The 140,299-nt window shown below is 41.7% G+C and overlaps 51 non-coding genes and 4 pseudogenes across 51 annotated transcripts; 34 read left to right on the forward strand and 21 right to left on the reverse strand.

Annotated features, from left to right (window-relative positions):
- Positions 1 to 6,147: 6,147 nt before the first annotated feature.
- On the reverse strand, positions 6,148 to 6,221 carry TRNAN-AUU (transfer RNA asparagine (anticodon AUU)). The gene has a single exon. It is a non-coding gene; the product is annotated as a tRNA-Asn (tRNA).
- Positions 6,222 to 7,315: 1,094 nt separating this feature from the next.
- Positions 7,316 to 7,389, reverse strand: TRNAN-AUU (transfer RNA asparagine (anticodon AUU)). Its single transcript has one exon. It is a non-coding gene; the product is annotated as a tRNA-Asn (tRNA).
- A 2,262-nt stretch (positions 7,390 to 9,651) lies between these two features.
- Positions 9,652 to 9,725, reverse strand: TRNAN-AUU (transfer RNA asparagine (anticodon AUU)). Its single transcript has one exon. It is a non-coding gene; the product is annotated as a tRNA-Asn (tRNA).
- Positions 9,726 to 10,817: 1,092 nt separating this feature from the next.
- TRNAN-AUU (transfer RNA asparagine (anticodon AUU)) lies at positions 10,818 to 10,891 on the reverse strand. The gene has a single exon. It is a non-coding gene; the product is annotated as a tRNA-Asn (tRNA).
- A 3,426-nt stretch (positions 10,892 to 14,317) lies between these two features.
- TRNAN-AUU (transfer RNA asparagine (anticodon AUU)) lies at positions 14,318 to 14,391 on the reverse strand. Its single transcript has one exon. It is a non-coding gene; the product is annotated as a tRNA-Asn (tRNA).
- A 2,258-nt stretch (positions 14,392 to 16,649) lies between these two features.
- On the reverse strand, positions 16,650 to 16,723 carry TRNAN-AUU (transfer RNA asparagine (anticodon AUU)). Its single transcript has one exon. It is a non-coding gene; the product is annotated as a tRNA-Asn (tRNA).
- A 4,600-nt stretch (positions 16,724 to 21,323) lies between these two features.
- TRNAN-AUU (transfer RNA asparagine (anticodon AUU)) lies at positions 21,324 to 21,397 on the reverse strand. Its single transcript has one exon. It is a non-coding gene; the product is annotated as a tRNA-Asn (tRNA).
- Positions 21,398 to 28,331: 6,934 nt separating this feature from the next.
- On the reverse strand, positions 28,332 to 28,405 carry TRNAN-AUU (transfer RNA asparagine (anticodon AUU)). The gene has a single exon. It is a non-coding gene; the product is annotated as a tRNA-Asn (tRNA).
- A 1,092-nt stretch (positions 28,406 to 29,497) lies between these two features.
- On the reverse strand, positions 29,498 to 29,571 carry TRNAN-AUU (transfer RNA asparagine (anticodon AUU)). The gene has a single exon. It is a non-coding gene; the product is annotated as a tRNA-Asn (tRNA).
- A 3,426-nt stretch (positions 29,572 to 32,997) lies between these two features.
- Positions 32,998 to 33,071, reverse strand: TRNAN-AUU (transfer RNA asparagine (anticodon AUU)). The gene has a single exon. It is a non-coding gene; the product is annotated as a tRNA-Asn (tRNA).
- A 2,258-nt stretch (positions 33,072 to 35,329) lies between these two features.
- TRNAN-AUU (transfer RNA asparagine (anticodon AUU)) lies at positions 35,330 to 35,403 on the reverse strand. The gene has a single exon. It is a non-coding gene; the product is annotated as a tRNA-Asn (tRNA).
- Positions 35,404 to 40,003: 4,600 nt separating this feature from the next.
- TRNAN-AUU (transfer RNA asparagine (anticodon AUU)) lies at positions 40,004 to 40,077 on the reverse strand. The gene has a single exon. It is a non-coding gene; the product is annotated as a tRNA-Asn (tRNA).
- Positions 40,078 to 52,491: 12,414 nt separating this feature from the next.
- TRNAN-AUU (transfer RNA asparagine (anticodon AUU)) lies at positions 52,492 to 52,565 on the reverse strand. Its single transcript has one exon. It is a non-coding gene; the product is annotated as a tRNA-Asn (tRNA).
- Positions 52,566 to 54,122: 1,557 nt separating this feature from the next.
- On the reverse strand, positions 54,123 to 54,264 carry LOC135031847 (U1 spliceosomal RNA; annotated as a pseudogene).
- A 152-nt stretch (positions 54,265 to 54,416) lies between these two features.
- On the reverse strand, positions 54,417 to 54,580 carry LOC135031871 (U1 spliceosomal RNA). The gene has a single exon (XR_010227487.1). It is a non-coding gene; the product is annotated as a U1 spliceosomal RNA (small nuclear RNA).
- Positions 54,581 to 55,251: 671 nt separating this feature from the next.
- Positions 55,252 to 55,414, reverse strand: LOC135031836 (U1 spliceosomal RNA). Its single transcript, XR_010227458.1, has one exon. It is a non-coding gene; the product is annotated as a U1 spliceosomal RNA (small nuclear RNA).
- A 152-nt stretch (positions 55,415 to 55,566) lies between these two features.
- On the reverse strand, positions 55,567 to 55,730 carry LOC135031901 (U1 spliceosomal RNA). Its single transcript, XR_010227517.1, has one exon. It is a non-coding gene; the product is annotated as a U1 spliceosomal RNA (small nuclear RNA).
- Positions 55,731 to 56,422: 692 nt separating this feature from the next.
- Positions 56,423 to 56,564, reverse strand: LOC135031840 (U1 spliceosomal RNA; annotated as a pseudogene).
- Positions 56,565 to 56,716: 152 nt separating this feature from the next.
- On the reverse strand, positions 56,717 to 56,880 carry LOC135031819 (U1 spliceosomal RNA). The gene has a single exon (XR_010227442.1). It is a non-coding gene; the product is annotated as a U1 spliceosomal RNA (small nuclear RNA).
- Positions 56,881 to 57,572: 692 nt separating this feature from the next.
- On the reverse strand, positions 57,573 to 57,714 carry LOC135031862 (U1 spliceosomal RNA; annotated as a pseudogene).
- A 152-nt stretch (positions 57,715 to 57,866) lies between these two features.
- Positions 57,867 to 58,030, reverse strand: LOC135031892 (U1 spliceosomal RNA). The gene has a single exon (XR_010227508.1). It is a non-coding gene; the product is annotated as a U1 spliceosomal RNA (small nuclear RNA).
- A 9,478-nt stretch (positions 58,031 to 67,508) lies between these two features.
- On the forward strand, positions 67,509 to 67,672 carry LOC135031880 (U1 spliceosomal RNA). The gene has a single exon (XR_010227496.1). It is a non-coding gene; the product is annotated as a U1 spliceosomal RNA (small nuclear RNA).
- A 152-nt stretch (positions 67,673 to 67,824) lies between these two features.
- LOC135031833 (U1 spliceosomal RNA) lies at positions 67,825 to 67,987 on the forward strand. Its single transcript, XR_010227455.1, has one exon. It is a non-coding gene; the product is annotated as a U1 spliceosomal RNA (small nuclear RNA).
- A 671-nt stretch (positions 67,988 to 68,658) lies between these two features.
- On the forward strand, positions 68,659 to 68,822 carry LOC135031886 (U1 spliceosomal RNA). Its single transcript, XR_010227502.1, has one exon. It is a non-coding gene; the product is annotated as a U1 spliceosomal RNA (small nuclear RNA).
- Positions 68,823 to 68,974: 152 nt separating this feature from the next.
- On the forward strand, positions 68,975 to 69,137 carry LOC135031843 (U1 spliceosomal RNA). The gene has a single exon (XR_010227464.1). It is a non-coding gene; the product is annotated as a U1 spliceosomal RNA (small nuclear RNA).
- A 646-nt stretch (positions 69,138 to 69,783) lies between these two features.
- On the forward strand, positions 69,784 to 69,947 carry LOC135031882 (U1 spliceosomal RNA). Its single transcript, XR_010227498.1, has one exon. It is a non-coding gene; the product is annotated as a U1 spliceosomal RNA (small nuclear RNA).
- A 152-nt stretch (positions 69,948 to 70,099) lies between these two features.
- On the forward strand, positions 70,100 to 70,262 carry LOC135031850 (U1 spliceosomal RNA). Its single transcript, XR_010227469.1, has one exon. It is a non-coding gene; the product is annotated as a U1 spliceosomal RNA (small nuclear RNA).
- Positions 70,263 to 70,933: 671 nt separating this feature from the next.
- On the forward strand, positions 70,934 to 71,097 carry LOC135031874 (U1 spliceosomal RNA). The gene has a single exon (XR_010227490.1). It is a non-coding gene; the product is annotated as a U1 spliceosomal RNA (small nuclear RNA).
- A 152-nt stretch (positions 71,098 to 71,249) lies between these two features.
- On the forward strand, positions 71,250 to 71,412 carry LOC135031835 (U1 spliceosomal RNA). The gene has a single exon (XR_010227457.1). It is a non-coding gene; the product is annotated as a U1 spliceosomal RNA (small nuclear RNA).
- A 671-nt stretch (positions 71,413 to 72,083) lies between these two features.
- On the forward strand, positions 72,084 to 72,247 carry LOC135031898 (U1 spliceosomal RNA). Its single transcript, XR_010227514.1, has one exon. It is a non-coding gene; the product is annotated as a U1 spliceosomal RNA (small nuclear RNA).
- Positions 72,248 to 72,399: 152 nt separating this feature from the next.
- Positions 72,400 to 72,562, forward strand: LOC135031829 (U1 spliceosomal RNA). Its single transcript, XR_010227452.1, has one exon. It is a non-coding gene; the product is annotated as a U1 spliceosomal RNA (small nuclear RNA).
- A 671-nt stretch (positions 72,563 to 73,233) lies between these two features.
- Positions 73,234 to 73,397, forward strand: LOC135031875 (U1 spliceosomal RNA). Its single transcript, XR_010227491.1, has one exon. It is a non-coding gene; the product is annotated as a U1 spliceosomal RNA (small nuclear RNA).
- Positions 73,398 to 73,549: 152 nt separating this feature from the next.
- On the forward strand, positions 73,550 to 73,712 carry LOC135031824 (U1 spliceosomal RNA). The gene has a single exon (XR_010227447.1). It is a non-coding gene; the product is annotated as a U1 spliceosomal RNA (small nuclear RNA).
- Positions 73,713 to 74,383: 671 nt separating this feature from the next.
- Positions 74,384 to 74,547, forward strand: LOC135031899 (U1 spliceosomal RNA). The gene has a single exon (XR_010227515.1). It is a non-coding gene; the product is annotated as a U1 spliceosomal RNA (small nuclear RNA).
- A 152-nt stretch (positions 74,548 to 74,699) lies between these two features.
- LOC135031830 (U1 spliceosomal RNA) lies at positions 74,700 to 74,862 on the forward strand. Its single transcript, XR_010227453.1, has one exon. It is a non-coding gene; the product is annotated as a U1 spliceosomal RNA (small nuclear RNA).
- A 671-nt stretch (positions 74,863 to 75,533) lies between these two features.
- LOC135031872 (U1 spliceosomal RNA) lies at positions 75,534 to 75,697 on the forward strand. The gene has a single exon (XR_010227488.1). It is a non-coding gene; the product is annotated as a U1 spliceosomal RNA (small nuclear RNA).
- Positions 75,698 to 75,849: 152 nt separating this feature from the next.
- On the forward strand, positions 75,850 to 76,012 carry LOC135031825 (U1 spliceosomal RNA). The gene has a single exon (XR_010227448.1). It is a non-coding gene; the product is annotated as a U1 spliceosomal RNA (small nuclear RNA).
- Positions 76,013 to 76,658: 646 nt separating this feature from the next.
- On the forward strand, positions 76,659 to 76,822 carry LOC135031883 (U1 spliceosomal RNA). The gene has a single exon (XR_010227499.1). It is a non-coding gene; the product is annotated as a U1 spliceosomal RNA (small nuclear RNA).
- Positions 76,823 to 76,974: 152 nt separating this feature from the next.
- On the forward strand, positions 76,975 to 77,137 carry LOC135031853 (U1 spliceosomal RNA). The gene has a single exon (XR_010227472.1). It is a non-coding gene; the product is annotated as a U1 spliceosomal RNA (small nuclear RNA).
- Positions 77,138 to 77,808: 671 nt separating this feature from the next.
- LOC135031900 (U1 spliceosomal RNA) lies at positions 77,809 to 77,972 on the forward strand. Its single transcript, XR_010227516.1, has one exon. It is a non-coding gene; the product is annotated as a U1 spliceosomal RNA (small nuclear RNA).
- A 152-nt stretch (positions 77,973 to 78,124) lies between these two features.
- Positions 78,125 to 78,287, forward strand: LOC135031831 (U1 spliceosomal RNA). The gene has a single exon (XR_010227454.1). It is a non-coding gene; the product is annotated as a U1 spliceosomal RNA (small nuclear RNA).
- A 671-nt stretch (positions 78,288 to 78,958) lies between these two features.
- Positions 78,959 to 79,122, forward strand: LOC135031873 (U1 spliceosomal RNA). The gene has a single exon (XR_010227489.1). It is a non-coding gene; the product is annotated as a U1 spliceosomal RNA (small nuclear RNA).
- A 152-nt stretch (positions 79,123 to 79,274) lies between these two features.
- LOC135031826 (U1 spliceosomal RNA) lies at positions 79,275 to 79,437 on the forward strand. The gene has a single exon (XR_010227449.1). It is a non-coding gene; the product is annotated as a U1 spliceosomal RNA (small nuclear RNA).
- A 646-nt stretch (positions 79,438 to 80,083) lies between these two features.
- On the forward strand, positions 80,084 to 80,247 carry LOC135031890 (U1 spliceosomal RNA). The gene has a single exon (XR_010227506.1). It is a non-coding gene; the product is annotated as a U1 spliceosomal RNA (small nuclear RNA).
- A 152-nt stretch (positions 80,248 to 80,399) lies between these two features.
- Positions 80,400 to 80,562, forward strand: LOC135031851 (U1 spliceosomal RNA). The gene has a single exon (XR_010227470.1). It is a non-coding gene; the product is annotated as a U1 spliceosomal RNA (small nuclear RNA).
- A 671-nt stretch (positions 80,563 to 81,233) lies between these two features.
- On the forward strand, positions 81,234 to 81,397 carry LOC135031894 (U1 spliceosomal RNA). The gene has a single exon (XR_010227510.1). It is a non-coding gene; the product is annotated as a U1 spliceosomal RNA (small nuclear RNA).
- A 152-nt stretch (positions 81,398 to 81,549) lies between these two features.
- Positions 81,550 to 81,712, forward strand: LOC135031827 (U1 spliceosomal RNA). The gene has a single exon (XR_010227450.1). It is a non-coding gene; the product is annotated as a U1 spliceosomal RNA (small nuclear RNA).
- A 646-nt stretch (positions 81,713 to 82,358) lies between these two features.
- Positions 82,359 to 82,522, forward strand: LOC135031884 (U1 spliceosomal RNA). Its single transcript, XR_010227500.1, has one exon. It is a non-coding gene; the product is annotated as a U1 spliceosomal RNA (small nuclear RNA).
- A 152-nt stretch (positions 82,523 to 82,674) lies between these two features.
- Positions 82,675 to 82,837, forward strand: LOC135031852 (U1 spliceosomal RNA). Its single transcript, XR_010227471.1, has one exon. It is a non-coding gene; the product is annotated as a U1 spliceosomal RNA (small nuclear RNA).
- Positions 82,838 to 83,508: 671 nt separating this feature from the next.
- LOC135031895 (U1 spliceosomal RNA) lies at positions 83,509 to 83,672 on the forward strand. Its single transcript, XR_010227511.1, has one exon. It is a non-coding gene; the product is annotated as a U1 spliceosomal RNA (small nuclear RNA).
- Positions 83,673 to 83,824: 152 nt separating this feature from the next.
- LOC135031828 (U1 spliceosomal RNA) lies at positions 83,825 to 83,987 on the forward strand. Its single transcript, XR_010227451.1, has one exon. It is a non-coding gene; the product is annotated as a U1 spliceosomal RNA (small nuclear RNA).
- A 646-nt stretch (positions 83,988 to 84,633) lies between these two features.
- On the forward strand, positions 84,634 to 84,797 carry LOC135031885 (U1 spliceosomal RNA). The gene has a single exon (XR_010227501.1). It is a non-coding gene; the product is annotated as a U1 spliceosomal RNA (small nuclear RNA).
- Positions 84,798 to 84,949: 152 nt separating this feature from the next.
- On the forward strand, positions 84,950 to 85,112 carry LOC135031863 (U1 spliceosomal RNA). The gene has a single exon (XR_010227479.1). It is a non-coding gene; the product is annotated as a U1 spliceosomal RNA (small nuclear RNA).
- Positions 85,113 to 85,783: 671 nt separating this feature from the next.
- LOC135031896 (U1 spliceosomal RNA) lies at positions 85,784 to 85,947 on the forward strand. The gene has a single exon (XR_010227512.1). It is a non-coding gene; the product is annotated as a U1 spliceosomal RNA (small nuclear RNA).
- A 152-nt stretch (positions 85,948 to 86,099) lies between these two features.
- On the forward strand, positions 86,100 to 86,241 carry LOC135031857 (U1 spliceosomal RNA; annotated as a pseudogene).
- Positions 86,242 to 140,299: the final 54,058 nt, after the last annotated feature.

Consider the following 140,299-nt stretch of genomic DNA (forward strand, 5'->3'; position numbering starts at 1 on the left):
TGTTATTCAGAGACTTGGCTTTGTGGACACTTTTCAGAGAACAAATTTGTTAGCATAAAAATAAAGCCAGAAAATAAAGAGCTGTTTAATCACGCAATTTGATTTTTTTGCCAGCATATTTCTTTTTCTCTGCAACCCACTGCTAAATTGTGCTTCCTAGATGTTTTTATAAAATCACTGAATCAAATCTAACTCTGATTACATCAGAGAAGGCCAGGTACCCTACACCATAACAGGGGGTTTGAAATTTTGACTTGTCTACTTAAAGATCACCAAAATCTGATCACAAGGTCAATTAGGTCCCTGGGTGGGATTGAACCACCAACCTTTTGGTTAATAGCCGTACATACTAACTGATTGCGCCACAGAGACACTTTGCAAAAGTCCATACTGACAAAGGCTAATAAGCATTCATCTAAAACGTTTCCTAGAAACACTTTAAAAAGTCAATAATCTGGAGAGTTTTTGTAAGATGTTTCTTCCATCAACCAACGAAGAAACACATTGGTACTTTCCCATGATGAGTGAGTGCTTCAGGATCTCTTGCACTTACATGTGCAGCAGAGTACTGCAATGGAAGCATGCTTGGCCCATAACCCAGAGGTAGGCAGATTGAAACTATCCTCTGCTATATGCATTTTTTTTGTTAATTAAAGTAATCCAAAACTGGGATTGATATTTTGTCTCTTTTATTTTTACTAAAAGTACAATAACTTTTACCATTTTAATTTGTTTTAATAGTATATTGACAGTATTGTTTTCTTTCAAAAATCCACTTCATTTTCTTTACCCTATTATTAAAATGGTAATTGACAAAAACAAACTACATTGTCACCAGAAGAGCAATACAAAATGTACAAGTGATATATTAAAATCATCTTTCCAGCTTGAATTTCAATGATGCATTGGGTCAATAATTTTGTGAGAAACATCTTCACCCTTAAATAAAGATTTTCTTAATTCCTTACCTGTGTGCTAATTAGATATCACCTTGTTTTCACATTAAACAGACTTCCACATGAGAAAGCAGCAAGGATGCAGTGGCGTTAATGTTTCCTGGTGTCAACCTGTATTATTTCAGTAGACATTGAAATGAGGATACATCTTGCTGCCTTTCCAATGAAGCAAGTTTAATTTAGTAATAGGTGAAAAACCATCCCTACAAAGGTGTTAATCAGAGACTTGGCTTTGTGGACACTTTTCAGAGAACAAATTTGTTAGCATAAAAATAAAGCCAGAAAATGAAGAGCTGTTTAATCACGCAATTTGATTTTTTTGCCAGCATATTTCTTTTTCTCTGCAACCCACTGCTAAATTGTGCTTCCTAGATGTTTTTATAAAATCACTGAATCAAATCTAACTCTGATTACATCAGAGAAGGCCAGGTACCCTACACCATAACAGGGGGTATGAAATTTGACTTGTCTACTTAAAGATCACCAAAATCTGATAACAAGGTCAATTACGTCCCTGGGTGGGATTGAACCACCAACCTTTTGGTTAATAGCCGTACACACTAACTGATTGCGCCACAGAGACACTTTGCTAAAAGTACATACTGACAAATGCTAATAAGCATTCATCTAAAACGTTTCCTAGAAAAACTTAAAAAAGTCAATAATCTGGAGAGTTTTTGTAAGATGTTTCTTCTATCAACCAACGAAGAAACACATTGGTACTTTCCCATGATGAGTGAGTGCTTCAGGATCTCTTGCACTTACATGTGCAGCAGAGTACTGCAATGGAAGCATGCTGGGCCCATAACCCAGAGGTAGGCAGATTGAAACTATTCTCTGCTATATGCATTTTTTTGTTTGTTAATTAAAGTAATCCAAAACTGGGATTGATATTTTGTCTCTTTTATTTTTACTTAAAGTACAATAACTTTTACCATTTTAATTTGTTTTAATAGTATATTGACAGTATTGTTTTCTTTCAAAAATCCACTTAATTTTCTTTACCCTATTATTAAAATGGTAATTGACAAAAACAAACTACATTGTCACCAGAAGAGCAATACAAAATGTACAAGTGATATATTAAAATCATCTTTCCAGCTTGAATTTCAATGATGCATTGGGGCAACGATTTTGTGAGAAACATCTTCACCCTTAAATAAAGATTTTCTCAATTCCTTACCTGTGTGCTAATTAGATATCACCTTGTTTTCACATTAAACAGACTTCCACATGAGAAAGCAGCAAGGATGCAGTGGCGTTAATGTTTCCTGGTGTCAACCTGTATTATTTCAGTAGACATTGAAATGAGGATGCATCTTGCTGCCTTTCCAATTAAGCAAGTTTAATTTAGTAATAGGTGAAAAACCATCCTTACAAAGGTGTTAATCAGAGACTTGGCTTTGTGGACACTTTTCAGAGAACAAATTTGTTAGCATAAAAATAAAGCCAGAAAATGAAGAGCTGTTTAATCACGCAATTTGATTTTTTTGCCAGCATATTTCTTTTTCTCTGCAACCCACTGCTAAATTGTGCTTCCTAGATGTTTTTATAAAATCACTGAATCAAATCTAACTCTGATTACATCAGAGAAGGCCAGGTACCCTACACCATAACAGGGGGTTTGAAATTTTGACTTGTCTACTTAAAGATCACCAAAATCTGATAACAAGGTCTATTAGGTCCCTGGGTGGGATTGAACCACCAACCTTATGGTTAATAGCCGTACATACTAACTGATTGCGCCACAGAGACACTTTGCGAAAGTCCATACTGACAAAGGCTAATAAGCATTCATCTAAAACGTTTCCTAGAAAAACTTTAAAAAGTCAATAATCTGGAGAGTTTTTGTAAGATGTTTCTTCCATCAACCAACGAAGAAACACATTGGTACTTTCCCATGATGAGTGAGTGCTTCAGGATCTCTTGCACTTACATGTGCAGCAGAGTACTGCAATGGAAGCATGCTGGGCCCATAACCCAGAGGTAGGCAGATTGAAACTATCCTCTGCTATATGCATTTTTTTTTGTTAATTAAAGTAATCCAAAACTGGGATTGATATTTTGTCTCTTTTATTTTTACTTAAAGTACAATAACTTTTACCATTTTAATTTGTTTTAATAGTATATTGACAGTATTGTTTTCTTTCAAAAATCCACTTCATTTTCTTTACCCTATTATTAAAATGGTAATTGACAAAAACAAACTACATTGTCACCAGAAGAGCAATACAAAATGTACAAGTGATATATTAAAATCATCTTTCCAGCTTGAATTTCAATGATGCATTGGGGCAACGATTTTGTGAGAAACATCTTCACCCTTAAATAAAGATTTTCTTAATTCCTTACCTGTGTGCTAATAAGATATCACCTTGTTTTCACATTAAACAGACTTCCACATGAGAAAGCAGCAAGGATGCAGTGGCGTTAATGTTTCCTGGTGTCAACCTGTATTATTTCAGTAGACATTGAAATGAGGATACATCTTGCTGCCTTTCCAATGAAGCAAGTTTAATTTAGTAATAGGTGAAAAACCATCCCTACAAAGGTGTTAATCAGAGACTTGGCTTTGTGGACACTTTTCAGAGAACAAATTTGTTAGCATAAAAATAAAGCCAGAAAATGAAGAGCTGTTTAATCACGCAATTTGGTTTTTTTGCCAGCATATTTCTTTTTCTCTGCAACCCACTGCTAAATTGTGCTTCCTAGATGTTTTTATAAAATCACTGAATCAAATCTAACTCTGATTACATCAGAGAAGGCCAGGTACCCTACACCATAACAGGGGGTATGAAATTTGACTTGTCTACTTAAAGATCACCAAAATCTGATAACAATGTCAATTACGTCCCTGGGTGGGATTGAACCACCAACCTTTTGGTTAATAGCCGTACACACTAACTGATTGCGCCACAGAGACACTTTGCTAAAAGTACATACTGACAAATGCTAATAAGCATTCATCTAAAACGTTTCCTAGAAAAACTTAAAAAAGTCAATAATCTGGAGAGTTTTTGTAAGATGTTTCTTCTATCAACCAACGAAGAAACACATTGGTACTTTCCCATGATGAGTGAGTGCTTCAGGATCTCTTGAACTTACATGTGCAGCAGAGTACTGCAATGGAAGCATGCTGGGCCCATAACCCAGAGGTAGGCAGATTGAAACTATCCTCTGCTATATGCATTTTTTTTTTTGTTAATTAAAGTAATCCAAAACTGGGATTGATATTTTGTCTCTTTTATTTTTACTTAAAGTACTATAACTTTTACCATTTTAATTTGTTTTAATAGTATATTGACAGTATTGTTTTCTTTCAAAAATCCACTTCATTTTCTTTACCCTATTATTAAAATGGTAATTGACAAAAACAAACTACATTGTCACCAGAAGAGCAATACAAAATGTACAAGTGATATATTAAAATCATCTTTCCAGCTTGAATTTCAATGATGCATTGGGGCAACGATTTTGTGAGAAACATCTTCACCCTTAAATAAAGATTTTCTTAATTCCTTACCTGTGTGCTAATTAGATATCACCTTGTTTTCACATTAAACAGACTTCCACATTAGAAAGCAGCAAAGATGCAGTGGCGTTAATGTTTCCTGGTGTCAACCTGTATTATTTCAGTAGACATTGAAATGAGGATACATCTTGCTGCCTTTCCAATGAAGCAAGTTTAATTTAGTAATAGGTGAAAAACCATCCCTACAAAGGTGTTAATCAGAGACTTGGCTTTGTGGACACTTTTCAGAGAACAAATTTGTTAGCATAAAAATAAAGCCAGAAAATGAAGAGCTGTTTAATCACGCAATTTGGTTTTTTTGCCAGCATATTTATTTTTCTCTGCAACCCACTGCTAAATTGTGCTTCCTAGATGTTTTTATAAAATCACTGAATCAAATCTAACTCTGATTACATCAGAGAAGGCCAGGTACCCTACACCATAACAGGGGGTATGAAATTTGACTTGTCTACTTAAAGATCACCAAAATCTGATAACAAGGTCAATTACGTCCCTGGGTGGGATTGAACCACCAACCTTTTGGTTAATAGCCGTACACACTAACTGATTGCGCCACAGAGACACTTTGCTAAAAGTACATACTGACAAATGCTAATAAGCATTCATCTAAAACGTTTCCTAGAAAAACTTAAAAAAGTCAATAATCTGGAGAGTTTTTGTAAGATGTTTCTTCCATCAACCAACGAAGAAACACATTGGTACTTTCCCATGATGAGTGAGTGCTTCAGGATCTCTTGAACTTACATGTGCAGCAGAGTACTGCAATGGAAGCATGCTGGGCCCATAACCCAGAGGTAGGCAGATTGAAACTATCCTCTGCTATATGCATTTTTTTTTTGTTAATTAAAGTAATCCAAAACTGGGATTGATATTTTGTCTCTTTTATTTTTACTTAAAGTACTATAACTTTTACCATTTTAATTTGTTTTAATAGTATATTGACAGTATTGTTTTCTTTCAAAAATCCACTTCATTTTCTTTACCCTATTATTAAAATGGTAATTGACAAAAACAAACTACATTGTCACCAGAAGAGCAATACAAAATGTACAAGTGATATATTAAAATCATCTTTCCAGCTTGAATTTCAATGTTGCATTGGGTCAACAATTTTGTGAGAAACATCTTCACCCTTAAATAAAGATTTTCTTAATTCCTTACCTGTGTGCTAATTAGATATCACCTTGTTTTCACATTAAACAGACTTCCACATGAGAAAGCAGCAAGGATGCAGTGGCGTTAATGTTTCCTGGTGTCAACCTGTATTATTTCAGTAGACATTGAAATGAGGATACATCTTGCTGCCTTTCCAATGAAGCAAGTTTAATTTAGTAATAGGTGAAAAACCATCCCTACAAAGGTGTTAATCAGAGACTTGGCTTTGTGGACACTTTTCAGAGAACAAATTTGTTAGCATAAAAATAAAGCCAGAAAATGAAGAGCTGTTTAATCACTCGATTGGATTTTTCTGCCAGCATATTTTTTTTCTCTGCAACCCACTGCTAAATTGTGCTTCCTAGCTGTTTTTTATAAAATCACTGAATCAAATCTAACTCTGATTACATCAGAGAAGGCCATGTACCCTACACCATAAGAGGAGGTTTGAAATTTTGACTTGTCTACTTAAATATCACCAAAATCTGATCACAAGGTTAATTACGTCCCTGGGTGGGATTGAACCACCAACCTTTTGGTTAATAGCCAAACACACTAACCGATTGCGCCACAGAGACACTTTGCAAAAGTCCATACTGACAAAGGCTAATAAGCATTCATCTAAAACGTTTCCTAGAAAAACTTTAAAAAGTCAATAATCTGGAGAGTTTTTGTAAGATGTTTCTTCCATCAACCAACGAAGAAACACATTGGTACTTTCCCATGATGAGTGAGTGCTTCAGGATCTCTTGCACTTACATGTGCAGCAGAGTACTGCAATGGAAGCATGCTGGGCCCATAACCCAGAGGTAGGCAGATTGAAACTATCCTCTGCTATATGCATTTTTTTTTGTTAATTAAAGTAATCCAAAACTGGGATTGATATTTTGTCTCTTTTATTTTTACTTAAAGTACAATAACTTTTACCATTTTAATTTGTTTTAATAGTATATTGACAGTATTGTTTTCTTTCAAAAATCCACTTCATTTTCTTTACCCTATTATTAATATGGTAATTGACAAAAACAAACTACATTGTCACCAGAAGAGCAATACAAAATGTACAAGTGATATATTAAAATCATCTTTCCAGCTTGAATTTCAATGATGCATTGGGGCAACGATTTTGTGAGAAACATCTTCACCCTTAAATAAAGATTTTCTTAATTCCTTACCTGTGTGCTAATTAGATATCACCTTGTTTTCATATTAAACAGACTTCCACATGAGAAAGCAGCAAGGATGCAGTGGTGTTAATGTTTCCTGGTGTCAACTTGTATTATTTCAGTAGACATTGAAATGAGGATGCATCTTGCTGCCTTTCCAATGAAGCAAGTTTAATTTAGTAATAGGTGAAAAACCATCCTTACAAAGGTGTTAATCAGAGACTTGGCTTTGTGGACACTTTTCAGAGAACAAATTTGTTAGCATAAAAATAAAGCCAGAAAATAAAGAGCTGTTTAATCACTCAATTGGATTTTTCTGCCAGCATATTTTTTTTCTCTGCAACCCACTGCTAAATTGTGCTTCCTAGCTGTTTTTATAAAATCACTGAATCAAATCTAACTCTGATTACATCAGAGAAGGCCAGGTACCCTACACCATAACAGGGGGTTTGAAATTTTGACTTGTCTACTTAAAGATCACCAAAATCTGATCACAAGGTTAATTACGTCCCTGGGTGGGATTGAACCACCAACCTTTTGGTTAATAGCCAAACACACTAACCGATTGCGCCACAGAGACACTTTGCAAAAGTCCATACTGACAAAGGCTAATAAGCATTCATCTAAAACGTTTCCTAGAAAAAGTTTAAAAAGTCAATAATCTGGAGAGTTTTTGTAAGATGTTTCTTCCATCAACCAACGAAGAAACACATTGGTACTTTCCCATGATGAGTGAGTGCTTCAGGATCTCTTGCACTTACATGTGCAGCAGAGTACTGCAATGGAAGCATGCTGGGCCCATAACCCAGAGGTAGGCAGATTGAAACTATCCTCTGCTATATGCATTTTTTTTGTTAATTAAAGTAATCCAAAACTGGGATTGATATTTTGTCTCTTTTATTTTTACTTAAAGTACAATAACTTTTACCATTTTAATTTGTTTTAATAGTATATTGACAGTATTGTTTTCTTTCAAAAATCCACTTCATTTTCTTTACCCTATTATTAAAATGGTAATTGACAAAAACAAACTACATTGTCACCAGAAGAGCAATACAAAATGTACAAGTGATATATTAAAATCATCTTTCCAGCTTGAATTTCAATGATGCATTGGGTCAACAATTTTGTGAGAAACATCTTCACCCTTAAATAAAGATTTTCTTAATTCCTTACCTGTGTGCTAATTAGATATCACCTTGTTTTAACATTAAACAGACTTCCACATGAGAAAGCAGCAAGGATGCAGTGGCGTTAATGTTTCCTGGTGTCAACCTGTATTATTTCAGTAGACATTGAAATGAGGATACATCTTGCTGCCTTTCCAATGAAGCAAGTTTAATTTAGTAATAGGTGAAAAACCATCCCTACAAAGGTGTTAATCAGAGACTTGGCTTTGTGGACACTTTTCAGAGAACAAATTTGTTAGCATAAAAATAAAGCCAGAAAATGAAGAGCTGTTTAATCACGCAATTTGATTTTTTTGCCAGCATATTTCTTTTTCTCTGCAACCCACTGCTAAATTGTGCTTCCTAGATGTTTTTATAAAATCACTGAATCAAATCTAACTCTGATTACATCAGAGAAGGCCAGGTACCCTACACCATAACAGGGGGTATGAAATTTGACTTGTCTACTTAAAGATCACCAAAATCTGATAACAAGGTCAATTACGTCCCTGGGTGGGATTGAACCACCAACCTTTTGGTTAATAGCCGTACACACTAACTGATTGCGCCACAGAGACACTTTGCAAAAGTACATACTGACAAAGGCTAATAAGCATTCATCTAAAACGTTTCCTAGAAAAACTTAAAAAAGTCAATAATCTGGAGAGTTTTTGTAAGATGTTTCTTCCATCAACCAACGAAGAAACACATTGGTACTTTCCCATGATGAGTGAGTGCTTCAGGATCTCTTGAACTTACATGTGCAGCAGAGTACTGCAATGGAAGCATGCTGGGCCCATAACCCAGAGGTAGGCAGATTGAAACTATCCTCTGCTATATGCATTTTTTTTTGTTAATTAAAGTAATCCAAAACTGGGATTGATATTTTGTCTCTTTTATTTTTACTTAAAGTACTATAACTTTTACCATTTTAATTTGTTTTAATAGTATATTGACAGTATTGTTTTCTTTCAAAAATCCAATTCATTTTCTTTACCCTATTATTAAAATGGTAATTGACAAAAACAAACTACATTGTCACCAGAAGAGCAATACAAAATGTACAAGTGATATATTAAAATCATCTTTCCAGCTTGAATTTCAATGTTGCATTGGGTCAACAATTTTGTGAGAAACATCTTCACCCTTAAATAAAGATTTTCTTAATTCCTTACCTGTGTGCTAATTAGATATCACCTTGTTTTCACATTAAACAGACTTCCACATGAGAAAGCAGCAAGGATGCAGTGGCGTTAATGTTTCCTGGTGTCAACTTGTATTATTTCAGTAGACATTGAAATGAGGATGCATCTTGCTGCCTTTCCAATGAAGCAAGTTTAATTTAGTAATAGGTGAAAAACCATCCTTACAAAGGTGTTAATCAGAGACTTGGCTTTGTGGACACTTTTCAGAGAACAAATTTGTTAGCATAAAAATAAAGCCAGAAAATGAAGAGCTGTTTAATCACTCGATTGGATTTTTCTGCCAGCATATTTTTTTTCTCTGCAACCCACTGCTAAATTGTGCTTCCTAGCTGTTTTTTATAAAATCACTGAATCAAATCTAACTCTGATTACATCAGAGAAGGCCATGTACCCTACACCATAAGAGGAGGTTTGAAATTTTGACTTGTCTACTTAAATATCACCAAAATCTGATCACAAGGTTAATTACGTCCCTGGGTGGGATTGAACCACCAACCTTTTGGTTAATAGCCAAACACACTAACCGATTGCGCCACAGAGACACTTTGCAAAAGTCCATACTGACAAAGGCTAATAAGCATTCATCTAAAACGTTTCCTAGAAAAACTTTAAAAAGTCAATAATCTGGAGAGTTTTTGTAAGATGTTTCTTCCATCAACCAACGAAGAAACACATTGGTACTTTCCCATGATGAGTGAGTGCTTCAGGATCTCTTGCACTTACATGTGCAGCAGAGTACTGCAATGGAAGCATGCTGGGCCCATAACCCAGAGGTAGGCAGATTGAAACTATCCTCTGCTATATGAATTTTTTTGTTAATTAAAGTAATCCAAAACTGGGATTGATATTTTGTCTCTTTTATTTTTACTTAAAGTACAATAACTTTTACCATTTTAATTTGTTTTAATAGTATATTGACAGTATTGTTTTCTTTCAAAAATCCACTTCATTTTCTTTACCCTATTATTAATATGGTAATTGACAAAAACAAACTACATTGTCACCAGAAGAGCAATACAAAATGTACAAGTGATATATTAAAATCATCTTTCCAGCTTGAATTTCAATGATGCATTGGGGCAACGATTTTGTGAGAAACATCTTCACCCTTAAATAAAGATTTTCTTAATTCCTTACCTGTGTGCTAATTAGATATCACCTTGTTTTCATATTAAACAGACTTCCACATGAGAAAGCAGCAAGGATGCAGTGGCGTTAATGTTTCCTGGTGTCAACTTGTATTATTTCAGTAGACATTGAAATGAGGATGCATCTTGCTGCCTTTCCAATGAAGCAAGTTTAATTTAGTAATAGGTGAAAAACCATCCTTACAAAGGTGTTAATCAGAGACTTGGCTTTGTGGACACTTTTCAGAGAACAAATTTGTTAGCATAAAAATAAAGCCAGAAAATAAAGAGCTGTTTAATCACTCAATTGGATTTTTCTGCCAGCATATTTTTTTTCTCTGCAACCCACTGCTAAATTGTGCTTCCTAACTGTTTTTATAAAATCACTGAATCAAATCTAACTCTGATTACATCAGAGAAGGGCAGGTACCCTACACCATAACAGGGGGTTTGAAATTTTGACTTGTCTACTTAAAGATCACCAAAATCTGATCACAAGGTTAATTACGTCCCTGGGTGGGATTGAACCACCAACCTTTTGGTTAATAGCCAAACACACTAACCGATTGCGCCACAGAGACACTTTGCAAAAGTCCATACTGACAAAGGCTAATAAGCATTCATCTAAAACGTTTCCTAGAAAAAGTTTAAAAAGTCAATAATCTGGAGAGTTTTTGTAAGATGTTTCTTCCATCAACCAACGAAGAAACACATTGGTACTTTCCCATGATGAGTGAGTGCTTCAGGATCTCTTGCACTTACATGTGCAGCAGAGTACTGCAATGGAAGCATGCTGGGCCCATAACCCAGAGGTAGGCAGATTGAAACTATCCTCTGCTATATGCATTTTTTTTGTTAATTAAAGTAATCCAAAACTGGGATTGATATTTTGTCTCTTTTATTTTTACTTAAAGTACAATAACTTTTACCATTTTAATTTGTTTTAATAGTATATTGACAGTATTGTTTTCTTTCAAAAATCCACTTCATTTTCTTTACCCTATTATTAAAATGGTAATTGACAAAAACAAACTACATTGTCACCAGAAGAGCAATACAAAATGTACAAGTGATATATTAAAATCATCTTTCCAGCTTGAATTTCAATGATGCATTGGGTCAACAATTTTGTGAGAAACATCTTCACCCTTAAATAAAGATTTTCTTAATTCCTTACCTGTGTGCTAATTAGATATCACCTTGTTTTAACATTAAACAGACTTCCACATGAGAAAGCAGCAAGGATGCAGTGGCGTTAATGTTTCCTGGTGTCAACCTGTATTATTTCAGTAGACATTGAAATGAGGATACATCTTGCTGCCTTTCCAATGAAGCAAGTTTAATTTAGTAATAGGTGAAAAACCATCCCTACAAAGGTGTTAATCAGAGACTTGGCTTTGTGGACACTTTTCAGAGAACAAATTTGTTAGCATAAAAATAAAGCCAGAAAATGAAGAGCTGTTTAATCACGCAATTTGATTTTTTTGCCAGCATATTTCTTTTTCTCTGCAACCCACTGCTAAATTGTGCTTCCTAGATGTTTTTATAAAATCACTGAATCAAATCTGATTACATCAGAGAAGGCCAGGTACCCTACACCATAACAGGGGGTATGAAATTTGACTTGTCTACTTAAAGATCACCAAAATCTGATAACAAGGTCAATTACGTCCCTGGGTGGGATTGAACCACCAACCTTTTGGTTAATAGCCGTACACACTAACTGATTGCGCCACAGAGACACTTTGCAAAAGTACATACTGACAAAGGCTAATAAGCATTCATCTAAAACGTTTCCTAGAAAAACTTAAAAAAGTCAATAATCTGGAGAGTTTTTGTAAGATGTTTCTTCTATCAACCAACGAAGAAACACATTGGTACTTTCCCATGATGAGTGAGTGCTTCAGGATCTCTTGCACTTACATGTGCAGCAGAGTACAGCAATGGAAGCATGCTGGGCCCATAACCCAGAGGTAGGCAGATTGAAACTATCCTCTCCTATATGCATTTTTTTGTTTGTTAATTAAAGTAATCCAAAACTGGGATTGATATTTTGGCTCTTTTATTTTTACTTAAAGTACAATAACTTTTACCATTTTAATTTGTTTTAATAGTATATTGACAGTATTGTTTTCTTTCAAAAATCCACTTAATTTTCTTTACCCTATTATTAAAATGGTAATTGACAAAAACAAACTACATTGTCACCAGAAGAGCAATACAAAATGTACAAGTGATATATTAAAATCATCTTTCCAGCTTGAATTTCAATGATGCATTGGGGCAACGATTTTGTGAGAAACATCTTCACCCTTAAATAAAGATTTTCTTAATTCCTTACCTGTGTGCTAATTAGATATCACCTTGTTTTCACATTAAACAGACTTCCACATGAGAAAGCAGCAAGGATGCAGTGGCGTTAATGTTTCCTGGTGTCAACCTGTATTATTTCAGTAGACATTGAAATGAGGATGCATCTTGCTGCCTTTCCAATGAAGCAAGTTTAATTTAGTAATAGGTGAAAAACCATCCTTACAAAGGTGTTAATCAGAGACTTGGCTTTGTGGACACTTTTCAGAGAACAAATTTGTTAGCATAAAAATAAAGCCAGAAAATAAAGAGCTGTTTAATCACTCAATTGGATTTTTCTGCCAGCATATTTTTTTTCTCTGCAACCCACTGCTAAATTGTGCTTCCTAGCTGTTTTTATAAAATCACTGAATCAAATCTAACTCTGATTACATCAGAGAAGGCCAGGTACCCTACACCATAACAGGGGGTTTGAAATTTTGACTTGTCTACTTAAAGATCACCAAAATCTGATAACAAGGTCAATTAGGTCCCTGGGTGGGATTGAACCACCAACCTTTTGGTTAATAGCCGTACATACTAACTGATTGCGCCACAGAAACACCTTGCAAAAGTCCATACTGACAAAGGCTAATAAGCATTCATCTAAAACGTTTCCTAGAAAAACTTTAAAAAGTCAATAATCTGGAGAGTTTTTGTAAGATGTTTCTTCCATCAACCAACGAAGAAACACATTGGTACTTTCCCATGATGAGTGAGTGCTTCAGGATCTCTTGAACTTACATGTGCAGCAGAGTATTGCAATGGAAGCATGCTGGGCCCATAACCCAGAGGTAAGCAGATTGAAACTATCCTCTGCTATATGCATTTTTTTTTTGTTAATTAAAGTAATCCAAAACTGGGATTGATATTTTGTCTCTTTTATTTTTACTTAAAGTATAATAACTTTTACCATTTTAATTTGTTTTAATAGTATATTGACATTATTGTTTTCTTTCAAAAATCCACTTCATTTTCTTTACCCTATTATTAAAATGGTAATTGACAAAAACAAACTACATTGTCACCAGAAGAGCAATACAAAATGTACAAGTGATATATTAAAATCATCTTTCCTGCTTGAATTTCAATGATGCATTGGGTCAACAATTTTGTGAGAAACATCTTCACCCTTAAATAAAGATTTTCTTAATTCCTTACCTGTGTGCTAATTAGATATCACCTTGTTTTCATATTAAACAGACTTCCACATGAGAAAGCAGCAAGGATGCAGTGGCGTTAATGTTTCCTGGTGTCAACTTGTATTATTTCAGTAGACATTGAAATGAGGATGCATCTTGCTGCCTTTCCAATGAAGCAAGTTTAATTTAGTAATAGGTGAAAAACCATCCTTACAAAGGTGTTAATCAGAGACTTGGCTTTGTGGACACTTTTCAGAGAACAAATTTGTTAGCATAAAAATAAAGCCAGAAAATAAAGAGCTGTTTAATCACTCAATTGGATTTTTCTGCCAGCATATTTTTTTTCTCTGCAACCCACTGCTAAATTGTGCTTCCTAGCTGTTTTTATAAAATCACTGAATCAAATCTAACTCTGATTACATCAGAGAAGGCCAGGTACCCTACACCATAACAGGGGGTTTGAAATTTTGACTTGTCTACTTAAAGATCACCAAAATCTGATCACAAGGTTAATTACGTCCCTGGGTGGGATTGAACCACCAACCTTTTGGTTAATAGCCAAACACACTAACCGATTGCGCCACAGAGACACTTTGCAAAAGTCCATACTGACAAAGGCTAATAAGCATTCATCTAAAACGTTTCCTAGAAAAAGTTTAAAAAGTCAATAATCTGGAGAGTTTTTGTAAGATGTTTCTTCCATCAACCAACGAAGAAACACATTGGTACTTTCCCATGATGAGTGAGTGCTTCAGGATCTCTTGCACTTACATGTGCAGCAGAGTACTGCAATGGAAGCATGCTGGGCCCATAACCCAGAGGTAGGCAGATTGAAACTATCCTCTGCTATATGCATTTTTTTTGTTAATTAAAGTAATCCAAAACTGGGATTGATATTTTGTCTCTTTTATTTTTACTTAAAGTACAATAACTTTTACCATTTTAATTTGTTTTAATAGTATATTGACAGTATTGTTTTCTTTCAAAAATCCACTTCATTTTCTTTACCCTATTATTAAAATGGTAATTGACAAAAACAAACTACATTGTCACCAGAAGAGCAATACAAAATGTACAAGTGATATATTAAAATCATCTTTCCAGCTTGAATTTCAATGATGCATTGGGTCAATAATTTTGTGAGAAACATCTTCACCCTTAAAGATTTTCTTAATTCCTTACCTGTGTGCTAATTAGATATCACCTTGTTTTCACATTAAACAGACTTCCACATGAGAAAGCAGCAAGGATGCAGTGGCGTTAATGTTTCCTGGTGTCAACCTGTATTATTTCAGTAGACATTGAAATGAGGATACATCTTGCTGCCTTTCCAATGAAGCAAGTTTAATTTAGTAATAGGTGAAAAACCATCCCTACAAAGGTGTTAATCAGAGACTTGGCTTTGTGGACACTTTTCAGAGAACAAATTTGTTAGCATAAAAATAAAGCCAGAAAATGAAGAGCTGTTTAATCACGCAATTTGATTTTTTTGCCAGCATATTTCTTTTTCTCTGCAACCCACTGCTAAATTGTGCTTCCTAGATGTTTTTATAAAATCACTGAATCAAATCTAACTCTGATTACATCAGAGAAGGCCAGGTACCCTACACCATAACAGGGGGTATGAAATTTGACTTGTCTACTTAAAGATCACCAAAATCTGATAACAAGGTCAATTACGTCCCTGGGTGGGATTGAACCACCAACCTTTTGGTTAATAGCCGTACACACTAACTGATTGCGCCACAGAGACACTTTGCAAAAGTACATACTGACAAAGGCTAATAAGCATTCATCTAAAACGTTTCCTAGAAAAACTTAAAAAAGTCAATAATCTGGAGAGTTTTTGTAAGATGTTTCTTCCATCAACCAACGAAGAAACACATTGGTACTTTCTCATGATGAGTGAGTGCTTCAGGATCTCTTGAACTTACATGTGCAGCAGAGTACTGCAATGGAAGCATGCTGGGCCCATAACCCAGAGGTAGGCAGATTGAAACTATCCTCTGCTATATGCATTTTTTTTTGTTAATTAAAGTAATCCAAAACTGGGATTGATATTTTGTCTCTTTTATTTTTACTTAAAGTACTATAACTTTTACCATTTTAATTTGTTTTAATAGTATATTGACAGTATTGTTTTCTTTCAAAAATCCACTTCATTTTCTTTACCCTATTATTAAAATGGTAATTGACAAAAACAAACTACATTGTCACCAGAAGAGCAATACAAAATGTACAAGTGATATATTAAAATCATCTTTCCAGCTTGAATTTCAATGTTGCATTGGGTCAACAATTTTGTGAGAAACATCTTCACCCTTAAATAAAGATTTTCTTAATTCCTTACCTGTGTGCTAATTAGATATCACCTTGTTTTCACATTAAACAGACTTCCACATGAGAAAGCAGCAAGGATGCAGTGGCGTTAATGTTTCCTGGTGTCAACTTGTATTATTTCAGTAGACATTGAAATGAGGATGCATCTTGCTGCCTTTCCAATGAAGCAAGTTTAATTTAGTAATAGGTGAAAAACCATCCTTACAAAGGTGTTAATCAGAGACTTGGCTTTGTGGACACTTTTCAGAGAACAAATTTGTTAGCATAAAAATAAAGCCAGAAAATGAAGAGCTGTTTAATCACTCGATTGGATTTTTCTGCCAGCATATTTTTTTTCTCTGCAACCCACTGCTAAATTGTGCTTCCTAGCTGTTTTTTATAAAATCACTGAATCAAATCTAACTCTGATTACATCAGAGAAGGCCATGTACCCTACACCATAAGAGGAGGTTTGAAATTTTGACTTGTCTACTTAAATATCACCAAAATCTGATCACAAGGTTAATTACGTCCCTGGGTGGGATTGAACCACCAACCTTTTGGTTAATAGCCAAACACACTAACCGATTGCGCCACAGAGACACTTTGCAAAAGTCCATACTGACAAAGGCTAATAAGCATTCATCTAAAACGTTTCCTAGAAAAACTTAAAAAAGTCAATAATCTGGAGAGTTTTTGTAAGATGTTTCTTCCATCAACCAACGAAGAAACACATTGGTACTTTCCCATGATGAGTGAGTGCTTCAGGATCTCTTGCACTTACATGTGCAGCAGAGTACTGCAATGGAAGCATGCTGGGCCCATAACCCAGAGGTAGGCAGATTGAAACTATCCTCTGCTATATGCATTTTTTTTGTTAATTAAAGTAATCCAAAACTGGGATTGATATTTTGTCTCTTTTATTTTTACTTAAAGTACAATAACTTTTACCATTTTAATTTGTTTTAATAGTATATTGACAGTATTGTTTTCTTTCAAAAATCCACTTCATTTTCTTTACCCTATTATTAATATGGTAATTGACAAAAACAAACTACATTGTCACCAGAAGAGCAATACAAAATGTACAAGTGATATATTAAAATCATCTTTCCAGCTTGAATTTCAATGATGCATTGGGGCAACGATTTTGTGAGAAACATCTTCACCCTTAAATAAAGATTTTCTTAATTCCTTACCTGTGTGCTAATTAGATATCACCTTGTTTTCATATTAAACAGACTTCCACATGAGAAAGCAGCAAGGATGCAGTGGCGTTAATGTTTCCTGGTGTCAACTTGTATTATTTCAGTAGACATTGAAATGAGGATGCATCTTGCTGCCTTTCCAATGAAGCAAGTTTAATTTAGTAATAGGTGAAAAACCATCCTTACAAAGGTGTTAATCAGAGACTTGGCTTTGTGGACACTTTTCAGAGAACAAATTTGTTAGCATAAAAATAAAGCCAGAAAATAAAGAGCTGTTTAATCACTCAATTGGATTTTTCTGCCAGCATATTTTTTTTCTCTGCAACCCACTGCTAAATTGTGCTTCCTAACTGTTTTTATAAAATCACTGAATCAAATCTAACTCTGATTACATCAGAGAAGGCCAGGTACCCTACACCATAACAGCGGGTTTGAAATTTTGACTTGTCTACTTAAAGATCACCAAAATCTGATCACAAGGTTAATTACGTCCCTGGGTGGGATTGAACCACCAACCTTTTGGTTAATAGCCAAACACACTAACCGATTGCACCACAGAGACACTTTGCAAAAGTCCATACTGACAAAGGCTAATAAGCATTCATCTAAAACGTTTCCTAGAAAAAGTTTAAAAAGTCAATAATCTGGAGAGTTTTTGTAAGATGTTTCTTCCATCAACCAACGAAGAAACACATTGGTACTTTCCCATGATGAGTGAGTGCTTCAGGATCTCTTGCACTTACATGTGCAGCAGAGTACTGCAATGGAAGCATGCTGGGCCCATAACCCAGAGGTAGGCAGATTGAAACTATCCTCTGCTATATGCATTTTTTTTGTTAATTAAAGTAATCCAAAACTGGGATTGATATTTTGTCTCTTTTATTTTTACTTAAAGTACAATAACTTTTACCATTTTAATTTGTTTTAATAGTATATTGACAGTATTGTTTTCTTTCAAAAATCCACTTCATTTTCTTTACCCTATTATTAAAATGGTAATTGACAAAAACAAACTACATTGTCACCAGAAGAGCAATACAAAATGTACAAGTGATATATTAAAATCATCTTTCCAGCTTGAATTTCAATGATGCATTGGGTCAACAATTTTGTGAGAAACATCTTCACCCTTAAATAAAGATTTTCTTAATTCCTTACCTGTGTGCTAATTAGATATCACCTTGTTTTAACATTAAACAGACTTCCACATGAGAAAGCAGCAAGGATGCAGTGGCGTTAATGTTTCCTGGTGTCAACCTGTATTATTTCAGTAGACATTGAAATGAGGATACATCTTGCTGCCTTTCCAATGAAGCAAGTTTAATTTAGTAATAGGTGAAAAACCATCCCTACAAAGGTGTTAATCAGAGACTTGGCTTTGTGGACACTTTTCAGAGAACAAATTTGTTAGCATAAAAATAAAGCCAGAAAATGAAGAGCTGTTTAATCACGCAATTTGATTTTTTTGCCAGCATATTTCTTTTTCTCTGCAACCCACTGCTAAATTGTGCTTCCTAGATGTTTTTATAAAATCACTGAATCAAATCTAACTCTGATTACATCAGAGAAGGCCAGGTACCCTACACCATAACAGGGGGTATGAAATTTGACTTGTCTACTTAAAGATCACCAAAATCTGATAACAAGGTCAATTACGTCCCTGGGTGGGATTGAACCACCAACCTTTTGGTTAATAGCCGTACACACTAACTGATTGCGCCACAGAGACACTATGCAAAAGTACATACTGACAAAGGCTAATAAGCATTCATCTAAAACGTTTCCTAGAAAAACTTAAAAAAGTCAATAATCTGGAGAGTTTTTGTAAGATGTTTCTTCTATCAACCAACGAAGAAACACATTGGTACTTTCCCATGATGAGTGAGTGCTTCAGGATCTCTTGCACTTACATGTGCAGCAGAGTACAGCAATGGAAGCATGCTGGGCCCATAACCCAGAGGTAGGCAGATTGAAACTATCCTCTCCTATATGCATTTTTTTGTTTGTTAATTAAAGTAATCCAAAACTGGGATTGATATTTTGGCTCTTTTATTTTTACTTAAAGTACAATAACTTTTACCATTTTAATTTGTTTTAATAGTATATTGACAGTATTGTTTTCTTTCAAAAATCCACTTCATTTTCTTTACCCTATTATTAAAATGGTAATTGACAAAAACAAACTACATTGTCACCAGAAGAGCAATACAAAATGTACAAGTGATATATTAAAATCATCTTTCCAGCTTGAATTTCAATGATGCATTGGGGCAACGATTTTGTGAGAAACATCTTCACCCTTAAATAAAGATTTTCTTAATTCCTTACCTGTGTGCTAATTAGATATCACCTTGTTTTCACATTAAACAGACTTCCACATGAGAAAGCAGCAAGGATGCAGTGGCGTTAATGTTTCCTGGTGTCAACCTGTATTATTTCAGTAGACATTGAAATGAGGATGCATCTTGCTGCCTTTCCAATGAAGCAAGTTTAATTTAGTAATAGGTGAAAAACCATCCTTACAAAGGTGTTAATCAGAGACTTGGCTTTGTGGACACTTTTCAGAGAACAAATTTGTTAGCATAAAAATAAAGCCAGAAAATAAAGAGCTGTTTAATCACTCAATTGGATTTTTCTGCCAGCATATTTTTTTTCTCTGCAACCCACTGCTAAATTGTGCTTCCTAGCTGTTTTTATAAAATCACTGAATCAAATCTAACTCTGATTACATCAGAGAAGGCCAGGTACCCTACACCATAACAGGGGGTTTGAAATTTTGACTTGTCTACTTAAAGATCACCAAAATCTGATAACAAGGTCAATTAGGTCCCTGGGTGGGATTGAACCACCAACCTTTTGGTTAATAGCCGTACATACTAACTGATTGCACCACAGAGACACCTTGCAAAAGTCCATACTGACAAAGGCTAATAAGCATTCATCTAAAACGTTTCCTAGAAAAACTTTAAAAAGTCAATAATCTGGAGAGTTTTTGTAAGATGTTTCTTCCATCAACCAACGAAGAAACACATTGGTACTTTCCCATGATGAGTGAGTGCTTCAGGATCTCTTGAACTTACATGTGCAGCAGAGTACTGCAATGGAAGCATGCTGGGCCCATAACCCAGAGGTAAGCAGATTGAAACTATCCTCTGCTATATGCATTTTTTTTTTGTTAATTAAAGTAATCCAAAACTGGGATTGATATTTTGTCTCTTTTATTTTTACTTAAAGTATAATAACTTTTACCATTTTAATTTGTTTTAATAGTATATTGACATTATTGTTTTCTTTCAAAAATCCACTTCATTTTCTTTACCCTATTATTAAAATGGTAATTGACAAAAACAAACTACATTGTCACCAGAAGAGCAATACAAAATGTACAAGTGATATATTAAAATCATCTTTCCAGCTTGAATTTCAATGATGCATTGGGTCAACAATTTTGTGAGAAACATCTTCACCCTTAAATAAAGATTTTCTTAATTCCTTACCTGTGTGCTAATTAGATATCACCTTGTTTTCACATTAAACAGACTTCCACATGAGAAAGCAGCAAGGATGCAGTGGCGTTAATATTTCCTGTTGTCAACTTGTATTATTTCAGTAGACATTGAAATGAGGATGCATCTTGCTGCCTTTCCAATGAAGCAAGTTTAATTTAGTAATAGGTGAAAAACCATCCTTACAAAGGTGTTAATCAGAGACTTGGCTTTGTGGACACTTTTCAGAGAACAAATTTGTTAGCATAAAAATAAAGCCAGAAAATGAAGAGCTGTTTAATCACTCGATTGGATTTTTCTGCCAGCATATTTTTTTTCTCTGCAACCCACTGCTAAATTGTGCTTCCTAGCTGTTTTTTATAAAATCACTGAATCAAATCTAACTCTGATTACATCAGAGAAGGCCATGTACCCTACACCATAAGAGGAGGTTTGAAATTTTGACTTGTCTACTTAAATATCACCAAAATCTGATCACAAGGTTAATTACGTCCCTGGGTGGGATTGAACCACCAACCTTTTGGTTAATAGCCAAACACACTAACCGATTGCGCCACAGAGACACTTTGCAAAAAGTACATACTGACAAAGGCTAATAAGCATACATCTAGAACGTTTCCTAGAAAACATTAAAAAATCAATAATCTGGAGAGTTTTTGTAAGATGTTTCTTCCATCAACCAACGAATAAACACATTGGTACTTTCCCATGATGAGTGAGTGCTTCAGGATCTCTTGCACTTACATGGGCAGCAGAGTACTGCAATGGAAGCATGCTGGACCCATAACCCAGAGGTAGGCAGATTGAAACTATCCTTTGCTATATGCATTTTTTTTGTTAATTTAAGTAATCAAAACTGGGATTGATATTTTTGCTCTTTTATTTTTACTTAAAGTACAATAACTTTTACCATTTTAATTTGTTTTAATAGTATATTGACAGTATAGTTTTCTTTCAAAAATCCACTTAATTTTCTTTACCCTGTTATTAAAATGGTAATTGACAAAAAAACTACATTGTCACCAGAAGAGCAATACAAAATGTACAAGTGATATATTTAAATCATCTTTCCAGCTTGAATTTCAATGATGCATTGGGGCAACAATTTTGTGAGAAACATCTTCACCCTTAAATAAAGATTTTCGTAATTCCTTACCTGTGTGCTAATTAGATATCACCTTGTTTTCACATTAAACAGACTTCCACATGAGAAAGCAGCAAGGATGCAGTGGCGTTAATGTTTCCTGGTGTCAACCTGTATTATTTCAGTAGACATTGAAATGAGGATGCATCTTGCTGCCTTTCCAATGAAGCAAGTTTAATTTAGTAATAGGTGAAAAACAATCCCTACAAAGGTGTTAATCAGAGACTTGGCTTTGTGGACACTTTTCAGAGAACAAATTTGTTAGCATAAAAATAAAGCCAGAAAATAAAGAGCTGTTTAATCACGCAATTTGATTTTTTTGCCAGCATATTTCTTTTTCTCTGCAACCCACTGCTAAATTGTGCTTCCTAGATGTTTTTATAAAATCACTGAATCAAATCTAACTCTGATTACATCAGAGAAGGCCAGGTACCCTACACCATAAGAGGGGGTATGAAATTTGACTTGTCTACTTAAAGATCACCAAAATCTGATAACAAGGTCAATTAGGTCCCTGGGTGGGATTGAACCACCAATCTTTTGGTTAATAGCCGTACACACTAACTGATTGCGCCACAGAGACACTTTGCAAAATGTCATACTGACAAAGGCTAATAAGCATTCATCTATAACGTTTCCTAGAAAAACTTTAAAAAGTCAATAATCTGGAGAGTTTTTGTAAGATGTTTCTTCCATCAACCAACGAAGAAACACATTGGTACTTTCCCATGATGAGTGAGTGCTTCAGGATCTCTTGCACTTACATGTGCAGCAGAGTACTGCAATGGAAGCATGCTGGGCCCATAACCCAGAGGTAAGCAGATTGAAACTATCCTCTGCTATATGCATTTTTTTTTGTTAATTAAAGTAATCCAAAACTGGGATTGATATTTTGGCTCTTTTATTTTTACTTAAAGTACAATAACTTTTACCATTTTAATTTGTTTTAATAGTATATTGACATTATTGTTTTCTTTCAAAAATCCACTTCATTTTCTTTACCCTATTATTAAAATGGTAATTGACAAAAACAAACTACATTGTCACCAGAAGAGCAATACAAAATGTACAAGTGATATATTAAAATCATCTTTCCAGCTTGAATTTCAATGATGCATTGGGTCAATAATTTTGTGAGAAACATCTTCACCCTTAAATAAAGATTTTCTTAATTCCTTACCTGTGTGCTAATTAGATATCACCTTGTTTTCACATTAAACAGACTTCCACATGAGAAAGCAGCAAGGATGCAGTGGCGTTAATGTTTCCTGGTGTCAACCTGTATTATTTCAGTAGACATTGAAATGAGGATACATCTTGCTGCCTTTCCAATGAAGCAAGTTTAATTTAGTAATAGGTGAAAAACCATCCCTACAAAGGTGTTAATCAGAGACTTGGCTTTGTGGACACTTTTCAGAGAACAAATTTGTTAGCATAAAAATAAAGCCAGAAAATGAAGAGCTGTTTAATCACGCAATTTGATTTTTTTGCCAGCATATTTCTTTTTCTCTGCAACCCACTGCTAAATTGTGCTTCCTAGATGTTTTTATAAAATCACTGAATCAAATCTAACTCTGATTACATCAGAGAAGGCCAGGTACCCTACACCATAACAGGGGGTATGAAATTTGACTTGTCTACTTAAAGATCACCAAAATCTGATAACAAGGTCAATTACGTCCCTGGGTGGGATTGAACCACCAACCTTTTGGTTAATAGCCGTACACACTAACTGATTGCGCCACAGAGACACTTTGCAAAAGTACATACTGACAAAGGCTAATAAGCATTCATCTAAAACGTTTCCTAGAAAAACTTAAAAAAGTCAAAAATCTGGAGAGTTTTTGTAAGATGTTTCTTCTATCAACCAACGAAGAAACACATTGGTACTTTCCCATGATGAGCGAGTGCTTCAGGATCTCTTGCACTTACATGTGCAGCAGAGTACAGCAATGGAAGCATGCTGGGCCCATAACCCAGAGGTAGGCAGATTGAAACTATCCTCTCCTATATGCATTTTTTTGTTTGTTAATTAAAGTAATCCAAAACTGGGATTGATATTTTGGCTCTTTTATTTTTACTTAAAGTACAATAACTTTTACCATTTTAATTTGTTTTAATAGTATATTGACAGTATTGTTTTCTTTCAAAAATCCACTTCATTTTCTTTACCCTATTATTAAAATGGTAATTGACAAAAACAAACTACATTGTCACCAGAAGAGCAATACAAAATGTACAAGTGATATATTAAAATCATCTTTCCAGCTTGAATTTCAATGATGCATTGGGGCAACGATTTTGTGAGAAACATCTTCACCCTTAAATAAAGATTTTCTGAATTCCTTACCTGTGTGCTAATTAGATATCACCTTGTTTTCACATTAAACAGACTTCCACATGAGAAAGCAGCAAGGATGCAGTGGCGTTAATGTTTCCTGGTGTCAACCTGTATTATTTCAGTAGACATTGAAATGAGGATGCATCTTGCTGCCTTTCCAATGAAGCAAGTTTAATTTAGTAATAGGTGAAAAACCATCCTTACAAAGGTGTTAATTAGAGACTTGGCTTTGTGGACACTTTTCAGAGAACAAATTTGTTAGCATAAAAATAAAGCCAGAAAATAAAGAGCTGTTTAATCACTCAATTGGATTTTTCTGCCAGCATATTTTTTTTCTCTGCAACCCACTGCTAAATTGTGCTTCCTAGCTGTTTTTATAAAATCACTGAATCAAATCTAACTCTGATTACATCAGAGAAGGCCAGGTACCCTACACCATAACAGGGGGTTTGAAATTTTGACTTGTCTACTTAAAGATCACCAAAATCTGATAACAAGGTCAATTAGGTCCCTGGGTGGGATTGAACCACCAACCTTTTGGTTAATAGCCGTACATACTAACTGATTGCACCACAGAGACACCTTGCAAAAGTCCATACTGACAAAGGCTAATAAGCATTCATCTAAAACGTTTCCTAGAAAAACTTTAAAAAGTCAATAATCTGGAGAGTTTTTGTAAGATGTTTCTTCCATCAACCAACGAAGAAACACATTGGTACTTTCCCATGATGAGTGAGTGCTTCAGGATCTCTTGCACTTACATGTGCAGCAGAGTACTGCAATGGAAGCATGCTGGGCCCATAACCCAGAGGTAAGCAGATTGAAACTATCCTCTGCTATATGCATTTTTTTTTGTTAATTAAAGTAATCCAAAACTGGGATTGATATTTTGGCTCTTTTATTTTTACTTAAAGTACAATAACTTTTACCATTTTAATTTGTTTTAATAGTATATTGACATTATTGTTTTCTTTCAAAAATCCACTTCATTTTCTTTACCCTATTATTAAAATGGTAATTGACAAAAACAAACTACATTGTCACCAGAAGAGCAATACAAAATGTACAAGTGATATATTAAAATCATCTTTCCAGCTTGAATTTCAATGATGCATTGGGTCAATAATTTTGTGAGAAACATCTTCACCCTTAAATAAAGATTTTCTTAATTCCTTACCTGTGTGCTAATTAGATATCACCTTGTTTTCACATTAAACAGACTTCCACATGAGAAAGCAGCAAGGATGCAGTGGCGTTAATGTTTCCTGGTGTCAACCTGTATTATTTCAGTAGACATTGAAATGAGGATACATCTTGCTGCCTTTCCAATGAAGCAAGTTTAATTTAGTAATAGGTGAAAAACCATCCCTACAAAGGTGTTAATCAGAGACTTGGCTTTGTGGACACTTTTCAGAGAACAAATTTGTTAGCATAAAAATAAAGCCAGAAAATGAAGAACTGTTTAATCACGCAATTTGATTTTTTTGCCAGCATATTTCTTTTTCTCTGCAACCCACTGCTAAATTGTGCTTCCTAGATATTTTTATAAAATCACTGAATCAAATCTAACTCTGATTACATCAGAGAAGACCAGGTACCCTACACCATAACAGGGGGTATGAAATTTGACTTGTCTACTTAAAGATCACCAAAATCTGATAACAAGGTCAATTACGTCCCTGGGTGGGATTGAACCACCAACCTTTTGGTTAATAGCCGTACACACTAACTGATTGCACCACAGAGACACTTTGCAAAAGTACATACTGACAAATGCTAATAAGCATTCATCTAAAACGTTTCCTAGAAAAACTTAAAAAAGTCAATAATCTGGAGAGTTTTTGTAAGATGTTTCTTCTATCAACCAACGAAGAAACACATTGGTACTTTCCCATGATGAGTGAGTGCTTCAGGATCTCTTGCACTTACATGTGCAGCAGAGTACAGCAATGGAAGAATGCTGGGCCCATAACCCAGAGGTAGGCAGATTGAAACTATCCTCTGCTATATGCATTTTTTTGTTTGTTAATTAAAGTAATCCAAAACTGGGATTGATATTTTGGCTCTTTTATTTTTACTTAAAGTACAATAACTTTTACCATTTTAATTTGTTTTAATAGTATATTGACAGTATTGTTTTCTTTCAAAAATCCACTTAATTTTCTTTACCCTATTATTAAAATGGTAATTGACAAAAACAAACTACATTGTCACCAGAAGAGCAATACAAAATGTACAAGTGATATATTAAAATCATCTTTCCAGCTTGAATTTCAATGATGCATTGGGGCAACGATTTTGTGAGAAACATCTTCACCCTTAAATAAAGATTTTCTTAATTCCTTACCTGTGTGCTAATTAGATATCACCTTGTTTTCACATTAAACAGACTTCCACATGAGAAAGCAGCAAGGATGCAGTGGCGTTAATGTTTCCTGGTGTCAACCTGTATTATTTCAGTAGACATTGAAATGAGGATGCATCTTGCTGCCTTTCCAATGAAGCAAGTTTAATTTAGTAATAGGTGAAAAACCATCCTTACAAAGGTGTTAATCAGAGACTTGGCTTTGTGGACACTTTTCAGAGAACAAATTTGTTAGCATAAAAATAAAGCCAGAAAATAAAGAGCTGTTTAATCACTCAATTGGATTTTTCTGCCAGCATATTTTTTTTCTCTGCAACCCACTGCTAAATTGTGCTTCCTAGCTGTTTTTATAAAATCACTGAATCAAATCTAACTCTGATTACATCAGAGAAGGCCAGGTACCCTACACCATAACAGGGGGTTTGAAATTTTGACTTGTCTACTTAAAGATCACCAAAATCTGATAACAAGGTCAATTAGGTCCCTGGGTGGGATTGAACCACCAACCTTTTGGTTAATAGCCGTACATACTAACTGATTGCGCCACAGAGACACTTTGCAAAAGTCCATACTGACAAAGGCTAATAAGCATTCATCTAAAACGTTTCCTAGAAAAACTTTAAAAAGTCAATAATCTGGAGAGTTTTTGTAAGATGTTTCTTCCATCAACCAACGAAGAAACACATTGGTACTTTCCCATGATGAGTGAGTGCTTCAGGATCTCTTGCACTTACATGTGCAGCAGAGTACTGCAATGGAAGCATGCTGGGCCCATAACCCAGAGGTAGGCAGATTGAAACTATCCTCTGCTATATGCATTTTTTTTGTTAATTAAAGTAATCCAAAACTGGGATTGATATTTTGTCTCTTTTATTTTTACTTAAAGTACTATAACTTTTACCATTTTAATTTGTTTTAATAGTATATTGACAGTATTGTTTTCTTTCAAAAATCCACTTCATTTTCTTTACCCTATTATTAAAATGGTAATTGACAAAAACAAACTACATTGTCACCAGAAGAGCAATACAAAATGTACAAGTGATATATTAAAATCATCTTTCCAGCTTGAATTTCAATGTTGCATTGGGTCAACAATTTTGTGAGAAACATCTTCACCCTTAAATAAAGATTTTCTTAATTCCTTACCTGTGTGCTAATTAGATATCACCTTGTTTTCACATTAAACAGACTTCCACATGAGAAAGCAGCAAGGATGCAGTGGCGTTAATGTTTCCTGGTGTCAACTTGTATTATTTCAGTAGACATTGAAATGAGGATGCATCTTGCTGCCTTTCCAATGAAGCAAGTTTAATTTAGTAATAGGTGAAAAACCATCCTTACAAAGGTGTTAATCAGAGACTTGGCTTTGTGGACACTTTTCAGAGAACAAATTTGTTAGCATAAAAATAAAGCCAGAAAATGAAGAGCTGTTTAATCACTCGATTGGATTTTTCTGCCAGCATATTTTTTTTCTCTGCAACCCACTGCTAAATTGTGCTTCCTAGCTGTTTTTTATAAAATCACTGAATCAAATCTAACTCTGATTACATCAGAGAAGGCCATGTACCCTACACCATAAGAGGAGGTTTGAAATTTTGACTTGTCTACTTAAATATCACCAAAATCTGATCACAAGGTTAATTACGTCCCTGGGTGGGATTGAACCACCAACCTTTTGGTTAATAGCCAAACACACTAACCGATTGCGCCACAGAGACACTTTGCAAAAGTCCATACTGACAAAGGCTAATAAGCATTCATCTAAAACGTTTCCTAGAAAAACTTTAAAAAGTCAATAATCTGGAGAGTTTTTGTAAGATGTTTCTTCCATCAACCAACGAAGAAACACATTGGTACTTTCCCATGATGAGTGAGTGCTTCAGGATCTCTTGCACTTACATGTGCAGCAGAGTACTGCAATGGAAGCATGCTGGGCCCATAACCCAGAGGTAGGCAGATTGAAACTATCCTCTGCTATATGAATTTTTTTGTTAATTAAAGTAATCCAAAACTGGGATTGATATTTTGTCTCTTTTATTTTTACTTAAAGTACAATAACTTTTACCATTTTAATTTGTTTTAATAGTATATTGACAGTATTGTTTTCTTTCAAAAATCCACTTCATTTTCTTTACCCTATTATTAATATGGTAATTGACAAAAACAAACTACATTGTCACCAGAAGAGCAATACAAAATGTACAAGTGATATATTAAAATCATCTTTCCAGCTTGAATTTCAATGATGCATTGGGGCAACGATTTTGTGAGAAACATCTTCACCCTTAAATAAAGATTTTCTTAATTCCTTACCTGTGTGCTAATTAGATATCACCTTGTTTTCATATTAAACAGACTTCCACATGAGAAAGCAGCAAGGATGCAGTGGCGTTAATGTTTCCTGGTGTCAACTTGTATTATTTCAGTAGACATTGAAATGAGGATGCATCTTGCTGCCTTTCCAATGAAGCAAGTTTAATTTAGTAATAGGTGAAAAACCATCCTTACAAAGGTGTTAATCAGAGACTTGGCTTTGTGGACACTTTTCAGAGAACAAATTTGTTAGCATAAAAATAAAACCAGAAAATAAAGAGCTGTTTAATCACTCAATTGGATTTTTCTGCCAGCATATTTTTTTTCTCTGCAACCCACTGCTAAATTGTGCTTCCTAACTGTTTTTATAAAATCACTGAATCAAATCTAACTCTGATTACATCAGAGAAGGGCAGGTACCCTACACCATAACAGGGGGTTTGAAATTTTGACTTGTCTACTTAAAGATCACCAAAATCTGATCACAAGGTTAATTACGTCCCTGGGTGGGATTGAACCACCAACCTTTTGGTTAATAGCCAAACACACTAACCGATTGCGCCACAGAGACACTTTGCAAAAGTCCATACTGACAAAGGCTAATAAGCATTCATCTAAAACGTTTCCTAGAAAAAGTTTAAAAAGTCAATAATCTGGAGAGTTTTTGTAAGATGTTTCTTCCATCAACCAACGAAGAAACACATTGGTACTTTCCCATGATGAGTGAGTGCTTCAGGATCTCTTGCACTTACATGTGCAGCAGAGTACTGCAATGGAAGCATGCTGGGCCCATAACCCAGAGGTAGGCAGATTGAAACTATCCTCTGCTATATGCATTTTTTTTGTTAATTAAAGTAATCCAAAACTGGGATTGATATTTTGTCTCTTTTATTTTTACTTAAAGTACAATAACTTTTACCATTTTAATTTGTTTTAATAGTATATTGACAGTATTGTTTTCTTTCAAAAATCCACTTCATTTTCTTTACCCTATTATTAAAATGGTAATTGACAAAAACAAACTACATTGTCACCAGAAGAGCAATACAAAATGTACAAGTGATATATTAAAATCATCTTTCCAGCTTGAATTTCAATGATGCATTGGGTCAACAATTTTGTGAGAAACATCTTCACCCTTAAATAAAGATTTTCTTAATTCCTTACCTGTGTGCTAATTAGATATCACCTTGTTTTAACATTAAACAGACTTCCACATGAGAAAGCAGCAAGGATGCAGTGGCGTTAATGTTTCCTGGTGTCAACCTGTATTATTTCAGTAGACATTGAAATGAGGATACATCTTGCTGCCTTTCCAATGAAGCAAGTTTAATTTAGTAATAGGTGAAAAACCATCCCTACAAAGGTGTTAATCAGAGACTTGGCTTTGTGGACACTTTTCAGAGAACAAATTTGTTAGCATAAAAATAAAGCCAGAAAATGAAGAGCTGTTTAATCACGCAATTTGATTTTTTTGCCAGCATATTTCTTTTTCTCTGCAACCCACTGCTAAATTGTGCTTCCTAGATGTTTTTATAAAATCACTGAATCAAATCTGATTACATCAGAGAAGGCCAGGTACCCTACACCATAACAGGGGGTATGAAATTTGACTTGTCTACTTAAAGATCACCAAAATCTGATAACAAGGTCAATTACGTCCCTGGGTGGGATTGAACCACCAACCTTTTGGTTAATAGCCGTACACACTAACTGATTGCGCCACAGAGACACTTTGCAAAAGTACATACTGACAAAGGCTAATAAGCATTCATCTAAAACGTTTCCTAGAAAAACTTAAAAAAGTCAATAATCTGGAGAGTTTTTGTAAGATGTTTCTTCTATCAACCAACGAAGAAACACATTGGTACTTTCCCATGATGAGTGAGTGCTTCAGGATCTCTTGCACTTACATGTGCAGCAGAGTACAGCAATGGAAGCATGCTGGGCCCATAACCCAGAGGTAGGCAGATTGAAACTATCCTCTCCTATATGCATTTTTTTGTTTGTTAATTAAAGTAATCCAAAACTGGGATTGATATTTTGGCTCTTTTATTTTTACTTAAAGTACAATAACTTTTACCATTTTAATTTGTTTTAATAGTATATTGACAGTATTGTTTTCTTTCAAAAATCCACTTAATTTTCTTTACCCTATTATTAAAATGGTAATTGACAAAAACAAACTACATTGTCACCAGAAGAGCAATACAAAATGTACAAGTGATATATTAAAATCATCTTTCCAGCTTGAATTTCAATGATGCATTGGGGCAACGATTTTGTGAGAAACATCTTCACCCTTAAATAAAGATTTTCTTAATTCCTTACCTGTGTGCTAATTAGATATCACCTTGTTTTCACATTAAACAGACTTCCACATGAGAAAGCAGCAAGGATGCAGTGGCGTTAATGTTTCCTGGTGTCAACCTGTATTATTTCAGTAGACATTGAAATGAGGATGCATCTTGCTGCCTTTCCAATGAAGCAAGTTTAATTTAGTAATAGGTGAAAAACCATCCTTACAAAGGTGTTAATCAGAGACTTGGCTTTGTGGACACTTTTCAGAGAACAAATTTGTTAGCATAAAAATAAAGCCAGAAAATAAAGAGCTGTTTAATCACTCAATTGGATTTTTCTGCCAGCATATTTTTTTTCTCTGCAACCCACTGCTAAATTGTGCTTCCTAGCTGTTTTTATAAAATCACTGAATCAAATCTAACTCTGATTACATCAGAGAAGGCCAGGTACCCTACACCATAACAGGGGGTTTGAAATTTTGACTTGTCTACTTAAAGATCACCAAAATCTGATAACAAGGTCAATTAGGTCCCTGGGTGGGATTGAACCACCAACCTTTTGGTTAATAGCCGTACATACTAACTGATTGCGCCACAGAAACACCTTGCAAAAGTCCATACTGACAAAGGCTAATAAGCATTCATCTAAAACGTTTCCTAGAAAAACTTTAAAAAGTCAATAATCTGGAGAGTTTTTGTAAGATGTTTCTTCCATCAACCAACGAAGAAACACATTGGTACTTTCCCATGATGAGTGAGTGCTTCAGGATCTCTTGAACTTACATGTGCAGCAGAGTATTGCAATGGAAGCATGCTGGGCCCATAACCCAGAGGTAAGCAGATTGAAACTATCCTCTGCTATATGCATTTTTTTTTTGTTAATTAAAGTAATCCAAAACTGGGATTGATATTTTGTCTCTTTTATTTTTACTTAAAGTATAATAACTTTTACCATTTTAATTTGTTTTAATAGTATATTGACATTATTGTTTTCTTTCAAAAATCCACTTCATTTTCTTTACCCTATTATTAAAATGGTAATTGACAAAAACAAACTACATTGTCACCAGAAGAGCAATACAAAATGTACAAGTGATATATTAAAATCATCTTTCCTGCTTGAATTTCAATGATGCATTGGGTCAACAATTTTGTGAGAAACATCTTCACCCTTAAATAAAGATTTTCTTAATTCCTTACCTGTGTGCTAATTAGATATCACCTTGTTTTCATATTAAACAGACTTCCACATGAGAAAGCAGCAAGGATGCAGTGGCGTTAATGTTTCCTGGTGTCAACTTGTATTATTTCAGTAGACATTGAAATGAGGATGCATCTTGCTGCCTTTCCAATGAAGCAAGTTTAATTTAGTAATAGGTGAAAAACCATCCTTACAAAGGTGTTAATCAGAGACTTGGCTTTGTGGACACTTTTCAGAGAACAAATTTGTTAGCATAAAAATAAAGCCAGAAAATAAAGAGCTGTTTAATCACTCAATTGGATTTTTCTGCCAGCATATTTTTTTTCTCTGCAACCCACTGCTAAATTGTGCTTCCTAGCTGTTTTTATAAAATCACTGAATCAAATCTAACTCTGATTACATCAGAGAAGGCCAGGTACCCTACACCATAACAGGGGGTTTGAAATTTTGACTTGTCTACTTAAAGATCACCAAAATCTGATCACAAGGTTAATTACGTCCCTGGGTGGGATTGAACCACCAACCTTTTGGTTAATAGCCAAACACACTAACCGATTGCGCCACAGAGACACTTTGCAAAAGTCCATACTGACAAAGGCTAATAAGCATTCATCTAAAACGTTTCCTAGAAAAAGTTTAAAAAGTCAATAATCTGGAGAGTTTTTGTAAGATGTTTCTTCCATCAACCAACGAATAAACACATTGGTACTTTCCCATGATGAGTGAGTGCTTCAGGATCTCTTGCACTTACATGTGCAGCAGAGTACTGCAATGGAAGCATGCTGGGCCCATAACCCAGAGGTAGGCAGATTGAAACTATCCTCTGCTATATGCATTTTTTTTGTTAATTAAAGTAATCCAAAACTGGGATTGATATTTTGTCTCTTTTATTTTTACTTAAAGTACAATAACTTTTACCATTTTAATTTGTTTTAATAGTATATTGACAGTATTGTTTTCTTTCAAAAATCCACTTCATTTTCTTTACCCTATTATTAAAATGGTAATTGACAAAAACAAACTACATTGTCACCAGAAGAGCAATACAAAATGTACAAGTGATATATTAAAATCATCTTTCCAGCTTGAATTTCAATGATGCATTGGGTCAATAATTTTGTGAGAAACATCTTCACCCTTAAAGATTTTCTTAATTCCTTACCTGTGTGCTAATTAGATATCACCTTGTTTTCACATTAAACAGACTTCCACATGAGAAAGCAGCAAGGATGCAGTGGCGTTAATGTTTCCTGGTGTCAACCTGTATTATTTCAGTAGACATTGAAATGAGGATACATCTTGCTGCCTTTCCAATGAAGCAAGTTTAATTTAGTAATAGGTGAAAAACCATCCCTACAAAGGTGTTAATCAGAGACTTGGCTTTGTGGACACTTTTCAGAGAACAAATTTGTTAGCATAAAAATAAAGCCAGAAAATGAAGAGCTGTTTAATCACGCAATTTGATTTTTTTGCCAGCATATTTCTTTTTCTCTGCAACCCACTGCTAAATTGTGCTTCCTAGATGTTTTTATAAAATCACTGAATCAAATCTAACTCTGATTACATCAGAGAAGGCCAGGTACCCTACACCATAACAGGGGGTATGAAATTTGACTTGTCTACTTAAAGATCACCAAAATCTGATAACAAGGTCAATTACGTCCCTGGGTGGGATTGAACCACCAACCTTTTGGTTAATAGCCGTACACACTAACTGATTGCGCCACAGAGACACTTTGCAAAAGTACATACTGACAAAGGCTAATAAGCATTCATCTAAAACGTTTCCTAGAAAAACTTAAAAAAGTCAATAATCTGGAGAGTTTTTGTAAGATGTTTCTTCCATCAACCAACGAAGAAACACATTGGTACTTTCTCATGATGAGTGAGTGCTTCAGGATCTCTTGAACTTACATGTGCAGCAGAGTACTGCAATGGAAGCATGCTGGGCCCATAACCCAGAGGTAGGCAGATTGAAACTATCCTCTGCTATATGCATTTTTTTTTGTTAATTAAAGTAATCCAAAACTGGGATTGATATTTTGTCTCTTTTATTTTTACTTAAAGTACTATAACTTTTACCATTTTAATTTGTTTTAATAGTATATTGACAGTATTGTTTTCTTTCAAAAATCCACTTCATTTTCTTTACCCTATTATTAAAATGGTAATTGACAAAAACAAACTACATTGTCACCAGAAGAGCAATACAAAATGTACAAGTGATATATTAAAATCATCTTTCCAGCTTGAATTTCAATGTTGCATTGGGTCAACAATTTTGTGAGAAACATCTTCACCCTTAAATAAAGATTTTCTTAATTCCTTACCTGTGTGCTAATTAGATATCACCTTGTTTTCACATTAAACAGACTTCCACATGAGAAAGCAGCAAGGATGCAGTGGCGTTAATGTTTCCTGGTGTCAACTTGTATTATTTCAGTAGACATTGAAATGAGGATGCATCTTGCTGCCTTTCCAATGAAGCAAGTTTAATTTAGTAATAGGTGAAAAACCATCCTTACAAAGGTGTTAATCAGAGACTTGGCTTTGTGGACACTTTTCAGAGAACAAATTTGTTAGCATAAAAATAAAGCCAGAAAATGAAGAGCTGTTTAATCACTCGATTGGATTTTTCTGCCAGCATATTTTTTTTCTCTGCAACCCACTGCTAAATTGTGCTTCCTAGCTGTTTTTTATAAAATCACTGAATCAAATCTAACTCTGATTACATCAGAGAAGGCCATGTACCCTACACCATAAGAGGAGGTTTGAAATTTTGACTTGTCTACTTAAATATCACCAAAATCTGATCACAAGGTTAATTACGTCCCTGGGTGGGATTGAACCACCAACCTTTTGGTTAATAGCCAAACACACTAACCGATTGCGCCACAGAGACACTTTGCAAAAGTCCATACTGACAAAGGCTAATAAGCATTCATCTAAAACGTTTCCTAGAAAAACTTAAAAAAGTCAATAATCTGGAGAGTTTTTGTAAGATGTTTCTTCCATCAACCAACGAAGAAACACATTGGTACTTTCCCATGATGAGTGAGTGCTTCAGGATCTCTTGCACTTACATGTGCAGCAGAGTACTGCAATGGAAGCATGCTGGGCCCATAACCCAGAGGTAGGCAGATTGAAACTATCCTCTGCTATATGCATTTTTTTTGTTAATTAAAGTAATCCAAAACTGGGATTGATATTTTGTCTCTTTTATTTTTACTTAAAGTACAATAACTTTTACCATTTTAATTTGTTTTAATAGTATATTGACAGTATTGTTTTCTTTCAAAAATCCACTTCATTTTCTTTACCCTATTATTAATATGGTAATTGACAAAAACAAACTACATTGTCACCAGAAGAGCAATACAAAATGTACAAGTGATATATTAAAATCATCTTTCCAGCTTGAATTTCAATGATGCATTGGGGCAACGATTTTGTGAGAAACATCTTCACCCTTAAATAAAGATTTTCTTAATTCCTTACCTGTGTGCTAATTAGATATCACCTTGTTTTCATATTAAACAGACTTCCACATGAGAAAGCAGCAAGGATGCAGTGGCGTTAATGTTTCCTGGTGTCAACTTGTATTATTTCAGTAGACATTGAAATGAGGATGCATCTTGCTGCCTTTCCAATGAAGCAAGTTTAATTTAGTAATAGGTGAAAAACCATCCTTACAAAGGTGTTAATCAGAGACTTGGCTTTGTGGACACTTTTCAGAGAACAAATTTGTTAGCATAAAAATAAAGCCAGAAAATAAAGAGCTGTTTAATCACTCAATTGGATTTTTCTGCCAGCATATTTTTTTTCTCTGCAACCCACTGCTAAATTGTGCTTCCTAACTGTTTTTATAAAATCACTGAATCAAATCTAACTCTGATTACATCAGAGAAGGCCAGGTACCCTACACCATAACAGCGGGTTTGAAATTTTGACTTGTCTACTTAAAGATCACCAAAATCTGATCACAAGGTTAATTACGTCCCTGGGTGGGATTGAACCACCAACCTTTTGGTTAATAGCCAAACACACTAACCGATTGCACCACAGAGACACTTTGCAAAAGTCCATACTGACAAAGGCTAATAAGCATTCATCTAAAACGTTTCCTAGAAAAAGTTTAAAAAGTCAATAATCTGGAGAGTTTTTGTAAGATGTTTCTTCCATCAACCAACGAAGAAACACATTGGTACTTTCCCATGATGAGTGAGTGCTTCAGGATCTCTTGCACTTACATGTGCAGCAGAGTACTGCAATGGAAGCATGCTGGGCCCATAACCCAGAGGTAGGCAGATTGAAACTATCCTCTGCTATATGCATTTTTTTTGTTAATTAAAGTAATCCAAAACTGGGATTGATATTTTGTCTCTTTTATTTTTACTTAAAGTACAATAACTTTTACCATTTTAATTTGTTTTAATAGTATATTGACAGTATTGTTTTCTTTCAAAAATCCACTTCATTTTCTTTACCCTATTATTAAAATGGTAATTGACAAAAACAAACTACATTGTCACCAGAAGAGCAATACAAAATGTACAAGTGATATATTAAAATCATCTTTCCAGCTTGAATTTCAATGATGCATTGGGTCAACAATTTTGTGAGAAACATCTTCACCCTTAAATAAAGATTTTCTTAATTCCTTACCTGTGTGCTAATTAGATATCACCTTGTTTTAACATTAAACAGACTTCCACATGAGAAAGCAGCAAGGATGCAGTGGCGTTAATGTTTCCTGGTGTCAACCTGTATTATTTCAGTAGACATTGAAATGAGGATACATCTTGCTGCCTTTCCAATGAAGCAAGTTTAATTTAGTAATAGGTGAAAAACCATCCCTACAAAGGTGTTAATCAGAGACTTGGCTTTGTGGACACTTTTCAGAGAACAAATTTGTTAGCATAAAAATAAAGCCAGAAAATGAAGAGCTGTTTAATCACGCAATTTGATTTTTTTGCCAGCATATTTCTTTTTCTCTGCAACCCACTGCTAAATTGTGCTTCCTAGATGTTTTTATAAAATCACTGAATCAAATCTAACTCTGATTACATCAGAGAAGGCCAGGTACCCTACACCATAACAGGGGGTATGAAATTTGACTTGTCTACTTAAAGATCACCAAAATCTGATAACAAGGTCAATTACGTCCCTGGGTGGGATTGAACCACCAACCTTTTGGTTAATAGCCGTACACACTAACTGATTGCGCCACAGAGACACTATGCAAAAGTACATACTGACAAAGGCTAATAAGCATTCATCTAAAACGTTTCCTAGAAAAACTTAAAAAAGTCAATAATCTGGAGAGTTTTTGTAAGATGTTTCTTCTATCAACCAACGAAGAAACACATTGGTACTTTCCCATGATGAGTGAGTGCTTCAGGATCTCTTGCACTTACATGTGCAGCAGAGTACAGCAATGGAAGCATGCTGGGCCCATAACCCAGAGGTAGGCAGATTGAAACTATCCTCTCCTATATGCATTTTTTTGTTTGTTAATTAAAGTAATCCAAAACTGGGATTGATATTTTGGCTCTTTTATTTTTACTTAAAGTACAATAACTTTTACCATTTTAATTTGTTTTAATAGTATATTGACAGTATTGTTTTCTTTCAAAAATCCACTTCATTTTCTTTACCCTATTATTAAAATGGTAATTGACAAAAACAAACTACATTGTCACCAGAAGAGCAATACAAAATGTACAAGTGATATATTAAAATCATCTTTCCAGCTTGAATTTCAATGATGCATTGGGGCAACGATTTTGTGAGAAACATCTTCACCCTTAAATAAAGATTTTCTTAATTCCTTACCTGTGTGCTAATTAGATATCACCTTGTTTTCACATTAAACAGACTTCCACATGAGAAAGCAGCAAGGATGCAGTGGCGTTAATGTTTCCTGGTGTCAACCTGTATTATTTCAGTAGACATTGAAATGAGGATGCATCTTGCTGCCTTTCCAATGAAGCAAGTTTAATTTAGTAATAGGTGAAAAACCATCCTTACAAAGGTGTTAATCAGAGACTTGGCTTTGTGGACACTTTTCAGAGAACAAATTTGTTAGCATAAAAATAAAGCCAGAAAATAAAGAGCTGTTTAATCACTCAATTGGATTTTTCTGCCAGCATATTTTTTTTCTCTGCAACCCACTGCTAAATTGTGCTTCCTAGCTGTTTTTATAAAATCACTGAATCAAATCTAACTCTGATTACATCAGAGAAGGCCAGGTACCCTACACCATAACAGGGGGTTTGAAATTTTGACTTGTCTACTTAAAGATCACCAAAATCTGATAACAAGGTCAATTAGGTCCCTGGGTGGGATTGAACCACCAACCTTTTGGTTAATAGCCGTACATACTAACTGATTGCACCACAGAGACACCTTGCAAAAGTCCATACTGACAAAGGCTAATAAGCATTCATCTAAAACGTTTCCTAGAAAAACTTTAAAAAGTCAATAATCTGGAGAGTTTTTGTAAGATGTTTCTTCCATCAACCAACGAAGAAACACATTGGTACTTTCCCATGATGAGTGAGTGCTTCAGGATCTCTTGAACTTACATGTGCAGCAGAGTACTGCAATGGAAGCATGCTGGGCCCATAACCCAGAGGTAAGCAGATTGAAACTATCCTCTGCTATATGCATTTTTTTTTTGTTAATTAAAGTAATCCAAAACTGGGATTGATATTTTGTCTCTTTTATTTTTACTTAAAGTATAATAACTTTTACCATTTTAATTTGTTTTAATAGTATATTGACATTATTGTTTTCTTTCAAAAATCCACTTCATTTTCTTTACCCTATTATTAAAATGGTAATTGACAAAAACAAACTACATTGTCACCAGAAGAGCAATACAAAATGTACAAGTGATATATTAAAATCATCTTTCCAGCTTGAATTTCAATGATGCATTGGGTCAACAATTTTGTGAGAAACATCTTCACCCTTAAATAAAGATTTTCTTAATTCCTTACCTGTGTGCTAATTAGATATCACCTTGTTTTCACATTAAACAGACTTCCACATGAGAAAGCAGCAAGGATGCAGTGGCGTTAATATTTCCTGTTGTCAACTTGTATTATTTCAGTAGACATTGAAATGAGGATGCATCTTGCTGCCTTTCCAATGAAGCAAGTTTAATTTAGTAATAGGTGAAAAACCATCCTTACAAAGGTGTTAATCAGAGACTTGGCTTTGTGGACACTTTTCAGAGAACAAATTTGTTAGCATAAAAATAAAGCCAGAAAATGAAGAGCTGTTTAATCACTCGATTGGATTTTTCTGCCAGCATATTTTTTTTCTCTGCAACCCACTGCTAAATTGTGCTTCCTAGCTGTTTTTTATAAAATCACTGAATCAAATCTAACTCTGATTACATCAGAGAAGGCCATGTACCCTACACCATAAGAGGAGGTTTGAAATTTTGACTTGTCTACTTAAATATCACCAAAATCTGATCACAAGGTTAATTACGTCCCTGGGTGGGATTGAACCACCAACCTTTTGGTTAATAGCCAAACACACTAACCGATTGCGCCACAGAGACACTTTGCAAAAAGTACATACTGACAAAGGCTAATAAGCATACATCTAGAACGTTTCCTAGAAAACATTAAAAAATCAATAATCTGGAGAGTTTTTGTAAGATGTTTCTTCCATCAACCAACGAATAAACACATTGGTACTTTCCCATGATGAGTGAGTGCTTCAGGATCTCTTGCACTTACATGGGCAGCAGAGTACTGCAATGGAAGCATGCTGGACCCATAACCCAGAGGTAGGCAGATTGAAACTATCCTTTGCTATATGCATTTTTTTTGTTAATTTAAGTAATCAAAACTGGGATTGATATTTTTGCTCTTTTATTTTTACTTAAAGTACAATAACTTTTACCATTTTAATTTGTTTTAATAGTATATTGACAGTATAGTTTTCTTTCAAAAATCCACTTAATTTTCTTTACCCTGTTATTAAAATGGTAATTGACAAAAAAACTACATTGTCACCAGAAGAGCAATACAAAATGTACAAGTGATATATTTAAATCATCTTTCCAGCTTGAATTTCAATGATGCATTGGGGCAACAATTTTGTGAGAAACATCTTCACCCTTAAATAAAGATTTTCGTAATTCCTTACCTGTGTGCTAATTAGATATCACCTTGTTTTCACATTAAACAGACTTCCACATGAGAAAGCAGCAAGGATGCAGTGGCGTTAATGTTTCCTGGTGTCAACCTGTATTATTTCAGTAGACATTGAAATGAGGATGCATCTTGCTGCCTTTCCAATGAAGCAAGTTTAATTTAGTAATAGGTGAAAAACAATCCCTACAAAGGTGTTAATCAGAGACTTGGCTTTGTGGACACTTTTCAGAGAACAAATTTGTTAGCATAAAAATAAAGCCAGAAAATAAAGAGCTGTTTAATCACGCAATTTGATTTTTTTGCCAGCATATTTCTTTTTCTCTGCAACCCACTGCTAAATTGTGCTTCCTAGATGTTTTTATAAAATCACTGAATCAAATCTAACTCTGATTACATCAGAGAAGGCCAGGTACCCTACACCATAAGAGGGGGTATGAAATTTGACTTGTCTACTTAAAGATCACCAAAATCTGATAACAAGGTCAATTAGGTCCCTGGGTGGGATTGAACCACCAATCTTTTGGTTAATAGCCGTACACACTAACTGATTGCGCCACAGAGACACTTTGCAAAATGTCATACTGACAAAGGCTAATAAGCATTCATCTATAACGTTTCCTAGAAAAACTTTAAAAAGTCAATAATCTGGAGAGTTTTTGTAAGATGTTTCTTCCATCAACCAACGAAGAAACACATTGGTACTTTCCCATGATGAGTGAGTGCTTCAGGATCTCTTGCACTTACATGTGCAGCAGAGTACTGCAATGGAAGCATGCTGGGCCCATAACCCAGAGGTAAGCAGATTGAAACTATCCTCTGCTATATGCATTTTTTTTTGTTAATTAAAGTAATCCAAAACTGGGATTGATATTTTGGCTCTTTTATTTTTACTTAAAGTACAATAACTTTTACCATTTTAATTTGTTTTAATAGTATATTGACATTATTGTTTTCTTTCAAAAATCCACTTCATTTTCTTTACCCTATTATTAAAATGGTAATTGACAAAAACAAACTACATTGTCACCAGAAGAGCAATACAAAATGTACAAGTGATATATTAAAATCATCTTTCCAGCTTGAATTTCAATGATGCATTGGGTCAATAATTTTGTGAGAAACATCTTCACCCTTAAATAAAGATTTTCTTAATTCCTTACCTGTGTGCTAATTAGATATCACCTTGTTTTCACATTAAACAGACTTCCACATGAGAAAGCAGCAAGGATGCAGTGGCGTTAATGTTTCCTGGTGTCAACCTGTATTATTTCAGTAGACATTGAAATGAGGATACATCTTGCTGCCTTTCCAATGAAGCAAGTTTAATTTAGTAATAGGTGAAAAACCATCCCTACAAAGGTGTTAATCAGAGACTTGGCTTTGTGGACACTTTTCAGAGAACAAATTTGTTAGCATAAAAATAAAGCCAGAAAATGAAGAGCTGTTTAATCACGCAATTTGATTTTTTTGCCAGCATATTTCTTTTTCTCTGCAACCCACTGCTAAATTGTGCTTCCTAGATGTTTTTATAAAATCACTGAATCAAATCTAACTCTGATTACATCAGAGAAGGCCAGGTACCCTACACCATAACAGGGGGTATGAAATTTGACTTGTCTACTTAAAGATCACCAAAATCTGATAACAAGGTCAATTACGTCCCTGGGTGGGATTGAACCACCAACCTTTTGGTTAATAGCCGTACACACTAACTGATTGCGCCACAGAGACACTTTGCAAAAGTACATACTGACAAAGGCTAATAAGCATTCATCTAAAACGTTTCCTAGAAAAACTTAAAAAAGTCAAAAATCTGGAGAGTTTTTGTAAGATGTTTCTTCTATCAACCAACGAAGAAACACATTGGTACTTTCCCATGATGAGCGAGTGCTTCAGGATCTCTTGCACTTACATGTGCAGCAGAGTACAGCAATGGAAGCATGCTGGGCCCATAACCCAGAGGTAGGCAGATTGAAACTATCCTCTCCTATATGCATTTTTTTGTTTGTTAATTAAAGTAATCCAAAACTGGGATTGATATTTTGGCTCTTTTATTTTTACTTAAAGTACAATAACTTTTACCATTTTAATTTGTTTTAATAGTATATTGACAGTATTGTTTTCTTTCAAAAATCCACTTCATTTTCTTTACCCTATTATTAAAATGGTAATTGACAAAAACAAACTACATTGTCACCAGAAGAGCAATACAAAATGTACAAGTGATATATTAAAATCATCTTTCCAGCTTGAATTTCAATGATGCATTGGGGCAACGATTTTGTGAGAAACATCTTCACCCTTAAATAAAGATTTTCTGAATTCCTTACCTGTGTGCTAATTAGATATCACCTTGTTTTCACATTAAACAGACTTCCACATGAGAAAGCAGCAAGGATGCAGTGGCGTTAATGTTTCCTGGTGTCAACCTGTATTATTTCAGTAGACATTGAAATGAGGATGCATCTTGCTGCCTTTCCAATGAAGCAAGTTTAATTTAGTAATAGGTGAAAAACCATCCTTACAAAGGTGTTAATTAGAGACTTGGCTTTGTGGACACTTTTCAGAGAACAAATTTGTTAGCATAAAAATAAAGCCAGAAAATAAAGAGCTGTTTAATCACTCAATTGGATTTTTCTGCCAGCATATTTTTTTTCTCTGCAACCCACTGCTAAATTGTGCTTCCTAGCTGTTTTTATAAAATCACTGAATCAAATCTAACTCTGATTACATCAGAGAAGGCCAGGTACCCTACACCATAACAGGGGGTTTGAAATTTTGACTTGTCTACTTAAAGATCACCAAAATCTGATAACAAGGTCAATTAGGTCCCTGGGTGGGATTGAACCACCAACCTTTTGGTTAATAGCCGTACATACTAACTGATTGCACCACAGAGACACCTTGCAAAAGTCCATACTGACAAAGGCTAATAAGCATTCATCTAAAACGTTTCCTAGAAAAACTTTAAAAAGTCAATAATCTGGAGAGTTTTTGTAAGATGTTTCTTCCATCAACCAACGAAGAAACACATTGGTACTTTCCCATGATGAGTGAGTGCTTCAGGATCTCTTGCACTTACATGTGCAGCAGAGTACTGCAATGGAAGCATGCTGGGCCCATAACCCAGAGGTAAGCAGATTGAAACTATCCTCTGCTATATGCATTTTTTTTTGTTAATTAAAGTAATCCAAAACTGGGATTGATATTTTGGCTCTTTTATTTTTACTTAAAGTACAATAACTTTTACCATTTTAATTTGTTTTAATAGTATATTGACATTATTGTTTTCTTTCAAAAATCCACTTCATTTTCTTTACCCTATTATTAAAATGGTAATTGACAAAAACAAACTACATTGTCACCAGAAGAGCAATACAAAATGTACAAGTGATATATTAAAATCATCTTTCCAGCTTGAATTTCAATGATGCATTGGGTCAATAATTTTGTGAGAAACATCTTCACCCTTAAATAAAGATTTTCTTAATTCCTTACCTGTGTGCTAATTAGATATCACCTTGTTTTCACATTAAACAGACTTCCACATGAGAAAGCAGCAAGGATGCAGTGGCGTTAATGTTTCCTGGTGTCAACCTGTATTATTTCAGTAGACATTGAAATGAGGATACATCTTGCTGCCTTTCCAATGAAGCAAGTTTAATTTAGTAATAGGTGAAAAACCATCCCTACAAAGGTGTTAATCAGAGACTTGGCTTTGTGGACACTTTTCAGAGAACAAATTTGTTAGCATAAAAATAAAGCCAGAAAATGAAGAACTGTTTAATCACGCAATTTGATTTTTTTGCCAGCATATTTCTTTTTCTCTGCAACCCACTGCTAAATTGTGCTTCCTAGATATTTTTATAAAATCACTGAATCAAATCTAACTCTGATTACATCAGAGAAGACCAGGTACCCTACACCATAACAGGGGGTATGAAATTTGACTTGTCTACTTAAAGATCACCAAAATCTGATAACAAGGTCAATTACGTCCCTGGGTGGGATTGAACCACCAACCTTTTGGTTAATAGCCGTACACACTAACTGATTGCACCACAGAGACACTTTGCAAAAGTACATACTGACAAATGCTAATAAGCATTCATCTAAAACGTTTCCTAGAAAAACTTAAAAAAGTCAATAATCTGGAGAGTTTTTGTAAGATGTTTCTTCTATCAACCAACGAAGAAACACATTGGTACTTTCCCATGATGAGTGAGTGCTTCAGGATCTCTTGCACTTACATGTGCAGCAGAGTACAGCAATGGAAGAATGCTGGGCCCATAACCCAGAGGTAGGCAGATTGAAACTATCCTCTGCTATATGCATTTTTTTGTTTGTTAATTAAAGTAATCCAAAACTGGGATTGATATTTTGGCTCTTTTATTTTTACTTAAAGTACAATAACTTTTACCATTTTAATTTGTTTTAATAGTATATTGACAGTATTGTTTTCTTTCAAAAATCCACTTAATTTTCTTTACCCTATTATTAAAATGGTAATTGACAAAAACAAACTACATTGTCACCAGAAGAGCAATACAAAATGTACAAGTGATATATTAAAATCATCTTTCCAGCTTGAATTTCAATGATGCATTGGGGCAACGATTTTGTGAGAAACATCTTCACCCTTAAATAAAGATTTTCTTAATTCCTTACCTGTGTGCTAATTAGATATCACCTTGTTTTCACATTAAACAGACTTCCACATGAGAAAGCAGCAAGGATGCAGTGGCGTTAATGTTTCCTGGTGTCAACCTGTATTATTTCAGTAGACATTGAAATGAGGATGCATCTTGCTGCCTTTCCAATGAAGCAAGTTTAATTTAGTAATAGGTGAAAAACCATCCTTACAAAGGTGTTAATCAGAGACTTGGCTTTGTGGACACTTTTCAGAGAACAAATTTGTTAGCATAAAAATAAAGCCAGAAAATAAAGAGCTGTTTAATCACTCAATTGGATTTTTCTGCCAGCATATTTTTTTTCTCTGCAACCCACTGCTAAATTGTGCTTCCTAGCTGTTTTTATAAAATCACTGAATCAAATCTAACTCTGATTACATCAGAGAAGGCCAGGTACCCTACACCATAACAGGGGGTTTGAAATTTTGACTTGTCTACTTAAAGATCACCAAAATCTGATAACAAGGTCAATTAGGTCCCTGGGTGGGATTGAACCACCAACCTTTTGGTTAATAGCCGTATATACTAACTGATTGCGCCACAGAGACACTTTGCAAAAGTCCATACTGACAAAGGCTAATAAGCATTCATCTAAAACGTTTCCTAGAAAAACTTTAAAAAGTCAATAATCTGGAGAGTTTTTGTAAGATGTTTCTTCCATCAACCAACGAAGAAACACATTGGTACTTTCCCATGATGAGTGAGTGCTTCAGGATCTCTTGCACTTACATGTGCAGCAGAGTACTGCAATGGAAGCATGCTGGGCCCATAACCCAGAGGTAGGCAGATTGAAACTATCCTCTGCTATATGCATTTTTTTTGTTAATTAAAGTAATCCAAAACTGGGATTGATATTTTGTCTCTTTTATTTTTACTTAAAGTACAATAACTTTTACCATTTTAATTTGTTTTAATAGTATATTGACAGTATTGTTTTCTTTCAAAAATCCACTTCATTTTCTTTACCCTATTATTAAAATGGTAATTGACAAAAACAAACTACATTGTCACCAGAAGAGCAATACAAAATGTACAAGTGATATATTAAAATCATCTTTCCAGCTTGAATTTCAATGATGCATTGGGTCAATAATTTTGTGAGAAACATCTTCACCCTTAAATAAAGATTTTCTTAATTCCTTACCTGTGTGCTAATTAGATATCACCTTGTTTTCACATTAAACAGACTTCCACATGAGAAAGCAGCAAGGATGCAGTGGCGTTAATGTTTCCTGGTGTCAACCTGTATTATTTCAGTAGACATTGAAATGAGGATACATCTTGCTGCCTTTCCAATGAAGCAAGTTTAATTTAGTAATAGGTGAAAAACCATCCCTACAAAGGTGTTAATCAGAGACTTGGCTTTGTGGACACTTTTCAGAGAACAAATTTGTTAGCATAAAAATAAAGCCAGAAAATGAAGAGCTGTTTAATCACGCAATTTGATTTTTTTGCCAGCATATTTCTTTTTCTCTGCAACCCACTGCTAAATTGTGCTTCCTAGATGTTTTTATAAAATCACTGAATCAAATCTAACTCTGATTACATCAGAGAAGGCCAGGTACCCTACACCATAACAGGGGGTATGAAATTTGACTTGTTTACTTAAAGATCACCAAAATCTGATAACAAGGTCAATTACGTCCCTGGGTGGGATTGAACCACCAACCTTTTGGTTAATAGCCGTACACACTAACTGATTGCACCACAGAGACACTTTGCAAAAGTACATACTGACAAATGCTAATAAGCATTCATCTAAAACGTTTCCTAGAAAAACTTAAAAAAGTCAATAATCTGGAGAGTTTTCGTAAGATGTTTCTTCTATCAACCAACGAAGAAACACATTGGTACTTTCCCATGATGAGTGAGTGCTTCAGGATCTCTTGCACTTACATGTGCAGCAGAGTACAGCAATGGAAGAATGCTGGGCCCATAACCCAGAGGTAGGCAGATTGAAACTATCCTCTGCTATATGCATTTTTTTGTTTGTTAATTAAAGTAATCCAAAACTGGGATTGATATTTTGGCTCTTTTATTTTTACTTAAAGTACAATAACTTTTACCATTTTAATTTGTTTTAATAGTATATTGACAGTATTGTTTTCTTTCAAAAATCCACTTAATTTTCTTTACCCTATTATTAAAATGGTAATTGACAAAAACAAACTACATTGTCACCAGAAGAGCAATACAAAATGTACAAGTGATATATTAAAATCATCTTTCCAGCTTGAATTTCAATGATGCATTGGGGCAACGATTTTGTGAGAAACATCTTCACCCTTAAATAAAGATTTTCTTAATTCCTTACCTGTGTGCTAATTAGATATCACCTTGTTTTCACATTAAACAGACTTCCACATGAGAAAGCAGCAAGGATGCAGTGGCGTTAATGTTTCCTGGTGTCAACCTGTATTATTTCAGTAGACATTGAAATGAGGATGCATCTTGCTGCCTTTCCAATGAAGCAAGTTTAATTTAGTAATAGGTGAAAAACCATCCTTACAATGGTGTTAATCAGAGACTTGGCTTTGTGGACACTTTTCAGAGAACAAATTTGTTAGCATAAAAATAAAGCCAGAAAATAAAGAGCTGTTTAATCACTCAATTGGATTTTTCTGCCAGCATATTTTTTTTCTCTGCAACCCACTGCTAAATTGTGCTTCCTAGCTGTTTTTATAAAATCACTGAATCAAATCTAACTCTGATTACATCAGAGAAGGCCAGGTACCCTACACCATAACAGGGGGTTTGAAATTTTGACTTGTCTACTTAAAGATCACCAAAATCTGATAACAAGGTCAATTAAGTCCCTGGGTGGGATTGAACCACCAACCTTTTGGTTAATAGCCGTACATACTAACTGATTGCGCCACAGAGACACTTTGCAAAAGTTCATACTGACAAAGGCTAATAAGCATTCATCTAAAACGTTTCCTAGAAAAACTTTAAAAAGTCAATAATCTGGAGAGTTTTTGTAAGATGTTTCTTCCATCAACCAACGAAGAAACACATTGGTACTTTCCCATGATGAGTGAGTGCTTCAGGATCTCTTGCACTTACATGTGCAGCAGAGTACTGCAATGGAAGCATGCTGGGCCCATAACCCAGAGGTAGGCAGATTGAAACTATCCTCTGCTATATGCATTTTTTTTTGTAAATAAAAGTAATCCAAAACTGGGATTGACATTTTGGCTCTTTTATTTTTACTTAAAGTACAATAACTTTTACCATTTTAATTTGTTTTAATAGTATATTGACAGTATTGTTTTCTTTCAAAAATCCACTTCATTTTCTTTACCCTATTATTAAAATGGTAATTGACAAAAACAAACTACATTGTCACCAGAAGAGCAATACAAAATGTACAAGTGATATATTAAAATCATCTTTCCAGCTTGAATTTCAATGATGCATTGGGGCAACGATTTTGTGAGAAACATCTTCACCCTTAAATAAAGATTTTCGTAATTCCTTACCTGTGTGCTAATTAGATATCACCTTGTTTTCACATTAAACAGACTTCCACATGAGAAAGCAGCAAGGATGCAGTGGCGTTAATGTTTCCTGGTGTCAACCTGTATTATTTCAGTAGACATTGAAATGAGGATGCATCTTGCTGCCTTTCCAATGAAGCAAGTTTAATTTAGTAATAGGTGAAAAACCATCCTTACAAAGGTGTTAATCAGAGACTTGGCTTTGTGGACACTTTTCAGAGAACAAATTTGTTAGCATAAAAATAAAGCCAGAAAATAAAGAGCTGTTTAATCATTCAATTGGATTTTTCTGCCAGCATATTTTTTTTCTCTGCAACCCACTGCTAAATTGTGCTTCCTAGCTGTTTTTATAAAATCACTGAATCAAATCTAACTCTGATTACATCAGAGAAGGCCAGGTACCCTACACCATAACAGGGGGTTTGAAATTTTGACTTGTCTACTTAAAGATCACCAAAATCTGATAACAAGGTCAATTAGGTCCCTGGGTGGGATTGAACCACCAACCTTTTGGTTAATAGCCGTACATACTAACTGATTGCGCCACAGAGACACTTTGCAAAAGTCTATACTGACAAAGGCTAATAAGCATTCATCTAAAACGTTTCCTAGAAAAACTTTAAAAAGTCAATAATCTGGAGAGTTTTTGTAAGATGTTTCTTCCATCAACCAACGAAGAAACACATTGGTACTTTCCCATGATGAGTGAGTGCTTCAGGATCTCTTGCACTTACATGTGCAGCAGAGTACTGCAATGGAAGCATGCTGGGCCCATAACCCAGAGGTAGGCAGATTGAAACTATCCTCTGCTATATGCATTTTTTTTGTTAATTAAAGTAATCCAAAACTGGGATTGATATTTTGTCTCTTTTATTTTTACTTAAAGTACAATAACTTTTACCATTTTAATTTGTTTTAATAGTATATTGACAGTATTGTTTTCTTTCAAAAATCCACTTCATTTTCTTTACCCTATTATTAAAATGGTAATTGACAAAAACAAACTACATTGTCACCAGAAGAGCAATACAAAATGTACAAGTGATATATTAAAATCATCTTTCCAGCTTGAATTTCAATGATGCATTGGGTCAATAATTTTGTGAGAAACATCTTCACCCTTAAATAAAGATTTTCTTAATTCCTTACCTGTGTGCTAATTAGATATCACCTTGTTTTCACATTAAACAGACTTCCACATGAGAAAGCAGCAAGGATGCAGTGGCGTTAATGTTTCCTGGTGTCAACCTGTATTATTTCAGTAGACATTGAAATGAGGATACATCTTGCTGCCTTTCCAATGAAGCAAGTTTAATTTAGTAATAGGTGAAAAACCATCCCTACAAAGGTGTTAATCAGAGACTTGGCTTTGTGGACACTTTTCAGAGAACAAATTTGTTAGCATAAAAATAAAGCCAGAAAATGAAGAGCTGTTTAATCACGCAATTTGATTTTTTTGCCAGCATATTTCTTTTTCTCTGCAACCCACTGCTAAATTGTGCTTCCTAGATGTTTTTATAAAATCACTGAATCAAATCTAACTCTGATTACATCAGAGAAGGCCAGGTACCCTACACCATAACAGGGGGTATGAAATTTGACTTGTCTACTTAAAGATCACCAAAATCTGATAACAAGGTCAATTACGTCCCTGGGTGGGATTGAACCACCAACCTTTTGGTTAATAGCCGTACACACTAACTGATTGCACCACAGAGACACTTTGCAAAAGTACATACTGACAAATGCTAATAAGCATTAATCTAAAACGTTTCCTAGAAAAACTTAAAAAAGTCAATAATCTGGAGAGTTTTTGTAAGATGTTTCTTCTATCAACCAACGAAGAAACACATTGGTACTTTCCCATGATGAGTGAGTGCTTCAGGATCTCTTGCACTTACATGTGCAGCAGAGTACAGCAATGGAAGAATGCTGGGCCCATAACCCAGAGGTAGGCAGATTGAAACTATCCTCTGCTATATGCATTTTTTTGTTTGTTAATTAAAGTAATCCAAAACTGGGATTGATATTTTGGCTCTTTTATTTTTACTTAAAGTACAATAACTTTTACCATTTTAATTTGTTTTAATAGTATATTGACAGTATTGTTTTCTTTCAAAAATCCACTTAATTTTCTTTACCCTATTATTAAAATGGTAATTGACAAAAACAAACTACATTGTCACCAGAAGAGCAATACAAAATGTACAAGTGATATATTAAAATCATCTTTCCAGCTTGAATTTCAATGATGCATTGGGGCAACGATTTTGTGAGAAACATCTTCACCCTTAAATAAAGATTTTCTTAATTCCTTACCTGTGTGCTAATTAGATATCACCTTGTTTTCACATTAAACAGACTTCCACATGAGAAAGCAGCAAGGATGCAGTGGCGTTAATGTTTCCTGGTGTCAACCTGTATTATTTCAGTAGACATTGAAATGAGGATGCATCTTGCTGCCTTTCCAATGAAGCAAGTTTAATTTAGTAATAGGTGAAAAACCATCCTTACAAAGGTGTTAATCAGAGACTTGGCTTTGTGGACACTTTTCAGAGAACAAATTTGTTAGCATAAAAATAAAGCCAGAAAATAAAGAGCTGTTTAATCACTCAATTGGATTTTTCTGCCAGCATATTTTTTTTCTCTGCAACCCACTGCTAAATTGTGCTTCCTAGCTGTTTTTATAAAATCACTGAATCAAATCTAACTCTGATTACATCAGAGAAGGCCAGGTACCCTACACCATAACAGGGGGTTTGAAATTTTGAAACTATCCTCTGCTATATGCATTTTTTTTTGTTAATTAAAGTAATCCAAAACTGGGATTGATATTTTGTCTCTTTTATTTTTACTTAAAGTACAATAACTTTTACCATTTTAATTTGTTTTAATAGTATATTGACAGTATTGTTTTCTTTCAAAAATCCACTTCATTTTCTTTACCCTATTATTAAAATGGTAATTGACAAAAACAAACTACATTGTCACCAGAAGAGCAATACAAAATGTACAAGTGATATATTAAAATCATCTTTCCAGCTTGAATTTCAATGATGCATTGGGTCAACAATTTTGTGAGAAACATCTTAACCCTTAAATAAAGATTTTCGTAATTCCTTACCTGTGTGCTAATTAGATATCACCTTGTTTTCACATTAAACAGACTTCCACATGAGAAAGCAGCAAGGATGCAGTGGCGTTAATGTTTCCTGGTGTCAACTTGTATTATTTCAGTAGACATTGAAATGAGGATGCATCTTGCTGCCTTTCCAATGAAGCAAGTTTAATTTAGTAATAGGTGAAAAACCATCCTTACAAAGGTGTTAATCAGAGACTTGGCTTTGTGGACACTTTTCAGAGAACAAATTTGTTAGCATAAAAATAAAGCCAGAAAATGAAGAGCTGTTTAATCACTCAATTGGATTTTTCTGCCAGCATATTTTTTTTCTCTGCAACCCACTGCTAGATTGTGCTTCCTAGCTGTTTTTTATAAAATCACTGAATCAAATCTAACTCTGATTACATCAGAGAAGGCCATGTACCCTACACCATAAGAGGAGGTTTGAAATTTTGATTTGTCTACTTAAATATCACCAAAATCTGATCACAAGGTTAATTACGTCCCTGGGTGGGATTGAACCACCAACCTTTTGGTTAATAGCCAAACACACTAACCGATTGCGCCACAGAGACACTTTGCAAAACGTACATACTGACAAAGGCTAATAAGCATACATCTAGAACGTTTCCTAGAAAAACATTAAAAAATCAATAATCTGGAGAGTTTTTGTAAGATGTTTCTTCCATCAACCAACGAATAAACACATTGGTACTTTCCCATGATGAGTGAGTGCTTCAGGATCTCTTGAACTTACATGGGCAGCAGAGTACTGCAATGGAAGCATGCTGGACCCATAACCCAGAGGTAGGCAGATTGAAACTATCCTTTGCTATATGCATTTTTTTTTTAATTTAAGTAATCAAAACTGGGATTGATATTTTTGCTCTTTTATTTTTACTTAAAGTACAATAACTTTTACCATTTTAATTTGTTTTAATAGTATATTGACAGTATAGTTTTCTTTCAAAAATCCACTTAATTTTCTTTACCCTGTTATTAAAATGGTAATTGACAAAAAAAACTACATTGTCACCAGAAGAGCAATACAAAATGTACAAGTGATATATTAAAATCATCTTTCCAGCTTGAATTTCAATGATGCATTGGGGCAACAATTTTGTGAGAAACATCTTCACCCTTAAATAAAGATTTTCGTAATTCCTTACCTGTGTGCTAATTAGATATCACCTTGTTTTCACATTAAACAGACTTCCACATGAGAAAGCAGCAAGGATGCAGTGGCGTTAATGTTTCCTGGTGTCAACCTGTATTATTTCAGTAGACATTGAAATGAGGATGCATCTTGCTGCCTTTCCAATGAAGCAAGTTTAATTTAGTAATAGGTGAAAAACCATCCTTACAAAGGTGTTAATCAGAGACTTGGCTTTGTGGACACTTTTCAGAGAACAAATTTGTTAGCATAAAAATAAAGCCAGAAAATGAAGAGCTGTTTAATCACTCAATTGGATTTTTACTGCCAGCATATTTTTTTTCTCTGCAACCCACTGCTAAATTGTGCTTCCTAGCTGTTTTTTATAAAATCACTGAATCAAATCTAACTCTGATTACATCAGAGAAGGCCAGGTACCCTACACAATAAGAGGGGGTTTGAAATTTTGACTTGTCTACTTTAATATCACCAAAATCAGATAACAAGGTAAATTACGTCCCTGGGTGGGATTGAACCACCAACCTTTTGGATAATAACCGAACACGCTAACTGATTGCGCCACAGTGACACTTTGCAAACGTACATTCTGACAAACGCTAATAAGCATTCATCTAGAACGTTTCCTAGAAAAACTTTAAAAAGTCAATAATCTGGAGAGTTTTTGTAAGATGTTTCTTCCATCAATCAACGAAGAACATTCAAGCTGATTTCTTGCAGCAGCTGGGCACTGTAACAGCTCCAGAGCTGCTCTGTAAGGCAACTAAAAGGGTGTGGGCCCTGCAGCACTACCTGTAGTTCGCATTGTGCGTTGGAAGGCACAAAGTAAGCAGACGGGAGAAGTCAAGATAGTGCGCAAGGGCATAGAAGGGAGCGGCTCAAGAAAAGAGAAGTGGAAACAGACAGCAAACTAGGCTGGAGAGAGACCTGAGACAAAGAGATCTGAATTATATGAGAGCCGACCAGGGGAAACACAAATTATGCAGTCGAGTTTCCCACATTTGGGGAAATCGCTGGAGCAGCACACACAGAGTGCAATGGGTGAGCCTTGCCCTGGGAGAAGCACCTTCATGATCATAGTATCTCACCTGGCAGGTAAGTAGGAGTTGGGCAAGAGCTGAGGAGGGTCGCTGCTCGGGCACCCCCCTGTCAAGTGAAGGAGATCCAACTGAGGCAGCACAAGAGAACTCTCGAAAGAAGAACAAGGCTAGAGGAAGATCTGAGACACAGAAATCTGGCTTTTACCAGAGCTGACCAGAGGAAAGCACAAACACAGTCCCCCACTACCACAAATAATGCAGTCGAGTTTCCCACATTTGGGGAAATCACAGGGGTCAGCATACCCAGAATGCAATGAATGAACCTCACCCTGGGAGAACAATCTTCATGACCATGGTATCTCCTATGCAAAATAAGTATGATTTGGGATAGGGCTGGGGAGGGCCGCTGCTCAGGCACATCTCTGTCAAGTAAAGGAGATTCAACTGAGGCAGCACAAGGGAACTCTCATCTGGGGACAACAACTGCAGGGAGAACACATATTTTCAGATTAACATGGGAGGGCAGAAGGCTGCCTAATACTGAAGCACCCCCAAACAACAAACCAAATGCAATAACTAGTACAAGCATTCCTGGGGGAAGGCCTGCAGCAGATGGATTTGCATATGGTGATGTCATCCAAGCAGTGGGTCAAAGTTGGCTTCAACCCTCGTCTGCATATGAAAAGAGAAAAGGGGCGTGCAGGGCATGGCGGCCTTTTGCGGCGCTTGGATGACCCCTAGTTCGCATTAAACACCTCCACCCTACTTCGGTGTGGGGCTCTTGTTGGCTATGCCCCAGCCCCTGAAGCATTCAAGCTGATTACTTGCAGCAGCTGGGCACTGTAATAGCTCCAGAGCTGCTCTGTAAGGCAAGTAAAAGGGTGTGGGCCCTGCAGCACTACCTGTAGTTCGCATTGTGCGTTGGAAGGCACAAAGTAAGCAGATGGGAGAAGTCAAGATAGTGCGCAAGGGCATAGAAGGGAGCGGCTCAAGAAAAGAGAAGTTGAAACAGACAGCAAACTAGGCTGGAGAGAGACCTGAGACAAACAGATCTGAATTATACGAGAGCTGACCAGGGGAAACACAAATTATGCAGTCAAGTTTCCCACATTTGGGGAAATCACAGGAGCAGCACACCCAGAGTGCAATGGGTGAGCCTTGCCCTGGGAGAAGCACCTTCATGATCATAGTATCTCACCTGGCAGGTAAGTAGGAGTTGGGCTTGAGCTGGGGAGGGTCGATGCTCGGGCACCCCCCTGTCAAGTGAAGGAGATCCAACTGAGGCAGCACAAGGGAACTCTCGAAAGAAGAACAAGGCTAGAGGAAGATCTGAGACAAATAAATCTGACTTTTACCAGAGCTGACCAGAGGAAAGCACAAACATAGTCCCCCACTACCACAAATAATGCAGTTGAGTTTCCCACATTTGGGGAAATCATAGGAGTCAGCATACCCAGAATGCAATGAATGAACCTCACCCTGGGAGAACAATCTTCATGACCATGGTATCTCCTATGCAAAATAAGTATGATTTGGGATAGGGCTGGGGAGGGCCGCTGCTCAGGCACATCTCTGTCAAGTAAAGGAGATTCAACTGAGGCAGCACAAGGGAACTCTCATCTGGGGACAACAACTGCAGGGAGAACACATATTTTCAGATGAACATGGGAGGGCAGAAGGCTGCCTAATACTGAAGCACCCCCAAACAACAAACCAAATGCAACAACTAGTGCAAGCATTCCTGGGGGAAGGCCTGCAGCAGATTGATTTGCATATGGTAATGCCATCCAAGCAGTGGGTCAAAGTTGGCTTCAACCCTCGTCTGCATATGAAAAGAGAAAAGGGGCGTGCAGGGCATGGCGGCCTTTTGCAGCGCTTGGGTGACCCTTAGTTCGCATTAAACACCCCCACCCTCCTTCGGTGTGGGGCTCATGTTGGCAATGCCCCAGCCCCTGAAGCATTCAAGCTGATTTCTTGCAGCAGCTGGGCACTGTAACAGCTCCAGAGCTGCTCTGTGAGGCAAGTAAAAGGGTGTGGGCCCTGCAGCACTACCTGTAGTTTGCATTGTGTGTTGGAAGGCACAAAGTAAGCAGACGGGAGAAGTCAGGATAGTGCGCAAGGGCATAGAAGGGAGCGGCTCAAGAAAAGAGAAGTGGAAACAGACAGCAAACTAGGCTGGAGAGAGACCTGAGACAAAGAGATCTGAATTATATGAGAGCCGACCAGGGGAAACACAAATTATGCAGTCAAGTTTCCCACATTTGGGGAAATCACAGGAGCAGCACACCCAGAGTGCAATGGGTGAGCCTTGCCCTGGGAGAAGCACCTTCATGATCATAGTATCTCACCTGGCAGGTAAGTAGGAGTTGGGCTTGAGCTGGGGAGGGTCGATGCTCGGGCACCCCCCTGTCAAGTGAAGGAGATCCAACTGAGGCAGCACAAGGGAACTCTCGAAAGAAGAACAAGGCTAGAGGAAGATCTGAGACAAATAAATCTGACTTTTACCAGAGCTGACCAGAGGAAAGCACAAACATAGTCCCCCACTACCACAAATAATGCAGTTGAGTTTCCCACATTTGGGGAAATCATAGGAGTCAGCATACCCAGAATGCAATGAATGAACCTCACCCTGGGAGAACAATCTTCATGACCATGGTATCTCCTATGCAAAATAAGTATGATTTGGGATAGGGCTGGGGAGGGCCGCTGCTCAGGCACATCTCTGTCAAGTAAAGGAGATTCAACTGAGGCAGCACAAGGGAACTCTCATCTGGGGACAACAACTGCAGGGAGAACACATATTTTCAGATGAACATGGGAGGGCAGAAGGCTGCCTAATACTGAAGCACCCCCAAACAACAAACCAAATGCAACAACTAGTGCAAGCATTCCTGGGGGAAGGCCTGCAGCAGATTGATTTGCATATGGTAATGCCATCCAAGCAGTGGGTCAAAGTTGGCTTCAACCCTCGTCTGCATATGAAAAGAGAAAAGGGGCGTGCAGGGCATGGCGGCCTTTTGCGGCGCTTGGGTGACCCTTAGTTCGCATTAAACACCCCCACCCTCCTTCGGTGTGGGGCTCATGTTGGCAATGCCCCAGCCCCTGAAGCATTCAAGCTGATTTCTTGCAGCAGCTGGGCACTGTAACAGCTCCAGAGCTGCTCTGTGAGGCAAGTAAAAGGGTGTGGGCCCTGCAGCACTACCTGTAGTTTGCATTGTGTGTTGGAAGGCACAAAGTAAGCAGACGGGAGAAGTCAGGATAGTGCGCAAGGGCATAGAAGGGAGCGGCTCAAGAAAAGAGAAGTGGAAACAGACAGCAAACTAGGCTGGAGAGAGACCTGAGACAAAGAGATCTGAATTATATGAGAGCCGACCAGGGGAAACACAAATTATGCAGTCAAGTTTCCCTCATTTGGGGAAATCACAGGGGCAGCACACCCAGAGTGCAATGGGTGAGCCTTGCCCTGGGAGAAGCACCTGCATGATCATAGTATCTCACCTGGCAGGTAAGTAGGAGTTGGGCTAGAGCTGCGAAGGGTCGCTGCTCGGGTACCCCCCTGTCAAGTGAAGGAGATCCAACTGAGGCAGCACAAGGGAACTCTCGAAAGAGGAACAAGGCTAGAGAAAGATCTGAGACAAAGAAATCTGATTTTTACCAGAGTTGACCAGAAGAAAGCACAAACACAGTCCCCCACTACCACAAATAATGCAGTTGAGTTTCCCACATTTGGGGAAATCACAGGGGTCAGCATACCCAGAATGCAATGAATGAATCTCACCCTGGGAGAACAATCTTCATGACCATGGTATCTCCTATGCAAAATAAGTATGATTTGGGATAGGGCTGGGGAGGGCCGCTGCTCAGGCACATCTCTGTCAAGTAAAGGAGATTCAACTGAGGCAGCACAAGGGAACTCTCATCTGGGGACAACAACTGCCAGAAGAGCAATACAAAATGTACAAGTGATATATTAAAATCATCTTTCCAGCTTGAATTTCAATGATGCATTGGGGCAACGATTTTATGAGAAACATCTTCACCCTTAAATAAAGATTTTCTTAATTCCTTACCTGTGTGCTAATTAGATATCACCTTGTTTTCACATTAAACAGACTTCCACATGAGAAAGCAGCAAGGATGCAGTGGCGTTAATGTTTCCTGGTGTCAACCTGTATTATTTCAGTAGACATTGAAATGAGGATGCATCTTGCTGCCTTTCCAATGAAGCAAGTTTAATTTAGTAATAGGTGAAAAATCATCCCTACAAAGGTGTTAATCAGAGACTTGGCTTTGTGGACACTTTTCAGAGAACAAATTTGTTAGCATAAAAATAAAGCCAGAAAATGAAGAGCTGTTTAATCACTCAATTGGATTTTTTTGCCAGCATATTTCTTTTTCTCTGCAACCCACTGCTAAATTGTGCTTCCTAGCTGTTTTTATAAAATCACTGAATCAAATCTAACTCTGATTACATCAGAGAAGGCCAGGTACCCTACACCATAACAGGGGGTTTGAAATTTTGACTTGTCTACTTAAAGATCACCAAAATCTGATCACAAGGTCAATTACGTCCCTGGGTGTGATTGAACCACTAACCTTTTGGTTAGTAGCCATACACACTAACTGATTGCGCCACAGAGACACTTTGCAGAAGTAAATACTGACAAAGGCTAATAAGCATTCATCTAAAACGTTTCCTAGAAAAACTTTAAAAAGTCAATAATCTGGAGAGTTTTTGTAAGATGTTTCTTCCATCAACCAACGAAGAAACACATTGGTACTTTCCCATGATGAGTGAGTGCTTCAGGATCTCTTGCACTTACATGTGCAGCAGAGTACAGCAATGGAAGCATGCTGGGCCCATAACCCAGAGGTAGGCAGATTGAAACTATCCTCTACTATATGCATTTTTTTTTGTTAATTAAAGTAATCCAAAACTGGGATTGATATTTTGGCTCTTTTATTTTTACTTAAAGTACAATAACTTTTACCATTTTAATTTGTTTTAATAGTATATTGACAGTATTGTTTTCTTTCAAAAATCCACTTAATTTTCTTTACCCTATTATTAAAATGGTAATTGACAAAAACAAACTACATTGTCACCAGAAGAGCAATGCAAAATGTACAAGTGATATATTAAAATCATCTTTCCAGCTTGAATTTCAATGATGCATTGGGGCAACGATTTTGTGAGAAACATCTTCACCCTTAAATAAAGATTTTCTTAATTCCTTACTTGTGTGCTAATTAGATATCACCTTGTTTTCACATTAAACAGACTTCCACATGAGAAAGCAGCAAGGATGCAGTGGCGTTAATGTTTCCTGGTGTCAACCTGTATTATTTCAGTAGACATTGAAATGAGGATGCATCTTGCTGCCTTTCCAATGAAGCAAGTTTAATTTAGTAATAGGTGAAAAACCATCCCTACAAAGGTGTTAATCAGAGACTTGGCTTTGTGGACACTTTTCAGAGAACAAATTTGTTAGCATAAAAATAAAGCCAGAAAATAAAGAGCTGTTTAATCACTCAATTGGATTTTTCTGCCAGCATATTTTTTTTCTCTGCAACCCACTGCTAAATTGTGCTTCCTAGCTGTTTTTATAAAATCACTGAATCAAATCTAACTCTGATTACATCAGAGAAGGCCAGGTACCCTACACCATAACAGGGGGTTTGAAATTTTGACTTGTCTACTTAAAGATCACCAAAATCTGATAACAAGGTCAATTAGGTCCCTGGGTGGGATTGAACCACCAACCTTTTGGTTAATAGCCGTACATACTAACTGATTGCGCCACAGAGACACTTTGCAAAAGTCTATACTGACAAAGGCTAATAAGCATTCATCTAAAACGTTTCCTAGAAAAACTTTAAAAAGTCGATAATCTGGAGAGTTTTTGTAAGATGTTTCTTCCATCAACCAACGAAGAAACACATTGGTACTTTCCCATGATGAGTGAGTGCTTCAGGATCTCTTGCACTTACATGGGCAGCAGAGTACTGCAATGGAAGCATGCTGGACCCATAACCCAGCGGTAGGCAGATTGAAACTATCCTTTGCTATATGCATTTTTTTTGTTAATTTAAGTAATCAAAACTGGGATTGATATTTTTGCTCTTTTATTTTTACTTAAAGTACAATAACTTTTACCATTTTAATTTGTTTTAATAGTATATTGACAGTATAGTTTTCTTTCAAAAATCCACTTAATTTTCTTTACCCTGTTATTAACATGGTAATTGACAAAAAAAACTACATTGTCACCAGAAGAGCAATACAAAATGTACAAGTGATATATTAAAATCATCTTTCCAGCTTGAATTTCAATGATGCATTGGGGCAACAATTTTGTGAGAAACATCTTCACCCTTAAATAAAGATTTTCGTAATTCCTTACCTGTGTGCTAATTAGATATCACCTTGTTTTCACATTAAACAGACTTCCACATGAGAAAGCAGCAAGGATGCAGTGGCGTTAATGTTTCCTGGTGTCAACCTGTATTATTTCAGTAGACATTGAAATGAGGATGCATCTCTCTGCCTTTCCAATGAAGCAAGTTTAATTTAGTAATAGGTGAAAAACCATCCCTACAAAGGTGTTAATCAGAGACTTGGCTTTGTGGACACTTTTCAGAGAACAAATTTGTTAGCATAAAAATAAAGCCAGAAAATGAAGAGCTGTTTAATCACGCAATTTGATTTTTTTGCCAGCATATTTCTTTTTCTCTGCAACCCACTGCTAAATTGTGCTTCCTAGATGTTTTTATAAAATCACTGAATCAAATCTAACTCTGATTACATCAGAGAAGGCCAGGTACCCTAAACCATAACAGGGGGTATGAAATTTGACTTGTCTACTTAAAGATCACCAAAATCTGATAACAAGGTCAATTAGGTCCCTGGGTGGGATTGAACCACCAACCTTTTGGTTAATAGCCGTACATACTAACTGATTGCGCCACAGAGACACTTTGCAAAAGTTCATACTGACAAAGGCTAATAAGCATTCATCTAAAACGTTTCCTAGAAAAAGTTTAAAAAGTCAATAATCTGGAGAGTTTTTGTAAGATGTTTCTTCCATCAACCAACGAAGAAACACATTGGTACTTTCCCATGATGAGTGAGTGCTTCAGGATCTCTTGCACTTACATGTGCAGCAGAGTACTGCAATGGAAGCATGCTGGGCCCATAACCCAGAGGTAGGCAGATTGAAACTATCCTCTGCTATATGCATTTTTTTTTGTTAATTAAAGTAATCCAAAACTGGGATTGATATTTTGGCTCTTTTATTTTTACTTAAAGTACAATAACTTTTACCATTTTAATTTGTTTTAATAGTATATTGACAGTATTGTTTTCTTTCAAAAATCCACTTCATTTTCTTTACCCTATTATTAAAATGGTAATTGACAAAAACAAACTACATTGTCACCAGAAGAGCAATACAAAATGTACAAGTGATATATTAAAATCATCTTTCCAGCTTGAATTTCAATGATGCATTGGGGCAACGATTTTGTGAGAAACATCTTCACCCTTAAATAAAGATTTTCTTAATTCCTTACCTGTGTGCTAATTAGATATCACCTTGTTTTCATATTAAACAGACTTCCACATGAGAAAGCAGCAAGGATGCAGTGGCGTTAATGTTTCCTGGTGTCAACCTGTATTATTTCAGTAGACATTGAAATGAGGATGCATCTTGCTGCCTTTCCAATGAAGCAAGTTTAATTTAGTAATAGGTGAAAAACCATCCCTACAAAGGTGTTAATCAGAGACTTGGCTTTGTGGACATTTTTCAGAGAACAAATTTGTTAGCATAAAAATAAAGCCAGAAAATGAAGAGCTGTTTAATCACGCAATTTGATTTTTTTGCCCAGCATATTTCTTTTTCTCTGCAACCCACTGCTAAATTGTGCTTCCTAGCTGTTTTTATAAAATCACTGAATCAAATCTAACTCTGATTACATCAGAGAAGGCCAAGTACCCTACACCATAACAGGGGGTTTGAAATTTTGACTTGTCTACTTAAAGATCACCAAAATCTGATAACAAGGTCAATTAGGTCCCTAGGTGGGATTGAACCACCAACCTTTTGGTTAATAGCCGTACATACTAACTGATTGCGCCACAGAGACACTTTGCAAAAGTCCATAATGACAAAGGCTAATAAGCATTCATCTAAAACGTTTCCTAGCAAAACTTTAAAAAGTCAATAATCTGGAGAGTTTTTGTAAGATGTTTCTTCCATCAACCAACGAAGAAACACATTGGTACTTTCCCATGATGAGTGAGTGCTTCAGGATCTCTTGCACTTACATGTGCAGCAGAGTACAGCAATGGAAGCATGCTGGACCCATAACCCAGAGGTAGGCAGATTGAAACTATCCTCTGCTGTATGCTTTTTTTTTTTGTTAATTAAAGTAATCCAAAACTGGGATTGATATTTTGGCTCTTTTATTTTTACTTAAAGTACAATAACTTTTACCATTTTAATTTGTTTTAATAGTATATTGACAGTATTGTTTTCTTTCAAAAATCCACTTAATTTTCTTTACCCTATTATTAAAATGGTAATTGACAAAAACAAACTACATTGTCACCAGAAGAGCAATACAAAATGTACAAGTGATATATTAAAATCATCTTTCCAGCTTGAATTTCAATGATGCATTGGGGCAACGATTTTGTGAGAAACATCTTCACCCTTAAATAAAGATTTTCTTAATTCCTTACCTGTGTGCTAATTAGATATCACCTTGTTTTCACATTAAACAGACTTCCACATGAGAAAGCAGCAAGGATGCAGTGGCGTTAATGTTTCCTGGTGTCGACTTGTATTATTTCAGTAGACATTGAAATGAGGATGCATCTTGCTGCCTTTCCAATGAAGCAAGTTTAATTTAGTAATAGGTGAAAAACCATCCTTACAAAGGTGTTAATCAGAGACTTGGCTTTGTGGACACTTTTCAGAGAACAAATTTGTTAGCATAAAAATAAAGCCAGAAATTGAGCTGTTTAATCACGCAATTTGATTTTTTTGCCAGCATATTTCTTTTTCTCTGCAACCCACTGCTAAATTGTGCTTCCTAGATGTTTTTATAAAATCACTGAATCAAATCTAACTCTGATTACATCAGAGAAGGCCAGGTACCCTACACCATAACAGGGGGTATGAAATTTGACTTGTCTACTTAAAGATCACCAAAATCTGATAACAAGGTCAATTAGGTCCCTGGGTGGGATTGAACCACCAACCTTTTGGTTAATAGCCGTACATACTAACTGATTGCGCCACAGAGACACTTTGCAAAAGTTCATACTGACAAAGGCTAATAAGCATTCATCTAAAACGTTTCCTAGAAAAACTTAAAAAAGTCAATAATCTGGAGAGTTTTTGTAAGATGTTTCTTCTAATCAACCAACGAAGAAACACATTGGTACTTTCCCATGATGAGTGAGTGCTTCAGGATCTCTTGCACTTACATGTGCAGCAGAGTACAGCAATGGAAGCATGCTGGGCCCATAACCCAGAGGTAGGCAGATTGAAACTATCCTCTGCTATATGCATTTTTTTGTTTGTTAATTTAAGTAATCCAAAACAGGGATTGATATTTTGGCTCTTTTATTTTTACTTAAAGTACAATAACTTTTACCATTTTAATTTGTTTTAATAGTATATTGACAGTATTGTTTTCTTTCAAAAATCCACTTAATTTTCTTTACCCTATTATTAAAATGGTAATTGACAAAAACAAACTACATTGTCACCAGAAGAGCAATACAAAATGTACAAGTGATATATTAAAATCATCTTTCCAGCTTGAATTTCAATGATGCATTGGGTCAACTATTTTGTGAGAAACATCTTCACCCTTAAATAAAGATTTTCTTAATTCCTTACCTGTGTGCTAATTAGATATCACCTTGTTTTCACATTAAACAGACTTCCACATGAGAAAGCAGCAAGGATGCAGTGGCGTTAATGTTTCCTGGTGTCAACTTGTATTATTTCAGTAGACATTGAAATGAGGATGCATCTTGCTGCCTTTCCAATGAAGCAAGTTTAATTTAGTAATAGGTGAAAAACCATCCTTACAAAGGTGTTAATCAGAGACTTGGCTTTGTGGACACTTTTCAGAGAACAAATTTGTTAGCATAAAAATAAAGCCAGAAAATGAAGAGCTGTTTAATCACTCGATTGGATTTTTCTGCCAGCATATTTTTTTTCTCTGCAACCCACTGCTAAATTGTGCTTCCTAGCTGTTTTTTATAAAATCACTGAATCAAATCTAACTCTGATTACATCAGAGAAGGCCATGTACCCTACACCATAAGAGGATGTTTGAAATTTTGACTTGTCTACTTAAATATCACCAAAATCTGATCACAAGGTTAATTACATCCCTGGGTGGGATTGAACCACCAACCTTTTGGTTAATAGCCAAACACACTAACCGATTGCGCCACAGAGTCCATACTGACAAAGGCTAATAAGCATACATCTAGAACGTTTCCTAGAAAAACATAAAAAAATCAATAATCTGGAGAGTTTTTGTAAGATGTTTCTTCCATCAACCAACGAATAAACACATTGGTACTTTCCCATGATGAGTGAGTGCTTCAGGATCTCTTGCACTTACATGTGCAGCAGAGTACTGCAATGGAAGCATGCTGGACCCATAACCCAGAGGTAGGCAGATTGAAACTGTCCTTTGCTATATGCATTTTTTTTTTGTTAATTTAAGTAATCAAAACTGGGATTGATATTTTTGCTCTTTTATTTTTACTTAAAGTACAATAACTTTTACCATTTTAATTTGTTTTAATAGTATATTGACAGTATAGTTTTCTTTCAAAAATCCACTTAATTTTCTTTACCCTATTATTAAAATGGTAATTGACAAAAAAAACTACATTGTCTCCAGAAGAGCAATACAAAATGTACAAGTGATATATTAAAATCATATTTCCAGCTTGAATTTCAATGATGCATTGGGGCAACAATTTTGTGAGAAACATCTTCACCCTTAAATAAAGATTTTCGTAATTTCTTACCTGTGTGCTAATTAGATATCACCTTGTTTTCACATTAAACAGACTTCCACATGAGAAAGCAGCAAGGATGCAGTGGCGTTAATATTTCCTGGTGTCAACCTGTATTATTTCAGTAGACATTGAAATGAGGATGCATCTTGCTGCCTTTCCAATGAAGCAAGTTTAATTTAGTAATAGGTGAAAAACCATCCTTACAAAGGTGTTAATCAGAGACTTGGCTTTGTGGACACTTTTCAGAGAACAAATTTGTTAGCATAAAAATAAAGCCAGAAAATAAAGAGCTGTTTAATCACGCAATTTGATTTTTTTGCCAGCATATTTCTTTTTCTCTGCAACCCACTGCTAAATTGTGCTTCCTAGATGTTTTTATAAAATCACTGAATCAAATCTAACTCTGATTACATCAGAGAAGGCCAGGTACCCTACACCATAACAGGGGGTATGAAATTTGACTTGTCTACTTAAAGATCACCAAAATCTGATAACAAGGTCAATTAGGTCCCTGAGTAAGATTGAACCACCAACCTTTTGGTTAATAGCCGTACATACTAACTGATTGCGCCACAGAGACACTTTGCAAAAGTCCATACTGACAAAGGCTAATAAGCATTCATCTAAAACGTTTCCTAGCAAAACTTTAAAAAGTCAATAATCTGGAGAGTTTTTGTAAGATGTTTCTTCCATCAACCAACGAAGAAACACATTGGTACTTTCCCATGATGAGTGAGTGCTTCAGGATCTCTTGCACTTACATGTGCAGCAGAGTACTGCAATGGAAGCATGCTGGGCCCATAACCCAGAGGTAGGCAGATTGAAACTATCCTCTGCTATATGCATTTTTTTTTGTTAATTAAAGTAATCCAAAACTGGGATTGATATTTTGTCTCTTTTATTTTTACTTAAAGTACAATAACTTTTACCATTTTAATTTGTTTTAATAGTATATTGACAGTATTGTTTTCTTTCAAAAATCCACTTCATTTTCTTTACCCTATTATTAAAATGGTAATTGACAAAAACAAACTACATTGTCACCAGAAGAGCAATACAAAATGTACAAGTGATATATCAAATTCATCTTTCCAGCTTGAATTTCAATGATGCATTGGGTCAACAATTTTGTGAGAAACATCTTCACCCTTAAATAAAGATTTTCTTAATTCCTTACCTGTGTGCTAATTAGATATCACCTTGTTTTCACATTAAACAGACTTCCACATGAGAAAGCAGCAAGGATGCAGTGGCGTTAATGTTTCCTGGTGTCAACTTGTATTATTTCAGTAGACATTGAAATGAGGATGCATCTTGCTGCCTTTCCAATGAAGCAAGTTTAATTTAGTAATAGGTGAAAAACCATCCTTACAAAGGTGTTAATCAGAGACTTGGCTTTGTGGACACTTTTCAGAGAACAAATTTGTTAGCATAAAAATAAAGCCAGAAAATGAAGAGCTGTTTAATCACTCAATTGGATTTTTCTGCCAGCATATTTTTTTTCTCTGCAACCCACTGCTAAATTGTGCTTCCTAGCTGTTTTTTATAAAATCACTGAATCAAATCTAACTCTGATTACATCAGAGAAGGCCAGGTACCCTACACAATAAGAGGGGGTTTGAAATTTTGACTTGTCTACTTAAATATCACCAAAATCTGATCACAAGGTCAATCAGGTCCCTGGGTGGGATTGAACCACCAACCTTTTGGTTAATAGCCGTACATACTAACTGATTGCGCCACAGAGACCCTTTTACTTGCCTTACAGAGCAGCTCTGGAGCTGTTACAGTGCCCAGCTGCTGCAAGAAATCAGCTTGAATGCTTAAGGGGCTGGGGCATAGCCAACATGAGCCCCACACCGAAGGAGGGTGGAGGTGTTTAATGCGAACTAGGGGTCATCCAAGCGCCGCAAAAGGCCGCCATGCCCTGCACGCCCCTTTTCTCTTTTCATATGCAGACGAGGGTTGAAGCCAACTTTGACCCACTGCTTGGATGACATCACCATATGCAAATCCATCTGCTGCAGGCCTTCCCCCAGGAATGCTTGCACTAGTTGTTGCATTTGGTTTGTTGTTTGGGGGTGCTTCAGTATTAGGCAGCCTTCTGCCCTCCCATGTTCATCTGAAAATATGTGTTCTCCCTGCAGTTGTTGTCCCCAGATGAGAGTTCCCTTGTGCTGCATCAGTTGAATCTCCTTTACTTGACAGAGATGTGCCTGAGCAGCGGCCCTCCCCAGCTCTATCCCAAATCATACTTATTTTGCATAGGAGATACCATGGTCATGAAGATTGTTCTCCCAGGGTGAGGTTCATTCATTGCATTCTGGGTATGCTGACCCCTATGATTTCCCCAAATGTGGGAAACTCGACTGCATTATTTGTGGTAGTGGGGGACTGTGTTTGTGCTTTCCTCTGGTCAGCTCTGGTAAAAGTCAGATTTCTTTGTCTCAGATCTTCCTCTAGCCTTGTTCTTTTTTCTAGAGTTCCCTTGCGCTGCCTCAGTTGGATCTCCTTCACTTGACAGGGGGGTACCCGAGCAGCAACCCTCCCCAGCTCTAGCCCAACTCCTACTTACCTGCCAGGTGAGATACTATGATCATGAAGGTGCTTCTCCCAGGGCAAAGCTCACCCATTGCACTCTGGGTGTGCTGCTCCTGCGATTTCCCCAAATGTGGGAAACTTGACTGCATAATTTGTGTTTCCCCTGGTCGGCTCTCGTATAATTCAGATCTCTTTGTCTCAGGTCTCTCTCCAGCCTAGTTTGCTGTCTGTTTCCACTTCTCTTTTCTTGAGCCGCTCCCTTCTATGCCCTTGCGCACTATCCTGACTTCTCCCGTCTGCTTACTTTGTGCTTTCCAATGCACAATGCAAACTACAGGTAGTACTTCTGGGCCCACACCCTTTTACTTGCCTTACAGAGCAGCTCTGGGGCTGTTACAGTGCCCAGCTGCTGCAAGAAATCAGCTTGAATGCTTCAGGGGCTGGGGCATAGCCAACATGAGCCCCACACCGAAGGAGGGTGGAGGTGTTTAATGCGAACTAGGGGTCATCCAAGCGCCGCAAAAGGCCGCCATGCCCTGCACGCCCCTTTTCTCTTTTCATATGCAGACGAGGGTTGAAGCCAACTTTGACCCACTGCTTGGATGGCATTACCATATGCAAATCAATCTGCTGCAGTCCTTCCCCCAGGAATGCTTGCACTAGTTGTTGCATTTGGTTTGTTGTTTGGGGGTGCTTCAGTATTAGGCAGCCTTCTGCCCTCCCATGTTCATCTGAAAATATGTGTTCTCCCTGCAGTTGTTGTCCCCAGATGAGAGTTCCCTTGTGCTGCCTCAGTTGAATCTCCTTTACTTGACAGAGATGTGCCTGAGCAGCGGCCCTCCCCAGCCCTATCTCAAATCATACTTATTTTGCATAGGAGATACCATGGTCATGAAGATTGTTCTCCCAGGGTGAGGTTCATTCATTGCATTCTGGGTATGCTGACCCCTGTGATTTCCCCAAATGTGGGAAACTCGACTGCATTATTTGTGGTAGTGGGGCACTGTGTTTGTGCTTTCCTCTGGTCAGCTCTGGTAAAAGTCAGATTTCTTTGTCTCAGATCTTCCTCTAGCCTTGTTCTTCTTTCGAGAGTTCCCTTGTGCTGCCTCAGTTGGATCTCCTTCACTTGACAGGGGGGTGCACGAGCAGCGACCCTCCCCAGCTCTAGCCCAACTCCTATTTACCTGCCAGGTGAGATACTATGATCAGGAAGGTGCTTCTCCCAGGGCAAGGCTCACCCATTGCACTCTGGGTGTGCTGCTCCTGCGATTTCCCCAAATGTGGGACACTTGACTGCATAATTTGTGTTTCCTCTGGTCGGCTCTCATATAATTCAGATCTCTTTGTCTCAGGTCTTTCTCCAGCCTAGTTTGCTGTCTGTTTCCACTTCTCTTTTCTTGAGCCGCTCCCTTCTATGCAGTTGCGCACTATCCTGACCTCTCCCGTCTGCTTACTTTGTGCCTTCCAACGCACAATGCATACTACAGGTAGTGCTGCAGGGCCCACACCCTTTTACATGCTTTACAGAGCAACTCTGGAGCTGTTACAGTGCCCAGCTGCTGCAAGAAATCATCTTGAATGCTTCAGGGGCTGGGGCATAGCCAACATGAGCCCCACACCGAAGGAGGGGTCATCCAAGCGCCACAAAAGGACACCATGCCCTGCACATCCCTTTTTTCTTTTCATATGCAGACGAGGGTTGAAGCCAACTTTGACCCACTGCTTGGATGACATCACCATATGCAAATCCATCTGCTGCAGGCCTTCCCCCAGGAATGCTTGCACTAGTTGTTGCATTTGGTTTGTTGTTTGGGGGTGCTTCAGTATTAGGCAGCCTTCTGCCCTCCCATGTTCATCTGAAAATATGTGTTCTCCCAGCAGTTGTTGTCCCCAGATGAGAGTTCCCTTGTGCTGCCTCAGTTGAATCTCCTTTACTTGACAGAGATGTGCCTGAGCAGCGGCCCTCCCCAGCCCTATCCCAAATCATACTTATTTTGCATAGGAGATACCATGGTCATGAAGATTGTTCTCCCAGGGTGAGGTTCATTCATTGCATTCTGGGTATGCTGACCCCTGTGATTTCCCCAAATGTGGGAAACTCGACTGCATTATTTGTGGTAGTGGGGGACTGTGTTTGTGCTTTCTTCTGGTCAACTCTGGTAAAAATCAGATTTCTTTGTCTCAGATCTTCCTCTAGCCTTGTTCCTCTTTCGAGAGTTCCCTTGTGCTGCCTCAGTTGGATCTCCTTCACTTGACAGGGGGGTACCCGAGCAGCGACCCTCCCCAGCTCTAGCCCAACTCCTACTTACCTGCCAGGTGAGATACTATGATCATGTAGGTGCTTCTCCCAGGGCAAGGCTCACCCATTGCACTCTGGGTGTGCTGCCCCTGTGATTTCCCCAAATGTGGGAAACTTGACTGCATAATTTGTGTTTCCCCTGGTCGTCTCTCGTATAATTCAGATCTCTTTGTCTCAGGTCTCTCTCCAGCCTAGTTTGCTGTCTGTTTCCACTTCTCTTTTCTTGAGCCGCTCCCTTCTATGCCCTTGCGCACTATCCTGACTTCTCCCGTCTGCTTACTTTGTGCCTTCCAACACACAATGCAAACTACAGGTAGTGCTGCAGGGCCCACACCCTTTTACTTGCCTCACAGAGCAGCTCTGGAGCTGTTACAGTACCCAGCTGCTGCAAGAAATCAGCTTGAATGCTTCAGGGGCTGGGGCATTGCCAACATGAGCCCCACACCGAAGGAGGGTGGGGGTGTTTAATGCGAACTAAGGGTCACCCAAGCGCCGCAAAAGGCCGCCATGCCCTGCACGCCCCTTTTCTCTTTTCATATGCAGACGAGGGCTGAAGCCAACTTTGACCCACTGCTTGGATGGCATTACCATATGCAAATCAATCTGCTGCAGGCCTTCCCCCAGGAATGCTTGCACTAGTTGTTGCATTTGGTTTGTTGTTTGGGGGTGCTTCAGTATTAGGCAGCCTTCTGCCCTCCCATGTTCATCTGAAAATATGTGTTCTCCCTGCAGTTGTTGTCCCCAGATGAGAGTTCCCTTGTGCTGCCTCAGTTGAATCTCCTTTACTTGACAGAGATGTGCCTGAGCAGCGGCCCTCCCCAGCCCTATCCCAAATCATACTTATTTTGCATAGGAGATACCATGGTCATGAAGATTGTTCTCCCAGGGTGAGGTTCATTCATTGCATTCTGGGTATGCTGACCCCTGTGATTTCCCCAAATGTGGGAAACTCGACTGCATTATTTGTGGTAGAGGGGGACTGTGTTTGTGCTTTCCTCTGCTCAGCTCTGGTAAAAGTCAGATTTCTTTGTCTCAGATCTTCCTCTAGCCTTGTTCTTCTTTCGAGAGTTCCCTTGTGCTGCCTCAGTTGGATCTCCTTCACTTGACAAGGGGGTGCCCGAGCAGCGACCCTCCTCAGCTCTAGCCCAACTCCTACTTACCTGCCAGGTGAGATACTATGATCAGGAAGGTGCTTCTCCCAGGGCAAGGCTCACCCATTGCACTCTGGGTGTGCTGCTCCTGCGATTTCCCCAAATGTGGGAAACTTGACTGCATAATTTGTGTTTCCTCTGGTCGGCTCTCGTATAATTCAAATCTCTTTGTCTCAGGTCTTTCTCCAGCCTAGTTTGCTGTCTGTTTCCACTTCTCTTTTTTTGAGCCGCTCCCTTCTATGCCCTTGCGCACTATCCTGACCTCTCCCATCTGCTTACTTTGTGCCTTCCAACGCACAATGCATACTACAGGTAGTGCTGCAGGGCCCACACCCTTTTACATGCTTTACAGAACAGCTCTGGAGCTGTTACAGTGCCCAGCTGCTGCAAGAAATCATCTTGAATGCTTCAGGGGCTGGGGCATAGCCAACATGAGCCCCACACCGAAGGAGGGTGGAGATGTTTAATGCGAATTAAGGGTCATCCAAGCGCCACAAAAGGACGCCATGCCCTGCACATCCCTTTTTTCTTTTCATATGCAGACGAGGGTTGAAGCCAACTTTGACCCACTGCTTGGATGACATCACCATATGCAAATCCATCTGCTGCAGGCCTTCCCCCAGGAATGCTTGTACTAGTTGTTGCATTTGGTTTGTTGTTTGGGGGTGCTTCAGTATTAGGCAGCCTTCTGCCCTCCCATGTTCATCTGAAAATATGTGTTCTCCCTGCAGTTGTTGTCCCCAGATGAGAGTTCCCTTGTGCTGCCTCAGTTGAATCGCCTTTACTTGACAGAGATGTGCCTGAGCAGCGGCCCTCCCCAGCCCTATCCCAAATCATACTTATTTTGCATAGGAGATATCATGGTCATGAAGATTGTTCTCCCAGGGTGAGGTTCATTCATTGCATTCTGGGTATGATGACCCCTGTGATTTCCCCAAATGTGGAAAACTCGACTGCATTATTTGTGGTAGAGGGGGACTGTGTTTGTGCTTTCCTCTGGTCAGCTCTGGTAAAAGTCAGATTTCTTTGTCTCAGATCTTCCTCTAGCCTTGTTCTTCTTTCGAGAGTTCCCTTGTGCTGCCTCAGTTGGATCTCCTTCACTTGACAGGGGGGTGCCCGAGCAGCGACCCTCCCCAGCTCTAGCCCAACTCCTACTTACCTGCCAGGTGAGATACTATGATCAGGAAGGTGCTTCTCCCAGGGCAAGGCTCACCCATTGCACTCTGGGTGTGCTGCTCCTGCGATTTCCCCAAATGTGGGACACTTGACTGCATAATTTGTGTTTCCTCTGGTCGGCTCTCGTATAATTCAGATCTCTTTGTCTCAGGTCTCTCTCCAGCCTAGTTTGCTGTCTGTTTCCATTTCTCTTTTCTTGAACCGCTCCCTTCTATGCCCTTGCGCACTATCCTGACTTCTCCCGTCTGCTTACTTTGTGCCTTCCAACGCACAATGCGAACTACAGGTAGTGCTGCAGGGCCCACACCCTTTTAGTTGCCTTACAGAGCAGCTCTGGAGCTGTTACAGTGCCCAGCTGCTGCAAGAAATCAGCTTGAATGCTTCAGGTGCTGGGGCATAGCCAACATGAGCCCCACACCGAAGGAGGGTGGAGGTGTTTAATGCGAATTAGGGGTCATGCAAGCGCCGCAAAAGGCCGCCATGCCCTGCACATCCCTTTTTTCTTTTCATATGCAGACGAGGGTTGAAGCCAACTTTGACCCACTGCTTGGATGACATCACCATATGCAAATCCATCTGCTGCAGGCCTTCCCCCAGGAATGCTTGCACTAGTTGTTGCATTTGGTTTGTTGTTTGGGGGTGCTTCAGTATTAGGCAGCCTTCTGCCCTCCCATGTTCATCTGAAAATATGTGTTCTCCCTGCAGTTGTTGTCCCCAGATGAGAGTTCCCTTGTGCTGCCTCAGTTGAATCGCCTTTACTTGACAGAGATGTGCCTGAGCAGCGGCCCTCCCCAGCCCTATCCCAAATCATACTTATTTTGCATAGGAGATACCATGGTCATGAAGATTGTTCTCCCAGGGTGAGGTTCATTCATTGCATTCTGGGTATGCTGACCCCTGTGATTTCCCCAAATGTGGGAAACTCGACTGCATTATTTGTGGTAGAGGGGGACTGTGTTTGTGCTTTCCTCTGCTCAGCTCTGGTAAAAGTCAGATTTCTTTGTCTCAGATCTTCCTCTAGCCTTGTTCTTCTTTCGAGAGTTCCCTTGTGCTGCCTCAGTTGGATCTCCTTCACTTGACAAGGGGGTGCCCGAGCAGCGACCCTCCCCAGCTCTAGCCCAACTCCTACTTACCTGCCAGGTGAGATACTATGATCAGGAAGGTGCTTCTCCCAGGGCAAGGCTCACCCATTGCACTCTGGGTGTGCTGCTCCTGCGATTTCCCCAAATGTGGGAAACTTGACTGCATAATTTGTGTTTCCTCTGGTCGGCTCTCGTATAATTCAGATCTCTTTGTCTCAGGTCTTTCTCCAGCCTAGTTTGCTGTCTGTTTCCACTTCTCTTTTTTTGAGCCGCTCCCTTCTATGCCCTTGCGCACTATCCTGACCTCTCCCATCTGCTTACTTTGTGCCTTCCAACGCACAATGCATACTACAGGTAGTGCTGCAGGGCCCACACCCTTTTACATGCTTTACAGAACAGCTCTGGAGCTGTTACAGTGCCCAGCTGCTGCAAGAAATCATCTTGAATGCTTCAGGGGCTGGGGCATAGCCAACATGAGCCCCACACCGAAGGAGGGTGGAGATGTTTAATGCGAATTAAGGGTCATCCAAGCGCCACAAAAGGACGCCATGCCCTGCACATCCCTTTTTTCTTTTCATATGCAGACGAGGGTTGAAGCCAACTTTGACCCACTGCTTGGATGACATCACCATATGCAAATCCATCTGCTGCAGGCCTTCCCCCAGGAATGCTTGTACTAGTTGTTGCATTTGGTTTGTTGTTTGGGGGTGCTTCAGTATTAGGCAGCCTTCTGCCCTCCCATGTTCATCTGAAAATATGTGTTCTCCCTGCAGTTGTTGTCCCCAGATGAGAGTTCCCTTGTGCTGCCTCAGTTGAATCGCCTTTACTTGACAGAGATGTGCCTGAGCAGCGGCCCTCCCCAGCCCTATCCCAAATCATACTTATTTTGCATAGGAGATATCATGGTCATGAAGATTGTTCTCCCAGGGTGAGGTTCATTCATTGCATTCTGGGTATGATGACCCCTGTGATTTCCCCAAATGTGGAAAACTCGACTGCATTATTTGTGGTAGAGGGGGACTGTGTTTGTGCTTTCCTCTGGTCAGCTCTGGTAAAAGTCAGATTTCTTTGTCTCAGATCTTCCTCTAGCCTTGTTCTTCTTTCGAGAGTTCCCTTGTGCTGCCTCAGTTGGATCTCCTTCACTTGACAGGGGGGTGCCCGAGCAGCGACCCTCCCCAGCTCTAGCCCAACTCCTACTTACCTGCCAGGTGAGATACTATGATCAGGAAGGTGCTTCTCCCAGGGCAAGGCTCACCCATTGCACTCTGGGTGTGCTGCTCCTGCGATTTCCCCAAATGTGGGACACTTGACTGCATAATTTGTGTTTCCTCTGGTCGGCTCTCGTATAATTCAGATCTCTTTGTCTCAGGTCTCTCTCCAGCCTAGTTTGCTGTCTGTTTCCACTTCTCTTTTCTTGAACCGCTCCCTTCTATGCCCTTGCGCACTATCCTGACTTCTCCCGTCTGCTTACTTTGTGCCTTCCAACGCACAATGCGAACTACAGGTAGTGCTGCAGGGCCCACACCCTTTTAGTTGCCTTACAGAGCAGCTCTGGAGCTGTTACAGTGCCCAGCTGCTGCAAGAAATCAGCTTGAATGCTTCAGGTGCTGGGGCATAGCCAACATGAGCCCCACACCGAAGGAGGGTGGAGGTGTTTAATGCGAATTAGGGGTCATGCAAGCGCCGCAAAAGGCCGCCATGCCCTGCACATCCCTTTTTTCTTTTCATATGCAGACGAGGGTTGAAGCCAACTTTGACCCACTGCTTGGATGACATCACCATATGCAAATCCATCTGCTGCAGGCCTTCCCCCAGGAATGCTTGCACTAGTTGTTGCATTTGGTTTGTTGTTTGGGGGTGCTTCAGTATTAGGCAGCCTTCTGCCCTCCCATGTTCATCTGAAAATATGTGTTCTCCCTGCAGTTGTTGTCCCCAGATGAGAGTTCCCTTGTGCTGCCTCAGTTGAATCGCCTTTACTTGACAGAGATGTGCCTGAGCAGCGGCCCTCCCCAGCCCTATCCCAAATCATACTTATTTTGCATAGGAGATACCATGGTCATGAAGATTGTTCTCCCAGGGTGAGGTTCATTCATTGCATTCTGGGTATGCTGACCCCTGTGATTTCCCCAAATGTGGGAAACTCGACTGCATTATTTGTGGTAGTGGGGGACTGTGTTTGTGCTTTCCTCTGGTCAGCTCTGGTAAAAGTCAGATTTCTTTGTCTCAGATCTTCCTCTAGCCTTGTTCTTCTTTCGAGAGTTCCCTTGTGCTGCCTCAGTTGGATCTCCTTCACTTGACAGGGGGGTGCCCGAGCAGCGACCCTCCCCAGCTCTAGCCCAACTCCTACTTACCTGCCAGGTGAGATACTATGATCAGGAAGGTGCTTCTCCCAGGGCAAGGCTCACCCATTGCACTCTGGGTGTGCTGCTCCTGCGATTTCCCCAAATGTGGGAAACTTGACTGCATAATTTGTGTTTCCTCTGGTCGGCTCTCGTATAATTCAGATCTCTTTGTCTCAGGTCTTTCTCCAGCCTAGTTTGCTGTCTGTTTCCACTTCTCTTTTCTTGAGCCGCTCCCTTCTATGCCCTTGCGCACTATCCTGACCTCTCCCGTCTGCTTACTTTGTGCCTTCCAACGCACAATGCATACTACAGGTAGTGCTGCAGGGCCCACACCCTTTTACATGCTTTACAGAACAGCTCTGGAGCTGTTACAGTGCCCAGCTGCTGCAAGAAATCATCTTGAATGCTTCAGGGGCTGGGGCATAGCCAACATGAGCCCCACACCGAAGGAGGGGTCATCCAAGCGCCACAAAAGGACACCATGCCCTGCACATCCCTTTTTTCTTTTCATATGCAGACGAGGGTTGAAGCCAACTTTGACCCACTGCTTGGATGACATCACCATATGCAAATCCATCTGCTGCAGGCCTTCCCCCAGGAATGCTTGCACTAGTTGTTGCATTTGGTTTGTTGTTTGGGGGTGCTTCAGTATTAGGCAGCCTTCTGCCCTCCCATGTTCATCTGAAAATATGTGTTCTCCCTGCAGTTGTTGTCCCCAGATGAGAGTTCCCTTGTGCTGCCTCAGTTGAATCTCCTTTACTTGACAGAGATGTGCCTGAGCAGCGGCCCTCCCCAGCCCTATCCCAAATCATACTTATTTTGCATAGGAGATACCATGGTCATGAAGATTGTTCTCCCAGGGTGAGGTTCATTCATTGCATTCTGGGTATGCTGACCCCTGTGATTTCCCCAAATGTGGGAAACTCGACTGCATTATTTGTGGTAGTGGGGGACTGTGTTTGTGCTTTCTTCTGGTCAACTCTGGTAAAAATCAGATTTCTTTGTCTCAGATCTTCCTCTAGCCTTGTTCCTCTTTCGAGAGTTCCCTTGTGCTGCCTCAGTTGGATCTCCTTAACTTGACAGGGGGGTACCCGAGCAACGACCCTCCCCAGCTCTAGCCCAACTCCTACTTACCTGCCAGGCGAGATACTATGATCATGTAGGTGCTTCTCCCAGGGCAAGGCTCACCCATTGCACTCTGGGTGTGCTGCCCCTGTGATTTCCCCAAATGTGGGAAACTTGACTGCATAATTTGTGTTTCCCCTGGTCGTCTCTCGTATAATTCAGATCTCTTTGTCTCAGGTCTCTCTCCAGCCTAGTTTGCTGTCTGTTTCCACTTCTCTTTTCTTGAGCCGCTCCCTTCTATGCCCTTGCGCACTATCCTGACTTCTCCCGTCTGCTTACTTTGTGCCTTCCAACACACAATGCAAACTACAGGTAGTGCTGCAGGGCCCACACCCTTTTACATGCTTTACAGAACAGCTCTGGAGCTGTTACAGTGCCCAGCTGCTGCAAGAAATCATCTTGAATGCTTCAGGGGCTGGGGCATAGCCAACATGAGCCCCACACCGAAGGAGGGTGGAGATGTTTAATGCGAATTAAGGGTCATCCAAGCGCCACAAAAGGACGCCATGCCCTGCACATCCCTTTTTTCTTTTCATATGCAGACGAGGGTTGAAGCCAACTTTGACCCACTGCTTGGATGACATCACCATATGCAAATCCATCTGCTGCAGGCCTTCCCCCAGGAATGCTTGTACTAGTTGTTGCATTTGGTTTGTTGTTTGGGGGTGCTTCAGTATTAGGCAGCCTTCTGCCCTCCCATGTTCATCTGAAAATATGTGTTCTCCCTGCAGTTGTTGTCCCCAGATGAGAGTTCCCTTGTGCTGCCTCAGTTGAATCGCCTTTACTTGACAGAGATGTGCCTGAGCAGCGGCCCTCCCCAGCCCTATCCCAAATCATACTTATTTTGCATAGGAGATATCATGGTCATGAAGATTGTTCTCCCAGGGTGAGGTTCATTCATTGCATTCTGGGTATGATGACCCCTGTGATTTCCCCAAATGTGGAAAACTCGACTGCATTATTTGTGGTAGAGGGGGACTGTGTTTGTGCTTTCCTCTGGTCAGCTCTGGTAAAAGTCAGATTTCTTTGTCTCAGATCTTCCTCTAGCCTTGTTCTTCTTTGGAGAGTTCCCTTGTGCTGCCTCAGTTGGATCTCCTTCACTTGACAGGGGGGTGCCCGAGCAGCGATCCTACCCAGCTCTAGCCCAACTCCTACTTACCTGCCAGGTGAGATACTATGATCAGGAAGGTGCTTCTCCCAGGGCAAGGCTCACCCATTGCACTCTGGGTGTGCTGCTCCTGCGATTTCCCCAAATGTGGGACACTTGACTGCATAATTTGTGTTTCCTCTGGTCGGCTCTCGTATAATTCAGATCTCTTTGTCTCAGGTCTCTCTCCAGCCTAGTTTGCTGTCTGTTTCCACTTCTCTTTTCTTGAACCGCTCCCTTCTATGCCCTTGCGCACTATCCTGACTTCTCCCGTCTGCTTACTTTGTGCCTTCCAACGCACAATGCGAACTACAGGTAGTGCTGCAGGGCCCACACCCTTTTAGTTGCCTTACAGAGCAGCTCTGGAGCTGTTACAGTGCCCAGCTGCTGCAAGAAATAAGCTTGAATGCTTCAGGTGCTGGGGCATAGCCAACATGAGCCCCACACCGAAGGAGGGTGGAGGTGTTTAATGCGAATTAGGGGTCATGCAAGCGCCGCAAAAGGCCGCCATGCCCTGCACATCCCTTTTTTCTTTTCATATGCAGACGAGGGTTGAAGCCAACTTTGACCCACTGCTTGGATGACATCACCATATGCAAATCCATCTGCTGCAGGCCTTCCCCCAGGAATGCTTGCACTAGTTGTTGCATTTGGTTTGTTGTTTGGGGGTGCTTCAGTATTAGGCAGCCTTCTGCCCTCCCATGTTCATCTGAAAATATGTGTTCTCCCTGCAGTTGTTGTCCCCAGATGAGAGTTCCCTTGTGCTGCCTCAGTTGAATCGCCTTTACTTGACAGAGATGTGCCTGAGCAGCGGCCCTCCCCAGCCCTATCCCAAATCATACTTATTTTGCATAGGAGATACCATGGTCATGAAGATTGTTCTCCCAGGGTGAGGTTCATTCATTGCATTCTGGGTATGCTGACCCCTGTGATTTCCCCAAATGTGGGAAACTCGACTGCATTATTTGTGGTAGTGGGGGACTGTGTTTGTGCTTTCCTCTGGTCAGCTCTGGTAAAAGTCAGATTTCTTTGTCTCAGAACTTCCTCTAGCCTTGTTCTTCTTTCGAGAGTTCCCTTGTGCTGCCTCAGTTGGATCTCCTTCACTTGACAGGGGGGTGCCCGAGCAGCGACCCTCCCCAGCTCTAGCCCAACTCCTACTTACCTGCCAGGTGAGATACTATGATCAGGAAGGTGCTTCTCCCAGGGCAAGGCTCACCCATTGCACTCTGGGTGTGCTGCTCCTGCGATTTCCCCAAATGTGGGAAACTTGACTGCATAATTTGTGTTTCCTCTGGTCGGCTCTCGTATAATTCAGATCTCTTTGTCTCAGGTCTTTCTCCAGCCTAGTTTGCTGTCTGTTTCCACTTCTCTTTTCTTGAGCCGCTCCCTTCTATGCCCTTGCGCACTATCCTGACCTCTCCCGTCTGCTTACTTTGTGCCTTCCAACGCACAATGCATACTACAGGTAGTGCTGCAGGGCCCACACCCTTTTACATGCTTTACAGAACAGCTCTGGAGCTGTTACAGTGCCCAGCTGCTGCAAGAAATCATCTTGAATGCTTCAGGGGCTGGGGCATAGCCAACATGAGCCCCACACCGAAGGAGGGGTCATCCAAGCGCCACAAAAGGACACCATGCCCTGCACATCCCTTTTTTCTTTTCATATGCAGACGAGGGTTGAAGCCAACTTTGACCCACTGCTTGGATGACATCACCATATGCAAATCCATCTGCTGCAGGCCTTCCCCCAGGAATGCTTGCACTAGTTGTTGCATTTGGTTTGTTGTTTGGGGGTGCTTCAGTATTAGGCAGCCTTCTGCCCTCCCATGTTCATCTGAAAATATGTGTTCTCCCTGCAGTTGTTGTCCCCAGATGAGAGTTCCCTTGTGCTGCCTCAGTTGAATCTCCTTTACTTGACAGAGATGTGCCTGAGCAGCGGCCCTCCCCAGCCCTATCCCAAATCATACTTATTTTGCATAGGAGATACCATGGTCATGAAGATTGTTCTCCCAGGGTGAGGTTCATTCATTGCATTCTGGGTATGCTGACCCCTGTGATTTCCCCAAATGTGGGATACTCGACTGCATTATTTGTGGTAGTGGGGGACTGTGTTTGTGCTTTCTTCTGGTCAACTCTGGTAAAAATCAGATTTCTTTGTCTCAGATCTTCCTCTAGCCTTGTTCCTCTTTTGAGAGTTCCCTTGTGCTGCCTCAGTTGGATCTCCTTCACTTGACAGGGGGGTACCCGAGCAGCGACCCTCCCCAGCTCTAGCCCAACTCCTACTTACCTGCCAGGTGAGATACTATGATCATGTAGGTGCTTCTCCCAGGGCAAGGCTCACCCATTGCACTCTGGGTGTGCTGCCCCTGTGATTTCCCCAAATGTGGGAAACTTGACTGCATAATTTGTGTTTCCCCTGGTCGTCTCTCGTATAATTCAGATCTCTTTGTCTCAGGTCTCTCTCCAGCCTAGTTTGCTGTCTGTTTCCACTTCTCTTTTCTTGAGCCGCTCCCTTCTATGCCCTTGCGCACTATCCTGACTTCTCCCGTCTGCTTACTTTGTGCCTTCCAACACACAATGCAAACTACAGGTAGTGCTGCAGGGCCCACACCCTTTTACTTGCCTCACAGAGCAGCTCTGGAGCTGTTACAGTACCCAGCTGCTGCAAGAAATCAGCTTGAATGCTTCAGGGGCTGGGGCATTGCCAACATGAGCCCCACACCGAAGGAGGGTGGGGGTGTTTAATGCGAACTAAGGGTCACCCAAGCGCCGCAAAAGGCCGCCATGCCCTGCATGCCCCTTTTCTCTTTTCATATGCAGACGAGGGTTGAAGCCAACTTTGACCCACTGCTTGGATGACATCACCATATGCAAATCCATCTGCTGCAGGCCTTCCCCCAGGAATGCTTGCACTAGTTGTTGCATTTGGTTTGTTGTTTGGGGGTGCTTCAGTATTAGGCAGCCTTCTGCCCTCCCATGTTCATCTGAAAATATGTGTTCTCCCTGCAGTTGTTGTCCCCAGATGAGAGTTCCCTTGTGCTGCCTCAGTTGAATCGCCTTTACTTGACAGAGATGTGCCTGAGCAGCGGCACTCCCCAGCCCTATCCCAAATCATACTTATTTTGCATAGGAGATATCATGGTCATGAAGATTGTTCTCCCAGGGTGAGGTTCATTCATTGCATTCTGGGTATGATGACCCCTGTGATTTCCCCAAATGTGGGAAACTCGACTGCATTATTTGTGGTAGTGGGGGACTGTGTTTGTGCTTTCCTCTGGTCAGCTCTGGTAAAAGTCAGATTTCTTTGTCTCAGATCTTCCTCTAGCCTTGTTCTTCTTTCGAGAGTTCCCTTGTGCTGCCTCAGTTGGATCTCCTCCACTTGACAGGGGGGTGCCCGAGCAGCGACCCTCCCAAGCTCTAGCCCAACTCCTACTTACCTGCCAGGTGAGATACTATGATCAGGAAGGTGCTTCTCCCAGGGCAAGGCTCACCCATTGCACTCTGGGTGTGCTGCTCCTGCGATTTCCCCAAATGTGGGAAACTTGACTGCATAATTTGTGTTTCCTCTGGTCGGCTCTCGTATAATTCAGATCTCTTTGTCTCAGGTCTTTCTCCAGCCTAGTTTGCTGTCTGTTTCCACTTCTCTTTTCTTGAGCCGCTCCCTTCTATGCCCTTGCGCACTATCCTGACCTCTCCCGTCTGCTTACTTTGTGCCTTCCAACGCACAATGCATACTACAGGTAGTGCTGCAGGGCCCACACCCTTTTACATGCTTTACAGAACAGCTCTGGAGCTGTTACAGTGCCCAGCTGCTGCAAGAAATCATCTTGAATGCTTCAGGGGCTGGGGCATAGCCAACATGAGCCCCACACCGAAGGAGGGGTCATCCAAGCGCCACAAAAGGACACCATGCCCTGCACATCCCTTTTTTCTTTTCATATGCAGACGAGGGTTGAAGCCAACTTTGACCCACTGCTTGGATGACATCACCATATGCAAATCCATCTGCTGCAGGCCTTCCCCCAGGAATGCTTGCACTAGTTGTTGCATTTGGTTTGTTGTTTGGGGGTGCTTCAGTATTAGGCAGCCTTCTGCCCTCCCATGTTCATCTGAAAATATGTGTTCTCCCTGCAGTTGTTGTCCCCAGATGAGAGTTCCCTTGTGCTGCCTCAGTTGAATCTCCTTTACTTGACAGAGATGTGCCTGAGCAGCGGCCCTCCCCAGCCCTATCCCAAATCATACTTATTTTGCATAGGAGATACCATGGTCATGAAGATTGTTCTCCCAGGGTGAGGTTCATTCATTGCATTCTGGGTATGCTGACCCCTGTGATTTCCCCAAATGTGGGAAACTCGACTGCATTATTTGTGGTAGTGGGGGACTGTGTTTGTGCTTTCTTCTGGTCAACTCTGGTAAAAATCAGATTTCTTTGTCTCAGATCTTCCTCTAGCCTTGTTCCTCTTTCGAGAGTTCCCTTGTGCTGCCTCAGTTGGATCTCCTTCACTTGACAGGGGGGTACCCGAGCAGCGACCCTCCCCAGCTCTAGCCCAACTCCTACTTACCTGCCAGGTGAGATACTATGATCATGTAGGTGCTTCTCCCAGGGCAAGGCTCACCCATTGCACTCTGGGTGTGCTGCCCCTGTGATTTCCCCAAATGTGGGAAACTTGACTGCATAATTTGTGTTTCCCCTGGTCGTCTCTCGTATAATTCAGATCTCTTTGTCTCAGGTCTCTCTCCAGCCTAGTTTGCTGTCTGTTTCCACTTCTCTTTTCTTGAGCCGCTCCCTTCTATGCCCTTGCGCACTATCCTGACTTCTCCCGTCTGCTTACTTTGTGCCTTCCAACACACAATGCAAACTACAGGTAGTGCTGCAGGGCCCACACCCTTTTACTTGCCTCACAGAGCAGCTCTGGAGCTGTTACAGTACCCAGCTGCTGCAAGAAATCAGCTTGAATGCTTCAGGGGCTGGGGCATTGCCAACATGAGCCCCACACCGAAGGAGGGTGGGGGTGTTTAATGCGAACTAAGGGTCACCCAAGCGCCGCAAAAGGCCGCCATGCCCTGCATGCCCCTTTTCTCTTTTCATATGCAGACGAGGGTTGAAGCCAACTTTGACCCACTGCTTGGATGACATCACCATATGCAAATCCATCTGCTGCAGGCCTTCCCCCAGGAATGCTTGCACTAGTTGTTGCATTTGGTTTGTTGTTTGGGGGTGCTTCAGTATTAGGCAGCCTTCTGCCCTCCCATGTTCATCTGAAAATATGTGTTCTCCCTGCAGTTGTTGTCCCCAGATGAGAGTTCCCTTGTGCTGCCTCAGTTGAATCGCCTTTACTTGACAGAGATGTGCCTGAGCAGCGGCACTCCCCAGCCCTATCCCAAATCATACTTATTTTGCATAGGAGATATCATGGTCATGAAGATTGTTCTCCCAGGGTGAGGTTCATTCATTGCATTCTGGGTATGATGACCCCTGTGATTTCCCCAAATGTGGGAAACTCGACTGCATTATTTGTGGTAGTGGGGGACTGTGTTTGTGCTTTCCTCTGGTCAGCTCTGGTAAAAGTCAGATTTCTTTGTCTCAGATCTTCCTCTAGCCTTGTTCTTCTTTCGAGAGTTCCCTTGTGCTGCCTCAGTTGGATCTCCTCCACTTGACAGGGGGGTGCCCGAGCAGCGACCCTCCCCAGCTCTAGCCCAACTCCTACTTACCTGCCAGGTGAGATACTATGATCAGGAAGGTGCTTCTCCCAGGGCAAGGCTCACCCATTGCACTCTGGGTGTGCTGCTCCTGCGATTTCCCCAAATGTGGGAAACTTGACTGCATAATTTGTGTTTCCTCTGGTCGGCTCTCGTATAATTCAGATCTCTTTGTCTCAGGTCTTTCTCCAGCCTAGTTTGCTGTCTGTTTCCACTTCTTTTTTCTTGAGCCGCTCCCTTCTATGCCCTTGCGCACTATCCTGACCTCTCCCGTCTGCTTACTTTGTGCCTTCCAACGCACAATGCATACTACAGGTAGTGCTGCAGGGCCCACACCCTTTTACATGCTTTACAGAACAGCTCTGGAGCTGTTACAGTGCCCAGCTGCTGCAAGAAGTCATCTTGAATGCTTCAGGGGCTGGGGCATAGCCAACATGAGCCCCACACCGAAGGAGGGGTCATCCAAGCGCCACAAAAGGACACCATGCCCTGCACATCCCTTTTTTCTTTTCATATGCAGACGAGGGTTGAAGCCAACTTTGACCCACTGCTTGGATGACATCACCATATGCAAATCCATCTGCTGCAGGCCTTCCCCCAGGAATGCTTGCACTAGTTGTTGCATTTGGTTTGTTGTTTGGGGGTGCTTCAGTATTAGGCAGCCTTCTGCCCTCCCATGTTCATCTGAAAATATGTGTTCTCCCTGCAGTTGGTGTCCCCAGATGAGAGTTCCCTTGTGCTGCCTCAGTTGAATCTCCTTTACTTGACAGAGATGTGCCTGAGCAGCGGCCCTCCCCAGCCCTATCCCAAATCATACTTATTTTGCATAGGAGATACCATGGTCATGAAGATTGTTCTCCCAGGGTGAGGTTCATTCATTGCATTCTGGGTATGCTGACCCCTGTGATTTCCCCAAATGTGGGAAACTCGACTGCATTATTTGTGGTAGTGGGGGACTGTGTTTGTGCTTTCTTCTGGTCAACTCTGGTAAAAATCAGATTTCTTTGTCTCAGATCTTCCTCTAGCCTTGTTCCTCTTTCGAGAGTTCCCTTGTGCTGCCTCAGTTGGATCTCCTTCACTTGACAGGGGGGTACCCGAGCAGCGACCCTCCCCAGCTCTAGCCCAACTCCTACTTACCTGCCAGGTGAGATACTATGATCATGTAGGTGCTTCTCCCAGGGCAAGGCTCACCCATTGCACTCTGGGTGTTCTGCCCCTGTGATTTCCCCAAATGTGGGAAACTTGACTGCATAATTTGTGTTTCCCCTGGTCGTCTCTCGTATAATTCAGATCTCTTTGTCTCAGGTCTCTCTCCAGCCTAGTTTGCTGTCTGTTTCCACTTCTCTTTTCTTGAGCCGCTCCCTTCTATGCCCTTGCGCACTATCCTGACTTCTCCCGTCTGCTTACTTTGTGCCTTCCAACACACAATGCAAACTACAGGTAGTGCTGCAGGGCCCACACCCTTTTACTTGCCTCACAGAGCAGCTCTGGAGCTGTTACAGTACCCAGCTGCTGCAAGAAATCAGCTTGAATGCTTCAGGGGCTGGGGCATTGCCAACATGAGCCCCACACCGAAGGAGGGTGGGGGTGTTTAATGCGAACTAAGGGTCACCCAAGCGCCGCAAAAGGCCGCCATGCCCTGCACGCCCCTTTTCTCTTTTCATATGCAGACGAGGGTTGAAGCCAACTTTGACCCACTGCTTGGATGACATCACCATATGCAAATCCATCTGCTGCAAGCCTTCCCCCAGGAATGCTTGCACTAGTTGTTGCATTTGGTTTGTTGTTTGGGGGTGCTTCAGTATTAGGCAGCCTTCTGCCCTCCCATGTTCATCTGAAAATATGTGTTCTCCCTGCAGTTGTTGTCCCCAGATGAGAGTTCCCTTGTGCTGCCTCAGTTGAATCGCCTTTACTTGACAGAGATGTGCCTGAGCAGCGGCACTCCCCAGCCCTATCCCAAATCATACTTATTTTGCATAGGAGATATCATGGTCATGAAGATTGTTCTCCCAGGGTGAGGTTCATTCATTGCATTCTGGGTATGATGACCCCTGTGATTTCCCCAAATGTGGGAAACTCGACTGCATTATTTGTGGTAGTGGGGGACTGTGTTTGTGCTTTCCTCTGGTCAGCTCTGGTAAAAGTCAGATTTCTTTGTCTCAGATCTTCCTCTAGCCTTGTTCTTCTTTCGAGAGTTCCCTTGTGCTGCCTCAGTTGGATCTCCTCCACTTGACAGGGGGGTGCCCGAGCAGCGACCCTCCCCAGCTCTAGCCCAACTCCTACTTACCTGCCAGGTGAGATACTATGATCATGTAGGTGCTTCTCCCAGGGCAAGGCTCACCCATTGCACTCTGGGTGTGCTGCCCCTTTGATTTCCCCAAATGTGGGAAACTTGACTGCATAATTTGTGTTTCCCCTGGTCGGCTCTCATATAATTCAGATCTCTTTGTCTCAGGTCTCTCTCCAGCCTAGTTTGCTGTCTGTTTCCACTTCTCTTTTCTTGAGCCGCTCCCTTCTATGCCCTTGCGCACTATCCTGACTTCTCCCGTCTGCTTACTTTGTGCCTTCCAACGCACAATGCGAACTACAGGTAGTGCTGCAGGGCCCACACCCTTTTAGTTGCCTTACAGAGCAGCTCTGGAGCTGTTACAGTGCCCAGCTGCTGCAAGAAATCAGCTTGAATGTTCTTCGTTGATTGATGGAAGAAACATCTTACAAAAACTCTCCAGATTATTGACTTTTTAAAGTTTTTCTAGGAAATGTTCTAGATGAATGCTTATTAGCGTTTGTCAGAATGTACGTTTGCAAAGTGTCACTGTGGCGCAATCAGTTAGCGTGTTCGGTTATTATCCAAAAGGTTGGTGGTTCAATCCCACCCAGGGACGTAATTTACCTTGTTATCAGATTTTGGTGATCTTTAAGTAGACAAGTCAAAATTTCAAACCCCCTCTTGTGGTGTAGGGTACCTGGCCTTCTCTGATGTAATCAGAGTTAGATTTGATTAAGTGATTTTATAAAAAAAACAGCTAGGAAGCACAATTTAGCAGTGGGTTGCAGAGAAAAAGAAAAATGCTGGCAAAAAAATCCAATTGAGTGATTAAACAGCTCTTCATTTTCTGGCTTTATTTTTATGCTAACAAATTTGTTCTCTGAAAAGTGTCCACAAAGCCAAGTATCTGATTAACACCTTTGTAGGGATGGTTTTTAACCTATTACTAAATTAAACTTGCTTTATTGGAAAGGCAGCAAGATGCATCGTCATTTCAATATCTACTGAAATAATACAGGTTGACACCAGGAAACATTAACGCCACTGCATCCTTGCTGCTTTCTCATGTGGAAGTCTGTTTAATGTGAAAACAAGGTGATATCTAATTAGCACACAGGTAAGGAATTAAGAAAATCTTTATTTAAGGGTGAAGATGTTTCTCACAAAATCGTTGCCCCAATGCATCATTGAAATTCAAGCTGGAAAGATGATTTTAATATATCACTTGTACATTTTGTATTGCTCTTCTGGTGACAATGTAGTTTGTTTTTGTCAATTACCATTTTAATAATAGGGTAAAGAAAATTAAGTGGATTTTTGAAAGAAAACAATACTGTCAATATACTATTAAACAAATTAAAATGGTAAAAGTTATTGTACTTTAAGTAAAAATAAAAGAGCTAAAATATCAATCCCAATTTTGGATTACTTTAATTAAAAAAAAATGCATATAGCAGAGGATAGTTTCAATCTGCCTACCTCTGGGTTATCGGCCCAGCATGCTTCCATTGCAGTACTCTGCTGCACATGTAAGTGCAAGAGATCCTGAAGCACTCACTCATCATGGGAAAGTACCAATGTGTTTCTTCGTTGGTTGATGGAAGAAACATCTTACAAAAACTCTCCAGATTATTGACTTTTTAAAGTTTTTCTAGGAAACGTTCTAGATGAATGCTTATTAGCCTTTGTCAGTATGAACTTTTTGCAAAGTGTCTCTGTGGCGCAATCGGTTAGTGTGTTCGGCTATTAACCAAAAGGTTGGTGGTTCAATCCCACCCAGGGATGTAATTGACCTTGTGATCAGATTTTGGTGATATTTAAGTAGACAAGTCAAAATTTCAAACCCCTTGTTATGGTGTGGGTACCTGGCCTTCCCTGATGTAATCAGAGTTAGATTTGATTCAGTGATTTTATAAAAACAGCTAGGAAGCACAATTTAGCAGTAGGTTGCAGAGAAAAAAAATATGCTGGCAGAAAAATCCAATTGAGTGATTAAACAGCTCTTCATTTTCTGGCTTTATTTTTATGCTAACAAATTTGTTCTCTGAAAAGTGTCCACAAAGCCAAGTCTCTGATTAACACCTTTGTAAGGATGGTTTTTCACCTATTACTAAATTAAACTTGCTTCATTGGAAAGGCAGCAAGATGCATCCTCATTTCAATGTCTACTGAAATAATACAGGTTGACACCAGGAAACATTAACGCCACTGCATCCTTGCTGCTTTCTCATGTGGAAGTCTGTTTAATGTGAAAACAAGGTGATATGTAATTAGCACACAGGTAAGGAATTAAGAAAATCTTTATTTAAGGGTGAAGATGTTTCTCACAAAATCGTTGCCCCAATGCATCATTGAAATTCAAGCTGGAAAGATGATTTTAATATATCACTTGTACATTTTGTATTGCTCTTCTGGTGACAATGTAGTTTGTTTTTGTCAATTACCATTTTAATAATAGGGTAAAGAAAATTAAGTGGATTTTTGAAAGAAAACAATACTGTCAATATACTATTAAAACAAATTAATTGGTAAAAGTTATTGTACTTTAAGTAAAAATAAAAGAGGCAAAATATCAATCCCAGTTTTGGATTACTTTAATTAACAAAAAAAAATGCATATAGCAGAGGATAGTTTCAATCTGCCTACCTCTGGGTTATGGGCTCAGCATGCTTCCATTGCTGTACTCTGCTGCACATGTAAGTGCATGAGATCCTGAAGCACTCACTCATCATGGGAAAGTACCAATGTGTTTCTTCGTTGGTTGATGGAAGAAACATCTTACAAAAACTCTCCAGATTATTACCTTTTTAAAGTTTTTCTAGGAAACGTTCTAGATGAATGCTTATTAGCCTTTGTCAGTATGTACTTTTGCAAAGTGTCTCTGTGGTGCAATTGGTTAGTGTGTAAGGCTATTAACCAAAAGGTTGGTGGTTCAATCCCACCCAGGAATGTAATTGACCTTGTGATAAGATTTTGGTGATATTTAAGTAGACAAGTCAAAATTTCAAACCCCCTCTTATTGTGTAGGGTACCTGGCCTTCTCTGATGTAATCAGTTAGATTTGATTCAGTGATTTTATAAAAAACAGCTAGGAAGCACAATTTAGCAGTGGGTTGCAGATAAAAAAAATATGCTGGCAAAAAAATACAATTGAGTGATTAAACAGCTCTTCATTTTCTGGCTTTATTTTTATGCTAACAAATTTGTTCTCTGAAATGTGTCCACAAAGCCAAGTCTCTGATTAACACCTTTGTAGGGATGGTTTTTCACCTATTACTAAATTAAACTTGCTTCATTGGAAAGGCAACAAGATGCATCCTCATTTCAATGTCTACTGAAATAATACAAGTTGACACCAGGAAACATTAACGCCACTGCATCCTTGCTGCTTTCTCATGTGGAAGTCTGTTTAATGTGAAAACAAGGTGATATCTAATTATCACACAGGTAAGGAATTAAGAAAATCTTTATTTAAGGGTGAAGATGTTTCTCACAAAATCGTTGCCCCAATGCATCATTGAAATTCAAGCTGGAAAGATGATTTTAATATATCACTTGTACATTTTGTATTGCTCTTCTGGTGACAATGTAGTTTGTTTTTGTCAATTACCATTATAATAATAGGGTAAAGAAAATTAAGTGGATTTTTGAAAGAAAACAATACTGTCAATATACTATCAAAACAAATTAAAATGGTAAAAGTTATTGTACTTTAAGTAAAAATAAAAGAGCAAAAATATCAATTCCAGTTTTGGATTACTTTAATTAACAAAAAAAAATGCATATAGCAAAGGATAGTTTCAATCTGCCTACCTCTGGGTTATGGGCCCAGCATGCTTCCATTACAGTACTCTGCTGCACATGTAAGTGCAAGAGATCCTGAAGCACTCACTCATCATGGGAAAGTACCAATGTGTTTCTTCATTGGTTGATGGAAGAAACATCTTACAAAAACTCTCCAGATTATTGACTTTTTAAAGTTTTTCTAGGAAACGTTCTAGATGAATGCTTATTAGCCTTTGTCAGTATGTACTTTTGCAAAGTGTCTCTGTGGCGCAATTGGTTAGTGTGTAAAGCTATTAACCAAAAGGTTGGTGGTTCAATCCCACCCAGGGACGTAATTGACCTTGTGATCAGATTTTGGTGATATTTAAGTAGACAAGTCAAAATTTCAAACCCCCTTTTATTGTGTAGGGTACCTGGCCTTCTCTGATGTTATCAGAGTTAGATTTGATTCAGTGATTTTATAAAAAACAGCTAGGAAGCACAATTTAGCAGTGGGTTACAGAGAAAAAAAATATGCTGGCAAAAAAATCCAATTGAGTTATTAAACAGCTCTTCATTTTCTGGTTTATTTTTATGCTAACAAATTTGTTCTCTGAAAAGTGTCCACAAAGCCAAGTCTCTGATTAACACCTTTGTAGGGATGGTTTTTCACCTATTACTAAATTAAACTTGCTTCATTGGAAAGGCAGCAAGATGCATCCTCATTTCAATGTCTACTGAAATAATACAAGTTGACACCTGGAAACATTAACGCCACTGCATCCTTGCTGCTTTCTCATGTGGAAGTCTGTTTAATGTGAAAACAAGGTGATATCTAATTAGCACACAGGTAAGGAATTAAGAAAATCTTTATTTAAGGGTGAAGATGTTTCTCACAAAATCGTTGCCCCAATGCATCATTGAAATTCAAGCTGGAAAGATGATTTTAATATATCACTTGTACATTTTGTATTGCTCTTCTGGTGACAATGTAGTTTGTTTTTGTCAATTACCATTTTAATAATAGGGTAAAGAAAATTAAGTGGATTTTTGAAAGAAAACAATACAGTCAATATACTATTAAAACAAATTAAAATGGTAAAAGTTATTGTACTTTAAGTAAAAATAAAAGAGCCAAAATATCAATCTCAGTTTTGGATTACTTTAATTAAAAAAAATAAAGCAGACAGCAGAGGATAGTTTCAATCTGCCTACCTCTGGGTTATGAGCCCAGCATGCTTCCATTGCTGTACTCTGCTGCACATGTAAGTGCAAGAGATCCTGAAGCACTCACTCATCATGGGAAAGTACCAATGTGTTTCTTCGTTGGTTGATGGAAGAAACATCTTACAAAAACTCTCCAGATTATTGACTTTTTAAAGTTTTTCTAGGAAACGTTTTAGATGAATGCTTATTAGCCTTTGTCAGTATGGCCTTTCGCAAAGTGTCTCTGTGGCGCAATCAGTTAGTGTGCACGGCTATTAATTAAAAGGTTGGTGGTTCAATCCCACCCAGGGATGTAATTGATCTTGTTATCAGATTTTGGTGATCTTTAAGTAGACAAGTTAAAATTTCAAACCCCCTGTTATGGTGTAGGGTACCTGGCCTTCTCTGATGTAATCAGAGTTAGATTTGATTCAGTGATTTTATAAAAACAGCTAGGAAGCACAATTTAGCAGTGGGTTGCAGAGAAAAAGAAATATGCTGGCAGAAAAATCCAATTGAGTGATTAAACAGCTCTTCATTTTCTGGCTTTATTTTTATGCTAACAAATTTGTTCTCTGAAAAGTGTCCACAAAGCAAAGTCTCTGATTAACACCTTTGTAAGGATGGTTTTTCACCTATTACTAAATTAAACTTGCTTCATTGGAAAGGCAGCAAGATGCATCCTCATTTCAATGTCTACTGAAATAATACAAGTTGACACCAGGAAACATTAACGCCACTGCATCCTTGCTGCTTTCTCATGTGGAAGTCTGTTTAATGTGAAAACAAGGTGATATCTAATTAGCACACAGGTAAGGAATTAAGAAAATCTTTATTTAAGGGTGAAGATGTTTCTCACAAAATCGTTGCCCCAATGCATCATTGAAATTCAAGCTGGAAAGATGATTTTAATATATCACTTGTACATTTTGTATTGCTCTTCTGGTGACAATGTAGTTTGTTTTTGTCAATTACCATTTTAATAATAGGGTAAAGAAAATGAAGTGGATTTTTGAAAGAAAACAATACTGTCAATATACTATTAAAACAAATTAAAATGGTAAAAGTTATTGTACTTTAAGTAAAAATAAAAGAGCCAAAATATCAATCCCAGTTTTGGATTACTTTAATTAACAAAAAAAAATATGCATATAGCAGAGGATAGTTTCAATCTGCCTACCTCTGGGTTATGGGCCCAGCATGCTTCCATTGCTGTACTCTGCTGCACATGTAAGTGCAAGAGATCCTGAAGCACTCACTCATCATGAAAAAGTACCAATGTGTTTCTTCGTTGGTTGATAGAAGAAACATCTTACAAAAACTCTCCAGATTATTGATTTTTTAATGTTTTTCTAGGAAACGTTCTAGATGTATGCTTATTAGCCTTTGTCAGTATGTACTTTTTGCAAAGTGTCTCTGTGGCGCAATCGGTTAGTGTGTACGACTATTAACCAAAAGGTTGGTGGTTCAATCCCACCCAGGGACGTAATTGACCTTGTGATGAGATTTTGGTGATATTTAAGTAGACAAGTCAAAATTTCAAACCCCCTCTTATTGTGTAGGGTACCTGGCCTTCTCTGATGTAATCAGAGTTAGATTTGATTCAGTGATTTTATAAAAAACAGCTAGGAAGCACAATTTAGCAGTGGGTTGCAGAGAAAAAAAATATGCTGGCAGAAAAATCCAATTGAGTGATTAAACAGCTCTTCATTTTCTGGCTTTATTTTTATGCTAACAAATTTGTTCTCTGAAAAGTGTCCACAAAGCCAAGTCTCTGATTAACACCTTTGTAAGGATGGTTTTTCACCTATTACTAAATTAAACTTGCTTCATTGGAAAGGCAGCAAGATGCATCCTCATTTCAATGTCTACTGAAATAATACAAGTTGACACCAGGAAACATTAACGCCACTGCATCCTTGCTGCTTTCTCATGTGGAAGTCTGTTTAATGTGAAAACAAGGTGATATCTAATTAGCACACAGGTAAGGAATTAAGAAAATCTTTATTTAAGGGTGAAGATGTTTCTCACAAAATTGTTGACCCAATGCATCATTGAAATTCAAGCTGGAAAGATGAATTTAATATATCACTTGTACATTTTGTATTGCTCTTCTGGTGACAATGTAGTTTGTTTTTGTCAATTACCATTTTAATAATAGGGTAAAGAAAATGAAGTGGATTTTTGAAAGAAAACAATACTGTCAATATACTATTAAAACAAATTAAAATGGTAAAAGTTATTGTACTTTAAGTAAAAATAAAAGAGACAAAATATCAATCCCAGTTTTGGATTACTTTAATTAACAAAAAAAAAATGCATATAGCAGAGGATAGTTTCAATCTGCCTACCTCTGGGTTATGGGCCCAGCATGCTTCCATTGCAGTACTCTGCTGCACATGTAAGTGCAAGAGATCCTGAAGCACTCACTCATCATGGGAAAGTACCAATGTGTTTCTTCGTTGGTTGATGGAAGAAACATCTTACAAAAACTCTCCAGATTATTGACTTTATTAAGTTTTTCTAGGAAACGTTTTAGATGAATGCTTATTAGCCTTTGTCAGTATGTACGTTTGCAAAGTGTCTCTGTGGCGCAATCAGTTAGTGTGTACGGCTATTAACCAAAAGGTTGTTGGTTCAATCCCACCCAGGGACGTAATTGACCTTGTTATCAGATTTTGGTGATCTTTAAGTAGACAAGTCAAATTTCATATCCCCTGTTATGGTGTAGGGTACCTGGCCTTCTCTGATGTACAGATGTGTCCACTATTACCTTTCTGAAAAGAGTGCCATGGCAGTAAATTTGGCATGACATGAATTCCTTTTGTTGTTGGGCCATCATGTTGTGCTGTGACAATTCATGACAATTCATAGTTTCACCACTGGGTTTCCAGTGCATCACGTAACGTAGCTTTCCACCAACATTGCTGTTAAATAGACACTGTAATCAGGTCGTTGTGATGTATGGCCAACTTTAGAGTGTAATTGCTAATTGTGTAGGTGTGAAAATCACAGTGTGAGAGGCCTTTGAAGTAGACTCCTTGGGGGGTACAGATTTTATCCTGGCTGGGGGATGTTACTATATGTTGCTCATAGCACAGAGGTGAATGACGTCTAAAGTGAAATTAAATAATAAGTTAAGAAAAACCTTAGTGCTAGAGAGTAAAAGAACATATAAGATTTTGCAATGATAAAATATTTCCAAATAAAGGGCCTCATTACGAGTTGATCGCACGAAGCTGCTTTTTGCAGCCCGTGCAATCATCTAATCTCCACCTATGAGGGTTGGTTTTTTCCCATAGCAAAGCTGCAATCGCTTGTGCAGGCCTGCTATGGTAAAAAATGTTGTGCAGTTTCTAAGTAGGTCTGGACTTAGGGGGTCATTACGACTCGATCGCAGCATGTCGTCGTTCGCACAGCTGCAATCGGGTCCGTGCTGCGCATGTGCGGCGGCTGCTATGTGCACGCATGGCCATCTCAGGGCAACGACGCTGGGACCGAAAAAAGCGATCGCAGCACCAATCGCACGAAGATTGACAGGCGGAGGGCGTTCCTGGGCAACTCACCGTTTGCAGCCGTTTTCGGGGAGTGGTAAGAAAAACGCAGGCATGGTGAGAGAAACGCAAGTGTGTCCAGGGCGAGTGTTTGACGTCAGAGCTAGGACCGAACAGGTTGAAAACATTGCAGCAGGTAAGTAAGTCACCGGCACCCCTGCACTGAGCATACTGCCGGCACTGCCGACACCCCTGCACCGAGGACACTTCTGGCACTCCCACACTGTCGACACTCCTGCACTGAGGACACTGCCGGCACAACTGCACTGGGGATACTGCCAGCACTCCTGCACTGAGGACACCTCCTACACTGCCGACACTGCCAGCACTTCTGCACCGAGGACACTTCCGGCACTCCCACACTGCCGGCACCCCTGACTGCTGACACTGCTGGCACCCCTGCGCTGGGGATACTGCCAGCACTCCTGCACTGATTACACCACCTGCACCTCTGCACCGAAGACACTACTGGCACTCCCACATGTATTGGAGATATATTAATACTTCACAATTAGCTGCCGCTGCTGATACTCCCGTGTGCCTGATGGATAAATTGCCCTGCACATATGGATGTCCATGTTGCTGCCCACGGTGCTGTTGGTGGCTAGAGGTGGGAGGAGAAGCCACCGGCATCTGTGATTCTGATGACCGGAAGTCGGACCCGGTCACTTGCTCGTTGCCAGGGGTTACATGCTCGTTGCCAGGGGTTACATATGCTTGTTGCCATAGGGGTTACATGCTTAGTACCAGGAGGTTACATGCTCATTCTGGGTAGCGCTGGGTAATGGTCTAGTACACAGGTTCTCAAACTCGGTCCTCAGTACCCCACACGGTGCATGTTTTGCAGGTCTCCTCACAGAATCACAAGTGAAATAATTAGCTCCACCTGTGGACTTTGTAAAATGTGTCGGTGAGTAATTAATACACCTGTGCACCTGCTGGGTTACCTGCAAAACATGCACCGTGTGGGGTCCTGAGGACCGAGTTTGAGAACCTCTGGTCTAGTAATACCCCTGGCATCTGTCTCCTAGAAGGGCCGTCTTCCATGCTGTCTGCATGGAATCTGCAGCTTCCAGTAGTAGGTAGATCCTAAGCATCTATTGTGCCGCTGCTGCGCCCCCCCCAGCCCCAGGACTCAGCCATCCAGGCTGCAGCCTTATGGCTGATGAGGCCCTGGGTCTCATGTTTCTTCACCTACTTGTATGGCAGGCAGAGCACCCAGTGACTTATTATGGAGCACAGCCCAAGCACTGGACTGATTTGTGGCAGACAGGCACAGCACCCACTTGTATGGCAGACAGAGCACCCGGTTACTTATTATGGCAGCACAGCCCAAGCACTGGACTGATTTGTGGCAGACAGGCACAGCACCCACTTGTATGGCAGACAGAGCACCCGGTTACTTATTATGGCAACACAGCCTCAGCACTGGACCGATTTGTGGCAGACAGATGCAGCACCCACTTGTATGGCAGACACTGCCGATCTTCAGACCGGATCCCAGTGAAATATATGCGGTATTGAAATACCAAAAATTCTCTCTACTCACACCTTAACCACCAAACAATTGCAAAAAATGACAAGTATCAATAGTGCCTTTTAGTTAGTATCATAATTTCCATATCGAATCTCTGTGTGGAGTTTGTATGAACTCTTCATCAGCACATTATCAATCATAAGGGAAAAGATTTTTTCAAACATATAGGCAACATTGAGCCAGGTACATGTTGGAAGTTAGTATGAGAGATGTATTGGAAAAATATTAATACTTCACAATTAGCTGCTACAGCTGATATTCCCGTGTGCATGATGGATAAATTGGCCTGCACATATGGTTCATGGGGGTCATTCTGACCCGAACGCTGCTGCTGACCAGCCGCTGCGGGGCGTGTAGCGATGATTAGCTCCCGGCCAGCACGCTAAAGCTGCGCTGGCCGGGAGCTACTCCTGAAGTACAAAAGCATTGCCGCTGTGCAATGCTTTTGTACTTCTGCGGGGGAAAGGGGGGCGGAATTGACCTGCGGGGCGGACTAGCCCTGTGCTGGGCATCCCCATGCATGTCTCAGTTCCTGATCGTAGCCTTGCAAAATTTTGCAGGGCTACGATCAACTTAGAATGACCCCCCCCATAGCCGCAATTTTGTTAGCAGATGGGCAAAACCATGGGGGTCATGCAGACCTGATCGCACGCTAGGTTTTTTCGCTGCGCTGCGATCAGGTCATAACTGCGCGTGCGTGTGCACCGCAATACGCAGGCGCGTTGCACGGGTACAAAGTGGATCGTTGCTGAGCAATGGATTTAATGAAGAATCCATTCGCACAGACAATTGCAAGGAGATTGACTGGAAGAAAACATTTGTGGATGTCAACGGAACGTTTTCTGGGAGTGTTTGGTAAAACGCAGGTGTGTCCATGCATTTGCAGGGTGGGTGTCTGACGTAAATTCGGGGCAATCACTTTAGGCTGTTCGTGTCCGGAATTGACGTCAGACACCTGCCCTGCAAAAGCTTGGACATGCCTGCGTTTTTCCAAACACTCCCAGAAAATGTTCAGTTGCCACCCACAAATGCCCTCTTCCTGTCAATCTCCTTGCGATCTGCTGTCTCTGTGTCTCCCACCCTCTGATTTTCTTTCTCCTAGACTTTATCTCCTTCCCCATGACTCTCTCTTACATGACTGTCTCAGTGTCTCTCGCCATCTGACTGTCTCTCTCCCTCTAACTCTATCGCTCTCTCTCCTTTAATCTATCTCTCCCCTTCACTATCTCTGTGTCTCTGTCCCCTGAATTTGTTGCTATCTCCTCCTGACTCTATCGCTCTCCCCCTGACTCTGTCTCTCAGTGTCTCCCACCCTCTCATTTTCTTTCTCCTAGACTTTATCTCTCTCCCCGACTATCTCCATCAAAGTTTGTCTCTCTCCCTATAACTCTATCACTATCTCTCCTTGACTCTCTCTCTCTCCCCTTAACTTTCTCTCTATGTCTCTGCCCCCTGAATTTGTCACTCTCTTCTCCTAACTTTATCGCTCTCCGCCTGACTCTGTCTCTCACCCTTTGATTTTCTTTCTCCTAGACTTTATCTCTCTCCCTCTGACTATCTCTCTCACATGACTATCTCACTTTGTCTCTCCATCAAACTTTGTCTCTCTCCCTCTAACTCTGTCGCTCTCTCTCTTTGACTCTATCTCTCTCCCTTTAACTATCTCTGTCCCCTGAATTTTTTTGATCTCTCCTCCTGACTCTATCGCTCTGCCCCTGACTCTGTCTCTCAGTGTCTACCACCTTCTAATTTTCTTTTTCCTAGACTTTATCTCTCTCCCTCTGACTTTATCTCTCTCACATGACTCTGTCTCACTTTGTCTCTCTCCATCTAACTCTCTCTCTCCTTGACTCTATCTCTCTCCTCTTTACTGTCTCTCTGTCCCATTACTTTGTCGCTCTCTCCTCCTGACTCTATCGCTCTCCCCCTGACTCTGTCTCTGTACCTCCCAACCTCTGATTTTGTCTTTCAAGTAGACTTTATCTCTCTCCCCTGACTTTATCTCTCTCACATGACTCTGTTTCACTTTCTCTCTCCATCTGACTTTCTCTCTCCCTCTAACTCTATCTCTCTCCCCTTAATTTTCTCTCTGTGTCTGTCCCCTGACTTTGTCACTCTCTACTCCTGACTCTATCGCTCTCCCCCTAACTCTGTCTCTGTGTCTCCCACCCTCTGATTTTCTTTCTCCTAGACTTTATCGCCTTCCCTCTGACTCTGTCTCTCTCACATGACTCTGTCTCAGTGTCTCTCTCCATCTGACTATATCTCTCCCTCTAACTCTATCACTCTCTCTCCTTTACTCTATCTCTCTCCCTCCTTTACTCTATCTCTCTCCCCTTAACTATCTGTGTCTCTGTCCCCTGAATTTGTCGCTATCTCCTCCTGACTCTATCGCTCTCCCCCAGACTCTGTCTCTCAGTGTCTCCCACCCTCTGATTTACTTTCTTCTAGACTTTATCTCTCTCTCCCTGACTATTTCTCATATGACTCTTTATCTCCATCAAACTTTGTCTCTCTCCCTATTACTCTATCACTCTCTCTCCTTGACTCTATCTCTCTCCCCTTAACTATCTCTCTATGTCTCTGTCCCCTGAATTTGTCACTCCCTCCTCCTAACTCTTTCGCTCTTCCCCTAACTCTGTCTCTCAGTGTCTCCCACCCTTTGATTTTCTTTCTCCTAGACTTTATCTCTCTCCCTCTGACAATCTCTCTCACATGACTCTGTCTCACTTTGTCTCTCCGTCAAACTTTGTCTCTCTCCCTCTAACTCCATCACTCTCTCTCTCCTTGACTCTATCTCTCTCCCTTTAACTATCTCTCTGTGTCTCTGACCCCTGAATTTGTCGCTCACTCCTCCCGACTCTATCGCTCACCCCCTGACTGTCTCTCAGTGTCTACCACCCTCTAATTTTCTTTATCCTAGACTTTATCTCTCTCCCTCTGACTATCTATCTCACATGACTCTCTCACTTTGTCTCTCTATCAAACTTTGTCTTTCTCCCTCTAACTCTATTGCTCTCTTCTTGACTCTATCTCTTTCCCCTAAACTATCTCTCTGTGTCTCTGTCCCATGACTTTGTCGCTCTCTCCTCCTGACTCTATTGCACTCCCCTAACTCTGTCTCTCATTGTCTACCACCCTCTAATTTTCTTTCTCCTAGACTTTATCTCTCTCACATGACTGTCTCACTTTCTCTCTCCATCTGACTATAGTTTATTGTAATGTTAGCAGCCACACAGCAAAACACAAGCTAAAAATCATTCTCCATAAAGGAGCTGTACAATAAAGAGCATATTACCCCATATTAATAAAGATCTGTTTACAGACTACAGTGAGTGGCCAATTGAACACAGGAAAGTAGCAATCATGCCATAGCATTAGAGTCCAATTCCTAATTGTTTACAGTAGGTGTGAAAATCTCAGTGTGTGAGGCCTTTGTAGTAGATTCCTTGGAGAGTATAGATAGCATATATCCTGTCTGGGGGATGGCCTGGGATTTGAAATGAATAATTCAATTCCAATTTAAGTGTTTTCAGCTTCTAACTTTAGTCTATGCAGCTACAATATCAAAAGATTTTTTATACATTTCTTGTTCCTTGCAATAAACAAATATGGTATTAAAAAATATAATTGATTCAACTTCCTTCATAACTGGTCAAATAATGTAAAATGCTCAGGAAATGCACTCTTGTCTGTGAGGGGAGCCTGTGCCATTCCTTAGAGGAGAGTAGGGAGTGGGCATCACAGCATCTACTGTATAAAAGGGCCTACACAGTACACATGGGGTGACTGTGCTGAGCGATCTGAGCGATGCTAGATCACTCAGCAAGATTGCTCAGCACACAGCGCTGCACAACAATGTGTCAACGATGTGTGCTGAGCGATCTGTCAGGGCCAGTGAACACTGGCCCTGAGAGGCGTTCTGACTAGATTTATCCTGCATGCAGGATCTTAATCGCTGCACCATTGCGACAACTGAACATCTATGTACTTGGGATATACAGTACCTATCAGCCACATAATCACTGTTGAAGTCTGGTTCCAGTTTAAGAAATATAGCATCATAACTATTTATTTACAGTTTCTTACATAGCGCAGCATAATTCTTTCCCATTCGTCCATTTAAAAAATATTAGTTATTTTGTGTGCACTGTGACTGTGTAAAGTAATTGCTATCACACAGAGCTGCCACTGCTGTGATCGGGCAGCGTGGGGGATGGGACTTGCTTGAGCTGTGTGCACTGTGCCTGATTGTTGTCATTCTGTTGGGGGAGGGGAGAACACACAGAGCTGCATAAAGGGGGTCATTCCAAGTTGATCGCTAGCTGCCGTTGTTCGCAGCACAGCGATCAGGCTTAAAATCTGCATTTCTGTGCATGCATATGTCCCGCAATGCGCATGCGCGACGTACGGGTACATAGCCCTTTGTGGTTTTGCACAGATTCTAGCAAAGTTTTCCTTCACACTGGCGCCCGCTAGAAGATTGACAGGAAGGGGGCGTTTCTGAGTGTCAACTGACCGTTTTCAGGGAATGTTTGGAAAAACGCAGGCGTGTCTGAAAAAATGCAGGCGTGGCCGGGCATTCGCTGGGTGGATGTGTGATGTCAAATCTGGACACGAATAGGCTGAAGTGATCGCAAGCACTGAGTAGGTTTAGAGCTACTCAGAAACTGCACAAACTGTTTTTGCAGAGCTCGGCTGCACATGCGTTCGCACTTCTGCTAAGCTAACATACACTCCCCAGTGGGCGGCGGCATAGCATTTGCACGGCTGCTACAATTGGCCAGCGAGTGATCAACTTAGAATGACCCCCAATGCTTGGTGCTCAGACCTGCATTAAATGCTTTGCTCACTACAAGGATACTAAAGGTTATGATTTGTGACATGGATAGACAAGGATGGAAAAAGTAAAAAAAATATGAAAACATTCCCAAAACCTTGTGTTGACCATATGTGTGTTTTAACCATTTCCATGTCGACCATTTGCTGCTGTGAGTAGTTGTTTCCTAATTTGGGAGCAGTCGGTATATAATGAGCTGTCCAGGCTCATGGTAGTATTATGTAGTTTCAGGGGTGGTGATATCTGCGCTCACCTGATGTCTAGGTGTATGTGTCTTACATTATTACCAGTAATTTATATAGCGCACACATATTCCGCAGCGCTTTACAGAGAATATTCAGCCATTCACATCAGTCCCTACCCCAGTGGAGCTTACAATCTATATTCCCTACCACATGTACACACACACATTTGCACAAGGGTTAATTTTGTTAGGAACCAATTAACCTATCACTATATTTTGGGATTGTGGGAGGAAACTGGAGTACCCGGAGGAAGCCCACTCAAGTACGGGGAGAATATACAAACTCCACACATTATAATGAGTGTACAATGGTGTGTTTGTAGTGTTCTTTATTGCGACACAATGCTCAGGTCACATGCATATTAATTAGACAGGTAAAAAGAGAGGTTTTTAAAACTGCACAGGACCTGTGTTTGGTTCACACTATGATTAGTTAGAAATTCAAAAAACCAACATAAAGGCAATAAAGGGTCAATTACTCCTGGCACTTGGTTGGTGGTGCTCCCAGAAAAAATAGTTCAATAAACTTTAAGCTTAGTACATCAGGCCCAGTGCACTGTCCCAAGACAGACAACTAATTAGATTTCCATTTGCCCTCCCCCCTGCCTTATGTTAATGCTAATTGATGTTGTATTGAGACTTTTGTTCAGTCTCTTACTCACAAAGTAGCACATGCACTGTAAAGGGTCAAATACTCCTGGCACCTGGTTGGTGGTGCTCCCAGAAAAAATAGTACAATAAACTGTATAAATGGAAAATCTTTACATAGGAGGTAAAGACAAAAGGAGACTTTAAGTCTGTCCTGGGGCACACTTGTCAAAAATGATTAATAAAATATAACTTTTAATATTCACAATTAAAAAAGATCATCTCACAAAGCGACATGGCGACATGTAAAAATTGTAATCATAAACTTTTTGATACAGTAATCCAATGTATTATTATAGTGAAATATGCAGTATGCGGTATTGAAATACCCAAAAATCTCTCAGAGGTGTATTACCTCGTTACAATACTTTGAGAGAATTGGCTTCTCTATACTCACACCTTAACCACCAAACAATTGCAAAAAATGACAAGTATCAATAGTGCCTTTTAATTAGTATCATAATTTCCATATCAAATATCTGTGTGAAGTCTGCCCGGCTGCTGGGATGAGAGAGCCAGGTACCTATATGGAAGTTACTGTAATATGAGAGATGTATTGGAGATATATTAATACTACACAATTAGCTGCCGCTGCTAATATTCCTGTGTGCCTGATGGATAAATTGCCCTGCACATACAGATGTCCATGTTGCTGCCCACGGTGCTGTTGGTGGCTAGAGGTGGGAGGAGAAGCCACCAGCATCCATGATTCTGCTGACCGGAAGTTGGACCCGGTCACATGCTCGTTGCCAGGGGTTATATGCTCGCTGCCAGGGGTTACATATGCTTGTTGCCATAGGGGTTACATGTTTAGTGCCAGGGGGTTACATGCTCAGTGCCAGGGGGTTACATGCTCATTCTGGGTAGCGCTGGGTAATGGTCTAGTAATACCTCTAGCATCTGTCTCCTAGAAGGCAGCTGCCATTTTAAAGGGCCGTCTTCCATGCTGTCTGCATTGAATCTGCAGCTTCCAGTAGTAGGTAGAGCCTAAGCGTCTATTGGACCGGTGCTGCCCCCCCCCCCCAGGACTCAGCCATCCAGGCTGCAGCCTTATGGCTGCTCAGGCCCCGGGTCTCATGTTTCTTCACCCGCTTGTATGGCAGACAGAGCACTGAATGACTTATTATGGAGCACAGCCAGCCCCAGCACTGGACTGATTTGTGGCAGACAGGCGCAGCACCCACTTGTATGGCAGACAGAGCACCCAGTGACTTATTAAGGCAGCACAGCCCCAGCACTGGACTGATTTGTGGCAGACAGGTGCAGCACCCACGTGTATGGCACACAGAGCACCCAGTGACTTATTATGGCAACACAGCCTCAGCGCTGGACCGATTTGTGGCAGACAGACGCAGCACCCACTTGTATGGCAGACACTGTCGATCTTCAGACCGGATCCCAGTGAAATATATGTGGTATTGAAATACCAAAAATTCTCTCTACTCACACCTTAACCACCAAACAATTGCAAAAAATGACAAGTATCAATAGTGCCTTTTAGTTAGTATCATAATTTCTATATCGAATCTCTGTGTGGAGTTTGTATGAACTCTTCATCAGCACATTATCAATCACAAGGAAAAAGATTTTTTTAAACATATAGGCAACATTGAGCCAGGTACATGTTGGAAGTTAGTATGAGAGATGTATTGGAAAAATATTAATACTTCACAATTAGCTGCTGCAGCTGATATTCCCATGTGCATGATCGATAAATTGCCCTGCACACACGGCTCATGGGGGTCATTCTGACCCGATCGCTGCTGCTGACCAGCCGCTGCGGGTCGTGTAGTAATGAGTAGCTCCCGGCCAGCACGCTAAAGCTGCGCTGGCCGGGAGCTACTCCTGAAGTACAAAAGCATCGCCGCTGTGCAATACTTTTGCACTTCTGCAGGGGGGGGGCGTAACTGACCTGCGGGGTGGACTAGCCCTGTGCTGGGCATCCCCCGCATGTCTCTGTTCCTGATCGTAGCCCTGCAAAATTTTGCAGGGTTACGATCAACTCGGAATGACACCCCATAGCTGCAATTTTGTTAGCAGATGGGCAAAACCATGGGGGTCATGCAGGCCTGATTGCACGCTAGGTTGTTTTGCTGAGCTGCGATCAGGACATAACTGCACATGTGTGTGCCCCGCAATACGCAGGCGCGTCGCACAGGTACAAAGTGGATCGTTGCTGAGCAATGGATTTAATGAAGAATCCATTCACACAGACAATCGCAAGGAGATTGACTGGAAGAAAACATTTGTGGATGTCAACTGACCATTTTCTGGGAGTGTTTGGAAAAACGCAGGTGTGTCAATGCGTTTGCAGGGTGGGTGTCTGATGTAAATTCGGGGCAAACACTTTAGCCTGTTCGTGTCCGGAATTGATGTCAGACACCTGCCCAGCAAACGCTTGGACACGCCTGCGTTTTTCCAAACACTCCCAGAAAGCGTTCAGTTGCCACCCACAAATGCCCTCTTCCTGTCAATCTCCTTGCGATCTGCTGTGCGAATCGATTCTTCGTTAAATCCATTGCTCAGCAATGATCCGCTTTGTACCCGTACGACACACATGCGCATTGAGGTGCATACGCATGTGCAGTTTCGACCTGATCGCACCGCTGCAAAACAACCTAGCGTGCGATCATTTCGGAATGACCCCCATGGTTTTGCCCATTTGCAAATAAAATGCTGCTAGAATCAGGTCTGAACTACTCCCTCTAGAATCTCTTTATCAGACTTTCTGCTTGCTCAGTTTCTGAAAATGCCACCTGCTGTCTGAAAAGTGGTACTGCACTATATTTCAGAGGAGATACACATGGCTTGCCGTGTATATCTTAAGAGGAAAGCTTATCTCGGGCCATGAACGGCAGGCCATGATACTTTTTTCAGAAAGGTAATAGTGGACACATCTGTAATCAGAGTTAGATTTGATTCAGTGATTTTATAAAAACATCTAGGAAGCACAATTTAGCAGTGGGTTGCAGAGAAAAAGAAATATGCTGGCAAAAAAATCGAATTGTGTGATTTAACAGCTCTTAATTTTCTTGCTTTATTTTTATGCTAACAAATTTGTTCTCTGAAAAGTGTCCACAAAGCCAAGTCTCTGATTAACACCTTTGTAGGGATGGTTTTTCACCTATTACTAAATTAAACTTGCTTCATTGGAAAGGCAGCAAGATGCATCCTCATTTCAATGTCTACTGAAATAATACAGGTTGACACCAGGAAACATTAACGCCACTGCATCCTTGCTGCTTTCTCATGTGGAAGTCTGTTTAATGTGAAAACAAGGTGATATCTAATTAGCACACAGGTAAGGAATTACGAAAATCTTTATTTAAGGGTGAAGATGTTTCTCACAAAATTGTTGCCCCAATGCATCATTGAAATTCAAGCTGGAAAGATGATTTTAATATATCACTTGTACATTTTGTATTGCTCTTCTGGTGACAATGTAGTTTTTTTTGTCAATTACCATTTTAATAACAGGGTAAAGAAAATTAAGTGGATTTTTGAAAGAAAACTATACTGTCAATATACTATTAAAACAAATTAAAATGGTAAAAGTTATTGTACTTTAAGTAAAAATAAAAGAGCAAAAATATCAATCCCAGTTTTGATTACTTAAATTAACAAAAAAAATGCATATAGCAAAGGATAGTTTCAATCTGCCTACCTCTGGGTTATGGGTCCAGCATGCTTCCATTGCAGTACTCTGCTGCACATGTAAGTGCAAGAGATCCTGAAGCACTCACTCATCATGGGAAAGTACCAATGTGTTTATTCGTTGGTTGATGGAAGAAACATCTTACAAAAACTCTCCAGATTATTGATTTTTTAATGTTTTTCTAGGAAACGTTCTAGATGTATGCTTATTAGCCTTTGTCAGTATGCACTTTTTGCAAAGTGTCTCTGTGGCGCAATCGGTTAGTGTGTTCGGCTATTAACCAAAAGGTTGGTGGTTCAATCCCACCCAGGGACGTAATTAAACTTGTGATCAGATTTTGGTGATATTTAAGTAGACAAGTCAAAATTTCAAACCCCCTCTTATGGTGTAGGGTACATGGCCTTCTCTGATGTAATCAGAGTTAGATTTGATTCAGTGATTTTATAAAAAACAGCTAGGAAGCACAATTTAGCAGTGGGTTGCAGAGAAAAAAAATATGCTGGCAGAAAAATCCAATCGAGTGATTAAACAGGTCTTCATTTTCTGGCTTTATTTTTATGCTAACAAATTTGTTCTCTGAAAAGTGTCCACAAAGCCAAGTCTCTGATTAACACCTTTGTAAGGATGGTTTTTCACCTATTACTAAATTAAACTTGCTTCATTGGAAAGGCAGCAAGATGCATCCTCATTTCAATGTCTACTGAAATAATACAAGTTGACACCAGGAAACATTAACGCCACTGCTTCCTTGCTGCTTTCTCATGTGGAAGTCTGTTTAATGTGAAAACAAGGTGATATCTAATTAGCACACAGGTAAGGAATTAAGAAAATCTTTATTTAAGGGTGAAGATGTTTCTCACAAATTTGTTGACCCAATGCATCATTGAAATTCAAGCTGGAAAGATGATTTTAATATATCACTTGTACATTTTGTATTGCTCTTCTGGTGACAATGTAGTTTGTTTTTGTCAATTACCATTTTAATAATAGGGTAAAGAAAATGAAGTGGATTTTTGAAAGAAAACAATACTGTCAATATACTATTAAAACAAATTAAAATGGTAAAAGTTATTGTACATTAAGTAAAAATAAAAGAGACAAAATATCAATCCCAGTTTTGGATTACTTTAATTAACAAAAAAAAATGCATATAGCAGAGGATAGTTTCAATCTGCCTACCTCTGGGTTATGGGCCCAGCATGCTTCCATTGCTGTACTCTGCTGCACATGTAAGTGCAAGAGATCCTGAAGCACTCACTCATCATGGGAAAGTACCAATGTGTTTCTTCGTTGGTTGATGGAAGAAACATCTTACAAAAACTCTCCAGATTATTGACTTTTTAAAGTTTTTCTAGGAAACGTTTTAGATGAATGCTTATTAGCCTTTGTCAGTATGGACTTTTGCAAAGTGTCTCTGTGGCGCAATCAGTTAGTATGTACGGCTATTAACCAAAAGGTTGGTGGTTCAATCCCACCCAGGGACCTAATTGACCTTGTTATCAGATTTTGGTGATCTTTAAGTAGACAAGTCAAAATTTCAAACCCCCTGTTATGGTGTAGGGTACCTGGCCTTCTCTGATGTAATCAGAGTTAGATTTGATTCAGTGATTTTATAAAAACAGCTAGGAAGCACAATTTATTTTGTATTCTGTGTTGGTGCATTTGCGGAGGTTTAGGCTCCCACACTCCTCTCCGGAACTCGCCGGTGCCGGGTAGAAGAGTGGACAAGTGGGTATTTTGGTTGTCCTTTTCCCTGGCGGTTTTCCGCACATACTCTAGTTTAAAGTTATTTTGAGCCCCTGGCTTTGTTGTTTAGTAGAGGGCCCCTTGTTATCACCCTGTCTCGGATTTCTCTTTGTCTCCCATTAAGACCTGAGGGGGCATCAGAGTTGGGCAGACGTAATCCGCCCTTCAAACGCGGCTGCCATGGGCCCAAGCAACCATAGTCTCGCAAGAGATTTCTGACAGCACGGGCGAGACAACGGAGATAGGGCGCCAGGGGCTATTCCCGTTCCCACTCCCTTTCCAAGCATTACGTTCCAGTACTCAGGTCCTTGCTATAAGATATCCCCAGACCAGAGTATTGGAATCATAACAGGAGAGCAGCCCTGATATATAACAGAGGTGGAAGTTCTATAGGCAGCAGAGACGGAGACCAGCCAGCCAGTCTCCCAGTGCCCTGATCACTACACGCCGCCAGCACAGCATTACAGGAGGGTCCTATAGTGCTGCCCTGAGCTAACAGGTGTGTGTACCAATGTGCTGCGCCCTGGTGTCTCTGAGAGGGGTGAGGTCACCGTGCCGCTTTAGTATATGGCTTTTCCTTAGTACTGTAAGTTACAGCCCTGCACTAGTAGTGGCAACTCTGCCCTATGTGAACCTGTGAGGTTATTTTCCTATTTACAGAATAACCGGGGAGAAGGCGGCCATATTGCGGCTCTCAAGAGAAGGCACTCTAGTACACCCCCTGCTGGCGGCCACTGCGCAGGCGCAACAAATTGAAATGCCCGATCTCTATAATGGGGCATATTTCTCTTAATTAAAAAAAACCTGTAACTTTCTGAAAAACCACAACCCCAAAAGGCACTTCACAGGGACATGCTCTATCTAATAAAACAAACCCCAAGTCATATATATATATATATATATAATAAGATTTTACTCACCGGTAAATCTATTTCTCGTAGTCCGTAGTGGATGCTGGGACTCCGTAAGGACCATGGGGAATAGCGGCTCCGCAGGAGACTTGGCACAACTAAAGAGAGCTTTAGGACTACCTGGTGTGCACTGGCTCCTCCCCCTATGACCCTCCTCCAGACCTCAGTTAGGATACTGTGCCCGGAAGAGCTGACACTAAGGAAGGATTTTGAATCCCGGGTAAGACTCATACCAGCCACACCAATCACACCGTACAACTCGTGATATTATACCCAGTTAACAGTATGACAACAACGGAGCCTCTGCACAGATGGCTCTCAACAATAACCCTTTTGTTAACAATAACTATGTACAAGTACTTGGGATGGGCGCCCAGCATCCACTACGGACTACGAGAAATAGATTTACCGGTGAGTAAAATCTTATTTTCTCGGACGTCCTAAGTGGATGCTGGGACTCCGTAAGGACCATGGGGATTATATCAAAGCTCCCAAACGGGAGGGAGAGTGCGGATGACTCTGCAGCACCGAATGAGCGAACTCCAGGTCCTCCTCAGCCAGGGTGTCAAACTTGTAAAATCTTGCAAATGTGTTTGACCCCGACCAAGTAGCAGCTCGGCAAAGTTGTAAAGCAGAGACCCCTCGGGCAGCCGCCCAAGAAGAGCCCACCTTCCTCGTGGAATGGGCTTTTACTGATCTAGAATGCGGCAGTCCCGCCGCAGAATGACAGTCCTTTACCACAAATCTGAGGTACTCCTGGTGAGGAGAGTAAATGGGGACATGCAGGTAAGCATCCTTGATGTCCAGTGATACCATGTAATCCCCTTCCTCCAGGCTTGAGATAACCGCCCTGAGCGATTCCATCTTGAACTTGAACCGTTTTATATACGTGTTCAAAGATTTAAAATTTAAAATGGGTCTCACCGAACCGTCCGGTTTCGGTACCACAAACATTGTGGAATAGTAACCCCTTCCTTGTTGAAGGAGGGGTACCTTGACTATCACCTGCTGCAAATACAGCTTGTGAATTTGCCTCTATCACAGCCTCCCTGTCCAAGGGAGATGTTGGCAAGGCAGATTTTAGGAAACGGCGAGGGGGAGACGTCTCGAATTCCAGCTTGAATCCCTGAGACACTACTTGTAGAATCCAGGGATCCACCTGTGAGCAAGCCCACTGATTGCTGAAGCACTTGAGACGGGCCCCCACCGCACCTGGCTCCACCAGTGGAGCCCCAGCGTCATGCTGTGGACTTAGCGGAAGCGGGGGAGGACTTTTGTTCCTGGGAACTGGCTGTATATATATATATATATATATATATATATATATATATATATATATATATGCATGCACACACACTCATGTATATACATGTATACACAAATACACGTATGTACATGTTTATGTATGTATAATACACTGATAGAGTACATTATATTTATGAATTAATTGCTTCCCGATTCTGCAGCAGCATCATCAGCACCATCAGTGTTACTCACAGTCACTTCACACGGACTGCTGCACAACACATCACTTAATTTCCGGGCCGCCCGCCACCTGGTGAAGAGACATGGGAGATGAAGGACCAGCAGTGCCACGTTGAGCGGAAGTATTGTGAATTAGTTACCCACACACTCCTTGTGACACCTGCTCCCCGTCTGCCCTCCCACCCGCCGCCTGCCATCCGGAACCCGCACTGACAAGTAAGTCTCAGCAGAATGTGTCTGCCGGTGGCTCCCAGTCCCCCCTAGAGGAACACTGCTAGTGGTGTGGCAGCCGCGGCACACTAGGACTGAGAGACCGCAGCGGGAGGAAAGCACGGGTGGGCGGGAGGAGAGCATAGGCGGACATCACCACGTCACATTGCAAGGTGACACCAGTCCCCCCAGTGAGGCCGCCGACGAATGCACTCAGCATAGTATTAGCAGCAGGCAGAGGGGGGGCGGGCGCAGCGGTGGTGGGAGGTACGGAAATGAGCTACAGGCTAGGCTCCACCGATCACACACTCAGCGATCACTGTGCCACAGCAAGCGTAGCGTGCAGCGGTGATGGACATTAGGGAGTGCCTGTGCGCACCAGGCACCCCCTGTACGCACGCCTATGCGCTACCACCCCCCATATGCCACACTACATCACTATGCTATAGCCCTCCCATATGCTGCACTTCATAGTTACACTATACCCCCCATACAACATACTACATCACCACACTACACTACTCACAATAAAATTAAAACATCCCAGTTCCTCATTCTTAATGAGCTCACGTGAGTTCTCTCCCCAACGGAGCTCCAGACCAAGTAACAATGAAGACACCAGCAGCGTGTAGGGGGCAGGCCTGGTCCACTTGTCAGGAGAGAGCAGTCACTGGAGGGTAAGAAGGGGGTGGGGCCTAGTCCTACAGACGGGAGAGAGCACAGACAGGAGAGAGCAAGGTACAGGGGTAGAAGGGGACGGCTGATGTGAAGAAGGGGGCGGGGCCTATTCTTGCATCCTTTCAAAATTCGACTTTTTAAAATTCGACATTTGACAAATTCGTCTTTTCTGCAATGGTACAAATGCGGCAATTCAACAAAAGTATATTCAATTGAAGTTTGTAAATTCGACAACAGTGCTTTTAAACAGTAAATTCGTCATTTTCAATCCGCCACACTTTGCAGGCGGAATCTAATAAAAAATAATATTTTTTTGGGGTAATAGCATATCTATTTATATTAGAAGGGATTAGGTACTTGGTTTGTCTTTTTTGGAGGCACAAGTATTATTTATATATTTTTTAAAAGATTATTATTATTATTATTATTTTTTTAAATGGAATGTGAAAAACCCGGAAAAGAAAAATTGCGTGGGGTCCCCCCTCCAAAGCATAACCAGCCTCGGGCTCTTCGAGCCGGTCCTGGTTCTAAAAATCCGGGGGAAAAACGGACAGGGGATCCCCCGTATTTTTAAAACCAGCTCCGGGCTCTGCGCCTGGTGCTGGTGCAAAAAATACGGGGGACAAAAAGAGTAGGGTCCCCCATTATTTTTACACCAGCATCGGGCTCCACTAGCTGGACAGATAATGCCACAGCCGGGGGTCACTTTTATACAGTGCCCTGCGGCCGTGGCATTAAATATCCAACTAGTCACCCCTGGCCGGGGTACCCTGGGGGAGTGGGGACCCCTTCAATCAAGGGGTCCCCCCCCCGAGCCACCCAAGGGCCAGGGGTGAAGCCCGAGGCTGTCCCCCCCATCCAAGGGCTGCGGATGGGAGGCTGATAGCCTTGAGAAAATTGAAAGAATATTGTTTTTTCCAGTAGTACTACAAGTCCCAGCAAGCCTCCCCCGCAATCTGGTACTTTGAGAACCACAAGTACCAGCATGCGGGAGAAAAACGGGCCCGCTGGTACCTGTAGTTCTACTGGGAAAAAAATACCCAAATAAAAACAGGACACAGACACCGTGAAAGTATAACTTTATTTCACACCTGCCGACACACACATACTTACCTATGTTGACACGAAGCAGTCGGTCCTCTTCTCCAAGTAGAATCCACGGGTACCTGAAAATAAAAGATAATTATACTCACCTGATCCAGGTTCCAGATTAAATCCACGTACTTGGCAAAACAACAAACCGAACACCCGGACCAGACGGACTGAAAGGGGTCCCATGTTTACACATGGGACCCCTTTCCACGAATGCAGACATCCGAATCTCGCGGGAATCCGACAGCGGGATGATGACGTTCGGGCGCGCTCGGGTTAGCCGAGCAAGGCGGGAAGGTTCGAACCTGCCTCGGACCCATGTAAAATGGGTGAAGTTCGGGGGGTCCGGATTCCGACGAACCGAACCCACTCATCACTAGTATGTACGTGTGTGTCAGGTGCCGTGCGCGTACGTACGTGTGTGTCAGGTGTCGTGCGTGTACGTGTGTGTGTGTGTCAGGTGGCGCGTACCTACATGTGTGTATGTCAGGTGCTGTGCATGTGTGTACGTACACGCGTGTATGTGTCAGGTGCCGCGCGTGTACGTGTGTGTGTGTGTGTGTGTGTGCCAGGAGCCACGCGTGTACATGCGTGAGGGTGTCAGGAGCCGCGCATATACGTACATACGTGTAGGTTTCAGGTGCCGCGCGTATACATACGTGTGTGTGTCAGGAGCCGAGCGTGTACGTACATGTGTGTGTGTCAGGAGCAACGCGCGTGTGTGTCAGGAGCCACACGTGTGCATAAGTGTGTGTGTCAGGTGCCACACATGTACGTACGTACGTACGTACGTACGTGTGTGTGTGTGTCAGGTGCCGCGCGTGTACGTGTGTGTGTCAAGTGCCGTGTGTGTACGTACGTATGTGTGTGCCTGGAGCTGCGCGTGTACATACATGTGTGTGTGTGTGTCTCAGGTGCTGTACGTGTATGTGTGTGTCTCAGGTGCTGCACGTGTATATGTGTGTATTTCAGGTGCTGCATTTGTATGCGTCAGCTGCCACGTGGGTGTCAGGTGTTGAGCGTGTATGTGTTTGTGTCAGCTGTCGCATCTGTATGTGTGTGACTGTCAGGTGCTGCGCGTGTATGTGTGTGTCAGGTGCTGTTCATGTATGTGGGAGTGGCAGGTGCTGCATGTGTATATATGTGTGAGTGGCAGGTGCTGCGTGTGTATACGAGTGTGTGTGAGGTGCTGCGAGTGTATGTGTGTGTTAGGTGCTCTGAGTGTATATGATTGTGTGTCAGGTGCTGTGCGTGTGTGCGTTAAATGCCACATGTATATATGTGTGTCAGGTGCTGCGTGTGTGTGTGTGTGTGTCAGGTGCTGCATGTCTGTATGTGTGTGTGTGTCAGGCGCTGCATGTCTGTGTGTGTGTGTGTGTGTGTGTGTGTGTGTGTCAGGTGCTGCATGTCTGTATATGTGTGTGGGTGTGTCAGGTGATGCATGTCTGTGTGTGTGGGTGTGTCAGGTGATGCATGTGTGTGTGTGTGGGTGTGTCAGGTGCTGCATGTCTGTGTGTGTGTGTGTGTCTGTCAGGTGCTGCATGTGTGTGTCAGGTGCTGCATGTCTGCGTGTGTGTGTGTGTCAGGCGCTGTATGTCTGCGTGTGTGTGTCAGGCGCTGCATATCTGTGTCAGGTGCTGTGTGTGTGTGTGTGTGTGTGTGTGCGTGTCTGTCAGGTGCTGCGTGTCTGCGTGTGTGTCAGGTGCTGCGTGTCTGCGTGTGTGTCAGGCGCTGCGTGTCTGCGTGTGTGTCAGGCGCTGCGTGTGTGTCAGGCGCTGCGTGTGTGTCAGGCGCTGCGTGTGTGTCAGGCGCTGCGTGTGTGTCAGGCGCTGCGTGTCTGCGTGTGTGTCAGGCGCTGCGTGTCTGCGTGTGTGTCAGGCGCTGCGTGTGTGTCAGGCGCTGCGTGTGTGTCAGGCGCTGCATGTCTGCGTGTGTGTCAGGCGCTGCGTGTCTGCGTGTGTGTCAGGCGCTGCGTGTGTGTCAGGCTCTACGTGTGTGTCAGGCGCTGCGTGTGTGTCAGGCGCTGCGTGTGTGTCAGGCGCTGCGTGTCTGCGTGTGTGTCAGGCGCTGCGTGTCTGTGTGTCAGGTGCTGCGTGTGTGTGTCAGGTGCTGCGTGTGTGTGTGTGTCAGATGCTGCGTGTCTGCGTGTGTGTCAGGTGCTGCGTGTGAGCATGTCAGGTGCTGCGTGTGTCAGGAGCATGTGAGTGTCAGGTGCGTGTGTGTGTCAGGCGCTGCGTGTGTCAGGCGCTGCGTGTGTCAGGCGCTGCCTGTGCGTGTGTGTCAGGCGCTGCCTGTGCGTCAGGCGCTGCGTGTCTGTGTGTGTCAGGCGCTGCGTGTCTGTGTGTGTCAGGCACTGCGTGTCTGTGTGTCAGGCGCTGCGTGTGTGTCAGGCGCTGCCTGTGCGTGTGTGCCAGGCGCTGCCTGTGCGTGTGTGCCAGGCGCTGCCTGTGCGTGTGTGCCAGGCGCCGCGTGTGCGTCAGGCGCCGCGTGTGCGTCAGGCGCCGCGTGTGCGTCAGGCGCCGCGTGTCTATGTGCGTCAGGCGCCGCGTGTGAGTGTGTGTGTGTGTGTCAGGTCCGTGTGAGTGTCAGGTGCTGCGTCTGTGTGTGCGTGTGTCAGGTGCTGCGTGTGTGTCAGGTGCTGCGTGTGAGTGTGTGCGCGTGTGTCAGGTCCGTGTGAGTGTCAGGTGCTGTGTGTGTGTGTGTGTGTCAGGTGCTGTGTGTGTGCGTGTGTGTGTGTGTGTCAGGTGCTGTGTGTGTGCGTGTGTGTCAGGCGCTGCATATGCGTATGCGTGTCAGGCGTTGCATGTCTGTGTGCGTCAGGCGCCGCGTGTCTATGTGCGTCAGGCGCCGCGTGTGAGTGTGTGTGTGTGTGTCAGGTCCGTGTGAGTGTCAGGTGCTGCGTCTGTGTGTGCGTGTGTCAGGTGCTGCGTGTGTGTCAGGTGCTGCGTGTGAGTGTGTGCGCGTGTGTCAGGTCCGTGTGAGTGTCAGGTGCTGTGTGTGTGTGTGTGTGTCAGGTGCTGTGTGTGTGCGTGTGTGTGTGTGTGTCAGGTGCTGTGTGTGTGCGTGTGTGTCAGGCGCTGCATATGCGTATGCGTGTCAGGCGTTGCATGTCTGTGTGTGTCAGGCGCTGCGTGTCTGGGGGGGGTGGCCGGACACACAGCAGAGAGGGGGGGGGGGTGGCTGGACACACAGCAGAGAGGGGAGGGTGACCGGACACACGGCAGGGAGGGGAGGGGGTAGGGGGTGGCCGAACACAGCGGGAAGAGGGGGGAGTTGCCGAACACACAGCAGGGGAGGGGAGGGGATGGTGGCCAGACAAACAGCAGGGGAGGGGAGGGGGGGGGAGGGTAGGCCAGACACACAGCAGGTGAGGGGGGGGGTGGCTGGACACACAGCAGGGAGGGGGGGTAGGCAGGACACACAGCAGGGGAGGGGAGGGTGGCCGGACAAACAGCAGGGAGGGGGGGGTTGGCCGGACACACAGCAGGGGAGGGGGGGTGGCTGGACACACAGCAGGTGAGGGGGGGGGGGGGCTGGACACACAGCAGGGGAGGGGAGGGTGGCCGGACACACAGCAGGGGAGGGGAGGGTGGCCGGACACACAGCAGGGGAAGGGAGGGTGGCCGGACACACAGCAGGTGAGGGGGGGGCTGGACACGCAGCAGGTGAGGGGGGGGGCTGGACACGCAGCAGGGGAGGGGGGGGTAGGCCGGACACACAGCAGGGGAGGGGAGGGTGGCCGGACACACAGCAGGGGAGGGGAGGGTGGCCGGACACACAGCAGGGGAGGGGAGGGTGGCCGGACAAACAGCAGGGAGGGGGGGGGGTAGGCCGGACACACAGCAGGGGAGGGGGGGGGCTGGACACACAGCAGGTGAGGGGGGGGCTGGACACACAGCAGGGGAGGGGGGGGTAGGCCGGACACACAGCAGGGAGGGGGGGGGGTAGGCCGCCGGACACACAGCAGGGGAGGGGAGGGTGGCCGGACAAACAGCAGGGGAGGGGGGGTAGGCCGGACACACAGCAGGTGAGGGGGGGGGTGGCCGGACACACAGCAGGGAGGGGGGGGGCTGGACACACAGCAGGGGGGGGGGGTAGGCCGGACACACAGCAGGTGAGGGGGGGGGGTGGCTGGACACACAGCAGGGAGGGGGGGGGTAGGCCGGACACACAGCAGGTGAGGGGGGGGGGCTGGACACACAGCAGGTGAGGGGGGGGGCTGGACACACAGCAGGTGAGGGGGGGGTAGGCCGGACACACAGCAGGTGAGGGGGGGGGTGGCTGGACACACAGCAGGGAGGGAAGGGGGTAGGGGGGTGGCCTTATTATAATAACCGTGTGGGGGAGGAGTCTGCGGCGGTGGGTGAATGAGATGTGGGGGCAGGCTGCTAAGGGTGCAGGGGAGGAGGGGAAGGGAGCCGGATGGATCTGAATGTGAGCCGCACGTAAGGGACCATACTGATCCTCCCCACCTCAGCCCGCTGGTGCTGCTGCTGCTGCCTGACTTCTTCCGTGCAGCACAGCTGTCTTCTCCGGCTGCCGCTCCCGCACCCGCTTCAGGTGTGGGGGTACCACACCGCTCAGTAGGCAAGCGCTGTCAGTCAGGAGTCAGCGCTGCACCGGATGTCTCTTCTGGATGTCCTCTGACTTTCTCCTGCGGCGCAACTCCAGCTATTCCTCCCGCTGCGGCTCCCACTTCGGGTAAGGGGACCATATTGCTCAGTAGTGAGCACTTTCGGTAAGCCTGCGGCTGCTATGCCGCTACCCCTCTCCTCCACAGTCCTAATGGGTCGCTGCAGTCTGTAAGGGACCGCAGGTGCACACACCCAGGAACCGCTAGCTCTCCTCCCGCCGCCAGCAGCTACTTTTATAACCTCAGCCTGCACGAGACCCCTTCCCTCACTCACTCTCGCTCTCCTGGCGGCCACTGCGCAGCCGCAACAAATTGAAAAGCCCTATCTCTATAATGGGGCATATTTCTCTTAATTAAAAAAACCCTATAACTTTCTGAAAAACCACAACCCCAAAAGGCACTACACTGGGGCATACTCTATCTAGTAAAACAAACCCCAAGTCTTAATTCGTCCTCTATCCGGAGTTATGCCTTCCCAAAAAATATCTAATTCACTCTATAGGAAAACGGTGTCAAAAAGCCACAAAGGAAGTCACAGAAAAAAACTGACAGTTGGAATTTTAGGTTACTCCCAATTCCTCATTTTTTATTATTTTGCCCTGAAATTTGGCATGCAGCACCGGGTGACGATTCTACACGCCCATGCCAAATTTCAGCTCAGTACGTCCAATCAGTTTTGAGGTGTAGCCCCTCAAACACCATGCCCCCATCTCAGAAGTTCCCTATGGGAGAATTCCGTTTGTTCGATTCAGCCTTAATATAAGGGCACGGCCGTGCCCTTATAATATTTATCTATCTATCTATCTATCTATCTATCTATCGTATGTGTGTGTATATATACATCTATACATACATGCGCTAACACCTGGACATACACTGATGTACCCACACCTAATATCCATACATACACGCCCTGACACCTGGACATACACCAACATTCCCACACCTGCATCTATACATACACATGCTGACACCTGGACATACACCAACATACAAGCACCTGCATCTATATATACACGCGCTGACAAATGGACATACACCGACGTACCCACACTTGCATCTATACATACATGCACTGACATCTGGACATACAAGCACCTGCATCTATACATACACGCGCTGACACCTGAACCTACACTGACCTTCCCACACCTGCATCTATACATACACATTCTGACACCTGGACATACACAGACGTACCCACACCTGCATCTATACATACACGCGTTGACACCTGGACGTACACTGACGTACACACACCTACATCTATATATGCATGGATGCAAATGTGGGTACGTCTGTATACGTCCAGGTGTTAGCATGTGTATGTATAGATGTTAGGTGTGGGTACATCAGTGTATGTCCAGGTGTCAGCACATGTATGTATAGATTCACATGTGGGTAAGCCGGTGTACGTCCACGTGTCAGCATGTGTAGGTATAGATGCAGGTGTGGGTACGTTGGTGTACGTTTAGGGGTCAGCGTGTTAATGTATAGATGTTGGTGTGTGTATGTCAGTGTACGTACAGATATAGGTGTGTGTATGTATGTATGTATGTATATGTATAGAGGAAGGTGTGATACATACATATAACACATACATGATAGATACATACATATATCACACACACGATAGATAGATAGATAGATAAAACACATACATACAAGATAGATACATACATACATACATACATGATAGATACATATATATATACACACACATACGATAGATAGATAGATATATTTATATATATATGTATGTATCTGTCTATCACAAACATATATGATTCATACATATATCACACACACATACATGATACATACATGAGAAAGACCTGGGATGGTGATGAGGCCAGGGCCCCCTGCTGATGTTGCGTTGAGGAAGGCAGTGTTCCAGGGCGGATGCCAGTCGGGGAGAGCGCCGCGAAGCCCTGGAAAAATACTGCTGAGGAGCTACATCTGGAAGAGCCCCTGGGAAGGAGAGTGCCACATGCCCCATCCTGCGCGGCAGACTCTGCAGGCCTGCACATGGGAAGGGAGGTCTCTGGCCACACGTACTCACCCTTCTGCTGAAGCCCCCTGCTGTCCCCATCAGCGCTCTCCAGGATGAACCTCAACCTGTGAGAACTATCTTCATGATCAAGAGATCTCATATGCAAGATAAGTATGTGTTGGGATAGGGCTGGGGAGGGTGGCTGCTCGGGCACACCCCCGTCAAGTTAAGGAGATTAAACTGAGGAAGCACAAGGGAACTCTCGTCTGGGGACAACAACTGCAGGGAGACCACATCTTTTCAGATGAACATGGGAGGGCGGAAGGCTGCCTAATACTGAAGCACCCTCAGACATTAAACCATATGCAACAACTATTGCAAGCATTCCTGGGGGAAGGTCTGCAGCAGACGGATTTGCATACGGTGATGTCATCCAAGCAGTGGGCCAAAGTTGGCTGGAACCCTCATCTGTATATGAAAAGAGAAAAGGGGCATGCAGGGCATGGCGGCCTTTTGCGGCGCTTGGATAACCCCAAGTTTGCATTAAACACCCCCACCCTCCTTCGGTGTGGGGCTCATGTTGGCCATGCCCAAGCCCCTGAAGCATTCAAGCTGATTTCTTGCAGCAGCTGGGCACTGTAACAGCTTCAGAGCTGCTCTACAAGACAAGTAAAAGGGTGTGGGCCCTGCAGCACCACCTGTAGTTTGCATACACACATATATAGGACAGCATCTCTTATATGCCCCAGGGTCAATAAAATAGTATCCTTGTCTAGGCTATCCATCCCCTCAGATAAGGTATTTGTCCATGCCGCTACAGCACTACACACCCAGGCCGACGCAATTGCCGGTCTGAGTAAGGTACCTGAATGTGTATAAATGGACTTCAGGGTAATCTCCTGTTTGCGGTCAGCACACTCTTTGAGGGTAGCCGTATCCTGGGACGGGAGGGCTACCTTCTTGGATAAGCGTGTTAATGCTTTGTCCACCCTAGGGGAGGATTCCCATCGTAACCTATCCGTTGATGGGAAAGGATACGCCATAAGAATCCTTTTGGAAATCTGCAGTCTTTTATCTGGAGATTCCCAAGCTTTTTCACATAACTCGTTCAGCTCGTGTGAGGGGGGAAAGGTTACCTCAGGCTTCTTTCCCTTGTACATATGTACCCTCTTGTCAGCGTCAGGGGGTTCCTCTGTGATGTGCAAAACATCTTTTATTGCCATAATCATAAATCGAATGGATTTTGCCAATTTTGGCTGTAACTTTGCATCATCGTAATCGACACTGGAGTCAGAATCCGTGTCGGTATCTGTGTCAACAATCTGGGATAGTGGGCGCTTATGAGACCCTGACAGTCCCTGCAACATAGGATCAGGCATGGGTTGAAACCCTGACTGTCCCAAAGCTTCTGCCTTGTCTAATCTTTTGTGCAATGAGTTTACACTAGCATTTAAAACATTCCACATATCCATCCAATCAGCTGTCGGCGGAGACACCACATTCATTTGCTCCCGCTCCTCTCTAATATAGCCTTCTTCCTCAGACATGTCGACACACGTGTACCGACACACTTCACACACAGGGAATGCTTTTTCTGAAGACAATTTCCCCACAAGGCCCTTTGGAGAGACAGAGAGTGAGTATGCCAGCACACCCCCCAGCGCTATATAACCCAGGAATAAAACAGTAACTTAATGTTTGCCCAGTAGTGCTGCTGTATGTAATTTGCGAATTATGTGCCCCCCCCCCCTCTTTTCAACCCTCTTGTCTAACGTGGTATAAGCAGGGTAGAGTCCGGGGAGCTTCCTCTCAGCGGTGCTGTGGAGAAAAAATGGCGCTGGTGAGTGCTGAGGGAGAAGCCCCGCCCCCTCGGAGGCGGGCTTCTGTCCCGCTTAAACTGTAAAATTGGTGGAGGCTTATACATATATAAAGTGCCCAGCTGTATATATGTTATATTTTTGCGAAAGAGGTTTATATTGCTGCCCAGGGCGCCCCCCCTGCGCCCTGCACCCTTACAGTGACCGGAGTATGTGAGGTGTATGGGAGCAAAGGCGCACAGCTGCAGTGCTGTGCGTTACCTCAGTGAAGATCATGAAGTCTTCTGCCGCCTCTGAAGTCTTCTTTTCTTCTCATACTCACCCGGCTTCTATCTTCCGGCTCTGCGAGGGGGACGGCGGCGCGGCTCTGGGACGGACGGCGAGGGTGAGATCCTGCGTACCAATCCCACTGGAGCTAATGGTGTCCAGTAGCCTAAGAAGCAGGACCTTGCAACTCAGAGAGTAGGGCTGCTTCTCTCCCCTCAGTCCCTCGATGAGGGAGTCTGTTGCCAGCAGTGCTCCCTGAAAATTAAAAACCTAACAAAATACTTTCTGTCAGAAAGCTCAGGAGAGCTCCTGAAAAGCACCCAGTCTCCACTGGGTACAGTATCAAACTGAGGTCTGGAGGAGGGGCATAGAGGGAGGAGCCAGTGCACACCCAGAACTAAAGTCTTTCTTAAAGTGCCCATGTCTCCTGCGGAGCCCGTCTATGCCCATGGTCCTTACGGAGTCCCCAGCATCCTCTAGGACGTTAGAGAAAATAGGATTTTAATACCTACCGGTAAATCCTTTTCTCTTAGTCCGTAGAGGATGCTGGGCACCCGTTCCAGTGCGTACTGTGTCTGCAGTTATTAAATGGCCCTTAACTCCAGAACATTTATGTGGAGATGAAAACATCCAAGGAAGACTTGACCATCTTCCTTGGATGTTTTCCCCCTGTGTGACTGCTCTCCAGCCTCAGAGGGTTGCATCCGTGGTCCCTAGGATCCCGTCCTGGATCCCGAACCATCGCCCCTCTAGGTGGTGAGAACTGTGCAGCCACCAATGGAGTGAGATTCTGGTCTTGGAAGACAGGATTATCCTCCGGTGCATGTGTAGGTGGGATCCGGACCACTTGTCCAACAGGTCCCACTGGAACACTCTGGCATGGAACCTGCCAAACTGAATGGCCTCGTAGGCCGCAACCATCTTCCCCAGCAACTGAATGCATTGATGGATTAACACTCTTGCTGGTTTCAATTTGTTTGACCAGACTCTGGATCTCCAGAGCCTTTCAACTAGAAGAAAACCTCTTCTGTGTCCAGTATCACTCCCAAAAACAACATCCGCGTCATTGGGACCAACTGCGATTTTGGCAAGTTTAGGAGCCAACCATGTTGTTGAAGAACTGTCAGGGAGAGTAGATGTTTTGCACCAACTGGTCCCTGGATCTCGCCTTTATCAGGAGATCATCCAAGTACGGGATAATTGTGACTCCTTGCTTGCGAAGGAGAACCATCATTTCCGCCATCACCCTGGTGAAAATCCTCGGAGCCGTGGACAGACCAAATGGCAACGTCTGAAATTGGTAATGACAATCCTGAATTGCAAACCTCAGGTAGCTTGATGCAGTGGCTAAATGGGAACATATAAGTAGGCATCCTTTATGTCTACCAAAACCATGAAATCTCCTTTATCCCCCGGACTGGAGATCACTACCCTGAGAGATTCCATCTTGAAATTGAATTTCTTTAGGTAGAAATTAAGGGATTTCAGATTTAAGATTAGTCTGACTGAGCCGTCCGGCTTCGGGACCACGAAGAGGCTTGAATAAAAACCTTCTCCCTGCTGACTAAGGCTGATTTGAACAATCGGTGAGGGGGAACGTCTTGAAACCGCAGTTTGTACCCTTGGGACACTATTTGTAAAGCCCACGAGTCCAGGTCCGAATGAATCCAGAACTGACTGAAGAGTTTTAGACGTGCCCCCCACTGGTGCGGGCTCCTGCAAGAGAGCCCCAGCGTCATGCAGTGGATTTGGCAAAAGCAGAGGACGATCTCTGCTCCTGCGATCTTGAAGAGGCTACAGACCTCTTCCCTCTTTTCCTTCCTCTACCTGCAAAGAAAGGGGAATCTTAACTTCTTGCATATCTATTGGGCCGAAATGACTGCGTCAGATAATGATGCGTCTTCATCCGTTGAGAGGGAACATAGGGCAAGAAGGATGACTTACCTGCGGGAGCTGCCGAGATCAAATTAACTAGGCCGTCGCCAAACAAGGCTTCACCTTCATAGGGAAGAGACTCCCTTTCTTCTTGGAGTCAGCATCAGCATTCCCTTGGTGAATCCACAATGCCCTCCTATCCGAGACTGCCATGAAATTGGCCCGTGAGCACTTGTGCCCGGTGTAGGATTTTTAAATATGTGTAGTTTACTGTATGCAAAGGTTTAAAACCTTTTAGGAACTGAGATCTAAGGTGTATTACATGTAGTTTAAAAAAAACAAAAAAGGTTTATTTTATGGCAGTAGTTTCCAAACTGGGGTTCTTGCACTGGTAGCATAGTTTGGTGGTCCAGGACCAATTAAAATTATTTATACTTTATTAAATTGGCAAAACCATTCCCTCACAACATAACTGAACCTGAGGATGACATGCTATAAACACAATTTACTTAATTTTATATTTTTTTCTGAATTTCTCAATAAAAAAAACTTTGGCCTAGGGGTGCCGTGAAACAAATTGTGATACTCTAGGGCAGGGGTGTCAAACCCATGGGCCGCATGCCGCCCCCAATGCATCCTTTTGTGGCCCACAGGCCAGGGTCCGACAGGGGTCCTTTTGTGGCCCGATCACCTTGCTTAGAGCGAGGGCAGGAGAGTGCAGCCAGAGTCTTTGCTTTCTATGTGCGGCACCATCTTCCCGAAGAGATCACCGGGAAGATAGTGCCCCTTCCACTGGCTACAGCACAGGTATACTGGGGTGGGGTAGCAAACTGGGGGCCCCAATGGGCCCCTCCAGCAGTCCCTCTACCAAAACACGTCTTTTGGTGGTTTTGCGGTGTTATAACTACATGGTGACGATACTGTAGCATAGAGATTTTCAACCATTTACAACTCACGTCACACAGAACAAGATTTAAATATTGACAAGGCACACTGAAATATAATGGTGATGCATGGTGCAGTATCGTGTCCTAGGATGTCATGTCGCAGCTTCTCCATAGGTAACGCCTGAACAGGCCCGGTGACAGGGGGGACAAAGGGGACACTTGTTCAGGGCTCCAAGTATTAAGAACAGAAATAATGGGGCCATAGTGCCAATATTGCTTTTTAAAGTGTATCCACCAACTGCTCAATTTAAGCAGGAAAACAATTAACAGGCCAACTAAACCCTCCCCCCTCCTTTTACCCCATCACTTTGTCTAGTCCCTGTGGTCCATACTGTATTGCCATTATTATGCATGTTGCTGTGCTGGCCCTTTTCTGAATGTCCCTGCCACCGCCACCGAAGAGCTGGATAGCCCAGTATGAAAACCACCTGCCGGCCTCACTGACGGTCCGAGTCAAAGGCTCCATTTTTTTTTAAAGATCCCTCTGCCAAGTTAAGGGGGGGTTGAGGGGGCCCCAGAGATATCAGTGTACTGGGCCCCGAGATTTCTGTTGCTGGCCCTGACCCTCAGGGGCGTATCTACCCCTTGGCCAGGATGGCACTTGCCAGGGGCACCATCCAGCTGTGCCAACCGTGGCTAAGGGATAGAGTTCTGCAGTCTCGAAAGGGCGCTATGGCAATCAGCGTGGGACTGACCAATTAGACGGTGAGGGAAGGATACTGAAATTGTCCCAACCCTGTTACAGTTTGAAACGCCCCTCAACTGCTGTCCACTGCTTCACTCCTAGCTCTGCCCCTTTGAAATTATTAACCCCTACCCCCCGGTAGGCGGAGTTCTCCAGGCCCATACTCAGGAGTCACCACTGCTGTACATTATGTGCCGGTTGTAGAGGCAGAGCGGGGAACATCAGAGAACGCCACAAATTACACAGTGGGCAAGGAGATGGCTGGAGACAGCTGCACAGCCATGCCTTGCAAGTTCGAGAGAGCTGTTGAATTTCAGCACTTCAAGTCAGAGCCTGCCCCCTGCTGCCCAAGCAGTCCGTGACAGTTAGTGTCGAGGAGGGGGGGATTTGTGCATGTGTGCTATCAGTGTGTGTGTGGGGGGGTGGAGGATGTGTGTGACTGTGAGGGAGCTGTCAGTGTCAAAGGGGAGAGGAGCAGGAGGGATTTGTCAGTGTGTGGAAGTGATGAGAGTTGTCAGTACTGGGGAAATGTGTGTGTGTGTGTGTGTGTGTGTGTGTGTGTGTGTGTGTGTGTGTGTGTGTGTGTGTGTACTAGATTTAGGAGTGTGTGTTTGTGAGAGGTTTCAGTTGGGGAATTAGAGTTCATACAGTAATTAAATGTTTTCATATTGAGAACTACATATCCCAGCATATACAGTGTGCTGGGGATGCTAACAATCTTTATTTAAAAGTTTAAAAAACATTGCTTTTATGACTGCAATGGTTAAAAAGGGAGAGCTATAAATCAATTTATCAGTGAATGATCGCAGTTTGAGCTGTGACATTTTACTGAACCACCTATCCCTCCACACTCACTACCTGTCCTCAGGATGCATTTACCATCCCGGCAGACGGTATACCGGCGGTCATTTGACCGATGTTGGAATCCTGACACCACTTGGGAGACTGGTGCCGGCACACAGACAGCCAACATCCCGAAGGCGAGTATTGGAGGGAGGGTTAGGACTGGGGGAGGGGGTGTTAGGGAAGGCACTAGGAGGGGGGGGGGGGTTAGTCCTAGCTGCCACCCCCTGAGGGTTAGCCCTATCCGCCACCCCCCCCAGAGGGTTAGGATTAGGATTAGGTATCATGTGACTGCTGGAATCCCGAGCGCCGGATGCCATACCCAACCCCCTTTACTTTTTCAGGCATTTCTATCTCTCCTCTCTCTATGGTGTTCCGATTGCCCACTTTCCCTTGTGCTTTTCTCTCTCTCTCTCTCTCCTTTGTTTAGAGCATCAGTTTCTGTAGTCCACTTTATCCTTATTTTTTCCAGTGTTTCACTATCTCTCTGATGTAATGAGGATGTATGGTCTAGAGGGATCAGTAATGCATTGTACTGTATAGAGGCGTCAGGGATGTAGCGTAGGGTATAGAGGCGTCAGGGATGTAGCGTAGGTTATAGAGGCATCAGGAATGTAGCGTAGGGAATAGAGGCATCAGGGATGTAGCGTAGGGTATAGAGGCGTCAGGGATGTAGCATAGGGAATAGAGGCGTCAGGGATGTAGCGTAGGGAATAGAGGCGTCAGGGAATTAGCTTAGGGAATATAGGCATCAGGGATGTACTAGCAGGTATATAGAGGTCAGTGTACTGTATAGAGGGTAGAGATGAGCGGGTTCGGTTCCTCGGAATCCGAACCCGCCCGAACTTCAGGTTTTTTTTCACGGGGCCGAGCGACTCGGATCTTCCCGCCTTGCTCGGTTAACCCGAGCGCGCCCGAACGTCATCATCCCGCTGTCGGATTCTCGCGAGGCTCGTATTCTATCGCGAGACTCGGATTCTATATAAGGAGCCGCGCGTCGCCGCCATTTTCACACGTGCATTGAGATTGATAGGGAGAGGACGTGGCTGGCGTCCTCTCCGTTTAGACTAGAGTACTAGAGAGAGACACAAATTTTGGGGAGCATATTATTAGGAGGAGTACTACTTGCTGCTGATAGTGTGACCTGTGACCACCAGTTTAATTAATCCGTTCTCTGCCTGAAAAAAAACGATACACAGTGTGACACAGTCACATACCATATCTGTGCTCAGCCCAGTGTGCTGCATTATATGTAATACTGTATATCATTATCTGACTGTGCTGAGTGCTCACTGCTCACACAGCTTAATTGTGGGGGAGACTGGGGAGCAGTTATAGCAGGAGTACATATTTTAAGTACAGTGCACACTTTTGCTGCCAGAGTGCCACTGCCAGTGTGACTGACCAGTGACCACTGACCACCAGTATTGTGATTGTCTGCTGACCACCAGTATATTGTGATTGTCTGCCTGAAAAAGTTAAACACTCGTCGTGTGGTGTTTTTATAAACGCATTCTGCAGACAGTGTCCAGCAGGTCCGTCATTACATAATATATACCTGTCCGGCTGGAGTAATAGTGTGATATATATATATATTTTAATTTTATCTCATTATCATCCAGTCTATATTAGCAGCAGACACAGTACGTTAGTCCACGGCTGTAGTTACCTCTGTGACAGCAGTCGCTCGTCCATCCATAATTGTATACCACCTACCCGTGGTTTTTTTTTTTCTATCTTCTTGATACTAGTAGCTTACTTTAGGAGTCTGCAGTGCTGAAAGACAGTGTCCAGCAGGTCCGTCATTACATAATATATACCTGTCCGGCTGCAGTACTAGTGTGATATATATATATATTTTAATTTTATCTCATTATCATCCAGTCTATATTAGCAGCAGACACAGTACGGTAGTCCACAGCTGTAGCTACCTCTGTGTCGGCAGTCGCTCGTCATCCATAAGTATACTAGTATCCATCCATCTCCATTGTTTACCTGAGGTGCCTTTTAGTTGTGCCTATTAAAATATGGAGAACAAAAATGTTGAGGTTCCAAAAATAGGGAAATATCAAGATCGACTTCCACCTCGTGCTGAAGCTGCTGCCACTAGTCATGGCCGAGACGATGAAATGCCAGCAACGTTGTCTGCCAAGGCCGATGCCCAATGTCATAGTACAGAGCATGTAAAATCCAAAACACCAAATATCAGTAAAAAAAGGACTCAAAAATCTAAAATAAAATTGTCGGAGGAGAAGCGTAAACTTGCCAATATGCCATTTACCACACGGAGTGGCAAGGAATGGCTGAGGCCCTGGCCTATGTTCATGGCTAGTGGTTCAGCTTCACATGAGGATGGAAGCACTCAGCCTCTCGCTAGAAAAATGAAAAGACTCAAGCTGGCAAAAGCACAGCAAAGAACTGTGCGTTCTTCGAAATCCCAAATCCACAAGGAGAGTCCAATTGTGTCGGTTGCGATGCCTGACCTTCCCAACACTGGACGTGAAGAGCATGCGCCTTCCACCATTTGCACGCCCCCTGCAAGTGCTGGAAGGAGCACCCGCAGTCCAGTTCCTGATAGTCAGATTGAAGATGTCAGTGTTGAAGTACACCAGGATGAGGAGGATATGGGTGTTGCTGGCGCTGGGGAGGAAATTGACCAGGAGGATTCTGATGGTGAGGTGGTTTGTTTAAGTCAGGCACCCGGGGAGACACCTGTTGTCCGTGGGAGGAATATGGCCATTGACATGCCTGGTGAAAATACCAAAAAAATCAGCTCTTCGGTGTGGAAGTATTTCAACAGAAATGCGGACAACAGGTGTCAAGCCGTGTGTTGCCTTTGTCAAGCTGTAATAAGTAGGGGTAAGGACGTTAACCACCTCGGAACATCCTCCCTTATACGTCACCTGCAGCGCATTCATAATAAGTCAGTGACAAGTTCAAAAACTTTGGGCGACAGCGGAAGCAGTCCACTGACCAGTAAATCCCTTCCTCTTGTAACCAAGCTCACGCAAACCACCCCACCAACTCCCTCAGTGTCAATTTCCTCCTTCCCCAGGAATGCCAATAGTCCTGCAGGCCATGTCACTGGCAATTCTGACGAGTCCTCTCCTGCCTGGGATTCCTCCGATGCATCCTTGCGTGTAACGCCTACTGCTGCTGGCGCTGCTGTTGTTGCTGCTGGGAGTCGATGGTCATCCCAGAGGGGAAGTCGTAAGCCCACTTTTACTACTTCCACCAAGCAATTGACTGTCCAACAGTCCTTTGCGAGGAAGATGAAATATCACAGCAGTCATCCTGTTGCAAAGCGGATAACTGAGGCCTTGACAACTATGTTGGTGTTAGACGTGCGTCCGGTATCCGCCGTTAGTTCACAGGGAACTAGACAATTTCTTGAGGTAGTGTGCCCCCGTTACCAAATACCATCTAGGTTCCACTTCTCTAGGCAGGCGATACCGAGAATGTACACGGACATCAGAAAAAGACTCACCAGTGTCCTAAAAAATGCAGTTGTACCCAATGTCCACTTAACCACGGACATGTGGACAAGTGGAGCAGGGCAGGGTCAGGACTATATGACTGTGACAGCCCACTGGGTAGATGTATGGACTCCCGCCGCAAGAACAGCAGCGGCGGCACCAGTAGCAGCATCTCGCAAACGCCAACTCTTTCCTAGGCAGGCTACGCTTTGTATCACCGGTTTCCAGAATACGCACACAGCTGAAAACCTCTTACGGCAATTGAGGAAGATTATCGCGGAAGGGCTTACCCCAATTGGACTCTCCTGTGGATTTGTGGCATCGGACAACGCCAGCAATATTGTGTGTGCATTAAATATGGGCAAATTCCAGCACGTCCCATGTTTTGCACATACCTTGAATTTGGTGGTGCAGAATTATTTAAAAAACGAGAGGGGCGTGCAAGAGATGCTGTCGGTGGCCAGAAGAATTGCGGGACACTTTCGGCGTACAGGCACCACGTACAGAAGGCTGGAGCAACACCAAAAACGCCTGAACCTGCCCTGCCATCATCTGAAGCTTCAGAGGTTGGAGGAGCAGCAAAAGGCCATTCAAGCCTATACAATTGAGCACGATATAGGAGGTGGAATGCACCTGTCTCAAGCGCAGTGGAGAATGATTTCAACGTTGTGCAAGGTTCTGCTGCCCTTTGAACTTGCCACACGTGAAGTCAGTTCAGACACTGCCAGCCTGAGTCAGGTCATTCCCCTCATCAGGCTTTTGCAGAAGAAGCTGGAGACATTGAAGGAGGAGCTAACACAGAGCGATTCCGCTAGGCATGTGGGACGTGTGGATGGAGCCCTTAATTCGCTTAACAAGGATTCACGGGTGGTCAATCCGTTGAAATCAGAGCACTACATTTTGGCCACCGTGCTCGATCCTAGATTTAAAACCTACCTTGGATCTCTCTTTCCGGCACACACAAGTCTGCTGGGGTTCAAAAACCTGCTGGTGAGAAAATTGTCAAGTCAAGCGGAACGCGACCTGTCAACATCTCCTCCTTCACATTCTCCCGCAACTGGGGGTGCGAGGAAAAGGCTCAGAATTCCGAGCCCACCCGCTGGCGGTGATGCAGGGCAGTCTGGAGCGACTGCTGATGCTGACATCTGGTCCGGACTGAAGGACCTGACAACGATTACGGAGTCGGACATGTCGTCTACTGGCACTGCATATGATTCTCTCCCCATTGAAAGAATGGTGGAGGATTATATGAGTGACCGCATCCAAGTAGGCACGTCACACAGTCCGTACTTATACTGGCAGGAAAAAGAGGCAATTTGGAGGCCCTTGCACAAACTGGCTTTATTCTACCTAAGTTGCCCTCCCACAAGTGTGTACTCCGAAAGAGTGTTTAGTGCCGCCGCTCACCTTGTCAGCAATCGGCGTACGAGGTTACTTCCAGAAAATGTGGAGAAGATGATGTTCATTAAAATGAATTATAATCAATTCCTCCGTGGAGACATTGACCAGCAGCAATTGCCTCCACAAAGTACACAGGGAGCTGAGATGGTGGATTCCAGTGGGGATGAATTGATAATCTGTGAGGAGGGGGATGTACACGGTGATATATCGGAGGATGATGATGAGGTGGACATCTTGCCTCTGTAGAGCCAGTTTGTGCAAGGAGAGATTAATTGCTTCTTTTTTGGTGGGGGTCCAAACCAACCCGTCATTTCAGTCACAGTCGTGTGGCAGACCCTGTCACTGAAATGATGGGTTGGTTAAAGTGTGCATGTCCTGTTTATACAACATAAGGGTGGGTGGGAGGGCCCAAGGACAATTCCATCTTCCACCTCTTTTTTTCTTTCATTTTTCTTTGCGTCATGTGCTGTTTGGGGAGTATTTTTTTGAAGGGCCATCCTGCGTGACACTGCAGTGCCACTCCTAGATGGGCCAGGTGTTTGTGTCGGCCACTAGGGTCGCTTATCTTACTCACACAGCTACCTCATTGCGCCTCTTTTTTTCTTTGTGTCATGTGCTGTTTGGGGAGTGTTTTTTGGAAGGGCCATCCTGCGTGACACTGCAGTGCCACTCCTAGATGGGCCAGGTGTTTGTGTCGGCCACTAGGGTCGCTTATCTTACTCACACAGCTACCTCATTGCGCCTCTTTTTTTCTTTGCGTCATGTGCTGTTTGGGGAGTGTTTTTTGGAAGGGCCATCCTGCGTGACACTGCAGTGCCACTCCTAGATGGGCCAGGTGTTTGTGTCGGCCGCCAGGGTCGCTTAGCTTACTCACACAGCTACCTCATTGCGCCTCTTTTTTTCTTTGCGTCATGTGCTGTTTGGGGAGTGTTTTTTGGAAGGGCCATCCTGCGTGACACTGCAGTGCCACTCCTAGATGGGCCAGGTGTTTGTGTCGGCCACTAGGGTCGCTTAGCTTAGTCATCCAGCGACCTCGGTGCAAATTTTAGGACTAAAAATAATATTGTGAGGTGTGAGGCGTTCAGAATAGACTGAAAATGAGTGGAAATTATGGTTTTTGAGGTTAATAATACTTTGGGATCAAAATGACCCCCAAATTCTATGATTTAAGCTGTTTTTTAGTGTTTTTTGAAAAAAACACCCGAATCCAAAACACACCCGAATCCGACAAAAAAAATTCGGTGAGGTTTTGCCAAAACGCGGTCGAACCCAAAACACGGCCGCGGAACCGAACCCAAAACCAAAACACAAAACCCGAAAAATTTCAAGTGCACATCTCTAATAGAGGGGTTAGTAATGCAGTGATGGTTATAGAAAGGTCAGTGATGTAGTGTAGGGTATAGAGGGGTCAGTTATGTAGTGTGGGGTAAAGAGGGGTCAGTAAAGATACTAAGCTGAAGTACTTAGAACACTTCTTGAATTAAGACACAACCTGCAAGAAAAAGTATGCAATATGGGTGAAAAGGCAAATGTCAGAGGTCTGATACAAGTGACCAGCTCCACACCTTGCACCACATAGCGCGTTATGTTAAACTGGGATATGTTCTTTTTTGGTGTGTGTGTGTGTGGGGGGGGGGGGTGCCAAAGGAAATTTTTGCCATTGGCTCCTTTGGTCTAGAACCAGCCCTGATCACAAAATATTTTTGTCTGAGCAAACTGGACACTGATCAGCGTTGGCTCATTCTCAGCCCCCCGCCCAGCCTCTGCTGCCAACAGACTGCTATTAGCTAGTTAACCTTCTGCCTTCCCTATCTATGACACAGACTGCTGCTAATGCTACCAGAATGTTCCCAGTGGCTTCACACCAACAGTGAATCCCAGCCGATGATGTAGGGCAGCGTGTGGGGGAGGGGGTCAGTTGCTGTGGCTCCAACATGGTAACCGCCAATGGACTGCAATGCTTTATCGAAAGGGGGGGCGCCAGTCCCTTACTTTGCCAGGGGCGCTTGGACCCCTAGCTACACCTCTGTTGACCCTAACCGATACCCCTAAACTAACCATAATTTCTGCAGTAAAAATCCATGTTTCTATGTATATAGGGGGTCATTCCGAGTTGATCGCTTGCTGCCGTTGTTCGCTGCGTAGCAATCAGTTGAAAAAAAATGGCTAATCTGTGCATGCGCATGCTCCGTAATGTGCATGCGCATCGTACGGGTACAAAGTCCATTGTGGTTTTGCACTAGTTCTAGCGATTATTCCAATCACAGAACAGGCCACAAGGAGATTGACAGAAAGAGGGCGTTTCTGGGTGTCAACTGACCGTTTTCAGGGAGTGCTTGGAAAAATGCAGGCGTGGCAGAAGAAATGCAGACGTGGCTGGGCATTCGCTGGATGGGTGTGTGACATCAAAAGCCGTCCCTCAGTTGTTAGAATCAACGCACACGAAGTGTAACTACAGTGCTGGTCTTATTTTGAAACGATTTTGCAGGCGCTCTGCTACTCAAGTATTCGCACTTCTCCAAAGTGAATATACACTCTCCAGTGGGCAGCGACAATGCGTTTGCATGGCTGCTAAAAACTGCTAGCGAGCAATCAACTCAGAATGACCCCCATAGTGTATTGCAAGAAAATATCTGTAAATCCAATGGTACCGTAAGTGCGGTATATACTCGCACTTCTTTGCGGGGTGAGAACATCTCCCCTAAGTGAAGTCAGCCCTATGAATAGAGTTTGTGTGATCCCTGTGCAGCAGTCACAGAAAGGGTTCATCTCTGCAGTTTGTCACTCAAATTACATTGCTGCATTTTTTCTAGAAGTGGATCTGAGAGCTGTTACCCGCAGACCAGCTACAATAATTATCCTGGGTACTCACTAGACCAGTGGTTCTCAAACTGCACCCTGGGGTGCCTCAGGACACTTGCAGGGGTGCCTTGGATTGGTGGTCCAGGACCAATTCAAAATATTTATAGTTAGTGTTATAGGCAAAACCAGTGCTGTTGGCTGGCAATCATAACATATGTGCACAAGCAGAAGCAAATCCTGTCCCCTACCAAAGGGCCAGTGCTAGGGTGTTTGGCGCCTCCCTGCAAACTATTAATTTGGGCCCTCTCTCCAATACTTAATAAAGGGACAGTGCGCTCCTTAAAAAAAGAAGGTGTGGTATCACAAGGAAGGGGCATGGCCACACAATAGCACCCCAAATCAAAATACGCCACACAGTAGCACTATCTTATTGTCATTACACCGCATGTAATAATAATAATAATAATACCCACAGTCGCAGTGCCCTTTATACACATAACCACCATATCAGTGCAGCTTACACACATAATGCCAACAGTAGCAGTGCCCCTTCTACACATGCCCACGGTGGCAATCCTTTACATGGCAAATATCAACCTGGTTTTGCCATGTAAAGGATTGCCACTTTAAAAACAAACAATCAAACAAACAAAAAAAAAAACAACAGGAAAAAACACAAAATCTCTCACTTTCTGATTCTCACACCCTATTACATTCCTCCCTATATATTTAAATGTTTCTATTACTGTATGTTCCCTCTTCCCTTCTCCAAACTATACACATCAACATTTTTTAGTATTTCCAGGTAAGTTTTGTGATGTAGGCCATGCACAATTTTAGTTGCCCTAATGTATTTACAGCCTTCTGGAGATATGGCTTCTGGAACTGAACACAGGATTCTAAATGTGGCTGTACCAAGGACCTATACAGTGGCATTACAGGTTGAGTATCCCTTATCCAAAATGCTTGGGACCAGAGGAATTTTGGATATCGGATTTTTCTGTATTTTGGAATAATTGCATACCATAACGAGATATTATGGTGATGGGACCTAAATCTAAGCACAGAAGGCATTTATGTTTCATATACACCTTATACACACAGCCTGAAGGTCATTTTAGCCAATATTTTTTATAACTTTGTGCATTAAACAAAGTGTGTGTACATTCACAGAATTCATTTATGTTTCATATACACCTTATACACACAGTCTGAAGTTCATTTAATACAATATTTTTAATAACTTTGAGTATTAAACAAAGTTTGTGTACACTGAGCCATCAAAACACAAAGGTTTCACTATCTCAGTCTCACTCAAAAAAGTCCGTATTTCGGAATATTCCGTATTTCGGAATATTTGGATATGGGATACTCAACCTGTATTACTTTTTTCTGCTACTGGTTCTTTAACCTATGCAAACAAGCATCTGACTTGCCTTTCCTATTGCTTTGTTACATTGCTCACCTGAAATAGTAATACTTAGATAGCTTTCCTCTTGCCATTATAATGCCCTTAATATTATAGTTAGCCTTTGCATTTTTGAGACGTGTATGATTTTGCATTTTTTGGCATTAAATGTTGCCATGTTCTTGACCATTCCTCTAGTCCAGGGGCGGAACTGCCAGAGACAACGGAGTCAGTTGCCGCCGGGCTCCAGCCCTAAAGGGGCTTCCTCCATTGCCCCCCGGCTGTTACGTGCCCTTCCTACTAAATAGACAAAGGCGCTACCAGCAGGGTCTCGCAGTTTGTACATTCCATGCCGTAACACCCTTCTTTCCACCTTCACAATGAAGCTATTGGTACTTTGCAAAAAAAAAATTATTAGCATTGCAACTCAGCAGATCAATGCAGTGTGCAGCCACACACTCCATATATCTGCTCAGCCACAAAGCTGATTATTTCTTCACAAAGTACAAGGTGAGCTCCAAATAGAATTCTCTAGCTTAGATTATACCTTTCTATGCAAGGGTAAATAGCTCAATTGTTTGACTGCAATGCCACAGGAAATGGTTTGGATCCAAGACAGTGTGACTGAATAATAAAGAAACCTTAAGATGAGTTCATGAATGTTGTATAAGTATTAGTGAGAGAAGGGGTCAGGAGCATGCTAGGCTGCAAAAAATAAGGTAGGCTGCAAGTGAAAGTAATGATCTCCTATATATTTTCCCAGATCTGTCACTCTGTGTGGCTAACTCTGGGGGAAGTCACAGCAATGGGCGGAGACGGCATCTGCAGGACGATACACCAGTGCCAGCAGCAGACCGTAACAAAGTGACAGATCAGGGAGAATATATAGGAGGTAGGGAGGTGGCCATGGTACATGGCTGGCCAAGGGACACTAGCTCATGTACCCCTTTACCACTGAGGCTGGCCACCAAGGATGGACCTGTCACCAGTGCACATGCAATAACCTCTTCTGCTGCCCTCTTTGCAACTCAGATTGCCCAGTGCTCCCCTTCGCTAACAGTCCACAAAGTTTCCCCATCTCACGATCTGCCTCCTCACCCCCACTTTCATCTCTACAGCACACGCGCATATCATACAAGATCCCATCATGCGTACGTAGGTCTGAAATGCAAGAGGGAGGTTGGGGGGAGATTGGCATGCGCCAGCAACACCACACAGCTCACTGTGACCACAGTGGAGAGGCTCTGCAACAGGACAATACACCAACCTCGGAGCAAGGAACTGCGTCGGTCAGGAGGAGAACTATTTCAATAGCATAAAAAGGTTAATGCGTCCCACCCTATGGACACCAGACTCATCAAGTCACTGTTGCCAGAGTCTCATACAATGACTCTGAACCTCTAAGCACACTATTTGACTGTCCACACCCTGCTGTGCCTATTACCCATCTCCTCCACCACCCTCAACACTGACCCACACATCATTCACCCACAGAGATACAATAAAGGTAGTTTGGATAAATTAGCTAAATGAAATGGATTTAACCAATTTATCTAAATGACCATTTTTGGATGTTTTCCAGTGTTTGTGAGCAAATGGTCAATTGTCATTTGCTGCCACATATTAGCATAATTTTGTTTCAACTAGAAAAAAAAATTGGACAGATAATCTAAGTGTGGATCCAGTTTAAAGGTCCGCATTCACGGCCTGATTTTGGGGAGAGATGTGTGCTGAGCGAACTGCTCAGCACACATCTCTGCCCCCGCTCAGCACAGCGTGATGTGTGCTGAGCGTACGGGGGGTGGGGGGGGGGGGGCGCTCATTTCACCCCCTGTGTAGGGCATTCTGTGTGTATCCAGTTTAACAGGTGTGAGCATCATACAACTACTGACTTGCGAGTAACTATACAGCAGCTCCATACCTTGTGACTTGAAGAAACACCAGTTAACCCCGGGAATGCTGCAGTCAAAGCAACAATTCCTCTTCTTACATTCCGCTGCACTTATTGTGGGGTATCCGCAATCCCTTCTGCTGTACGGTTCCACATTACATTGTTTCTTGTCACTTCCTGTTGATGCAGTAAGGAAACATCCAGGAATTACAGCAGCTTAGTTTTTTTTAGTTTTTTTAACTGGGGCAATTTAGCTAGATCACAGGGCAATTTAGCTCCTTTGGTCCTTTTTTAGGACCAGTTAATCAGACAGTTGAGCAAACTGAAAAACAGCTAACAGGAAATTTCCACTTAAATGGTATTTTCTAATCTTATCTGACCATGACTAAGAATAAAGGATACACAAGATAAACTCTTAGAGCCATGGACCTTATCCATGTTTAAGCTCCATCAAATCTGTAATCAATAGCACTACATGCTCCCACTTTACCACTGTACTATATACTCTACCTGTGTTTTTAAGGTAAAAACACCATTTAACCCCAGTGACACTTGAATTAAAGCAGCAGCCTCTGGAATAGCATTCCTTAGCATTAATCCCAGGAAATCTGCAATCTTCACGCTCTTTGATAGCCATGCTACATTGCTGTTTACTTGGATGGAGCAGAGAGCACAACATCAGGACATAGGAAATATTACAATGCATGATAAGAAAGGTGTGAGCTCTACAGCAAGGCCTCTAACCCTTTGCCAGTGCCAAATACATAGGGCTTAACTCAGATCTGATCACAGCAGCAAATTTATTAGCTAAAACCATGTACACTGCAGGGGGGGGGGTGTATAATATGTGCAGAGAGAGTTAGATTTTGGTGCGGTGTGTTCAAACTGAAATCTAAATTGCAGTGTAAAAACAAAACAGCCAGTATTTACCCTGCACACAAACAATATAACCCACCTAAATCTCTCTGCAAATGTTATATCTGCCCCCCCCCCCCCCCCCCAACCCTGCAGTGCACATGGTTTTGCCCACTAGCTAACAAATTTGCTGCATCTGGGAATTACAGCAGCTTAATATTTCTTTTTACAGAAGGTTCAGCAAATTAAATTATTTAGTGAAGTACTGTAATCATAACAGTTACAGGGATATTGTAGGTAGATTTATTGTCAGTGGATAAATGTAAAAATTAAACCCTTAGGCATAGTTCCAAAATGCTGTCATTGCAATCCAGATTTTAAGGATATCATGCTTGAGCACAGGTGACTTAATTAGAACTTCGGTCAATGTGAATTAACCATTGGACTCAACCATGGTTATCCTTAAAACCCAGGGGTCTATTTAAGATCGATCTTAATCGATGTTGGGCTTCCAGGTTGAAAAAAAAACACACATTTACTAACATTTTAAAATTTATATAAAAAATCATCTGTTCGTAAATGCAGTGCACATGGTTTTGCCCAACTGCTAACAAAAATCCTGCTGCGATCAACTCAGAATTACCCCCCATGGCCCTCATTCCGAGTTGTTCGCTCGCAAGCTGCTTTTAGCAGCATTGCACACGCTAAGCTGCCGCCTACTGGGAGTGAATCTTAGCATCTTAAAATTGCGAACGAAAGATTTGCAATATTGCGATAAGACATCTCTGTGCAGTTTCTGAGTAGCTCGAGACTTACTCTGCCAGTGCGATCAGTTCAGTGCTTGTCGTTCCTGGTTTGACGTCACAAACACACCCAGCGTTCGCCCAGACACTCCTCCGTTTCTCCAGCCACTCCCGCGTTTTTCCCAGAAACGGTAGCATTTTTTCCCACACGCCCCTAAAACGGCCTGTTTCCGCCCAGAAACACCCACTTCCTGTCAATCACATTACGATCACCAGAACGATGAAAAAACCGTGAGTAATATTCCTAACTGCATAGCAAATTTACTTGGCGCAGTCGCAGTGTGAACATTGCGCATGCGCATTAAGCGGAAAATCGCTGCGATGCGAAGAAAATTACAGAGCGAACAACTCGGAATGACCACCTATGTGCACTGCAGGGAAGGCAGATTTAACATGTGCAGAGAGAGTTAGATTTGGGTGTGGTGTGTTCAATCTGCAATCTAATTTGCAGTGTAAAAATAAAGCAGTCAGTATTTACCCTGCACAGAAACAAAATAACTCACCCAAATCTAACTCTTTCTGCACATGTTATATCTGCCTCCCCTGCAGTACACATGGTTTTGCCCAACTGCTAACAAAATTCCTGCTGCGATCAACTTGGAATTACCCCCATCGATTGATGTTTTCACACTGCTCGTGTATATAAGACATAGGGCCTAATTCAGTTTGGATAGTAATACGCGTTCCAACCGCAAAAACTATGAAGAGGATGGGGGCATATACGCAGGGTCCATCCTGTGCGTGTGCCTACATTTTCTCTGGGTGCCCCGCAGAAAATGCGAATGCCTCTGCCTGTCAATCAGTAGAGGGCGTACCTTCGCAGGTATATCGCGATCATGAGCCATGTCTCCCATTTTTGTCATTATAGGTGCTCTGTGAGCTGCTGGCCATGCCCCAGCCCCTCTGTCTCCCGTGAATAGAGATTGAGGCTTATTCAGACCAGATCGCTTCAATTTATTTTCACCCAGCGGGCAATCTGGTTTGCACTGCACATGCGTATGCGCCACAATGCGTAAGTGCGACGGTCCGGAGATCACAAGAAGATTGACAAGAAGAGGGTGTTTGTGTGGGTGGCAACTAAATGTTTCTAGGGAGTGTCCGGAAAAACACTGGAGGGACCCGGCGTTTTGTGGGAGGATTTGTGACGTCACCTCAATGGCTGAGTAAGTGCTGAGCTGTGCAGCTCTTGTGCACATGTGATCACACACCTGCACAGCAAATTTTCCCTTCCGCTGTAGGCGACAACTACCTGATTACAGGGATGCAAAAAACACACCCTAGCGATCAGGTCTGAATTACCCACAATGTGCATATTTGCAGAGCAACAAGCTACAGGGAGCCTTCCACCCCCCCCCCCCTTCCCCATGGGAAGGGGGGGGGGGTTGTTTGGGTTAGCTGGACATTCCCCAAAAAAGTGACTGTCCTGCAAAAATTGGGATAGTTGGGAGGTATGTTCAAATACATTTATTGTTTTGCATGCAGGGTAAATACTGGCTTCTTTGACATTTAGCCACAAATGCTGCACAGCTAAATTACAATATTACACTGCAATTAACAGTTATGCTAGGACATTCCCCCTCCCAAATCTACCTCTCTCTGCATGTTACATCTGTCCCACAGTGGCGTGCGGTGAGGTCAGTGGCTAGTGAGGCACTACAGCCATAATGTCCGCCGAATCCTGCCGATGACCCTTAGCCAATGCCCGCTACTGCCTCTGAGCCGATACCCGCTGCCACCGCCAATGGCTTACAAACTCGCCCACAATCAACTGACCCAGCCCTCCACCACTAATTTCTATCTCAGTCCGATGCCGCCAATGCCCGCTGCCTGCCTGCTCATTGTTCTCGTTATATATTATACATTTTTAAAGAAAAAAAAAATGAGTGTTTGGGACTGGGAAGGGTGAGGGAGGAGGACATGAATGCAATTTTGTTGTCCAGGGCTTCCATTAACTTAAAGGAGAAGGGTCTGAATGGGTTAAAAAAAATGTGTGAGGTCCCCCCTCCTTAGTATAACCAGCCTCGGGCTCTTTGAGCCGGTCCTGGTTATTTAAATACTGGGGGAAAAATTGGACAGGGGTTCCCCGTATTTAGACAACCAGCACCGGGCTCTTAGACCGGTCCAGGTTCCAAAAATACGTGGGACAATAGATGTAGGGGTCCCCCATATTTTTAAAACCAGCACCGGGCTCCACTAGCCAGAGAGATAATGCCACAGCCGGGGGACACTTTTATGTAGGTCCCTGCGGCCCTGGCATTACCCCTCCAACTAGTCACCCCTGGCCGGGGTTCCCTGGAGGAGTGGGGACCCCTTAAATCAAGAGGTTCCTCCCCTCGAGGCACCCAAGGGCCAGGGGTGAAGCCCGAGGCTGTCCCCAGCACCCCTGGGTGGTGGGTGCCGGGCTGATAGCCATGTGTGTAAAAAAAGAATATTGTTTTTTCGTTGTGGAACTATAAGGCCCAGCAAGCCTCCCCCGCTTGCTGGTACTTGGAGAACCTCAAGTACCAGCAGGCGGGGAAATAACGGGCTTGCTGGTACCTGTAGTTCTACAACAACAAAAAATACCCAAATAAAAACACAAACACACACAGCGTGACAGTAAAATTATTGAGACAGGCTGTAGCATGTGGGTGCATGTAACCCTATAAAAGTGATGGATTGGGTGACTATTACAATACCCACTGTTGCTGTCTGAAAAATGATGGATTTATAGATTGCTCTGCCGAGACATGTTTTTTTCTAAAATGCACCACAGGTATGGATGGATAGTATACTTGACGACACAGAGGTAGGTAGAGCAGTGGCCTACTGTACCATACTGCTATATATTATATTATTAATTATTATTATTATCCTTTATTTATATGGCGCCACAAGGGTTCCGCAGTGCCCAATTACAGAGTACATAAACAAATAATCAAACAGGAAAACAGCAACTTACAG

This window comes from Pseudophryne corroboree, unplaced genomic scaffold, assembly GCF_028390025.1.
Source record: "Pseudophryne corroboree isolate aPseCor3 unplaced genomic scaffold, aPseCor3.hap2 scaffold_533, whole genome shotgun sequence".
Classification (NCBI taxonomy): domain Eukaryota; kingdom Metazoa; phylum Chordata; class Amphibia; order Anura; family Myobatrachidae; genus Pseudophryne; species Pseudophryne corroboree.